We start from the raw sequence: 105,697 nt of genomic DNA, 5'->3' as shown, positions 1-105,697 counted from the left end.
ATTTTTTCATCGCTTCACATAAAGTGCGAGATGTGCAGCTGTGACATATTCCAAAGACGATATTTCTTGGTTATAAATATTTCCTTCCCGACGTTGAGCTTGAAAACGATCAGAAGAAGAAATAAGGGAACAATAAGGGCAGGCGGAGGCAAGAAGGTAATCAAGGGTATCCGAGTTTTTGATTGAATTCATCACGTCACCCGACAAATTGCTTTCAGAAGAAAAGAAAATCTGAATATGCAACCATTTCGTCTGTGAGTGAAAATGAAATAAAAAAAAACACTGATATACTAGTTACGGGGAAAACTCTTCTCTTCCTGCTTCTTAATTTTTCGAAAAATACTGCACAACCATCTTTGATAATCAGGAGCATGGATACACTGTTAAAAATCATTGTCAATTTGGTACACATTTACCGTACAAAAAAGTTGTCAATTTAAGAAATCAAGTTGCAAATTTACAAATTCGGTGCAGTGACGTAAATTATTCTGTACTTGACTTAAATTTACAATGAAAATTGTGGATTTTACAAAAATTTGTAGGAAAAACACAAAACAGTAATTTGAATCTACTAAATTGTGTAGTAAATTTATTGTATTTATTAATTGAATAAACAGCTAATGTATGGTGAATTCACCGTTCCGTATCCTAATAAAACTTCCAATACAGTGTAGAAAGTTCTACACAGAAATTTTGAACAGTGATGCAATACTTTACGACAGTATCGCAGGACACGAAAACAGGCACCTAACTATAAATATCCAGCGTCAAAGTGTAACGACTGCATGCAGAAAAGTCTAGAATCGTATTTTGTTCCGAAATTTAAATCTCCGTATGCAGATACAAAATTCGAATTCGCGACAGTAGCGCAGGAGAATCCCGCTGCGTTCGTATTTGCGCTAATCGCAAAAAGCATGCGCGCCTGACCGCTCCCCCACATGCCGTGGCAGCTTACGCCGTGACGTCACAATAGCGGTACATTCTCTTGGGGCGCGGTTACCCTTGCGCGAGTAAAAAAAGAAAAAAAAACGAAAATAATGACAGGTGCAGAAAGACAGGCAAAGAGAAAAGACAAAATTAAGAACGACAATAATGCGCACGCCCCTGATCCTGCAGTCGAAAGATATTTTGAAAAGAACTAGCGTATCGGCAGAGGCGCGCCGTGTTCCGAAAGATGAAGAGAACGAGAAGGAAAAGGAATAGAGAGACCAAAGAGGATCGGATGAATTTATCCCCCTCCCGCCGTTTTTCGTCACGGTTAGATATACGGCGAGCTAACGGTGGAGCGGCGTCGATCCTCGACGTCGTAACACCGCCATATTCGCCTCTGCCATAAACCCCTATATTGACAATCGAAGTATTGCGAATCCGGAAGACCGTCGACACGAGACGAGAGGAGGCGAGGCGAGGCGAGGCGAGGCGAGGCAGTTTCCTCCTCGGCCCAGTGCCACCCGGTACTTCAGCATCTCACATCTCCGCAGCATCCACAACAGCTGGACCAAACCTCACTGCCTCCCTTCGGCGTAGGTCTGAGCGGAGAGCGAGCGCGTTGTGCGCGCGGCCGCCCGCCAAGATCAATAGACGGATCTCAGGCCATCCCAGGCGACAGGCTCACCCGAATGATCTCGCGCGCCTGCGCCAGACTTAATGCGCAGGGATCATGCGTGCGTGTTAACGCAAATGCGTTTCGTACGACTCGAAGAGGGACGGTGAGGGGGGGGGGGGGGGAGTGAGGATAAAGGGCGAGGAGGGGGAGGCGGAGAGAGGATCCTCACCTGCACACCGTCCGACTCGCGCCGAGGCCGCGAGCTCAAAGGCTAGTCGGGGGACGAAAGTGGGTGGCGATGAAGGCGTTTCAATCATCCGCAACTCCTGGCTGCAGTAAACGATCCATTTCCGGTGACAACGCCTTGGCTCCCCGTCTCCGGTGCCGTTCAGCTGGTTCTGAATGTCCACGGCTCCTCGAGATTTATTCAAATTACACGCCGTGGGAATACGTAGGTGTATATACGTACTAGGCTGCGGGGAGAGTATAGCGAGTCGCCCACCAACGATCGAGGAGAACTGCTCCTCGTAGGAATGTCACTGGATAGTCGAACACGTGGAATCCGTACCATCGGCGTCCCTCGCATATGCGGGGGAGGACCGATAAGAATCGCCACCCTCGAATCCGTCCGGACCCATCGATTCCGATGGTTTTACTGCAGGGAAGTATAAGATCTTGTCTCTCGATGGCGGAACTCAGCGGGGGCTAATCTTAGGCAAATGAGATCGATACTCTTTGCCCCCCCCCCTCCCCACCAGAGATCTGTGTCTTACGATTGGTTTGATTCTTATTCAGAGGAATCTTGTTTGAGAAATTGAGAATCGAGAGTACAACGAGCATTGATCAACGGCTTGATTACCGTACCACGTTTATTTGATTTACCCAGGCTATCGAGTGAATTTGAAAATCGATATCGCTCGTTCGCTCGTGCCCTTTTTTCCCTCCACCTCCACGATTCTTTGAAGTAACTTTTCGCCAGCCCTCGGCCACACTGCCGCGGAATAACGACGGACGTCCCAGTTTGACCGCAAACTTGATTGGCGAGAATTAATCTCGGAGATGGTACGATGGTCTCTGGAGTTTGTCAGTTGGCGGAAACTACTCGATGTAGGTACACTCGCATTCCTATAAATTACCTAGCCCGTCATCGCACCCTCTAAGTAGGTGGTACAAACAGCGAATACCTACCGAAACAACGTGTCAGAGCGACACCTCGAGTTGCTAATTTTCAAAGTACGATGAGACGCCGATCTACGAGTCTTGTGGAAAATAACTCGATCATCATAAACGCTCCGCTCGTCGGACTTCGATTCAAATCAACGTGTATAATCATTGTACAATGGGTGAGGTAATTCACCTGCAACGTTTAAATCATCGGTGGGAATATATTATTATACCATCTTGAATGATCGTTCTTAATTGATTAGCGCAGCAGCGTACGTTTTTTTTTTTCATTATTTTTTCTTTTTTTTCCCACTGAAAATATCCTAGGGAAAGCGGGCGAACGAGGGAGAGAGAGAGAGAGAGATTAGATTAGATTATCCCACCCAAAATCATCAACGTCTCGCTGACGTGGACAACGGTGTTGCTAAGCAGGATGTCAGGTGCAACGACTGAGGAGAGCCTTTTGATAAAGCTGCCCGAGCCAAACCAAATTGCACCGGTTTTCGCAGTATTAATGAGAAGTGAATTGGATCGCTCCCAGTTAGCAACATTAGTCCAGTCCTCATTAACGCGCCGAATGATATCCGGAAAGTCGCTGAAAGAACCATGAAGATAAATGCAGAAGTCGTCAGCGTATAGATGTTACGAACAATGCTTCAGTACAGAACCGATGTCGTTGATGAATAACGAAAAGAGTAGCGGGCCCAAGATGGAACCTTGCGGCACACCCGCACTTCTACCTAGGGGTTGAGATCACTCGCCTGAGGGGGACACCACTACCTGAGTCCGACCCGTCAGATATGAGCAAAACCAATTACAAGCCGACGCAGAAAATCCCATGTTATACAGCTTGTCACAGAGCAGCTGAATATTTACCAAATCAAATGCACGCGAGAAATCAATCGCAACCAATAATGTGACTTGCCGACGGTCGATGGCAACTCTTACATCATCAACTATTTTTACTACTGCAGAATGAGTGCTGTGAAACTTTCGAAAGCCAGATTGAAGCGGATCAAGCAAGTCACGTTGAGCGATGAATTCCGACATTTGTCTGTAGGCAACGGTCTCGAGTATTTTCGAAGTGGCATTTAAAATACTAATAGGTCTAAAGTCTTGCAGTACTTTAGGCATACTTATCTTAGGGACAGGTCGCACTAGAGCTTTTTTCCAGCCAGATGGAAAAACCCCTGTTTGCAGTGAAGAGTCAAAGATATTCCGCAAAGTAGGGACGATAGACATCATGCACTCTCTCAAGAATCGCAGGGGTATACCGTCTGGACCACAAGCGTTAAAACGTGCCGACCGTATAGCATTACAAACTTCGTCGCTACCAACGTGCCGAAAATAGAACCTATCCTCGTCGCAACCCTCCACCGGTGGCACAACATCATGCTCAACGCTAGCGCTCATAGGGGTACCACTGCCAACAAAATGCCTATTCAGCGAGTCCGGATCGACAGGGAGCTGATCGTTACGATCTGATTTGCCTGACAAGCCCACCTCACTAACACAATCCCAGAATTCCCTGGGCGATTTACACTTTTGAAACTTTTCCCTATGATAACGTGTGATAGCATCACGAATCGCTATTTTAGCACGATTACGCGATTGGTTGCGAATTAGCTTGTTGCTTTCTTTATAAGTGCGGCTGTAGGTACGGCAAGCTGCGTTTCTTGTTCTTAAAATTTCGCGCAACTCAGGAGTCAGCCACGGCGATGGTCGGTTACCTCGTACAACAAAAGTACGAGGAGGGGCGTGCTTATCGTAGAGATTTATAATTTTGTCAGAGAAGGTGGCAACCTTTACATTGATATCCGTCGAGGCAGTGACTGATTGCCAATCTATTGAACATAAGTCCTGATGGAAACGTTCCGCGTTAATATTTTTAAAGCAACGTCGCGTGATTGTTTTAGGTGCAGGCAAAATACGATCGTAGGTAAAGCAAGCAAGGAGAACTTCGTGTTCAGAGATAACAGGGAGGTAGTGCTGCGAATAGAAGGCCAGATGCGAGTCGCTGAGTAGACAAAAGTAATCGATGGTAGAAAACGGATTTGCTCCGTGATGGGTTGCATCAAGAGGCAAACGCACAAGATTACACGTTTGCAGCGAATCAGCTAATGTCCTACGAGGTGAAAGAGAGGAAAACCAATCAATATCGAGGTCACCGATGAGAAAAATATTGTCATAGGCGCCCCCGCAACCAAGCAGCGCATCCTCAACCGTTTCACACCAAAAGCCCGTTTTTGGAGGGTTGTAAACAAGTGCGCAGAGAAACTTGTATGAGCCGAATTGAAGTTCAACGAAGAGATACTCGGATCTGGTGTCTCTTGCCGTAGATTGTGACGAAAGAACAACCACTTTGGCTTTAATTGAGAGAGAGAGAGAGAGATGGCGAGGCTGAAGAGCGTCATAATTATTTCCGCATATTTTACCGGTTTAAATAACGTTTATGAAATCTAAGTAAACTGGGCAAACTCTAGGATTGTTCAGCTGCAACCCCCGCGTTAATTGACTCGGGACATAAATAACTCTAATTACTAATAGTAATTTGGGTTAAGTTTTTCTTATTTATGTTTTGTTTTCTTCTTTCCCTCTCTCGCTTTCCACCGTAGAAAGCAGCCGGGTGTAGTATTCCACTTTGACATTTCTCAACGCGACACGGCAATATGCATGGTATGTATGCGTACATATAACAGAAATACGAAACGGTAGGTATTAAATAAGTAATTGTAGGAGGGAGCGCGATGCTGGAAGAATTTTATCGTTTCTCGTTCGCTCTTTTTTCATTTTTTACGTTGTCGTTGTATTATTATTTTTCTTTTTTCTCTCTCTCTCTCTCCTTTTTGACAATTTTAATCTCGAGTCTACCCACGCCGATCTCGAACGTTCGTAATTAAGCGCGAACGCGAACCATTACCATGCAGGCTCAAAGGAGCGCGAGTCCATGATTGAAGAGTGTGAGGAGAAGAGGAAGAATAAAGAGAAACGGAAAGAAGCGAAGGAAAAAAATAACAATAAGTAAATCAATATATGTATAGGTACACATATACACACGTATATACAATGCACACGCGTACGTCCCGGAGGGACGGAGAGAGGACGGGTGAAGAAGTAGAAGAACCCACGCGGGGGTGATAAAACGGAAGAGGTCGGAGGTACGAGGGTGTTGGTGAAACTGTGTGTGCGCCCGGTGAAAACAGACATGCCTCGCCGGAGTCAAAGGATTCATCTATCCTAGTTTTTGATCGTTTCGGCGTAAACGTATACATATATGTATATATATATGTACATGTACGCGATCCGGCGGGTCGGTTAAATATACACCTCGAGAGTTCCTCCTCGATGGTTTTGCAGAGTTTAAAGAGTGACGAGGGCGGGGGTAGGGAAGGAAACGGAGAAAGAGGAGCTATTAATGTATGGTCGCTGGTTCGATTGTGCGAGTTCGCGGCTACACGGGCCACTCGGGGGCGCAGAGTGTGCGTGGGGCGGTGTGCCACCCTTGGACCGACTCCGCCGTCTATACCGGCGCGCCGCCACCCTGCCGGGGGTGCCGCGGGAGAGGGCAGCGCCTGCGCCGGGCCCGACCGGGACCCCTGCCCGAGGAGCGCCACTCCCGAGCGCGACGTAGCTCGGGTGCGAGCATCCGGACGATGTCCAGTGAAAGGATCAAGAAACAGAGGAGCAACCGGAGTGCCGGCGGCCCCCTGCAGGCGCTCGCCTTATAGGAGAGGAGGACCCTCGAGGCCCGACGAGGCCCAAAGTGGCCGAAGACACCGGCCAGCGGCCGGCGAAGAGGTCCCCGAGGAAGGGAGCGAGGAAGAGGAGGAAGAGGAGGAGGAAGAAGAGGAGGCGGCGGCCCGGCCCGCCCGAGGGACTGACCGAGGAACGCGTATCGCCTCGGCGGTGGACTGGAGGATTGTGATAACAAGATACCGAGGAAGAGAGGGAAGAGGGAAGAAAGAACCCGAGGACCTCGAGGAAAACAAGGATAACGTCGACCTCTGCGCGCCGAGCCTCGCGTAGCTACGCCGAGTAACTCGACTGTCGTTGCCTTACGCGTCGGTCTCGCATCGTCCGAGGCCTTCGAGTGACCCTCGAACAACGAACCAAGGATCTAGTGAACAACGAGATAACTTCCAAGTGTGTGAGAGTGTCCGTCGCGCAGTGCAACCGAGGGTGTGAAATCCGTCGCCTCGATACCCCCGACGCACGTCACGAGGCCCTCGGATCACCCGATCGAGAGGATGCGGTCGCACGCAGCCTCCTGGAGCATCGCGCTCCTCGCGGCAACCGTCACCCTCCTGCCCGCCACCTATCGCCCGCCCTTCGCCCACGCAGCGTGAGTATTCTCGCTACGGAATTACTACTTTAACTTAGCCCTTAAACGACGACGACGTGCACGGATTATATCGAATGTCGCCCCGGCAGCCACGGCGAGAGGCTCGAGTCCCTCCTCGAGGAGGTCGAGGGCGCTGAACGAGTGGCTTGTTCCTACCGGCGATGGTTCCTTCGATTAATTGACAATGAGACAAGGCGAGGGGGGAGAGAGGAATCTCGCTGATCGATCGGTGAAAAGATACTACAGCGGCATCGTGACGACGCGGTGATGATTTTCGCCGAGCGATCGCGGACTCTCTCTTCTTCTCCTCGTTTGGCCCCTGGCAATTGGCAGTGCTCTTTAGAAAACTACACGAACCGCGATGCGTCATTCGGCTGTGAAACACCGAGAACCGGAACCGTTTTCGGGAAAAACTATCCTCAACCATTCGCGTGTGACACCCGAGTTCCGCGTGCAATGACGACGTTCGTCTCGTACGCTGCAATTCTTCTCTCGGCATTCAACGTCGCTAATCGTCTCTTCTGACGAATCCTTTTCACTACCCAGTCAAACGCGCCGAAACGGAGTACTTGGTTCTAGTTTCAGATACGAAAGAATATTAGTGCGATGGTTAAGCAGCGGTGTGTCGAAAAATTCGACTGTGAACCGATAACGTTTTCTATTATGTGCATAATGCCGGTTCGTTTCACCGATTAATCTACCAATTCACGGAGGTGAGGTAAACACATGACCTAAACAGGCAATACGAACCGGATAATACCGACAAACAGCAGTACGTAAAACGAACGGTGCACTTCTCCGGAATAATTTGTGCAATCGATTCAAGAGTAGTGATTAGGACTGCGGTGGTGTGAGTGGTATAATTCAACGCGCACGGTGTCGATGGCTCATTGTTAGGGTAGCATGAGACTTGTGTCCGTCCTCGATCCGTCCAGCCACTCTTCACATCGCGATTCTGATCTCGATATCAGCCACCAACTGCAGCGTCATTTTTCACACTACAGTAGCGATGGCAACGCGTGCCTTCGGGCGAAGAGTTTTGGGCTTGCGGCGATGATGTTTCAAGTGCAGATCCAGATTTATTCCCTATCGCTCTAACGAAGAATCCCTCGACTCCCGCTTCTCTTTCTCGATTCGTCTCATCGGCGTGACAAATATTTACATTTCCACTTGGCGCGCAGCACTCAGGTATCTTTTGGCCCGCGGAATCACCGGAGCTGTTTCCTCTTGCACCAGGGCGACGGTGCCCTCTTGGCCGCCTCGAGTCTACGAGTGCCAACCGGGGGCCCTGTAGTGTGGTATCAGTGATCGCGGTAGGGCTCTCGAGCAGAGGGTCCTCCCGACGTGGCAGAGCTCCAACTCCTCCTCCTCCTCCTCCTCCTCCTCCTCATCCTCCTCCACGGCTGTCGCGATCATCTTCGTCACCCGGTTCCACACCTAGCCTCACCTAACCGCGCCCAACTCATCGAAATCCTCGTGGCCCCTCGTCTCTCTCTCTCTCTCTCTTTTTCTTTCTATCATCCCGGCAACAACGCTCCGTTCCCAGCATCCCAATCTTAATTCGCACGCCAGGAGAGTTACGCACCAGTCTCGTCTGTACCCGCTCTTTATACCCGCTGATTTCGCTGAAGTCTGGAAATCGCGAAATATTTCACCCGTTGTTGAGACGTCGTTCGTGCGGAGCTGTTATTGGGTTCGTTTGATTTGGAGTAGCTCCGAGTGCAGATCATGGACCGGGAATTCGGAGAGCAGGAAGTGATCTCACGTTGTTTTCAATTCGCTATAATACCGCGGCCACAGCGAAACCCCATCGCTGAATACCACGCTAACTTTTTCATGTAATCTCGGTTTCGGAAGCCTCTGCAGCGCTCTCAAATATTCATGTACTTTCCTACCGTTTTCATAACGTGCACCGCGGTTGGTGAAAGATGTACATTTGAATTTGTGGTCAAGTTTTTAGCGAAAACTTTTTGCTGGTGTGGTCAAAAATTTGGTTCTACACTTCAATACACTACAAATCGATATTTAATCGTCGAATCGGAAAAAACGAGCATCGTCGTAAGCGTTTGCTGTGCAAAAAATTATTTGCGAAGGTTGTGAATCAGCTCGTCGTTTTACAATTTGAATAACAAGTCTCCTAAAGAATAACGTGCCGTTTGTCTTGTAAGTCGTGATAATTTGCAAGATCATGGAAACGCCAAAATTGTAAATCAATTTTGAAGAATAGATTATTTTATCAGGTTAAATTACGCTATGGAAGATCCTCTATTGTAGGCTCGACTGTAGTTTGTCAAGCGTGTCTGAAAAACTTGTCAAAGAACTGACTAACTGTAAAGAAAGAAATAACTTTGATCGATTCGAAGAAATGCAAAATTTGATTAAACGGACGAAAAATCCTGATTAACGTGTTGCAAAAGAATAGCGTTAAGTAATAAAATATGATCAGGGTGCCGTTTGGACGATTTACGTGGTTCGGGACAAATTTTGAGAGCGGAACCCGCAGGCTGGGTAAAATAGACACAGAAAATATCAATTTACTGAAATACGAAGATACTCAAATTTTCAGGGAGTGTAAAAAGAGCCGATATCAATCGCATACGTGCCAATTAATGCGATGATGCGAATCACACCGCTACGTGGCGGCCGATGGTTAGCCAAATCGAAGTGGGCTGGTATTTGCAAAGCAGTTGAATGGCTCTGCGATACATATTTAATAGTAAGCGGTTATTAATTCAAGCTTACAGAAATGATTGATGACACGCACGGAGGCCTCGCAATCACGATTTATATTCCTGCAGCGAAGTTAGCGCGCGCGAGTGAGAGAAAAAGAGCGAGAGAGAGATAGATAGATAGAAAGAGAGAAAGAGGGAGACTGTAAAGACGAGGATAAATTTCACGTTGAACGACTCGTTGCTATTTCCCTTTCTCCCTCTCCGTCTTTCTAGCAAAATTATCGTCAGAACGGCGTATGCAGAAAATTGACCTCCGCGTAGCGGCGTGACAGCAGCTACTTTACCAGGCGGTTCTTTTTCGTTCGTAAATATTAAAAGTGGCTCGAGAATAACGATTCAATCGCGGTCGACCCAGCTGTCGGTTGGTTAACAAATCATAGAACTTTATCTGTGTCAAGAACGTGGATAAGCCTATCGATTTCTAATTTGGCACACAAACACCGACGGTATATCATATACACACTTACCCTTCACCTCTACCGGAGTGAATATAACGCATTATGATTTTTCCCGAATCGCGACGTTTGATTTCAGCCTTCTTTTCAACTGTTTTCTTACATCACCATAATTTTCGTAATTTTTTATACGCTGCGCCAAGCAACCGGATCACCCGGAAATCCCGTGCATGGTATAGTAAATACGTAAAAAAAAAAAAAAAAAAAACACCAAACCGACCACTTATCGTCACGTAATTCGGCTGCTTAATTGCCGTCCAAATGATTCTTCTCGATGAAAAAATATACGTCGAAATAACGACGACTGAATCGATTCAAAATATACGCAAGGCTGGTACGCCACGGTGTTAGCCGCAGGTTTCTTGTTTCCCGCCGCATCGCCCCGTTTTACGTATATGGATTTTCACCCCGGCGGCTTCACGTGTTTCACGCTAATTGAAAAACTGGAAATTGCCGACCTCCGAATTGGAAGCTGTTATCAGAGGATTAAAAAACAAGACCGAGGAAAGAGCAAAAAATCGTGCGACAAGTTTCTGATCACAGCTACATTTAATCAAGGGCTGGATCGAATGAAATTGGATAAATTTTGAAGAGCTTGCAGTTGTCGGCCCGGGATTTCTGATTTTTATTTCTTCAGCGGTGAGCTGAACGTTCGAATCGGTAGAACGGGTAAAAAATTATCGACCGTGTGTGTGGCTGCATGCGACGGAATACTTATCTTAGGTATATCCGTACGTTTGAAATGCGCTACTCTTATCAAAGTGGAATCAATGGTCACGTGAATTCTTATTTGAAAAAAATGTCTTTCTCCTGCTGTGCGTTGCATAATTATACCGTGTAATGGTCAAGCCATTCATATCCGTGCCTTACAAATTCCGCGGTAACTTTATACCCTTGCCTGCAGCAGAAAAGCTCGGTATCGCTCTTTAATCATTCTTCGCTTCGCATGTCGGTCATAATATACCTACACTATAAGCTTCCCATTCTTTATCAATGCGAAGAATTTCAACGCTGCAAACATTCGTTTTATTAATACAGCAATCGAAACAATACAACGATTTTTCATTTCTAATCGACAGAACGAAAATAAAATAAAAAGGTAATAAAATTAGCTTTGTTTAAAGCGATTAGGGGTTAAGCATGCCGTCACGCAGAATAGTATTTAGGCGCCAATTACCTAAAAAAAATTCCTGTTTTATCAAAATCGCAAATTCCAAGGGAGATAACTCGAAATATTCGCTAACATCTTTAAACGGACTTTGGACTGACATTCCACGTGAATTCTTGGGGTATAATTTTTCCCCGCGATCAGTTTCGAGTCTAGATTTGCAACGTGCGTTAAAAAATGAGAACTTCGCGAGTCACGGTTTTCGCTGGTTTACGGAAGGCTTAAATCGGTAAATTGACCTGGCTGCGGGTGAAGGAGTTGAAGACGGAGAAATACTAAAGGGGTGAAGGCGAATTAGAGGAGGAGTAGGAGGGAGAAACGGCGAGTCGAAGGCGCAGAGGGGGACGGGAGAAAGATCGCTGGCAGGCGCCGGATATTACTGTTACTGAAGACTATTCGATTTACAAGTAAATGAAGATCCATCTGGTAACCAACTTTGATTCCCCCCGTTGAGAACCAGTCGCGAAATAAGACCAGAGCCGACCGACGTCTGCAGCCTAGACCGTGATCTATAACCCGTATAAATTCGCTCAGCCGGAGTGGTTGTTGCGAGAGAAAATCCAAAATACCGCCAATTTTCCAATCTCTCTTCAAGCTCTGGGAGCGAAGCCTCGATCGCTTTGAGCTAAACCAGCTCTGATTTCGAGGCACAAAGATGTAAAGATACCAAAAATTTAACCGCCTTTTTCGAAATAATAAATGGGTGTATATATTAAAACATTTATTGGACATCAACTTGACTCAAATGACTAGCCAGCAAACCGCCAATCTTTCCCACCGATTTTGGTTGAAGAAAATTTAATCAAATTTGTTAAAAAGCTGGCGTCACTTACGTGTAAAAATTGCGGGGATGCAGCTTTGCAACGTCATTTTTCTTCTTCTCGAAGAACGCTGTCTGTATCTTTATCAGTGATTTTTTCCAATCCTTGGTTATGTAGTAAGGGGGTAAAAAAATTCTTTGCGTTCGTCAGTATCGTCATCCAACGGACCTATTCAAACAGATTATAAAAAATACCATGAAAATGACTGGAGCCGTAGTTCGTAATATACAATTTCGCTAAAAGTATTTCGTAAACTCTCGGAATGCGTCACCAGAAACGTCTGTCAGGAGTATGAAAAACGTTCGCGCAATTGCGCAGCGATTTTCGGAGACTCATTTTCCGTGAATCGTGATCGTAATTGCCAAGATTCACGTCAGTTATCGAGGCCAATAATCTCTTCGAGCCAGCTCTCGTTCGCTCAATATTCAGTGCCTTTCTCCGTTGTCTCCGTACGAAGATCAACGGCACGGTATACCAACAACCATGTCGAACTCGATATTTTACTAAAACACAATTTTTGAACCCCAGTCGGTCGAAGAGCGACTCGCTCGTACTCAATGCCAAATTATTTAAGTAAGGGGTTTTCACTCATACGGGGTCTCACTTTTTCCTATGACAGTAGTTGCTGACCGTTCCGTGATAATTGGTAAGCGAACGTGTCGAATATCATAGAAACGGAACTTGTTCTTTCGTCGACTTTTAGTATTTAGAAAACTGTGGAAACCGGGAAATGAAATTTCCTGATCTTGTGGAAAGAAATTCATGGCAGGGATAATTTGTGGCGGAATTAGAGTTCGTAAGTGTTTTTCGAAAGACCGAATACTTGCGACGGATCGAAACCGCAAATTACAGTTTGTCCGATTGCTCGCCGCAAGTGGCGTTCCTCTGACTATGCGTAATCGCGATCAGCGTTGACATTTCGAAAATCCTGACTTTCGCGCGATCGTGAACACTTCAAAAGACGAGAAAATTCTTTAGAGATCCCGCCAGTTCTTCAGAGATTTCACCCTTTTGAGGCACCTGCATATATACCTACCCTTAATTGCTGCCTCCGCCGTTCTTTGAGTTCTCTTTTGCGCGAGTTAGAAAGGATTCCGCGGTTTTCTGCTGAGCTGATCAGATTCGACTGCGCAGAATTTTCCGTTTGATCGTTCGGTACATGTAAAACCCGTTTGATTATTCCATCTGCCATTTCTGATTCCCGCAGCTGATTCACAAACGGGTGAAAATTTTATTTCATTTTTCATCTCGGTACACTTGACGCTTTTCTCTTTTTCACTTTTATTCCGCCATCTATCCGCAAGCTCTTCTGGAGAAGAACGTTGGCTTCGTTGACACGTGTTAGACAACGGATTACGACGCTCAACTTCTCGTCAATAAGTTTGATTATACGTAGGTACACCCTTCACGGCAGACAAAAGCTCTGCATGAAAATCGAGGTATCCCAGGTCTTTTTTAATCGCACCAATCCCGCAATTCTTAGTCTGCGTATTTTTTTAACGATGGAAATAGAGGGGATTTAGGCTTGGGCTAACAATGAACCGACATTAGGCGACGCGGCTTCTTTTTCCCCGACCTTATATTAATTCTGGAGTGCGGACAATGAGCCGCGTTACGAAATTTACGCAGAGGATTACGGTGGATATATTTCTTCTCGAAATTACATCTGCAGACGGGTTTCGAAACGACGGCGAGAGAGAGAAGGAGGAAATAAGGAAGGGAAGGGGGAGATTCTCAATTGCGCCATTGACAACTTTGAAACTTTAATGACGTCTCTAATGACGAAACGATACAACGAGCTCAGTCAACTGCACTTCGAGTCCCCGCCGTGTAATTGCGTAATTGTTTCCGAGTACGTCAGCTTCCTTCGCCCACGACAATCTCGCGAAATCTCATAGACGACGAACGGAGAGGAGGCAGAAAGCCGCGCTGTGTTTCGTCCTTTGCGCACGTCTCGACTTAACCCCTCAAATAACGAGTCCGCAATAATAACCGGCCGTAAAAAGTCGTGGGTAAAATTTCTGTCCGTGTATACGCAGCGTTTCAACGTGTCGAATCATACGCGTACGGGGTGAAATGATGGTTGGAGTAAAAAACGAAGAGGACAAAAAAAGAAATCATAATTTACTCCTCGACGATTTCAACGCTCGAAACTAACCCCGAAGCTGTGACGCCGTTTGAGGAGAGGCTGCCTGCAAGCTATCGCGCCGGAGAACCCTCGACGACTTGAAAGAAGAAGCTCAAATTCAAAGCGGGGCGCGTATTTGATTGTGTGAAAGCAGAAGTAAAATTATTACGTTCCTTTGTTTCTCCGCGAGATGTGCGTAACGTTTGTGTGCTCTGTATATGCAAGGTAGGGGCGGGAAAAAACTCGCGCAAATTTTACCTGCGCAACCTGCTCGCACTCACGCGCACACTCAACATAAATCATAGCTTATCCAAATTACGTTCCTACACCGAAGGAACGGCGATTGCCATGCGAGCGCCAGTCGCAGCCCAGTCCAACCTTTACAAGTTTGATTTTTATCTGCGATCACGAATGCCGGCTACTGTAATATACCGACTCACTTCTCATAGCCGCACGGCCTTATGGCTGCGTTTTATAACGCACAGCTTCAACGTATTCATGCAGGGGCACGTGTAACGTGCGTGTGTGTGTCAGTCTGAAGCTCGTCACGGTCACGTTTCCGTACGTATGTAATGCTCTTGTAATTTTACCGAGGTTAAAATTAATAATTTTTTCCTTGAGTAAGATTCTCCGACCGAGAAAATACATTTTTTCTTCATTATTTTGCCTGTTGGAATAAAATATAGCAGAACTTTGGTACGTAGAATTGACATGCCTGTAACCGATTTGACAAAATTGTTAATTGAAAATACGTTGTCGAGAGGATTAGGAAAACAAACATCGGTTTGACTTGGTTGAAATCAACACGACAGAGTCGGACCTGGGAGTTTTCTAGTGAAATAAAAATGCCTCAAAGAAGCAGCTTTGCTCTTTTTCACGAGCAGTTGATTCGCACTATCCGCACACGATACGAAACAAAAGTAAGGAAATTGACAAATGGAAGAATACAGAATTCACAAGTCTGGTATTTTCGTTGTCTAACTCATACGATCCTAAAGTCAGATTCCTAAATTTTCACTTCAATGTTGTTTTCCCACTATAGGACAAAAAAATGAATGAAAAATCGCGTGGAAAATCCAACAAGCTTATCGCAGAAATCAATAACCATTGTCTCTGCATGGGGGTGGTGGGACCGAAGAGTAAAAAAAAAGGGGTAAAACATAGAGCAAAATAAAAGCGAGTAAGCTTCTCTATCGTAGAACGTAAAACCGAAGAGATTACCCCTTCTAGCATTGGCAGGGGTTTATTCGTAACGAACAAACAGGCGTAAGTTGAAGCTAAGCCCGTCGTCGAAGGCCTTGAATACGTACATGTGCGTATAATGCATGCAATGGAAATGAAGATTCGCGGTCCGTGAATCGCGTCGTGTCATCTATAAACTGGACTCGCATCTGCACGAAGAACCTGCCGCGGTAAGCGCGCTTAAGAGGGCTTCTCCACCCCTCCTCTCCCTGCAGTAACACCGCGGTCGCCGACGACGCACCCCCGGCTCGGGGGTGGCGAGCGTGTAACCTGCTAATGAAAACCCCGCTTCGAGGCTTCCAAGAACGCGTGTCTCGAATAGAGGATGAGCTTGCGATTTTCGGAGCCATGCGAACCCAATTTTGCGGATCAAAAAACAAGTTTTTGAGAAAAATTTACAGCTAGAGGTGAAAGTTGCAGAAAAAATTTGACGACTGGTTTGCTGATTTATTTTTGAATGAAAATAGTTATACGGAAATTACTAATTTAATCACGGATGATTCGGAAAACTCCTCTTCGAGGCTTCGAAGAACGTGGGTCTCGAATAGAGGATGGATGAGTTTGTGATTTTCTGACACGTGAAAGTCGCAGAAAAAACTTAGCAGTTGGTGTACTGATTTATTTTCGAATGACAAAACAAAAAAAAAAAAAATGGAAGGAAAATTACTAATTTAATCACCGATGATTCGGATGATAGATACACGTCTGTATCACATGTCTGTGTCTTTTCGCAGCGTATTATTATACAGTTTCGATCAAGAGCAGGTATACACGTGGCTCTTGTTTGAATCCAACCCCCTAGAAATCGGATTCCTCATGTAATTGCGAATTGGCTAAAATCCAATATGACTTATCTCTTCCATGGCCCCATTACTGCGAGGTATAAGTTGCCCATCGAACTTCCGTGACCGCGTATTACCCCGAGAGATATCGAATATGCTTACCGCGAATGAGCTGAGCTGGCTGAGCAGGAATAAGAAAATAGCAGATTGCAAAAATTCCACGATCACGTTGCGTACTCGACCGTTCGCCGTTTGTTCGTTAGCGAATTTAAGAAATATGTTTCAAAATTCCACGAGGCAGAATTTGCTTGAAGAACGTCTGAAGCGTTATGCTTGGGTTGAGTAATTAAAAAGTTCAAACGAAACGAACCGGATGGAAAAATGAGTTAAGCGCACATCAAATGAAAACCAGCACAGACGAAGATGAATTTTCCTCATATTTCGGCGTGGCTGTTAACGACGTGCGGTTCACTTCTTCGTCATCAAAGAAGGAGCCGAACGTTCCAATAATTGTTCATTTTCAGCAGAGAGTTACCAAGCGGTGAAAAGAACTACCGCCCGACACGTTTACAGATAAGTCGGATCCGCAGTTTGGATCAAAAATTAGGAAAAGAAAAGAAGAAAAAAATATTCCAAGAAATATCCAAAAATATTATTTACACCGATGATGTTATTCAACACCGATAAAACAATATCCCTGTTGTCTCGGAGAAAATAAGAACTTGACCAAAATCAAATAAAGGATAAAAAAATTTAATTATCAACAATTTTAAGAAATGTCCTACAACTCGATGGTTCAAAATGATTAAACTTCCATGCGATTCTAATGTTTTTTGGGCTTATTTCGTCGGTCGTAAAGATCTTGATAGATGTTCTAAATTGTTTTTCTCACAAATGTATTTCCTCAAATTTTTGATATCCTATCTCGCCTTGTTCAAATTTGCAGATTAATTCCTATCATATTACAGTACGGAAACGTCGTTTCACTCAAGCGCGCTATCCCATTAATGCAACTAACATTACCGGTGGTTTTTAAAACGGTTCATTCTCTTTTCTCAAGTTATTTAAGATAACTTAAGACTGTGAGTCCCGCTCCTCTTTAATCGTCCACGTAACGCGATAGCTAGGAAGGAGAATCTAATTGCGGCAAGACGAAGTGCGGCGGGTAGGTACAGAGGAATTTTCTGCGGAGCCTTCGGCCATCCGGGCCAGATGGTGTTCGTGCTGCTCCTGCGTCGGGCAGGTCACAGGAGTTAACTGGGCAATTGGGTGTCGCGTGCCAAGCATTGATTTTATGCGTGCACGCAGCCTGGCCCAACCTCACCTCGCCTCGCCTCGCCTCACCGCCGCCCGGCGCCTCGCGTCGCGTCGCCCAGCGTCGTTTTGCCCGCGGTGCGGTTTCGGATCGCAATCGGATATACCTACATATGCCGATACCGCAGGTTTCCCCGCAACTTTCGAGTCTGCCGCGAACAAAGAACGGCCATTAATTTGCACGATTTTAATTAGACCCCGGGAGGATTCGGAGCAAGGATTTCAGCATGCGGCTCGGTTCGACCCGCGGATACATTCTGAACACCACGGCACTTGACCTTGGCCAATTAATAACCGCAGCGAATCGCCGCAGTCTCTTCTGCTAGATCGGAAATCCCTCGAGCGAAGCGACGGCGTCTTTCTCCCGTACTCCGTGTACAACAAAGACTATCCTTTGAAAAAGGTGACTCTCCTCAATTTCTCTGTACAATGGCAACGAAAACCGCTTCCAAAGAACTCGTACCGCTGCAGGCCTGAAAAATCGAGCCCTGCCAAAAATAAAAAGAACAACGCGACTTTCCCCGAAACTCACCGAGTTTCGCGCAAGCTCCGGACAACGGAAAGCACGAAGATACGTTTGCGATGCAGGCGAATACACGCGGCGCACACGTGTGTGGACTTGGGTGGCGGGGCTATAATAAGCGAGGGTTGCAGCTCGCCTGGGGGTCTGGGGGTCTGGGGGCCAAGCGGGGGCGGGAAGGATTCGCGTGCAGCCTTGACATGGGCCAGGAAATCAATGGGACCTCCAACAACGCGAACTCGCCGCCCGACGGCGGGGGGAGGGTTTGTGTAGCGGAGCCGGGTAACTCGGACGAGTGTGTTCCGTCTTCGAGGGTTCGGAACTCGGGACGAAATACGTACGTACGTCAATCTCCGTCGGCGCGACGTCGACGGGAACTTTGGGACGCCGCGGTCGGACTTTCCGCGATTTCGCGTGGAGCTGGGCTAGCGGAGATTTCCGTGCTTGGCGTGCTCCCTCGATTCACCGGGAATAGCGGCCCTCGCCCACAGCCACAGGCTCGAATCACGGCACAAAGGCCTTCCACCTGAATTACCAAATCGATCCGAATAACCTCTTCAGCCCGCAGAGACGACGGACGACGAGAAGAGTTTCCAACGATTATGCGATGCAGCCACGTTCCAAAGGCTCGGTGGAAGCGCATTCGTTCGTCGGGAAACAAGACTGACTTATTGATAGACAGCGCTAGACCTGCAAAACCTGCAATCCGGGGTGCATCACGGTCCGCTGGGAAGGCAGTGGAAGGCTCTGATAAGGTGCATGAGAAGGCAGAGAACCAGGTTCGTTTGTCCGTACACACAGACATCCCCTTCTGTATACCGCTGCCAGCGATTGCGTGCCTTGGAAACCTTTCAATGGGAATCGTTTAAGTTTGAAGTGAATATCTGGATTGATTTCCTCAGCTTGGGGCTTAAAATCAATAGTCTAGTCCTGCTCGAGTCTGCCACTCACAATCAGCAACGTTGTTAGACTCTCTTGTCCGTCCGACTCGTCCTCTCTCCACCCTTTCGAGATCAATTCCGCTGCAGTCTCGCTGCCCGCTCGAAACTCCGTAAAATTTTTCAAACCCTGGAAACGCCTTTTCGACGACATTAATTCCAACCCTGGTTCGGGTCGCGGCCTCCGTCCAACAAACGATGGACAGGGACGACAAGAGCCTGCACGTTCGATCACGACTAGCAGCCACTGCAGACCGCGTTCGAAGCCTTGACACGCGAACAGGGTTACCAATCAATTCCAGCCCAGCCACTAACTCCCACGCCACATTATCTGCGAGGCCTGGCTCTATTCCGTGATCCTTGATTCCGTATGCATCCCATCCAAGGGTTGAAACTCGTTCGGGGAAGCCTCAAGAAACTCGACCTAAGCTTTCGGAATTATAAGTACTCAAGATCAGATATTTTTACAGACATCAAATGGACTTTGTTCACAATCGTTTCACGGAATTAGGCAACTCGGGTTTTTCCTGATCTTGTCAACTGGTGCTTAAGTCCGTCAGTAACAGAGATAGCATTTTGGCATTTAAGTATACATCAAGGACAAAACCAATGAAATATGTAGATGTGAATTTCCTCACCAAGATCCAATAGCAACAGGACCTTGATTACACCACAGCACCGATGAAATATCACATTGCACTGTTAGCTGCGTGGTTCAACAATTTAGCGAGGCTGTTTCAGGCTGATCGCGAACAGATTGGACTGACCACTGCTCGCCATTCATCGTTAGCCGAATATGTGCGCTGATCAGGGTAACGCAGACACATGGCGGTAGTACGGGGTGCAAGTAAATGATAGGTACTCGGGATGAAACTCGCGGGGCATTTCCCCAGACCACAAACATCCGGCGGCACGGGTGCTCCGCGTGTGCGTATGTGTGTGAGTGGGAAGGCACATTCGTATCGCGACAGAGTTGAGCGCAACCTCCGTCGGATGGTGGCGTTCAATCCCGAATCGAAGTTCAGACCTGGTACTGGCGGTGATCCCAAGCAATGCTTCTCCGCGAGGCATATTCTCGCGATTACGTAACACAAACTTTTCCGAAAATCCTGGACCAAAGCCCCGTTTTAGTGCTGCCTTACTTTTACGACGTTACGGTTCCATTCGCCGCCCTCTTTCATCGACGACCTGCAGCTATAGCTATACACGATATATGTGTACAGTATATAGAAGCGAATTACTGCGAAGCTGGGCGATTTTTGCTAACGCGGTTAACAACGATCATCGAGCTGTCACTCGATCGATTAAAAGCTGCCTAGGAGCGCTTGATTATTTTTCAGTTCATCAAGCCCGACATGCGAGAATTACGCTTTGATGGGTAATTCGGCGTAAAAGGCTTTCGTACAATCATCCGATCTCTGCGCGTCTCCAACCCTATTTTCTCGAACGCGGAATGAGCAATTCCAGGATATTGATAAAAGGGAATCGTTGATCGGAGCTCGAGAGTTCGAGTGCCGTGTCGCGAGTTGCTGCAACGGTATAAAGTGAGGAACGGAATAGTGAGAAAATAAAAGAAGAATAAGCTGGGGGATAAACAGACGAATATAAAAACTGCGATTTCCATAAAAATTTCCTCAGCTTTCAGCTGGAGTGCCAAGAAATGAGTAATTTCAAGAATATCTGCCGCCTCGGGCAAAGCGACGTGCATATCGATCCTTCGAGTCTATAAGTATTATCGTAACTCAATTATTCTGACTTTACGATACGCCTCCAATCTGTTATCGACGCTTTCAGGTATCGGCTCCGATTATATTTTCCCTCTTTTCCACTGCGTGAAGGATATCGATCAGCCTGCCAACCGGTCAATCTGCGATGTCTTCCTGGACACAGATTAGCTATACTCCAGACATTACGACCCTTCATCTAGACTCTGTCAGGTCAATAAGTGCCTGCATAACTGGCTCTCTGCAGGGCCGATAGAATCTATCGGTACAATCAACTGGCCATCAATGACACGGAAAAACGGGACGGAAGAAACGGAATTGTCGAAGAAGCTCAGACCCGAAAACTTCTGCCTTACACTATACACCGTACTAAACTTTGCGATTGTGATCAAACGTGACAGTTCAACCAATCCACTCAAGTTCTTCTTTTTCCCTACGTGTAATTTGTACCACAGCGTAGTTGAAAAAAAACAACAAAAAAACCGAGCTCATGGTCATCGTATTGAAATGACTTTCCCCATGGCTTAAAACTAGCGATCCGCATGCGTTCCGATTTCGAACGAGACTCGTGTGCGGGGCGATTTTTGCGACGAATAAAATAAAATTGCCGTCAAGTAAGAGAAAAAGATAAAAGACGCTACAACACGAACACGTAGCGAAGCGACGTTCGATTCAAACGCGTCGCGTCAGCAGCTCCCGCAGCCGGCGTTCCCTGAATATGTTTGCGTTTAGACATCAGCGGCGCGTACCGACGTAAGCTGCGATATCCCGTAAGCACGTTACGTGTGGATGTGCCATGCTTACCACCTGGCATGTTTTCGCCATTGTATAGTTACGCGTGCGTTACACGTGTACATGTAGCACGCACACGGACGTAATGTGGGCGTATTTGCGACGTAGCCGAGGCGCTCCTCGCTACGTATATACAGTAATACGTGTACCAAAGTGAGCGTAATAAAAGAGCTTTCTGGGTCGCATTAAGGTAATGCGTTTGTGTCGTGGCTGGTTGCGGCTCGACCGACGGTTGCTTCGCGGCTAAGCCGCGTCCCATTGGTCATAGATATTAATCGAATAGAGAAGCGTTACGTAGCCTCGTTTCCCCCAACTTCTCGGGAAAGGTGTGTAACAATCCTTCGGTTAACTACCGCGACGATCGCATGGAAGAAAGGCGATCGAGATTGGAGCTTTTTCTTCGATATTTCACGACCTCCGTGAATACGGTGAATAGGAAAAGCATCGCGCGCTGTTAATTTTCATTTTCATCCAAGGTTTATTTACGCCGCCGGTGGCGCGTTGCTTTCGATAACGCAACCCTGAGCTACGTTAGCACGGCGTCCGCGGAATGCCGCGAGTTAATTATATCACCGCCTCGCGTTAATGTTAGCACGAAGGCAGCTTATACCTGCGTACAGGTACCTCGGCACTCTTGGATTACGTTTTTCCGCTCTATCTTGCGCTCTCTTTTACCCCTCCACCTCTTTCTTCCCATTCGCTGTATTACGCTGTCCCGCCATGGAGGCGAGAGCCGTTGCCTGTGGCGCGATCGCGCGAATACGCCCGGACTCTGTATAAGCGCAGTAATTACTCCACGGAAGGAAATTACTGGTTACACGGCTGCCGTTAGTGTTGATCCGATTAAGATATTATTTTGACGAGAAAAGCTTGTATGCGCTATACTCCCACCCGACGGGTGGCGACTCGCCTCGTTCCGTTCCTCCTTTTTTCTTCCCTCCGCTTTTCCGCCGCTGCCGCTAGCTTTCACATTTATTTAATATTTATTCAATTTTCCCGTCACGATGGCAGCGCGTTCGCCAAATCCTAGCGCAAACGGGAAAATTCATATTATACGTGTATTTACATGCAGATATGTATATGCATACTGCATCCTGCAACGTTATAAACACAGGAAGAAAACAACGCTGTAGATCGCGGCTTATGCCCGGCTGAATATTCAACGCGCTGTGCACCGAACTTCACCCTCCCCGTGTGCATCGAATCACCATTCGCGTTATCCGAATCTCCGATGCGCTCGGCGACCGGTTCGCTGCATTGGCTGAACAGGAATTAGTTAATAGTTTGGTTCCACTTCCGCTTAACACGAGTCCAAAATCCGGTATTTTACTCCGCAATTTTCGCAACACCGCGCTCCGATTCGCAGATATAGACGCAGCCTGCCGCTCGGAATCTGTGCGGACACTGCCTGCAGCTATAACACCCCGAATAAATGTACGAGATGTTTTATAAATACCTGATGACACGACGAATTTGCTCACGGATCATTGATCGACGATGCTCGACGGAAATTTGTTAATAGTTAACAAATCATACGGGGCTCAATTAAATTTGATAATAATGACGAAACATTTATTTCGCCATATCCAAACATACCTTTGTTAACGGTAAATAAACTCTTTACTCAGTGTATAACTATTCGGAAATAGTTTCGATGAAAGAGGAAAAATTCAGATGTCGAAAAAACACGTTTTCTAAATTCGTATACCCGTATTGAATATTGAATGGCTATAATGTGACTGTAACGAACAAAATGACATTCGACACGGTAGACGACGATATGACTCGTTGTATCGCAAAGAATGATAAGAAAAAAATTCGTTATATTACGATTACTCTTCCCCTAAAATTATACCACGTGTCACATCGGTGTCAAGTGTAGAGTGAACCTTATGCGCTTCCAGAAACGTGTAGATACGAAACCTCAAACGTCTTTCGGTGCCTCGACGGTCGACCTTAGACGGATTTCGTTCTCCTTAACCCAATTACCGCAAGATTAAGTAGTTAAAACTAGACCTCTGCTTTATTTTTCTTCTTCTTTCTCATCTTCTCAGTATACCTACCTTTAGCGTCGCGAAATGTTGGAGTAAGATTTCCTTTCATATTCCGTAGGTACGGCCGCAATGTCCATTTAACGAAGTCGACTGTATTAGCGTGCACGTTTGCATGGATTTGAAACAGAAACGCGAAGGGATCCCGTAGTCGTTAATACTCGTACGTATAGTCGGCATAAGTAACCTTAATACTATTGCACGGAAGAGAAAATTTTCGTTCCACGTCGAATCTATACACTGAACGGAAACGTTTCTCGGGAAAATATCGGTTTGCCTCGTATGCAATCGTTCGGAAATGTAGAACAAACGTCTCCGTATAAATCACTGAGAGATTTGTGAACCTGGTATACGTACATATAGGTCTATATATCGTACATATGTATATATACTTATTTGAAAACTATACTTCACGCAGGTTTGAACATAAGCACCTTGTACATACCTACCTATCTACCTTCATCGCACGTACATCGGTACCGAATTTCTCCCTGTGACAAAACATTTCTATTCAAGAAACGGACAGGCGAACGAGCAAGAATATTTGCTTCTAAGCCGATTCACATATGCCAAGGATATTCGAACACAGGCATTGGGTACGGTAAGCAGATTCCTGCGCAAATAACTCACGCGTGGCTGAACATGCGTTGCACGAACATATCCACGAACGCGGTCCAAGAAGCTTTACAGAGCTCGTATAATCACGGGTGCCGATCGGTCGTTAAACGAAGTAGAATAGAGACGCAGGATAAGCGAGAAGCAATTTTCCCGACAAATTTCCTTGCAAGTCGTAGAACGCCGTTCTTTGTTTTTCATTGCGTTTCGCGGCTTCGCCGCCTGCACGTGGGATGGTTCGAAAAACTCACTGTACAGTAATCGGTCTCTCGCTGACGAGAAAGCGGCCATAAAGCACCGCGCGTTATTTTCCCGCACCTTATGGTGCGGAACGGAAGCCCCGTAAGAAAAAGGACGAGGGCAAAGCAAAAAGAAAGGAAAAATAAATCGCCGTCCCACACTCTGAACCGCAAATTGAACGTCGCACCTTCGCAGGCGGTTCAGCTGCAGTTATACGTTTAATGATTATATAGTTCCGCCCTCTGTCTAACCGCACTCACCAATTTGGCCGGCTCTCCGTGTGTCCAAGTCCTCTATAACGTACCCGCATCGCATCCCTCGCCGTTATACGAATACACACGTCGACCGCTCACCGCGGGTTGATCGAAGTAATCCCTCGCCTCCCTTCGCAGCCTAGCGTTCGTGTGCCAGGACGGGCACGCAGGGTGTCGGTGGGGTGTGATTACGTTACCAGCATTATCGGAAACTGCATTACGGACACCTATACCTTCGCCTATCGAGCCGACACCCGAACCAAAGACCATCGACTGGCTCTCTGATTGCTGATACCTGATGATCACGCCTCGTCGCCGCGGCCTGCGTCGCAACGCCAAAAGGTTACCTACAGGCTACGGCCACCGACGAGATTGCCGACCGAATCAGTCCCGGAATCTCGGAAAATTATTATTATCGTAAGTGCACGAGAGGCTTCGAATCTAATCTGTATGGCATATTACATGCGGTACGTCGATTAGGGAAAGCTTCGAAGTCGAATTAAAACGTCGGATAGAAGTAAAATTCAGACGAGGATAGCTGGCTCGATGCGGAAGTTGGACGAATTTGATGCGTCACGAGGTTACACGAGGGTGTGATATTCGCAAATGTATCGGTGAAGAGGTGCGACGATTCGGTGGAAGGAAAGTATAATACGTCAAAGAGACTCGGGGAATCAAAGGAAATTCGGGATCAAGTACGTATACAGAATCGCGCAACGTTGAAAAGACACTGTATAGTCAGTCACGCCTCTGTACTCGTCTAAAAGTGCAACAACTGTGAAGTAAACTTTTCGAACAATTTCATCACGGTATGAGAAAAAAATTACTATGAGATCATGATACCGTGAATAATTATGGCGCGCAACGAGAATCTGCAGTGTCGCACGAATTTGCAATATTCGCACGTAAGCCTGAAGAAAATGAGTGTCGTCTGGTTTTGCGAACGAGAATAATAAGCCGGCGCCAATTCGAGGTCAGCGATATTATATTCCATGAGAAATAAAAATTACAGCGACCGTCTCCGCGGTGATTGAGGCGTTGAATTAATATTTTTCTCATCTCGCTTCGATCACGCTGGGTTGTATCTGAGAAATATTATTGAGACGGAACGTTGGGTTTTCGTAGTCGAGTGTATAGCCGGTCGATCATCGATTCTGAAATTAATTCAACTCCCGGAGATACGGATTAATACCGAATATTATACCCACCCGCGCCTGCATCGAATAAAACGAGGAGGTCAAGTTTCGAGGACGAGGCAATTACCGTCACCGTCGGCAACGACGTTAAACATCCAGTCTAATTTGGAACGCGCGCCCTGCGGCAGCATCAGCGGGGCAAGGAAGGCGGCTGTTTACTTACTAGCGACGTATATTAGTTATACTTTAAAAGTAAATGCATTAATTACTTTCCGGCCGAGATACGACGGTGCAGATTGCGGTTTGCGGCCGAGCCGGAGTACGGCAGTGCGGAAAATCGTTCGTCGCATGCCTAAAAACCCACTGCTAACGGAAAAGTTACAGGTACTCGCGGCATCGCGGAGAAATAACTTTGTTAACTCTTTAAATCGCTGAAACGAGCGGACGTGACTCCGACAAACTGTACGCCGCTAATTTCTGCGGCGATGCTTCTTTCCTCTTAAACTCAAGCCGTTATATACGCTTGCCTCTAGTTTTGACATCGCGATTAACCTAAAATATGTTTCGGAGTGACGTGCGAGTTAACCCTCTCAGTCACACATTTTTCAACTCGGTATTGTTCCGCGAATTTTGTTACTCGGTGATTTTTAGGATCGCTGATGACGAATTTGAAGTCAGCATTCGATCATTTCGAAGTCCAAGATGGTTGATGTAAAATCTAAAAAACTATCAAAATTCGATTATTTTTACCGAAACTTCTTACTTGGAGTTACGCGAAGCAACTGAGATCATTTGAAGTTGTAAGTAAACTGCGATAAGACTAGGACACGGAAATTTTTTAGGTGAAACGGTGAGCATCCCACTGTGACTGAAAGGATTATTTCTCGCGGCCCGGTTTCGAGAATTTCACCGCTAATCCTCTCCGAAGAAGTTTCATCTCCGAGACCGCGAAATCCACGATATTAGGAGATAATTATCGGGAGCCCGATGAAGGCTTGTCACTTATCGATCCGACATGCATTTAAATTTAATTTCGGGCCGCGAATCGCGTAGGTGAGACCAGAAGGAGAGAGCCAGCGTTGTTTATGTACCGAAGGCAATTAAAAAGCAATTAACGGCTGTGGTAATTGTATATTACGCTAGACGCTCCGTGTGATATTAATTGTGACTACAGGGGTGTGAATTTCGGGGTTAAGGTAGCATTAACGCGAACGCGGCGAGGTAACCGCGGAGGCACGGATATTGGTATCCAGATTTTCCCAATTATTACCACGGTTAATCCACTCTCGAGTCGTCTTCGCAATCTGATAGGATTCTTCAATAATTAGAACGAGATTCCCGAACTCATTTGTTTTCCAACGACCGTTGGAACTGGAGTGAGGAAGAGCTGGTAGGGAGGAAACGGAATTATCCCTTCGCACTCGCGTTGGTTAATATCTCGTTAAAACTTGATTAAAGACCACGAGAACAGCGCGCAGTGCCAAAGGTGTTCTTCGAAAGCTTCGGTTGAATGAAAATAACGCAGACGGACCGATTCGAACGGCGTATTTATAATATGCATACGGAGTTTACAATTTGTATAATGACCGTGGGGCAGTTTCGAGACGTGAATATATTTTCTCGGGAAACGAATGTCCCTCGGGTGTAGAAAATAACGCGTTAGTGTGGGAAAAAGCTTTCGCACCGTAATTTAAAATCAATACGAGAATCAAGTTTGTGAGATATTTTGTCTCTAATTTACGTACATACGTAGCTCGGATGTAAAAGAAATTACAACACGAAGGTCATTTATTTGCTAGATCAGTGAATCTGACTGTAAATTCGCGCGTCTTTGTAATGAAACGGATTGTCTCATCAAGCGGAGGTTAAATTAAGAGGACGAGATGTTTGAATTATTCAAAAGTCGGGACCGCGTGATATCGTAATCAACCTCCTGGGCGCCGGCTGACATGACCAATCCATCATTTTGACAACCTTATGGAAAGGCGAGTCTTTACACGTTCGCCAAATTCGTGTACATATCCATGAATTGTGCGTACGTATTACACATACCAGGCAAGCCTGCCGGGGCGTGTATAATCATCATTCCTGCAGACTGAGCTACTTTTTAACGACACTCGACACTCACCGCACGCCTCGCGCTTCTCTAGACGTAAATATAATTCCATATTCGAAATTATCCGAGAGCAGCGTAGCTTGCCGAGGTGGACTCGCTCACCTGCTCGCACCCGCCACTGAAGCACGAAGAGCGAGAGAAAAGGAGAGAAAGAGGGAGAGGGAGAGAGAGAGAGAGAGAAGGACTCGCCGGTATACGCAGGCTGGTCGCGTACCTGCGAATTTCAGGCATGAATTATTCAGGTGACATCTCTGACGCACTAGAATTACTCCGACGACTCCTCTTATAACTCTGATTGGATTTCCAGTCTTTTAGCACCCAGTGACATGCCGTTGATTCGGCCTTAAATTACACGACGAAGACACGCGAGAGTCGTCCTGCGAAATTCTCCATCTCTTGGACAATGTCGAGCCACTCCAATCCGGATAATTAGACGACGAGAAAAACAAAATCCTCACCGATCCCTGGACGAGCTTGTCTATGATAACCACCATCCCTCGGTCGACTCTGACGATGGGGATTTTTCATCTGGTATTTCTGATCTTAACTTCCGGCAAGTCCCCGCTGGATCTCTCGAGGCTTCGATCTCTCGCGGAGTTATTAAATGCTGGATTTGTTTGTTTGCCCCCCCTCCCTCGCTTTTCGTTTTATACGGCCCAAGGGGGACTCGTATCAAAACTCATGGAGTAAGGGAGAGGGGGGGAAGGGGGGGGGGGGGTGAATAACAGAGCGAAGAGACATCTAAACTGATACGGAACAATACTTATAAATCACAGTTTTTTCTTTCCAAGCCGGTAAATGTTTTAAAATTTAATTAATGTACCGAGGGCACGCGAACTCTCGTGTGAAAAATGAAATTGCGATTAAAAATTAATCACGATACGCGCGCGTATGTATAATAACACGACTGATTAGTGTGAGTTGGACGTGGACCACACTCATCGTTGGCACAAGTTTCACACGTCACCGCAGTTTTTTTCTTTTCTATATTGCTGCAGCTTGCGGCTGCAGATTAGATCTGTTGACAGAAGCGGGTTATTGCTTCGCGGAGACTTGATTCCGCTGCCCGGGGCGGTTGGTATTAAATCAGAAATTTCATACGATTTTTTTCAGTTGCGTACATGATAGACGTGAGTGTTGTTCTCTTGGTTTGTGCTTCGTTCAGGCGCAGGACAAACTCGATCGAATAATCTTGTCGAATTTTAAACGGAACGTATATACAATGTATTGTAGAGATCAATATTAGAGTGGTCCCTAGTTCGGGCTATATAAATAAGTAATAATCTCCTCAAAAGCACATATTTCTAATCCTCAACCCTCGCTTAATGACTGTGATGTTTACCGGTCAAAATATACACTATTATATTTTACTGAAGTTTCTGAATACATTTTGTCGCGGGACTAACAATTTGCAAAAAAATCTGTAACCACAAGAAATTATTGAACATTGATTCTTACTGTTTGATAAAAATATCAGCATCGTCGAGTGTCGGAGTGTTATGTTTCAATTGACTACCGATATCCACTGTTAAAAAAGTCGAATACTAAGGGTGTGCAAGTGAAATGTTTTTATTAAATATTAGAATGAAATGCTCACTGATTTTTCGGGGTACTAGATTATTTGCAAAAAATTGATCTTGCGACGAAACATACACCGAAAGTATAGTAAAAACGTGTGTATTTAAAATAGGAAACTTCATAGCCCATGCCCAAGGGATTTGTGTTGAGATGGAGATCTGTGCTTTGCAAGAGATGTCCATTCGTTTATCTGGAACAAATTTAATGTGTGGCTGGGTCGGAATTCGCAAAATTCCAAAATAAGGATGACCCAGCTAATGTACATGGAAACCCGGTATTTGGGGGCACAATTTTAACCTGTTTCTAGGTTCGGAGTCATCATTTATAAGGTGAAATTCTTTCACCCATCGCGTGTTTTCAAGCGCGTCGTTTGACCGCGGAACAATGAAGTGATTGGCTTGTTCGAATTCTTATTGCGTCCGTTAGTGTAACCGACCGAAAACATGCAGTTCGTGGGCACGACAGAAAAGCCGAAGACTCAACCTTGCGATATCCGATATGATAAAACAATCCTCGCAGACAGGCGGACAAATCTCTCCACGGTAAGGCTTATCGGCGTTAAAAAGGTTGCCGGGAATCAGCGACGAGGGAACAATCCGTCGTCCCGACGACGATCGAGTTCTCTTGCAAACCGTGGCCAAGACCGAGCCGACGCCGCTTAAGTCCGGCTGATCGATTATACGACATGCACAGCTAGCCGAGGGACACCCAGGGAGAGCCCTTTGCCGGCGGGCGGCATTCTTGTAATTGAACTTCATTATCACTGTTACCTTGTCACTGCCGCCGACTATCCGCGCAGGTAATCAGCTATTGTTCACGGTCGAATATGCACGCGAGCCTCGTTTCCTTCCAGCTCATCGCTCGGGGCCGAGCTCCGGTTCCAATTGCAACTACACCCTGACAGACTCGACGAGCTGCTTTGATCGGAAATCAACGAGTTGACCACTCGGAAGTGAATTATCCTCCGGTAGCGGTGGTATAAGAGGCAATTCAAGGATTAGCTAACGCTGAAACAAGGATCGGCTATTCAGACAAACGTTATCAAATGTTACCCTGTGGTCGTAGACATTCCAGGCAAGCTTTAGATAAGATGGGAAATTCCAACTGCGTGCTCAAAGCCGACGCGACACCTGCTTGGGATTGATAAAAAAAAAGTTTCTTTAAAAGAAGGTGTTGATAATGCACGGACTGCTCAATAATAATATCTTGGCAAATATAAAGCTTATTGCATGCATTTACGAAGAAAGACAATGTATAATATATTTGATACTGAATGAATAATGAATTCACGGTTTACTAAACATGTTAATGTGTATCAATAATTAATAATAATTAATATTTAATAAAGTAGGAACAAATTGATGAGGATTTGAGACTGTAAATGGTATTTCTGCCATCCCCAGGTTATGAATCTATTTGTCAATAAACTTTTCAAAAAGCGTTAGCTAACGTTAATAAACAGTTGTAGGCAAAACAAGCAGACGTTACCAATCGTTATCATTAGGGGTAGGATGCAAAATTTGCAAAAAAATGTGTTAACTAATACTTGAATGGATCCTAATTGCTGGCAAGCACCGCATTTCCTGCATTTTGTGCAACATTTTGCTTGAGGCAAAACAGACGGAGATTTCGAAAAATCAGGAGTTCGAAAACCGAATTTTCAACTATACTTTAGGGCCGAACAAATCTGCGAACGAACACCTACTTCGAGTTTTCGAAGGATGCTTTCGGCATTACGTACAAGAAAGACAATTCACCGGACGCCCACGTAGGGAAAGTTGTTGAGCGTTTCTGGTTCTATATCTGAATTCTTGAGGATCGCGTGTCTGCGAGTAAGCAACTATAATGGGCGCTTGGTATACAAACAGCGATGAGAAGTTTGTTAAGCTCAAGTGGCCGGGGGGACATAGCGGTCCCCGCTTTCCATGTATCACGCAGTTAATTAAGCAATCTAATTGGACAAGACGTTTTCATGGCAGACCCTCGAAGTGTATCGGTCTTTGTGAAAAAGACGCTCAATCTTGTCTGTTGCAAGCTCGTTTAACATTGTGTTACAGGCTGCATATCTGGCACCGTAAATTGAGTAATTATTTTCTTACACATTTTCGTTCCGTATCTACGCGAACTCGTCATCGTTCAATCTCGAAGCATCAAGAGTTTTGAACATAACAATCGTGACCCAATTTTTCGAAAGCAAGAAAGAAACGTAAATTTGTTCATTATAAAGGCATGCCGAGCTTGCCGCTTGGTTACTTTCTGCCAAGTTCGCGACTCGCTTTGAGCCCAGGCAACATGAGACGCAAGAAATTACGGAAATTGACTGAACTGATCAGGTTTTGGGGGTTACGCTGAGGCGAGTGGTACAGGTACCTAATATTTACGCAACACCGCGAGTACTCCACCGAATCGTTTGATACGGTAACCGATGTTGATGGATCCGATAAAGCGTGTCGATGTTCGTCAAAAGGATCAAGAATCTCAAATCTTACTTCTTCCTCCGTTTACGGTCGAGTAAATATTCTGAAGAGGAGGCAACAAAGAGGGCAAATATACCGTACCGCGGATGCCTAATCCGCAGAATAAACCGGCTTCTCAAAAGACGAACGAACATTGTGAATACCTCGAGGCGCGCGCGCCGGTGATTCGATACAAAATCCAAATGTTCCGCACGCGAATATATCCGTTTGATGTGCTCTTCGGTGTTCCGGGAATGGGGACGCGGTTGTCGCCAGACCCACGAAAAGACCGAGGCCAACCGCCGATCGCGCAGGGTGCGGACTTTGGTCCGTACAAGCCGCGAGCTTTCGCCGCGGAAAATTGTTCTCGGTAGAAGTGGGAGGGGAGCATATAGGAATACGAAATTGGCGAAATAGCACAGCCCTTCCCCTCCTCCCGAAGGCTTGTGAACCACACCGAAAGAGATAAAAGCAAGGATTATCCATCTCGACTCGGGCGTCTGAAGGCGGGACGGACAGGCATCCGAGAAATGCGGGTCCGTCGCTGTTGGATGCTCTCTTGACGTACCTGCCGCACTTACCTCACACCCTGCATGCGACCCGTCGCGCCGTTTCGAGCTCGTGTCTGCAGGGTGGGACAGCGGCGTTGCAGCTTTTCTCGACTCGGATGCGCACGCAGCCGCAGCTTTTGGCCGGCCGCGTGTGAGTGGCGAATTCCGTAGGTACACGACCAGCCGACCTAGACTGCGTCCGTTTCTTGCATAGTTTAGCGGGAAAAAGTACACGTAGACAGCGTATTGAAAAAGAGAGAAAAATAAGAGGAGTGAAGGAAAAAAAATGTTCAGCATAATATTGTAGTTACGCGGATGCATATTCATGAGCGGTGAGGCTCGAGGGGCGGGTACTTCTAGCGTGCGGAGAAGAGCGCGGTTCTCTATCCTCGGGAGTAATGAAAAGGGAAAAAATGAAGGAAAGAGGAATCAAAAAACCTCTCCACCCCCATAAGCCCGGGTGGCTAAGTTATTGACTAATTATACCGATCGCGATGAACCAAATTCCGGATTAGGATCGGAAATATCGCCGGGTGAGGGGGAGACTTTTTTTTTGCCCACTTACACGTATATGTATTGATTAACGCTGGTCGCAGCCGGAGACTCTCGACGCGGTTATGTTGTCAATTAGTTGTTATTATATCAGGGCTCGAATCCTTCCCGCCCCCTCCTCCTCCACCCCGGCGATCCATTATCACCCCTCGTCAATCCCTATAAAAGTCGACTCAGAGGCGGCGCCGCGTCGCGGCGAGGTCGCGAAATTCGTTACTATCGCATCTCGATCTTATCGCGGGGGGGGGGGGGAACCGGGCCGGAATTTCATCGGGCCAGATAGGCGGACCGGGTATTGCTGCACCCCCGCTCTTATAGGAGGTATATTTCACCCCCGACGTACAGCATCCGCGACCTGGACTCCCGTAACCGATACTGCAGGCTACGAACCCGGCACAACGAGGTCTGAATTATCGCGTCAATCCGCTCGGCGAGATACGCCGATGCAGCGGCTGCAACAAACAACGGCAACTGCATGCACGAGACTACGATTTCCGTATTTATCCTTTGCTGTCCCTCTGTTTTTTAACAGCTGCGCGTGTACAAAATGTGGATTTGAGAGGTCAGCGATGGTTTACTTGAACAGACAAATTGATGTTGGAAATTCAGCGGGTACGTACGACGTCGGCGAGTGCAACGGCGCGCGGCATGCATCGCTGATATAACTACCCTGACAAACGGTAATGCGCACTCCGCGGACCGATTAGTAAATCAGGGGATTGAAATTTCCGGATAACCGCGGGCGACGCGGATAATCAATGTCGATTCCAGGAATAATTCCGATAATAAAGAGCTGGTAACAAGGCCTTCGCCCGCGGAACACCGAGAGAGCCTTAATCGAGCGGTAGCAAAGGTTGCCGGTGATTTCCGATTGCCAAAATCACGCGAATCGATTACAACTGCCACGTGGCTTGAAATGAGTGTTCTAATTATAACCCCAAACCTACTGGTGATATATATATATATATACACATATATATATATACGTACACCTGATAATTATCAGGCTGCACCGCGAGCTCGTAACTCGCTTACAATCTAATTTACTTTTTGATTTGTTACTTCGGAATCGGCGCGTTTATCCGGAGATCGCCTCGATTTGGTGCCGAGGATCTTCCGTATCTTCTGGTTAAAACGATTCAAAGTTATAATAATGCGGGAAGAAACTCGAGGATGTTGGTCTCGGCTTTGAGCTCGTTTGCAAGAACTCGAGAGCCCCGCATCTCGGCGCATTGTTCAATAAAGCTCGGACGAGTTCATAACGTTGAAAATCCCGAATACTCATATCAGCGCGTGTTTCTCGCATCCTCCTTGTCATTCTCCTTCGTGAAACACTCCCCGCGAGTATACCGACGCAATATCAGCGCAGGATGACGCCTCGCCCCAACCAACCAGCGGGATAACTTCTCGGCTCCACTATTTGGCTTAATAAGACCGATCGGTGTGACGTACTAGCTACCAGCCGCGACGCCGAATGGCGCCTCAAATCCCTTCCCATTTTGGCAACAGTCTGCACGAGCGAAGGGGGGAAGAATGGGAGAACATTGTGATAAGAAAAACGGATGAATTGAACGAAGGAACTCGTCAAAGAGTCGAACGTTGAATGACGTTCATTTGCGGAAAGATACGTAATTTCTGTTCCAGTAAATTTAACACTAGAGCTACCGGAACAGTCAGAATTACTGGTTGTACAATTTCAATGTGAGATCTTTATTTTACGTAACATTTTTTCCCCGCCATGATGCGATGAATTTCACAACGATAACCAAAGGAGTAGGTGATGTAATAAATATTATTTTTGTTTTATCTACTTCATGTTACATTTTACCGCGGTAGCTCTAGTGTTAGCCGATGTGAGAAAAAGAAGAAAAAAACACCCCAAAGACAACGAATTCCCACGTTGACAATGAATATCAGATATTGCAAGAACTCAAAGAGATTAAGACGAATCTTTTATGGGCAACTTGAGGGTATAATTCAACGGTCTGAAAAGAGGTATTTATTCAGTAAATATTAGGGTTAGTTACCCCCTTTAGGGAATAAAGAGTAAAACAAAGAAGGGAGAGGGAAAATCCCCCCGCTCGGATATTTGCGCACTAACTCAGGCGCGAGACTCTTATTTCGGGGATAGGTAGAAGAGTCTTAAAGCCAAACCTAAATCCCCGATAGATAGGTCGCGGGATACCGTCAGCGAAAAGCACTCGACCGTGTCAACTTTTCTCTAGCCCGAGAACTCTTTGTCTCTCGGACGTCGCGGGGTTGAATCGAGGCAGGGGCGGGAGAGAGATAGAGGAACGACTACGACGAAACAGACAGCCGTAGCAGCTCCCGAGGGGAAAAAGGATTGGAGCACGTAGGTGCGTGCCAGGACTGAAAAGGGCCGGGGATGAAGGGTCGAGGGTCGAGGGTATAAATAAAACATCGGCCCGAACCAGCTGAAGGATTTGCAAATGATTTTCCGGGAGGAAGAAAATCGGCGGGCAATTGATACGGGATGAATCGAGCCCCCGTCCACCCCGATCGCGGGGTGATCTCGGGGATTATAATCACTCTTCATTCCAACTTGAATCTGTAACGAGAGCTGTAAATTTTGAGAGAACAATTCCTTGCGGTCGGGCCTCCAACTGATCCGCACATCTGGTTTCTTCCCCCGCGATTCCCAGACGTTCGCAAAGCTGTTTTAGCGATAGGCCGGAAGTCCCGAGGCCCAAACGAAGGACAACCGAGCTCCGGATTACGCCGATTGGCCGTCGGCCAGCCACCGTAACCTCCGCTCCGCAGGTGCCTCCTCGTCTCACCCCGGTAACTGGTGGAGAACCCGAGCGGGGGAACGGCTTCGTAAAATATCCAGAGCATCGTACATCCGTGCGCAGAATGGCGCTGGCCTCTCTTCCGGTGACCGGAAGGGCCGTTTACAAATTTACGACCCCCGCCACCCGATGTGGAATTAGCGTAAATCACGGGAGCAGCCAGCCACCCCCGACCCCTCGCCGTCCGCCTCCTCGCCGATGCTCTTTTCTTCCTTTGCCCTATTCGTTATGAATAATTCCGAATGACGGTAGATTTTTGTTGCATATCGTTGGTACGTTATTCACGAAACAGTGGTGCAAGTACCTAATTATCCAGTGTGATTGTAATTCTCAATTATACGTTTTCTGGTAATTCGAAGAATAATTTATTTGGTTAGCCGGTTACATATTCTCAATTAATTAACCTGTCAACGTTGCACCACCACCAAATTATTTCCACAACGGTAATGAAGTGGAATACGAGTGACCGTACGTAACAAGAATAGCGGAACATATTGGATGTTTTTTGTTCCATCTACGAAACTCATTTTCACTTTCTACCCCGGGCGATGTTTTTCAATTATGATAAAAAGTGAAAATAGTCAAAAACTGCTGCTTTGAAAGGACAACTGGAATTTTTTCTCAACATACGAACACCCGTACAAATTGTAACTCACTCTGTTTACACTCGCTCGTGTAGAAATTCGAGGGGAAAGACCTGAGCGTAGATTCGGCCCCAGACGGGACGCGATAGAGCATCGACATTTGCGGATTCGGTGTCGGTGGCCTACGGCCATTGTTTCAGCTGAATTTTCATTACACGATGTTCTTTTTTCGGAGTCGCGTTGTAGCATTAGAAATGATTGCACTGTTTACGAGATCTGAAAAGTTTAGTATCGCAATCCAATTGAGCAAGAGCCGTGCGGCTGCTGTTTAAAATTATTCCCTACACCACTAGAGCCGGGAGGTTGTAAAGCAGTAAAGTACACGACAACATTTACCCTTAAGTGCTGCACTTGTCTGAAACCCCCGCCTAAACGAGGCGATATTCGATTTCGTTCTGTTTCTCCTCACCGCTCGACCTTAGTCGGGGGTGTATTTTTACCGTCCGGAATGAAAGGTTCCCTTCACGCGAAGCCCTCGTTTCGATAATATCGTAATATAATTGCGACAAGAAAGTTGGAGGATTTCCAGCACCCTCTTAACCGCGGGGGATATCGTTAGATGTCGTTTCGCGTCGAGGAGGTTGCGACGGAAACGGTTCGATCGGGGAAAAAATATTTTCACCGGAGAGAAAAGTTATGAGTTTTTGTCCGCGTAGCTGGGTGACGTGAAAGTGAAGAATAAATAGCATTTCGACCCGCAGCTTGGCAGCAGATACGTATTCCGGTGGATCCGAGGACCCAATCAAATCACAATTCGAATCAAAAGTTCTCGAGTAGCAAACTTACTCCGCGAGGCAGTGCCGCGGGAGTGAGTACCTTGAGTGGGCAGAGAAGTACCCGGGAGGAAAAATAAACGCAAGTCCGAGGCAGAAAAGTGGACGAGGAGCCGAGGGGGAGTCGAAAGGTGAAAAGGGGAAAAGGGGAAAGGGGGAAAAAGGGAAAGGGAAAGGGGCGCCGGGAAAACTCCGTCTGGAGATTGCGCGACGAAGGGGTGAAAGGTCAAGAGCACTTCCAAATTCGGCAAGTTGAAATTCATGGCGTTTCGCTGGTCGCCCTACACTTCGTCGTCATTGTCCTTATCTCGGACCCCCAGCAGCAGCTGCCGCACGGCTCGGCTGCTCTCCTCTCCTCGCAGACGACACGGCGCGGCGTTGTTAACTTCAATCAAGAGTTATCGCGTGGTAATTCGAGGAGACCTTGGAGAACTTGACGGGTTAATATCGTCGAAAGGGAATTCAGCTGTCTGTGTGATATCGCACTCGAGCTTCACCTCCGGTTTTTATTATTCGCGTATCGTGTACGCAGCTAGACTTCTCGGGCTAATTGTACGCAAAGACTTTCTTGCAGCAACCAACTAGCGAACCACCCCTGCGGAGAAATATCGTTTTCCATCGTAACGTAAGCCGGCCAGCTTAGCTCGTCTCGTCGAATTTAATGCTTTCGTCGATATATTTGAAATATAAGTTGAGATGGATTCCCGGGAGCGGGGCTCGGTAATCCAGATGCATTTCACTTTCTGGTCGTTTTTTGTATAAAATGTATGTATTTACCTAAACTATATCACGTTAAAACATCGGGAATAAAAAAGATTCTCTTTTAAAACGCTCTAAAAAGAAACTTGAAAGGGTACAACGGCATATGAATCTATCGTAAGGACGCACAAGTGCGATACATCATTTCCTTATTGGCAAATTGGCATCGATTGGCATTTATCATCCGCAGCCTACAGAGTTTTTCCAAGTTGTTTTATCGCGGAGGCCGTCGGTTTGTGCTTGAATCGAGACGCCGCGCGTTTACGCTAGGGTTGAATAGTCGGCGAGAGAAAAATGGAATTCAGAAATGAAAAATTACATCATTAAACCGTCCGAGTCCCCGTTCGATGCCGCGATACAAAATATATCCCGACCCGTTGGATCATCTGCGCGAGTAGATATCTGCACCCTTCTCGATGAGGGGAAAGCCTCTCGGTTGACATTTCTTGGTCAACAAAGCGCGAGGCGAGGCGAGGCGAGACCGAGATGAAGCGAACTGAAGGCGCGAAGGAGACAAGCGAAGGAAAATTACACGGCGATATTCGGCGGCATTCGGGCGGAAATGTCAACGAGGGAAAGCCCGTGGCCTTTCGCCAATCGGGTATATTTGCGAATCGCTGAACCAACCCACCGCACGCCGAGGAAAGCGGAACGGGAACAGCTGCGGAGGTGTTTGTGTAGTTTTTTTTTTTTTTTTTTTTCCGTTCCGTTCTTCCTTATCGCGGAAAAAAGACCCTGTAATACAGCCGAGGCATGGCTTTGAGTAAATTAATAAAAGTAAACAAACAAAAAAAAAAAAAAAAGTTTATTATTAGACGCCGGGAATCAGAATGAAAATATTGCCTCTCCTCCCGCGGCCCCGACACCCCCTGAATACACCCGAACCCCACCCACGTCAATTTAATGCTTGCCGAAGACGGCTTAAGGGGATTTACCAAGTTTTACTGAGAAAGCTGCTACCTACGTATTACAACCAACTTTGATGATGGAAAACGCGATTACGATCCCGACTGCAAAGAATATTAATAACCGATACGAGTGGCCTTAATTATTCACGCTTCTGAATACCTGTGTCGCGTATGTATTCACTTATATCGTTCAATGAAATTGTGAAAATAAACGATGCACACATACGTGCATACATCCAGTCCTCGCATCGACCTTTACGTCAGCCCGAGCTGCACTCTTTCGCGGGCTATGAAAATGTATAACTCATTCGGAATATAAAATATGATCACCGGGAGAAGAATGTCGGCGAAGAGATCATTTCCACCCGCGGCTCTTTGGTACGTTGCAAGGGGTGGCGGCGGCGGCAGCTCAGAAGCGAGATGAACCTCCCTGCACGTAGATATAATATATATATATATATATATATATATATATATATACCTATATATATTACGAGATAAAAAGTTTCGTTTGTGCCAAGTTAGAATCAACAAAGTTTTTTTTTTTCTTTTTTTTTTCTTTCCTTTCCTTCTGCTTAAAAATCCATCCATCTTTTGAGAAGCCGCAGAACACTGCAGGGGCTCAAGCTCAAAGAGCCGACTGGAGTTCTCCGCGTCGTGGCGTCTTCAGAACGCATTATCAAATCGTTTGTCTCCGTCAAAGTGACTCTGTCAGTCAAGTCGCTCAGTCATCCGATGATTTACTCCCATACTCTCCGGCATCGTCGTTATTATAACTCGAGGCCTGCCATTTGGCGCGTGGGAAAAATCGGACAGTTATTTTCTCCAACATCCGTAACCTAGCTGCCTGCAACAGTCGCGAGGGGCGGAGGTTTCGAGCCTCGGCTAAAAGATTTCCCTTGTTTTTATTCCCACTCTGCGGTATTGCCGACCACCGTCTGGGAGAGAACCAATGGTGTTTCTCTGCAGACGGTTGACATACGACGCAACCTTTTTCCGCTATAAAACAGGAAATACAGATGCTGCGCTAAGGTGTGGTGTGTTTATTTGTCGGAATTGCAGTTCCTCGTTCTGGGGCTAGCTGCAGCCAAGCCGAGCTTAAAGTTTCTTGCCCCCGGTTAGAAACGCGGGGCGATAAGAAGGAAAAGATGATTTTCCACTCTGAAGGCAAGGTATTAGCTGTAGATAATTGGTTCTCTAACAACCGATGAAGATAGCGGAAGAATGGTTTCCATCTCGGCACCCCCGAGCATACACCAGCATCCCACCGGCTTCGGCTCCCTAATCGATTGGTACACTAATAAGATTCATCCCCCTCCCCTTCCCCTTCATCACCCCAGCCCACCGCCCTTCAGTTTCGATCGGTAATTGCCTCGGAACCTTGGAATCAACAGTTAGGCCGGAATCCGCGGGGCCTCTGCTTGCCTGCCACCTGACTAGATACGCTATTTGCACGGAGAAACAGGCATCGAAAGCACGTCGACTTCCGCTTGTCCAGCTGATGTTCGTCGATAAGTACACCGCCACTTTAAATACCCACAATACTGACCTGAGGATGGAAATGATGAAGAGGAGAAATTTTGACGCGTAAAACTTTGGTCTTGTATCTTTCAAAGAATGATCATTTTTTTATAACGCCGTTTGCTCTTTTTCCGTTCGTTCTACTCGATAGCAGAACGCTCTAACCGCCGCATAGCTTGATCATTTTTTCCACCAGCCAGGGTGAGTTTGCTCTATATCCTCTTAAGCGAATTATACTCGGAGCCGATAGACGCTGTTGGTATACGATGGCAATTCAATTTACGATTCGCATGTTTTGATCAACCGAAGCAAAGCGTTTCCACGTTTACTCCCGTCGTGAAAATTCCCGATAATCGATCTGTACAGGAACGCGTACATCGTAGGTACAATCCGCACGACGAACAAGTTGTTACAAATGTTTAGATTGTTAATAGCAATTTTGCCGATAGCAATAAGAAAGAGATGCGCATTTAAATGATTACGGTCGAATAATCCTCAGCACGATCAATGCTCTTCTTTCTACACGCAGTCATTGTATTCCACGATGAAATCTCAATGGTTACAAATTTGTTACCGATAACAAAGCCGTATCTCTGCATTTTGCAATGCCTCGTTACATAATGGCCGGTAATCTCCAGACGGAACGAATGGTTAGGTAGTTTTGGGAAAAGGGTATACGAGATGGGAGATGCATGCAGAGTGTCGCCGTTTAATCTTTCGCGAAGAATTTAAGAGACGTATAGTCCGTGCCGCTTTCGGGGTGTTTCGGCGCTGTCGCAGATTTATGACTCGATAAATCTCCGGGATCTCGATTGTGCGTATAGGTGCATGCATATATGCATGCGTCTACGTACCTTATACCCGCTTCGGCGGAGAGCAAGGCTTAAAGATTGAATTTGTTTTCTTTCCAGGAGACACGAGGGTTCGCAGGGCGTCAGCGCGGTTAACATCTCGAAGATCCTTGACTCCTTCTCGGTCAATTACGACAAAAGAGTAAGGCCGAACTACGGAGGTAAGTCAACGCTTCCGCCACTTGCAGCCTCCCCACCCGGCACTGCCACCCGCACCCCGACGCCCCGTACACACCCTATCATCTTGCTAATTTCATTCGCGGCTGCCTCGGGGCCCGGACGCGGTGCCTCCGAGTAGAACGAGAGATACGCGAGGCATCGCCGTTCTCGGGGTAATTAACCATACCCTAATAGACCGTAAGGTGGATCCGTTTCATTAGGAGGCGCCAACCTGTCTGCTCAAAATCCTCCGCGTCGCGGACCCTCGCCCTCTCCATCGATTCGTTGCTTTCCTCGAGCGAGGAGGAAAATCTCCGAGAGGGGAGAAAAAACGTCCCGTTTTATACCGCCCCGTAACTGCGTTCGAGCCTTCGAGGCGGCCAGCCATCGCTGACCAATTTAACTTGGACCACGCGTCGGAATGTAGAGAAGAAACTAAAGAACAAACCAGGAAGTAACGAGTCGGCCGTAAACGAACGACTTCTTGCCTCGCGGAGTTTAGTTGCTCCATTTTCTTCTAATTTGTAAGGGGATGCCCGATGTTCGATGAGAAATATAACTATCGAGGGTCGATATTTTTTATTTACAGCCAATTGACTATGATTACTCGGAAACCGTTTGACCTATTGATTCGAGATTCCGATCATCGCATAAGATGTCGGCACGATTATCGACCCTCTGGTAGGGTGACGATTTTTTATTTATCAAAATTACTGTTAAGATGAACACATCGGGCACCTATTTTTCCAACCCAAAATTTCAAGATCTCTCATTTCAAATCGAACAGTTTGGATATCCCCTTGAACAACCGCGGGGTGCTTTTAGGCGTATCGTTAAATGGACGTCATTGATAGTTTTCACCCTCGCGGTAGGAAGGAAGGAAGTCAATTTGCGATGGAACAGGTTTCGCTAGCTTTAAGATCGAATTACCACCGAAAGAGTCGAGGAGTTACACTATGCGGCAGGGCGTAGACCGGAATCCCATCGCGGTTTGAAAGCATTTGCGGTTCGCCCACTAATTGTCTCGTTAAAGTGCAAAACACATACAAAATCGAGGAGAATCTCTCCGCGGTTCGCGAACGCTTTCAAAGACTGCAGCATCGCAATCTTGCAAGTAGTCCTGCTCAAATGCACCTCGGCAAGTACGGCTCGCTAAGAAATCCGCACAATCGATTAACCGAACATCTACTAACTATTCCCCTATGCGGTGGATGATGGCTAAGCTAGCAATAGCCGAATAGATTCTTAAAACAAAGCGAGAGCGCGACTTTGGGACGACCGCTCTGGTCTGCAGGGGTTCGCGAATCCAGGGAATGACCTCCGCGAATCTCCGGTGCCTTCGATCCGTTTTTGCCTCGCGCCACGTGACGTCACTGCAGCCTCAGATGCCTGCTTTCGACCTTCCGACTGGCCAGCACACTCGTGATTCTGTCCCATCCTCAACTTTTATCATTTCTATGGGTACAAAACTACGCAGAACGGTACGAGACGAGAATATGTAGCAACTTCGACTCGTCTTCCATTCGCCTCTTATAAACTTTGCCCGCATTTTATTAATTTCAGGCAGTGTCTGAGGCTAGTCCTTGCATTGTATTCGGGTATGGCTAGCCAGATCTAATAAATTACCTTATACCGTATAGTATACCAGCGATGGATCTTAATTGCTTGTCATTTAAGTAAAGTGCAATTAATAATTATGGATATTTTCACCGGTGATGAGAATTTGCACACGTCAAAGGTTGTTGATCATTCTGCATTCACGACCGTAGACGATACTGCGCAAGGGATACGTAATTCAATTGAATGAAGTATACAGATTGACTGTCATAAATATTAGGAGCAAGTCAGAAATACGGGTATCTCCGAACGGTATCCTTTGTCTCCCGGGAAAAGAGACTGTAGCCAGCGCTTTCATAGCCATCAAGATAACACACGATAACGCGTTAGAATTCATCGGACAACTCGCCTGTAAACCGCACGAATAGAATTTTATATCAACATACGAGGGACTAAAAGACGAACCTTTTCGAGTGATCAGGTCTATTCTTAACTCTGTTACACATCCGCGAATCTCGAAAGGGAAAAAAAATAATAATAAAAACTTGTACCAGTCGAATAAATTACCGCACTCAAATTTATCCCGGGACATACTCGGAGACCGAACTCCTACTAAACAAATAGCTGCCTGAAATAAGGTGGCACTGATGTTCCGTATGCACCGAAGACAGTGGAGAGAGTACAAAGCGGCAGTGAAAACTTTCCTCGAATCACGTTGCAAGATCATCGGTCAGTCGATCTTGGGCATCCCTGCAACCAGTGACACTTCGGTGCAAAAGGAACACCAGCGACGCTAGTGGTACTAAAAATAAACCTAACGTGTACGATGACTGTGACAAGTTTCGTGATTTTTCCTGCCGTGAAGCCTGGTCTTGATACGATTATAAAAAATCGTCTCTGAACCAACAGCGATCGTGTTTACTCCGGGATTATGCAGAGTTTTTGAATTCTAGCTTCGGTGGGTGAGCACTTGGCTATGACTGCGCTGGAGAGGCATGGGAGGGGGGCATCCGGTTGACATCGCAGAGTCCTGTCGGGTCGGCTATGTTTTCGTAGGTAGCGTCACGGAAGGCAAATTTTCGGTACGCGTCGTGCAGGGCGGGGCTGAAGTTCGGGTGAGCTCGGATCAATGTTGGCGCGGGTTGCTACGGGTTGCCACGGGTTACCCACCGTTAACAGCATCCATGGTCCCGACGCCCCTGACGCTTCGGCGTGGCTTCGACTCCCGCGAGGCGCGAACCCGGAACCCGAACCCAAACCCGTCCCGTTCTTTCGAACGATCCCGATGCCGGGCAGCCGGATTCCAGAATCCCGCGCGCGACGAATCGAAGACCCGAAGATCTTCTTCAGGGCGAAATGTGTCGGGAGTTGTTCACCGCCTCGTTCGAGGGCCGGAAACGTCCGGCTAAAATGGGCGCGATTAAGATTCGTCGGAGATATTCCGGGGCCCTTAATTCGTTGGGCACGAAGAGCGCATGTTTACAACGGACCGAAACGGTACCGGCGACAAGGACGAGTGGAAACGTTTCTCTCCCCCGAATCGTTCCTGAGCCGGTGTTACGATTGCTCTGAGCATTCCATTCGCGAAGGCTGTAAACCGGCCTTAAGGCTTCGAGATCGGACTCGCTCCGAACCGTTTCTCCCTTGCGAGACGTTAAGTATGGGTAGGTGGATAAGACGCCGGGGATCGTTGGACGAGTGGCGGGTGCTGCTCACGTTCGTATCGCGTAAGCTTACTTGTCTGCCGAGACGTGAATGATTCAATTACAATTGTACGTCGTTCCCCAGGGTTCCCCTCACTTAATCCGTCAATAACAGAGCCGTTAACTATTCCGTTGCAGACTTTTATCCCTCGGCGCGCGTGTATAAAACTCAACTGGCGCGTAAACTTTCGCGACGATTACGACGCGGACCGGCCGCGGGTTGATTTTAATTTTTTATACACCTATCCGAATAGAGTAGTCGCTGTGTGTGTGGAGTATCGCGCTTTGGTATCGATCGACTCCTCGGCGAACGAGCGCAAAGATACTCCATCTAATTAAAAACTATGCATATAAACGTGTTTTAAACAAACATTTCAACGAACAAACCGGCGCTTGACATATTCCCGGAATCACAAGTTTCTATGTGAATTGCAATCGTTACCGGACTCAACAATTTGGACAAGGCTGTAAACAAGATGTAAAAAAAAGATGAAAAAGAAAAAACAGACAACTCCGAAATGCTTGTACAGCGTATTCGTTAGCTTTAATAGCGATTCACGTGCCGCGTACAGCAGCAACACGGTGTAACAACACGTATAGTACCTACTCTGCGTAAAATGTAACAACAGACCCTTTATCACGCAGCAATTGTTGCCATTGTGGCTTGCAGCGCGACAATTCCGTCCAATTCCACCGACACATACGACTTCGAACAATGTCCACGAGATTGACTTTCGAGCCATGTACTGCAGGCATTGAAGACACAAACGTCCGAGCAACAACTACGCCCAATGGTTCACTAATCGGCGATATCCATGCTAGTCTTCGACAATTCAAGAAATAGGGAAAATCTGATCAAAGAGTGTTTGCATTTATTGTGCTGTCCAGTGAATAATGGTACTGGGACATGCGGTTGGACTGCGCGTGGTCTGCGAAGCGAGAACGGAACGCGTGCATCTTGAATTCACACGGGGCGTCTAGTGACGTTGATTTGATAGATGTCTGTTGTTCCTTACCTTGCGGACGACGGTGAGGCTGGTAGTAGAAATTACGAGTCCCCCGCGAAGCGTTCGTCAGCGCGAAATCGAGCCGTCCTGAAACGGAGATAAAGAAATATTACTCACAGGGCGTGTTGCAGCAGCGAATCGTGGTTTATGGGGTTAGTTCGTCGTTCGTCGCGCCTGCCACGCGGTTAGAAGTGACACTTGTGAGTGCCTAATGAAGACGAACAGGGATCGAGTCTCGAATGATTGTCAGCTCGAGCTCTGAGCACCCGTCGCTAGTTCTTCCGACGGTCGAGAATAGCTCGATTAAAAATGGGAGCAAAATGAAAATTGCGAGCCCGTTTTGCCTGTCCAGAATTATGAACGCGAATCGCTGCGAACGCGGTTGTAGATGTCAGATATTGAGGCGGAAAAGAGATCGTCGGGTTACCATTTTGCACTGTTGATATCTGCACCTTATTTCGACTGATGCCGACTTCGTGATTAATTCCAATTGAAGAAGAAAGAATAATTGTTCTCACAAATGTGTACAACACACGTCTAAATTGTGTGTACGGGGAAAGTTTCGACCTAGGTAATCCACAGGGTTAGTTAGACGCGTTATGTTTTAAGAAAATGAATGTACGTATTATTCTAACATATTTTCAGCACATTGTGTAACGGACTGAAACCCGTACCCGAAATCCCTCATACAGCCAATATCAACTTATCACCATAAATATACTTGCAAATTCACAATTATAGATAGAATGTTACCGCCATCGGCCGAATCGGCCGTCTCAGTTACCAAACCTTAATTTCAGGTCCTCCCGTCGAAGTTGGCGTGACCATGTACGTCTTGAGCATCAGCTCGCTATCCGAAGTGAAAATGGTACTACTTAGGACTTATCAAGTCAATTCACCCAATCAGTATTATCAGTAATAATCACACTTATTATTTGTCATTGAATCCATTGAAACCAAGCAACCATTTAGTGTTCGTTAAACAATATAACTATCGCTAATCTCTCACACACCAGCCCTACGTCTGTGTATGTACACACACACACATATATATATATATATATACATATATACATATGTATATGCATAAGTATATATGTATACCCAGCGTATCCGTAGGTATTTTCATACAGAGCTGCGGAGGAATCAACGCTGCCATATTGATGCGCGACGCGCTAACAAATAAGTATATACCTACATGCATGCGTTATTTGGGTTGCATGCGACGTCGCCGTTCTTACGCGTTACGTGCAGTATTGTTTCTCACATATGTAAAGTCACACTTTGGGTTTGTACCCAGAGTACCGAAGAATTTTCAAGCATCCTGCAGCAGCTGGATGGGGTGGAATTCGCTGTCCTTCCCCTCACCGTATTCGACAAGGCAGTAAAACGAAGTGCAATCCATCTAACTCATGCGTATCGATTGCCCCGTGAAATCTTGACTTGATCCTCGTCCGCCGCGTATGAAAATCCTTGCTCAACGTATCAACTCGCGAACCCTCCTGGGTGTTGTATGAAAAATTTGGATCCACCAGTTTGGTCGCCTTATATTTTTTGGTACTTATCACGTATCGGTACGAACTATGCAATTTGATTGTCGAAGTCGCGTCGTCACGACATGATGCAAGGAAGTTTTGAAGTGGCGGAATCCACTTTTTTTTGCTGACAAAAAAAGCTCTCGTTTTTAAGCAATCGTCTGATCGCGTGTACCGCAGCGACGTTCGAATATACCAAGTAAAAATCCAGGAGAGATCGCGATATCGTTGATACAATGACACGCTCGCCGCTCGCGTCGGGGGTCGAGATCCCCTTCGAGATCCAGACTCCCACGAAATACGGATCATCCCCGATTAAGGTTGTCTTGTTTGTGGTGCGTCCTTAGAGCGCTAGAAGGCCCTTATGTGGCTTAGCCACCGCATGCATTTACTTCATATACTGACTCACACAAAACCTATTAAGAATTAAAATTGAATACCTCATACATACGTGCATCTTATACATATCATATACTTATTATTCGAGTGGAAGACTTTTTCCGCACAATCAAAAAAAAAAAAGAGGAATACATATCGTTCGTACGGTTTTGGAAGTACGTGAATATATATAATATATATATACATGCACGTATAGAATAATTACCCGTACGGTGATTTGAGAATGGTATCTTCTTTTTTCGTTTTTGTCAATTATACAATGCCCAGAATAACGACTGTATAACGCATCATACTTATCGATGCCGGTTTTGATTTGACATTTTCTTATTCTCCCAACATTTTCTGTTACGATCGAAAAACTAATACGAGCTTGATTTTTTGAGCTCGAATCACACGCGCGGCCCACAAAAATTTTTCCGACAATTCGGTGACACATCTAGTTACGCGTATTATATCAATACCTGATGCAATATTTTTTTATTGTCTGCGGTGAAATGAGAAACTTAGTCGGTAAAAATCGCGCGTGTGGTTACGAGCGGCGTGTGTGTGTGTGTGAGTGAGAAGTTGATTAGCGCCTTGAATGTCCTGATCACGTCACCCGTGAATCGTACGTAGCATACATTTAAACATACATATTACATACATCACACTCGTACTATATATATTATTTATACACACACATATATATTACATATAATATACATCCCATTAGACGCTAGCTGCTATGCCGCGGCTGCAGAGATGGGCTGCCCGCTGCCATCACTGATAATTTGACCGTATTTCTGATTGCAATTTTTTTCCTTCACGATAATATACGAACACACGATGTGAATGCAACGACCCTCTAACCATCGTACGTTTTGAACGGGAAAAAATAAAAAAAAAAATTGGATCACGATGAATATTAGTGTATGCATATAGGGAAAGACGAAAAGCCAAAGAATTGAAAAGAAAGAAATAGATACGATGCGATAGAAAAAAAAATGAAATTTTTTAAGTGCAGCGCCGTTTCGCCGCTGCCAAATTGATCGGTCCTAAGGCAACGTCACTTGACGCGTGGCTCTGATCAAAATGTGGTTTTTCCAGCTTGGAAAGCAACGAAGACAACGAGTCCTGTTGATTTGGTTCCGTGCAGGGTGTGAGCTTTCTTCGGCGTTAAAGTAACTTTGTCTCTGTCAGCTGTGTCAGCGAGTGAACCGCGCGCGAATTTCTTTTCATTCGGAATATTTTTTCTGACACCTGTTTCTTCTTTTTTCTCACCCCCCACCCCCACTTTTCTTTTATCGCTCTCTCTTTTCCCTCGCCAACTCACTCCAAGTGTCGTATTTTCATCCGAATGAATCGACGAATAAACTTTTGTTTTTTGTCGAGGTGTCTTTTGCATACAATATAGAACATTTTTTACTCACAATCAAAGAGCGTCAAAGTGGCACGTACGTCACGCTTCTCACGACGCATGGCGATGGCTATCAGCGACAGAGGCAAGGGACCCGCATTATAACGTTGGGAATAATGATACGTAGTCGAGAATCAGAACGACAAAGTCGGTTGGTTTTGTTGATTACAGGTCCGCCCGTGGAGGTCGGCGTCACCATGTATGTCCTCAGCATCAGCTCCGTGTCCGAAGTGTTGATGGTACAGTGCCTATCTCACGAATCTCACTTCATAAAGCTCACTCTCTCTCTCTCTCTCTCTCTCTCTCTCTCTCTCTCTCTCCATATATATATACACATATATGTATCTCTTTTTCTTCATCTGTCTCTCTCTACCTCTCTGTTTACGATCCCCCCGCCCTATTTCTTCACCGTTCTATCCAATTCTCCTCGTCCTCATCCGGTCTTTACAACTTTCCTCTTCTCTGTCGATATCTCTCTTATACTTCTCACCCTCAATCTCTCTCTCTCTCTCTCTCTCTCTCTCTCTTTCTCTCTTTCTCTCTCTTCTCTGTCTTTCAGTATGGCTGCCTGCCTGTATATATCTCAATTTTCTCCCCCCTCCCCACCAGACCGTCCAAAACACCACGACTAATATCTGCCCAACATTCCGTTCGTTTATTGCTCCACACTATACCTAACGCGAGAAATATCAAACGGGGGACAAACGCTCGTCGCACATACATCTCGCCTCGAGTAATATACCAGGAACCGGCTCTTTAGTCGACAAACCTTTATCGCGAACGCGCTTCGGGACACGGCGCGTATCAGAGACGGGGTAAATAAATGATCGATCTGATCATCCGGAACATCCGCGGTACGGAGGAGGGTAAGCGTACGAACGTCTCTTGTCCAGCATTCGGCGATCCCCTGTGAATTTAGCGCGATCCCTCTGCTTCGAGCCCACGCGCGTGACCCCCTTCTTCTCTATCTCTCTCTGTCTCTGTCTCTCATTCCTTTTCGCTAACCTCTCAAGCATCCACGCGACTTCTCCCGTTCCGTCCTGCACGTCACCCTCCGGTACGTCACCGGATAGCCCATCAAACTCATTCAACCGCGCCCCGACGATCGACCGTTCGTCGCCCCCTCCCAACCCACCGACAAGTCCTCCTAAGTCGCCATCCCCGCGGATGCTGGAAGAGGCCTTCTTCGCCGCTGCGACCCCGTTTCGTTGAATAAATTCGGCTCGGTATTATTTCATTGATATAACTCCTCCTCCGTCTGTGCCGAGGGTTGCACGAATCGAAAACAGCCACCCGTAAGAATAAGGAAGAGACCGGGGCGGCTGCGTTTTCCTCGAGAGATTTAATCGCGGTACTTGACGTGGCGGATTTCTCGCTTCCTGTAATATCTATACGTATGCATACACAGCTGTATATATATATACATACGTATATGCCGTGTTCCCAGTGCCGGCGCCAGCCGAGTATACATATATAATGTAAAGTTCAAGTCACGCGGCACGCTTTTTCAAAACTCGTTTCAGCCCCCAGCCTTCCCCTTCCGTTCTCTCTACTCTTTTATTCATGTAGTCCTTCTTGACATTTGTCGTCTGTCATCGGGTGCTCAGAGAATTTCGCAACCTTATACTCTCAGGCTCCTCACTCGCTCCGATCACTCCGACAACCCCCGAGCCCTTTATCACGACCAATCAGCCCCCCGTTTCCCAATCACCAACGCGACCAGCCTCGCATCACTCCTCACGTCTTCACATCAGCGATCAGGCCGCACCAAGGTCGAGGAAGTATCGCGGTCCATATTTCACGACGGAGTGCAAATTATTCCCAGCTCCCGCTTTCCGCGATGATACTTTCGCCCGAGCTTTCGAATCGAGCGCATCTTGTACAGTATCGACTCGGCAAGCTTGCGGGTAGGTAGGTATACCTTACGATCTTACGTGACGTACAAGGAGCGGGACGCGACGACGAGGACGAATCACCTTCTTCGACTCGGTGAGGCCTGGTCGCCCTGAGGATTAAATATCTCTCCGTGTATGTTGGCAGAAAACACTGGTGGCCTACTGACTGTTTTTTCGTTTTTTTTTATAGCTCGTCACAGCTGTTTGGTTGGCTGAACTGTTACAAGGGAACCTTGATACGTTCCGCAGTCCGCAAGACCTTGACACCTCGTTATGATTGATTCGTTTAAAGATTGCGATGTTCCGTTGCATGGCCCCACCCGCTGAGTTCGGCCCTGCCGTGATTCGACGCATTCGACAAAAGAGATGGAAAATGAAAAAGGTTTATCCTATCGTCAGACCTGATCTATCACCGATTTAACAATGTGTCGGTTCTCACAGAGAAACGTTGAAAAGTTCGGTTCGCGCAGACGAAGATGACGGGCCGGGCTTTGCAGGCCAAAAAATATTGTATATTACAACAAGACACGTATATACATATTTGTACATACATGTATACACCCACGTAAATTTGCGTGGGTATATACATATATATATATGTATACTTTTTTTCGAAATATATACATACATATCCGAGATGGTATGTGTATATATATATATATATATATATATATATATAAAAACAAAACATTGTGTATTATATCATATTTCTGTAGTACTTGAACATATAATAATCGTTCCGTTTTGTACATTCAGCTTCAAGACGAAGCAAACGTGAAATTTCATCGGCGTAAATGTTCGTATGTTGGGAAACTTTTTCACCGAGGGTTAGTTAATATCTCGCGATGAAATGATACTCGATGGATAAGAAATGCAATCCTCGGTGAAAAGAAATTGGCGGCAGAACAGAACTCGTTTGATTTTTTAAAAATTTTTTCGATTCGTTTTTACCTGTCGAATTCGATCGCAGAATTTTCGAGCTCGACTTTGCAGGTGAATGTTTCGGTGATCGAGTCATAAATTGGTCTCGCGTTCCAACTTTCAAGTTTGGAACTGAATGTATAAGACTGGACCCCAGGTGTTGAGCCCTGTGCGGAAACCAAATCAAGTCGACACTGTCACCTGGGACGTGACTCGCGAATTCACCCAAACCACCCCAACCTCAGAATCGGTCTTGTCAAATCAAGCCGTCGTTCCTCGTCCCGATTTTATTCCTCGCATCGAATCGAATCCCGACCGCAACGCTCCTCGGCCAACGAAACCAGCTTCTTCGCTTCTACATCCGTCGTAAAGATTGCGGATCATAGACGTTTGCAGTCCAAAACTTGATCCGCATGGCCGATTCTTTCCTCGCTCGGAATTGCCAAGTATTTTTTTGCCTCGCCGACGAGAGGAAACAGGTGAAAATAATCCCAACATTTGACGAGCGCCAAGTACGATTTTTAACGGGAACGGTGAATTTTTGAAACGAATGCCTCTGAAAACTTTCTTTTTCACCTTCTTTGGATATTTCAGCCTGGCGTAGTTGGCCGTGGAATCCCCGGCGGCGAAATCTCTCCGCTCCCTTTCCGAAATGATGAAAAAAATGACATACTGATAAAAGTGCGTGCCCTTCGAGCACGGGTCAAACGACTCCAAAGTATCTCGTACAGCGATGCGATGTCAAAATAAATCTATCATTGTCAGTGTGTGCAGTGCGCTTCAGGTCGCTGCCGCGTCATCTGTGTGCTTGTATGGAATGACACCTAAGTGTTTGTATAACGAGTCGAGCTCTGAATTGACGCGGGTAAAGCGCTGTGTTTGCGGCGCTGCCCCCTCTTCCATCTTTATTATACGAAGTATATACGCGGCACAAAAGCTCGCCGGAATAAATTGATACCTCCGCTATTTCTGCTCACTTCACCACCTGCGTAACATGCTACTTCTCTTATCATGATCAAGTTCATTATCCTCGATGGTTTCCTCTGTTTCTTTCTTTCGAGTTTTCTCTTGCCGAGGGTTAAAGCGGTCACATATCAGAGCCAAACCGAGTCAATCCAAAGACGACTCGTCGTGTCGGCTTTCAGTATATTTTTCACGAACGCTACCCATATGTGTATACGTAGACCTTTGAATGCCTGCCTGCTTCTGCCTGATGTGCTTTACGTGCCTGAAATTTGCCTGCAATGTGCCTCCCGTATACTTTCATTCACACGTTATAGTCATCCAAGGTATAGATTCACCGATAAGACGGTGAACGATTTCGATCTTAAATTGTAATCATTACTTACACTTTTTTCCGATTACCAAAAACCTTTGCAATATGTTTGTTACACGTTCAACGCTGAGATATTTGTCCGCCGTTTAAGAAACGTACGTGTAAGCATTAAAGTGTATCACTGCCCTTCAGTCATTAGAAACATAAGATTTTAAGACGCGATGAAATATGAACGAGCTTAATAAAAATTTAAACATAACGAAAGTGAGGTGCAACAGTGCAAAGGAGAAAGCGGGAACTCGAGAAACTTGCCAGAGCTGGCACATTTGGAAATCAATTACGGAAACGTGCTGCGAGAATGTGCCAAAGGAGCCTTCGTGCACCCTACAATGATAACCTGGGGCTGCAAGGCTTTCAGGTCGATCGAATTTAGGTCCCACCGAGTAGGTACCGAACCACGCCCATACACAGAATCCTTTGCCTTCACCCACGCTCGGATGATTCCCGAACACTACACGCCTGATCGGCTCATTGCCGGTGTGATGGATCCACGTATCTAATGATTTCCGATTTCGAATAAGCGCGTCAACGAAGGATTTACCTTTTCTTCGTATAACTGCAGAATTGGAACAAGGTAAGTGTACCAGTTACTGGCCGTTTTCAGTTCTAGCCGTTGGATCTGTGGTTCTAAAATAACCAAAAACTAATTTTGTATTGTCTGACCACCTAGCAATTGGTTTCAGTCATCGAGAAATTCAGAATTTATTAGTGTCGTCAATTTATAATTTTTGAAAATAAAAGGGTCAATAATTGAGTCTGACCATGTCAATAACTGGCAGACTTACCTTACGAGTGGGGAGTGAAAAATAAAAGTGAAAAGTGGAAGAGTCGCGCACTGCAGTTGAGCAGTGACGGTGCAGCCACGAACGAAGAGAACCGCGCGTGTCATTGTCGGACGGCGTTCAACCGTCTTGAAGTGAGACGCATCCTGCTCCTCGCGTGCTCCTCCAGGACCCAGGATCCGTCGCAAGCTAGTCCGTGGTTAAAAGTGTCTATGGCAGAATCCAGGAGCCGGAATTCCGAAGAGCTCCGCCTGGCGTGCAACCACGCTCGGCATCGATCTCCGCCCCGCCGCCTCTCATAATCTCTTTCTCTTTTCCTCACCTCCCGGAACCCCTCGTCATCCCCGCGTCGTTCCTCCGCCCGAGTACACTTCACTCTCCCTTTTCCCCCGGGCCTTTTCCTCTCCTCGTCATCGTAGCGTTTCGCGTATTTACAAACGGACAGGTTGCGTTGACGCCACCGCGCCCCCCTCGCTCGCTCGCTTTCCCTTCGCTAGCCCCCCACTTGGCCCGTGTCCTCCAGGACCCTTCACCTCGTATTCCACAACCCCATCTTCGTCCTTTACTCTCTTCTCATCCATGAACGTTCGTACCTCGAGGTGCGGACATTCGGCGCTTCGGACAAACGTTTCTGTATTCCTGCCCTTTTCCGCGTCCCGTTTTTCTTTGCTCGTTTTTTCGCGTCTTTCATACGCCTCCGCAGAGTTCGCGAGATCAGAGCCGACGTCACGTAGAAGAACGGCGAGCTGGCCTCGCGAGTCTCGGAGAGTCGGAGTCGAGAAAGAGGATCGATGAGAAATGCGTACGTTCCGGTAATTCCAGTCGTTCCGGTCATTCCGGAATCCTCTCCATTCTTTTCCCTCCCCGGCAGCCTCAGACTTCCGTTTCCCGCCCCGGCGAGTTCGAGGGTGCAGGTTCGGTTTTATTCACAGAATCTATGGAGAGTCTCGAGACTCGAATAAGTGGGTCTTATCCGCTGGCGTAAGACGGCGATAACGGGCGGTAAAGCGGGAAATTTTATGTCTCGGTGTGGCGAACCTCGAATTCGCGCAGACTTCCAACCGGGTAAGACAAGGCGGGCGGCCGCACTGCGCCTGGATTGGCGCCAAGCAGGCCAGCGGATTCCCAGTCGGACCCTAGACCGCGGCCCCAAAACCGCCCGACAACATCCGGAAGAGTTATCACCCGGACGTGTCCTCGGCAACCAGCTCCCGCCAATGTACCACTTGAAACAGTACCGACCCGCTCCGAAATGTAGATATCAAGAGTTTACCGTGTCCACCCATCATTCGCAGAGCTCGCGCAGTCCTGGCCATCCAACGGCGGAGCTACGACGTCCTGCAGCGGCATTCCCCCGGCCGGAAGTCGAGAGATCCTCGTTGAGTAGTCCTCGAGGAACTGCAGCTGGAACCTGCGAGTCTTTACGCAGATGCGCCGCGTCGATTGTCCGCACGGAGACGAATTATACTCCAGTGGCACGGAATGATGAGAAGAGTGATGAAAAAGAACCGTTCTTACTTCTTTGTAGCAAAAACAGAATACCAAGAAGTACGAACTCATCCGCCCGCGGGTGAATTTGCGGAGAATATACTATCCCGTATCTAGTTCAGAGGAAGCAGGACAAAACAAGACAAGACTCGATGCCGCTGACGGTGCTGCTGCTTCTTTGACGGAGAGAGAAAATTAAATGTACAGGTATAAAAATGTCAAACGGTGTGAAATGTACAAAGGCGCAAAAGAAATCCCCTTTATCCTGCAGCCGCGTTCGAGAAGATTCTTATTTCATTACCGGAGCCTTTCGTCACGGCGTGGATAAAAGAGTCGGAGATACAGCAAACGACGACGAAGATGAAATGGTACCGCTGAGCCGATAATAATTAGTCGGACCCTATGACGCGCCGCCTTGAAGGCCATGCTCGAATGCTTTACCGAGAAATTTGCAATGGTATATTTCACGTATACGAATTTTCCTCGAGTTTTCTTATTTTCGAATGGCGAGGACCCTCCTCTTATTTGTCAAAAACAAATCTAAAGAAAAAGGACAGAAACTTTAGCAAAAATAATCCGAGTTCCAAGCTCCGTAAAACTTCATCGACGCGCAAAGCTCACGGGAAAGAAAGGATATAAGCTTGAATTTCAGTAGAAAGGGTTTCTTTCACGAGGAAGCTGGAAAGAACTTTTCAGGGATGGGTAACGCGTTATTACGCTCCAGTTTTGGCTCGCTTACGCACAAAGTGACTGCACCGCAAAAGGTCGCAAAGATGCAAATTACTGAGCTCAAGGTTTTGCGAATTTGTACCTTCCTTTGTCTTTCCCGGCTTGAGAGGGGGAATAGAAAAGTCTTGTCAAGCCTGCGTCTAATTATCACACTTTTCTACATCCACCTTTTGACTTGGCGTAAAAAAGCAGGAATAACGGACGTGTGCAAAACTACCCAGGGACGAAGTAAGTGAAAATTTATAAACGCATCCGATTCTGTGTAACGATCGGCTTACATAAATACATACATGTAAATACCTAATATGTAATATATTGCATCTATAGAAGAGATTTGCCGCTGAAAGCGGACATAGATTTGTAGAAGAGAGAAATAGTTGAATGACTTTGACTGACTATATGCAGCAGAGAGCTCGCGTTCAATGTAGAAGGCTGTGAAATAAAACGTAAAAAATATATTATATATATGTATATCGCGCTGTTTGCCTCTGGCCACGTTTTGAGCGATGAGCTTTAACTTGAGCCTAAAAGCTTCGCTTAGAGGGGTAGGAGAACGATTCCCCTTGTACCTACAATCCCAGACCAAAAAAGTTGCCAAAGAGTAAAGACCCCGCCGTTTCCCTGGCTCGTTGTAAATTAGCCGCCTATGACAGGATCATCGCGACTCAAAATTAGGCAACACCTCCGATTATCCTGCCCAGTTAATTCCCGACGGACGTTAAATTGCGGTCAAGCATTTTATTTCCGTCAGGAATATTTGCTCGGCAGTACAAGGTTTCCAAAACGGTATACGTCGCAAGTGCAAGGACATACAGTACACATTGTATCAATCTGCTTTGAAATTTGCATAAAATTTTGTCCGAAATGTCGATGATGATTGAATAAAAAAAATCAACAAACTCCTTGAGTAGTTTGAACAAAAAAATTATCTGAATGCAATGATTTTACGTTTCCTCGCTGATGTTTATACGTGAAAAATAAGGCCGGGAGTGGAAAGCATGCGGGAAAGCATAGTGTGTTGCGCACTGGTTACATGTATATATATACCATAAATGCATCGAATGGTTGGTTTGCAACGACGGTGAAAAGTGCACGAGTGCACGGCTTGGCATGCTCATGTATAATGTAGCACCTTGTAACTAACCCTGGGAATTCACACTGTATACCCCATCTCGGTAGGATACTACCAACGTAACGTCCCCGCTGTTTCTCACCAGTTTTCCTCCATTCCTCTCCCTAAGTCTTCGCCTACGTTCGCGTCTCTCCCCGAATAGACGCTTCGAGGCCCGACGTCATCGTCGATCACAACACCACCTCAATATAATTTTGAACGTTGACTCGCTTCGCTCACCATTTCGTCGACACGTTATGTTTTCCTTTTTATTTTTCATTATTCAATTATTTCGTATCTCCAAATTTTAACGCTCGATCAGACCCAACGAGTCTTTGATTTTTCGCATAAGCTCTGGGGCGAACGCACGGAGTTATCGAAGATACCGCAAGCCTGATCGATCCTTGTATACATCGCGTTGATGGCAGTCGTAACGATAATCGTTACAGATAAAGATAAATCTTCGTACAAAACGCGAAGCTTTCATCGACAATCACGCACGAGGCCTTGTTTCCAATTCGCGTAACGATAATCCACCGCTTCAACCACTCCGATTGACCACATCGTTCGCATCCATGTATACACGGTGGGCCCAGCAGACGTGAACGCGAATTCGATGATCCGTTGCTCTGACAATTATGTATTCCCCATTGATTGCACGACTAGAAAAGAACCCGTAACGACGCGCAAATGGAAGCGGAAAAACGGAGTGCAGGAAACACACACACACACAGACACAGGGAGACAGAGAGAGGAGAGTGTGTGAGAGAGAGAGAGACAGAGAGAAGCGGAAGATTAACTGGCCCTAAAACGATGCGAAGTAGCGATAAAGGTGTCCGTTAAAATTAGTATCATGGGGATTAAAGGCGCGCTGATCGTTTAGTTAAATTATACGTGGCGTAGAATTTCTCGCGGTTATACCAGGCGGTACGTCATGTTATATGTACTTAGAGGAGGGCGAAAAGGGAGGGAACGCCACCCACACACAACCGGCACTTGAAGCACCTGCAGGTTGAAACTCTGCGGCGGCCCTTTCCGCCGCCTCTGTGTACGTGTGACGTACCGGTATGCCTGCCTACACGTGTAACGTCACTCATGCATTTCCACACGTGTATGCACCTGCCCGCCTTCCAAATAGCCAACTAAAGCTATCCAAGTGCCAGACTTACGAGCCCGCGACGTTAACTCTTACCGCCACTTTGCCCTAAGACGATGATGCAGCGGCGTAAAGGGCGCCGCCACTCGACTTGCTGGCCCACGCCATATCCGCACCCTCGAACCTCGCGCCCTTTCGTTACTGGCTGCTAAAAGCAAGCGCAACGGCTGCCATCTTCGTTCTCGTGTGTGTTCTACGGACAGGCTCGTTTTCAGAGGTATAATTTTATTTCGCCATGCGGTATTTATTTCAGCGAAAAGCTGCGGTGTTAATTAATTGAAGGAGGTTTCTACTTTGTTGGGTGGGAAAATGTTCGATTTTTTACACAATTTTTTATGCAACAAATATTAAATATGGAATTTTGATATTTGGTATGTTTACTATGCGGTATTTATCAAACGTGGTAGGATTTTTTGAACGTTGCCAAAACATGGTACTGGGAGTGGGTGGAGCCACGTATTCGCCCTAGACGAGCAATCGTTATGAAATTTGGCAGGCACGTGTACAACCAACGTCTTCAATAGTTGAATGAGAATGAAAAAGAAATATTAAAAAATAGAAAACTTGTCGGCAATCAAAGGGGTGAGTTTAGTTTTTGGCCTAAAATTGTTACACTTTTTTGTTCATAAAATAAAAACGATTGAATATGAGCTAATCAAGACGTTTGTTGTACTCGTGCCTGCCAAATTTCATAACGTTTGCTCATCTAGGTCTCAGTAACCATACCACATACCAACATTCTACAATCAATATTTTTAGCATAAAATATGGATAAGAAATCAAACATTTGTTGGCCCAACGAAGTAGAGACCTCCCTTAAGTCACAGATTTCTCGGACCTATCTCTTCGAGTCTGTTTTCATGACGTGACGAACAGAACTGCCTCCGGAAATACGGGAAGATCAGAATTGCGTTTTTTTCGATCAGAGAATCGAAAAACCAAAGACACCGGTTTGCCCGAGTGCGGATGATGACATCGATGACTCACCATAATTAGCTTTGTTTCCACACTTCATTGCTTTATTCATAGGTTTTCATCATCTGGCGACGTTTTGCTTATTATCACGTACGTGCGATATTTTTTCATCTACGTCTCATCCACTTTGTGTTTTGTTCGATTTTTCGCATTGTTCAGTTTTCGTTTTCCTAGCGTGAATCTTATTTGCCTGCCCATGTTTATCCGAATCTTTAAATCATTTGATAGAATCATGATTTTAGAAGACATGCATACGTTGATTTGTGTGATGACTACCGCAGCTCAAGGTGGTTATATTACGTCAATCGTAGCGTGTAGAGAGCTGCTTTTTCATTGCTTCCACCTTGCAAATATTTTCTTTCATCGAATCATCGATATAACCATCTTGGCGTATCATCCCAGTATGAAAGTGTGAAAAGAAAAGAAAAAAAAAATAAGCGTAACGACGTTGTTTCAAACATGTCTAACGTCTCGCATTTTCTTTCCCCCGCGTCATGTAGGACTTTACGCTGGATTTTTACTTCCGGCAATTCTGGAAAGATCCACGACTAGCGTTCAGCAAATGGGAGGAAGTCGAGACGTTGAGCGTCGGTTCGGAGTTCATAAAAAACATCTGGGTACCGGACACGTTTTTCGTAAACGAGAAACAGTCCTACTTCCACATCGCGACAACCAGCAACGAGTTCATTCGCATTCATTACTCGGGCAGCATCACAAGGAGCATACGGTGAGTAAACGGACGTCACAGTATTATCGTTTTCCAAACAATATGTTAATTAAGCCGCGTTAAAAAAGGGTGGAACATCCGCTGCGGCTCAAGACGACGGTCTCTCGTCACATTAGCGACAACGAACCAATGCGCGTACAGCTAGCCCATTCCGTGCCTCGCCGTGAGAACCGTTATATACAAGTTAGATATGCATGGCTTCTGAATATAGCCGTGACGTTAATACGAAAACACTTCACCCCCGCTGGGAGTGAGCATCTCGCGCGTTGAGCCGCCGAAAATGAAAGAGCGTACGACGCGGAGCTGGGGTGAGAGGGAATGATAATAACAAGAGTAAATCCGACGACATCGAGATCGGGGTAGTGACGTCACTGGTAGCCAGCTTCCAGGACGGTTGGATCTCGGGGAAAACAAATGCGATAGGGGGGAATTTTTCTTGCACCGTGTAAACGTGGTTCCGGAGCGGAGAACGTCGTCGGTGACGTCACGGCTTGCGAGGGGGTGGAATTTTTTAGTTCGATATTAGTTGCCCTCGAGGCTTACGCCGAGTTACACGTTCGAGCGCGTCAACAACTTTGGGGAGAGTGAGTGACTCGGCCGGAGCTTTGCCAACGCGACATATCCGAGACGAACTCCCGCAGCTCTGACGCTGGGGAAGATCAAAGATGTACTTTTCAGTTAAAGAGCTGCCAGCGGTATAATCCCTTTCGTTTTGCTTGATTATAGCTTTCTCAAATCCTGCAACTACACAGAGATTAAAGCAAATCTCGCGGATCTAACGGCGGGCGGGAAGACCTTATGGTATATACATATTTTACATCTTCGTAACGCTTCGGTACCCGGTGAGATAAAGATTGGATTGCTTCGTTGAAAATCCGTCCACACTTTCGATCACGCCGAATTTTGTAACATTATTGTAACGATGCATCTTTAGAAAAAATCGTTATTTTGCAGCTTTAGGATTACCTGAAATTCAGCAAACCGTTTATACAGCATCAACCATTTCTTCAGGTATTCTAAAAGTGCGAAATGGTAATTCTTATTTTTTCCAACCTACCGATACGTTAACGTTACTAACTTCAACATCGTCCTTTTCGCCCCTTCACTCGATACGCGGTAAACAACGACCGATGATGAGGCAAGATTATTTTTCAGACGATCCGTAACGCGTTGAAAGTTGGCTGCCCAACATCAAGAGACTTGCGAAGTACGAAGGTGCGGGTTTAATATCAGGGCGAAGACTCCTTCCGAGAGACAGTTATAAATAAAAGCGTCACCGGTCTCCCTTCTGAGCTGGGCTGAAGCAATAACTTAATGTAGGTCGGGTATCGTGAACGAGAAGCTAATGGACGTCTATATACGAGGAATAAAAGGCTGGGGATGCAGAAAGAAACGTAAGGCTAAATAGAGGTTGCGTTGGCGTGCGTCGAGGTCGTTACTCGCTTAGGCGGTTGCTTTTTCGACGTTTTTATTCGGTCTTTGGTTCGCAAAAACATCGCTTCTTATCTCCCATCGTCGTCCGAGGCTCCTTCGCTGCCCCCTCGCTAGCACGCCGTTGGAAAACGTTCCGTCCTCCCAAAAAAATACTCGCGATGCACCGAACTAAGGCCACACCTTGGCTCGCGAATTAACTTGCGAACGTTACGCACGACCGAGCTGATTTGAATAATCCTACGGCGAGTATTCGTGACCACGTCGGTCGGTTTTTCTCTTTCGTCTGCTGACCCAAAATCGACTCGTCACTCGCCGTCCGAGGCTAAAGCGATGATCGATTTCAGTGGAATACGCCGAGTCGCGATTTCACGTGGATGATATTTTCACCAGGGATAAAAATCTGGGTTGCACTTACCGCCGAAGTGCGTTTCAAAATCTGTTGCGACATTTTTCCGAGACTTCTCCTGGACGCCGCGCTTCGCCGCTGCGTTTGTCCGTCGGACGTTATTTATTCCGAAATTCCATTTGCAAAATTTGCCCGGCGATCCTTTCGAGACGAGGTCAAGAATGCGGAGACTATATATCTACACTCGGCACTTTACAGCCGTGGAACTCGGATATTTCATCCTAACTAGCCACTGGTCCGCGCCTATACCTTATACGTATATGTATACATACGACGCGATATCCTTTCAAGGATGAGAGGATGTTTTATTATTTCGTTGCCTCGGCTGCGCCCCGGTTGGATTCCGTCGGATCAACCGCCGCAAAAATCATCTCTCAGAATTTTCCTCGCAATTCATCAAAACTGCGATTTCCATCCCTGCAGGCACTCGAATCTTCTTTATCCTTATTTCTATCCTTCTATTCGAGGACCACTGTATACCTACGCAACTATACCGTTCCTGCCTCGGCAGCCTTTGCATGATGAATGTTACCCTCCCGCATCATTCCGCGAGTCCGAGTTAACTATGCATAGCTTCGGTAGTCTGCCAGGGAAATCCTCCTATTCAATCATCGAGACTCGAAAGTCTTGCATTTGTGATTATTAAGAATTCTCTCACCTGGCTCGCTGCGAAGACCGCGCTGATCGCATCGTCGGCAGAATCAGTGAGACGAAATCATCTTTTACACCAACGATATCCGGGGTTATCGACTTTACAAGATTGCGAGATCTCCTTGCGCTGATAGTTTCGACCCACTTTACTTTCTCATTTCCCGAGTTGACACATTTTTTGACAGTTGACGGTCAAGAGAGTATTTTTACCAACTCTGCTCTCACGCCTCCCCTCTACTTCAAAGCTCGCTAGACGTGACGAGAGTTTGTCCGACGTTCCTATTCCTGCGACGCCGATGCAGCTGGCACAGTGAACGTGTGTTTTCTCGCGGTATTTTTAATTACTCGTTACACGCGCTCGCGAGATTAATTAAAAACACCACCGAAGACTAGATTTTCGAAAGCCGCCTCGAATCTCGTATACGACGACCCAATCTTTTTCCCAACACTCGTTCCTCTAATGAGACACCCGGCGTTTTTCACCCGCGAACGGCAAAACTTGTACCATCGATTCCGATAATAAAATACACGTAACACCGAAGTGAAACTACCGTGTAGGATAGGAAAATCATCGCCTGATCAGCATGCGAAACTGCTCGTGTTTCTGTTCCCTCTAATTGTGAGAAATCGATGAAAACGCCAGATTTAAAGCAGAGTGAATTTCTCAGCGCTCGATAGAATTTCAAACGTACGTTTATGGATCATAGGAAAATTTGCCGATCATGTCTCAGACCAAAACAGCTAAAAAGATCCGAACACCTTTTGTCTGTATATTTTCAAACGCTTGATTTCGATTAAATCATAGGTTTTGATCATTTTCAGAGCGAATGATGAGAGAAAAAAAAAAAGAATTGTACGCCCTTTTGCCACTAAAATCACATTTTTGTCGGTTACGATCTTAACCATTTGACACGCGATATTTTCCCATGGTATTACAGCGTCGTTTCCGCGAGAGGATTTCCGCCGACCGATCTGCTGCATCTGGGCGAGTGAAAATGACTCGCGTGTAAAAAATGTGCGGCTAAGTAAACTTCGAGGCACGTTCGTACCAGACTGACAATCAAATCACCGGCAATCTGCGGGGTTGCGTGGATGCAAACATTTGCACGGAATCAATAACGAGTCGAATGAATCGCAGAACGACGCTGAGCGTATGCCTTGCGATCAGCAGGCGGGCTTTTTTCGGGGCTGGCAGGCTGGAGAAGCTCGCAGCTTTCCGCTGCGGAATAACCGGGGCGCAGCGGACGTTTAGCGACAAAGCGGAAACCCTGGGCGGCAAAACGGTTGATTGGGACTTCCCCGTTTCGCCCCGCAGCCCATTACTGTCCGCTTAACGTTCGTTACCGGTTTCGATTCGCGGCTTTAAGTGCTCCTGTAAATAAGAGTAGGTATCATCGTCCTCCCTGACCTTTCGCTCCCTCGGTTCCTGCGAGCACTTCAAAAATCGAGCATAAAATCGTTGGATTATTCAACGGGATATTCCGACGTCTGTAACGAATGTTAAACTCCCCGAGTCGAGTACCATCAGCCGTATCAACTCTCGGGGCTGCGTCGTTTCATTCCATTCGCATTATAACTTATACACCGATGATTGTATAATGCACGGGCATTCACAGCGAGTATTAATATATTCTATACACAAATATGTTACACATACATGTAATCATAAAACGCAAACGTTTACCAATACGAGTAATTTGTCACTGCTTATTATACTGTACCATGGATTTTTCAGTAAGATCAGTTTTACTCAATCCTGCAATTATAATACGTTATCTAAAATTTCGAATGACCCCATGACCCGAGCTGTGCATCCACGATAAATATGAAGTTTCCACTATAGTACGGATAAAGCGTATGAGCTCACCACGTATAATAATCTCCAGAGTAAATAATATATCTCGAGGCCTATTATAACCCGGGATTATTTGCAACGCCAGACGGGATTCCAAATAGGAGACGAAAATAATTATTACTCTACGAGTTATGCGCTCCAACGTCGTACGCAAGCATGCAAACATATACATATACATATATATACATATATATGATGATACGATATATAATTATATATATATATATATATGTATACATGATATACACATGCGGTAGAAGCGCACCGCGATTATCTGCATAACGCTGCAACGCGCATGCTTTAATAAGCGCTGATGGGCCGAGAGCCGTTCTTTGCCCAACACACAGGTAGGTAGGTAGGTAGGTAGGTAGGTAGGTAGGTGGGTAGGTGGGCTATAGGTACCCGACCGGTTGTGTGTCAGGAACAAATACGCTCAACGTGATACGTCAAACATTGGATTACGATGTGTACCGGGAGATGGGATTTCACCAGGGCAGGACGCTTTCGTGTTCATTAATGTGTCGTGTGTAATTTACACTCGCAATCAATAAATTGCCACTACCGCAAATATGTGTAATAAATACATCTATATACGTTACACGTGCACGTACATTATACATATACGGACGGAAATTTCTGCAGGTTGCTTATTTACGTAATGCGAATAATCGCAAGGTGTAATTTACGTTTTACACACGCTTGTTGCACAGTTGTGTGAGCGTTTCCGATACCTCGGAATTGAATATTGTAAACAGATGTCAGTCACGCCTTACAAGAGTAAAGCGACAGAGACGCGGGTCACTGAGCTTTCATCTATTATTCGTGGATCTTCCTCCACGGAGAATCTAACGAAGCTTTGTGTCTGTTGCAGTTTAACCATCACCGCCTCGTGTCCGATGAACCTGCAATATTTTCCGATGGACCGACAGCTCTGCCATATCGAGATTGAGAGCTGTAAGTAATTACCTCCGACCCAACGAGTATACAGACACGTCTATTTAATCGGGAAAGGAAAATATTAACGATCGTTTCGACGGATCGGCAACTACGACGTTACTAGTTTATGTTAACAACTTTTATACGACCGTATATTCGACGCTAATTTGCAGCGGTCATCTCTCTGCAAATACCACACTCGACACCCAACGAAACCAACATTAATACGTTTAACCCGATCCCGTTTATAATCTCCCGACAAACGCACGTTTCGATTACGAATAATCGTACGGTAATCGATGTAAAATTGTACAAACAGCGCGATTCGGTTGCCGGTTATAAAGCGGCTTTGATTTTACACCGACTATTGAAAAAGTACACGTACATCGTCAATATTTGACGCAAATCACCGTGAACTTTCTAACGGATAAATTATAAATCTCTGCAGGAGTGAACGCGGCGTCGGTCGATTATAGCGGCTAATAATGACAAAGGCAATTTTTTGTTTCGTAACTGAAAGAAATTTAACCCTGTTGACCGTTTTTTCCGAAGGCAAACACGACCAGAACCGGAAATAGAAAAACGGGCCTTTTCAGTGACGCCGCTCTTTGGCGGTAATTGTAAAGCCTACTTGAAAAATCCCCATTCATGCGGACGCGGTTCGTTTCCGGACCGACTTACGAAATGAGACGACCTACTTAACATACCTATACTAGCTTTGCGCAGGGGGATGTAATGTGTATAAGGGCGTAGACTGCTGCTGCTGCTGCTGCGCACCTCGGCGCACATTCAAACTTGCAATTATAAGGCATAAATGGCACTCGAGTTATCCGGCAATAAAAGATAACACCCTTATACCTGACCTATTTTCGTTGCCTCTTTAATTATCACACGACCGCCGGTGCTCGAGGGTCGATCGCGTTCTTATCGCCCCGTTGTATCTAACCGCTATTCAATCGCCTTTTGTATTCGTTAAAAAACTCGACCACTCGCCGTGTCGTACAAATCGTAATTTTTTTATCAAACGATAAAAGCGACGCCGATTCGATTTATCTCTTGTGTTTTTGAATAAATTTTCAAAGTACTCTCAAAGAACAATTGGATTAAATTTTGCCCGAGAAAACACGAGGAAACAACTATTCCGATAATTATTGAATATCGGAATATCGAAAGAAAACGAAAAAAAAACCGTGATTCTTGAAATTTGCTCGGAGATCTTAGAGAAAAATAAAACGAAAATTGCTAACATCATAAAGGAAAGTCCGTGATAATAATTGAACAACGCGGGTGTTGCACGATCGTAATTTTGGATACGACTCGACGGGCACAAAAAGCAGAGTCCGTACAGAGGTTTGAATTTCGATGGAAATCAGTTCCTGAAAAATAAATGTCCGAAGGTTAATGGGGCTGAGCGTTATTAAAAAAGTTAAAACTTCCTACCCCGTCCATAAGGAATATTCTCGGAAATATTATAATGATAATTTAACACGCAATTACGAAGTCGCTGTGCAAAGCCGGTTTTCGCTCCTGCTTTGATCGCGATCTTCAACAAGCTGTCGTCATCCAGTTTTAAAATCTAATTTTCCGAAAAGAAGTACGTAAAACGTGGTAAAACAAATGATTGAAACAACAATGATTAACTACCTATAAATCGGTATCGCGGTTGATGAAAACAAACGATTGAAACAACAATGATTAACTACCTATAAATCCGTATCGCGGTTGATGAAAACGCTGACCCCACACAACAACGGAACTTCTAAACTGATTTCCTACAACGTCTTGTCATCTTGATCGGGTCACATGTTCCACGTGTAACAGAGCGGGATAAAATATCTAGGAAAGTCTAAAATTTCTGCAGGATTCCAACAACCTCAATCAAATTTACTCGTCTGGTGGTAACCACGCGGTTTTATCTGTCTCTTCCCCGACTTTTCCCATCCCGGTATAATACATATACATATATATCCGTCTTTCAAACTCCCGTCCCCGATTTTTGAGACTGGAAAAAACTTGTATCATCTCACAGAATAACCGAATGGTTGAATGATTCTCCGTTAAACGTTCAGAGAATCGTTATGGGTGTAACGGTTTGTCAGTAGTAAAATGAAAAAATGTCACGTCTCAACCGTCGGTAAAAATATCTCTGTACAACCAGCCACTAATGAACACGAGATCCTCACACCCACGTTTACATGCAAACCGACCAAACTCTCTGTCTCTAACCCCTATATTACAGCGTCTGTCTCTCTCTACGTATCTCTTCTATCTGTCTATCTCTCCTCTATTGTTATTTTCCGTTTATTTTCTTATACTCTTTATTTATATATATATATATATATAAAATTATATATATGTGTGTATGTGTGGGTGCGTGCGTGCGTGTGTGTGTACATATTACATATATATATATGTATAAATATATATATATATATATATGAAGAAATTTTTCTTTCGGTGTGAGTGTACTATTTTTGCAGCACAGTGTGCAGCCAAGAGCACCGTTAAACAAGCTTACCATCAGGCATCACTGTACAACGTGACGTCACTGATCACGCCTGATATGCGGCGACGTGTGGCACGACGTATATATCTGTTAATACACCGCGTTACTTACAATGCAACGCCAGTCTATAAATAAGCGTATAAATCCTACGCATACATTATACAGATTAGAGAAGCAGCGATCGTCGGACCGTTATGCATAAATTATGTTTAAATAAGTAATACACAAATAGCTAAGAGACAGACGTGCACGATGATATTCGAACCTGTTATACGCGGCTGACCACACGCCGACCTTTACTACTCGCGGCCGAACGACGTCGCTCTGAGTTTCCGAGCTTTGTTTAATTTTCTTGTTTATCGAAACGTCAAAATTGCAGCAGCATCGAATCTAATTTATAGTTTACACGATGCATTATTCGGCGTATACTTATAATTACTCATTGAAACGGTTCAATTCCTCAAACGTCCAAGAAAACGAATCACGTACGTTGTAGTAGTAGTTGGACGAGTTTCTTGTAGCGTTGAAAGATTACACGCGAAAAAAAATGTACCCAAAATTATTGCTTAGAATTTGTACGTGTGTACGTGGAAGAAAAAAAGAGAACCCCTTGCAGAACGACGTTGTTGAGGAAAAATAGAGCAACGACGTGACGTCGCTGAGAGTCTGCAATGGCGCGCGAAAAAGTCGGACTTTTCTGGAAATATGAGTTCAATTACCGCACTCCGGCGGAGAGCGAGGCAAGCCGCTCTCTCCCTGCACTCGACACCTATAATACGTCTTAAACTAAATTTGCTAATTTATTATCGCCTGCACGCCGCGCGTTCCCGCAGTACGAAATAACAAAACCGTTCCGGAGCGTTCCTACGTACGTTACCTACTCAAAACGTTACGTATGTGTAAAACTGTATCGTAGATACCGTATAGGCAAATATTTCCAGAACAAGTCCGGCCTCCTGCGTTTCAAATTGAATTTGCACAGAGTATCGATGTACACGCTGAAAGAAGTACGCCACGGTTCGTACGCGTCTTACGATAAGAAAGCAAGAATAAAAGTAAACACACAAGAAAATGATACGTGTGAGATTTTCACACGACTCGGCTGCGGGGGTCTCCGCTCTCTACTTATCGCGACAGTTTTGACCGAGGCGTAAACGCCGCTCTCCGATGCTAGGAAAGGTACCGAGGTGAAGGCGGAGGTGGAGGTAGAGGTGAGGAAAGGGGAGGAGGAGGACTTGCAGACGAAAGCTCGCGATTGTTCTGGTAATAAGGACGACCGCAAATTGTTGTAAAGGAATTATGACCGCGAGAGGTAAAAGTGGATCGAGCCGATATCGTCTCGGTTTCAAAGCCACCCCCTTCCGCCCCCGCCTTTGGTCGTCACTCCTCGCCCTTGGCTCTTTTCTTCGGGCGAGTACCTAAGAGGAGGCGGAAGGTTGGGGGTGGGGGCGGGGGTCGATCGACCCCGCGGCAAAGCGTAAACTGCGTTAATTACAAATTACTGCACAGACGCAGTGTAGCGAGTTTGTCTATTTAAGCGGCGTTCGTTGCCTGCAAGTTTACCTTAATGTACGTTATAGCGTCGAGTTTTTGCGCAAGTTTAACGCAAGTTTTAAGCCCTACGGCGATCTATTAGCTGCCGATGAGGAGAGCGTGCGATGAAAAAACCGGAGAACAGGACGGTTGCGCCTTGTCAAAACTGAACGTCCCGCCACACCACTCTTATATTTTTTCTATGTATAAACATATACATTCATATACATATACATGTATATATAATTATATACATATATTTAATATGTACGATAGATATCCGTTTGTACATATATATGTATATGCATATATATTTGAATATGCAGCGTATGCGAATTTGTATAGCGTGTATACAGGCATGCGAATAATTTATATACATTCGTATACGCGTATAAAACACCTGTACGTGCAACGTTTAATTTCGCCAATTTAATTATGTTTCAATTGTATAATTTCTGTTTATTCGCCTCCTGGATTATGTCAAATAATTAATTATACTATACACCAGGGCCTCCGACATAGCACTGAGCCGCGTGTCCGGGGATGACGGCCGACGACGGCCCGCCCGTTCTCTCTATTTCCATCAGGAGCCGACGAAAGTCAAAAGTCGAATTCGACAAAGGTCGACCAACCGAATCCTGACGCATTGTGCATCTAGCCGGCGCATGCTTAATATTCGTATTAATTTTTGTTTCTCACGACAACGACGTCAACATTATTATCCTATGAGTTATGGATTTTTCCTTTATGTATTTTTCCATACATCTTGTACATTTGCCTATAGATTAGCCAGTAGATATCATTCGTATCTCGTACCTGTCACGGTGTGTACCAATCGCATTGGATGTCATCGAAAGGTTCGGCATGAACGGCATGAATATATATTTGCGTACTCTACATAATATGCATACACACCCACACCCCCGTAGAGCGTACATACGTTGTGGTGGTCCTAGAAAAGATCACTTTTGCATTTCGAATGTCTCACCTCGCAAATCGGCTGCAAATAATTAAAAAACTATTCCCTTATTTTTTTTAGAATTTCAACTCAACTCTAAACCGTGGTCCAAATAGGGTTGATTTTTTCGATTTTTGACCCTTTTCAAGAGAACAACATATCTACCAAACGGGTTTCTTGGATCACTGATTACGAATTTGGAATCAAAACTTTGAAATTCAAAATAGCGGATTTATTCTAAGTAGAATAGTTTGTCCGCGGAAAAACATCCCAAAAGTGAAAGTCAGTTGGTACGGCGCTGTTTTTAATTTCAATATTTCGAGTCCAGATTCATAATGAATTACCCAAGGAGCCACCCTGTATCAAATTTCATCGAAATCAACCCTCCGGCGACACGGGTTACAGTTGGGATGAAAATCTGAAAAAATTAGAAAGATATTTTTGAATTATTTCGAGCCAATTCGGGGAGTAAGAAACTGTCGAAATTCAAAAATGACCTGTTCAAGGAGCACCCCGTTATACATGTACCAAAAATATAGCTCTGGTAATCGTTCTACCTTACCTCTCATATACACATTTATGTACACGTCATTCGGCGAGAACGTGAGCGTGCACACGCATCGTGCCGCGGACGGGTAGTTGGGTGAAGCGAGAGGGTTGCTCAAGTGGGGAACTATTCGCGGACCACGCGGGTTTAGCTCTGCACGTACCTTGGTACGTTGTACCTATATCCACATCCTGTCTTCGATTTATCGAACCCTCCACTCGAGAAACTGGCTGCCCGATATATCCGCGAAGGAGAAAAGGTTCGAGCGTGAGACCTACGTAGGTATTATAGCGCGGGTACAGAGCTAAGATGAAAATTTGAAAGTGAGAGGAACAGTTCTTGGGCGAACGCGACTTGAAACTGTCCTTTGTTCCGATCCTTTCGGTTCTTGAACTATGACCCTTCTGGCGGTGCCTCGGAATCATGACAGTGGCAGGTCGCTCTTGACTTGGTGAAGAAATTTTCAAGTCGAGTTGCGGAACGCGCGATAAGAACTTAATACCGTTTCCATAAATTTCTCCAATTTCTATCTACTTGTCGCATGTTCTAACGTATTTATTGCCGTTGTTACTGTAAGCAGTTTTCTTTTCAGGAAACACCGAGAGCGTGTTTCTGTTTCTAATCCGACAACCACGGTTCTACATTTTTTCACCGTACAATAAAGTAAAACATATCTAATCGACCGCGTGTCACGGCCTTGACCTAATCAGAAAATAAAAATCTCCGAAACAGCGAGAGTTGTAAAAGCGGCGACACATAATTCTCGGTGCACATTCTCGGTCTAATCAGTTATACACGTACGCGGAAAAGTTTGCCACATGTTTGTTTCCTTTTTTCACAAGGACAAAGATACAACGCTGCACCCTTGCTCGTGGTCACGCCACCGGATGTTCGCGTCAAATTCACCGTTGCCGGGGGGTATTCGAGGAAACTCGCCCAGGCGAATTACCGCGAATAATCTCAATTTGCTCTGTAATTCAAGCTTTGGATCCATGAGCGACCGATTTTCGTTCGCCGCGTGCAGAGTATCGCGGAAATATTGAGCGTAATAAGGTGAGTGTATCAGTTATTGACACGTTTTGACCCAATTATCGAACCTTTATTTTCCAAAATTATAAACCGACGGCACAAAGTGTGAATTTCTCGACGACTAAGACCAATTGCTAAAGGGTTAGACACTGCAAATTTATTTTCTGGTGATTTTAGAACCACGGATCGAACAGCTACAACCAAAAAAGATCAATAACTGTTACCCTCACCTTACGTTAAAGAATACGATTTGTTCGGCGATGTCCAGTTTAAGGTTTTGGGCATAAAGAGCGCACCCGGAAGTCTAATACCGTTTATCATTAAGACATTTCCGGTTTAGCTATTACACGGGCAAGGTGCGTGCATGCCGACAGCTCGTTAGTCCAGGCCCACGATTAGCCCCGATACCGAATGCGGCGTGGGGAAAAATGCGCGTATAAATTTGCGCCGCGATATTAGTCGTGGTTGATTCGTTGTCGCGTGTACTTGCGATATACGTATACCGACAGCCCACAATCACGCGGATCGAGTCGCGCTTTCGACCATCGTGCAGCAGGTGATAATGGAGACGATGCAAAAGCTTGATAAACATGCCACGTTTCAGGCTTGCCTCATGATGCCACCTGCACTGTTTCACCTTTCAACTCTAGTCGGTCACACTGGCTGAAATTCACCCCAAAAGTGATTTTTAGCTGCAAAAATGCGTACTAAAAATCTAAAAAATATATCTAGGTATTGTTCAAGGATCGAGGAAAAAGCTCTCTCAGTTTTCCTAACCAAAATTATTTATTTCAATATTGTAAAACATCAGCAACGTTAAAGAAAGGGCCCAAAGTGTCGAAAAAAGGCCTTTATTTCGCATGAAGAATGGCCCATTCCATGACTAAATGACTCTGCGAGAAGTTTGAAAAATGTTTGGGGTGAAATTCTTCCCAAGTGACGGATTAGAGTTAAAAGCGCGAGAACTAATTCTCAAGGAAAGAGCCACTCGAATGTAGCCTGGATAAAACAACTTTCGGTATTCGATTTTCAATCAATATTCACTAATTTGGTTAAGAATACACTGCAAGCCTGTAGGTATAGAATATTTATAAAAGCACGTATAAGCTCGTTTGAGGCATTTTTTATTTATTTTTTTTTTTGAAACAACCCGCGAAGATCGCGATCAATCAATCATTATGGCTACCTCTCGTTTGTTTAGTAGTTATCGCATTGTTAGAAATAAGTATAGGTATTGTGCATGTGTAGTTGTTGTATTCGCCTCGGCACTAGACACTGCCGCAGAGACGCACAGAAATTATTTTACTCTCTATTCCTCTTCATATATATTCTTCTACCTTTCTCTCTCTCTCTCTCTCTCTCTCTCTCTCTCTCTCTCTCTCTCTCTCTCTCTCTCTCTCTCTCTCTCTTACTCTCTCTTACTCTCTCTTTCTCTGTTTCTCTTAATATTCCTCGATCTCTTCACATTTTCCAGTCTATCTATGTATCCATTCGTATTTCAGTCTGCCTATCAACCTATATGACCTTTATGGATATAGTTACTAGCCATTTCGTTGAGTAATCTCTTCTCTTAAATATTGATATAATTGTTGTACTTTTATAATAACTAGTCTATGCTAATTTTCCTAAATACCTTGATTACATAGTTTATTATATTCCTTAAACCGAAGCCTGCTTCCAGGCATGAAATTTCTCTCCACATACCTCGAACGTATTATTGTATTCGTATCAAGTCACGTGCACACATGGATCATGATCGTTATTTGAGGGCGACATGCAACTTGCCCGAATTTCTCAAGCTGTTACCACGTGTGAACGGGACCTCAGTCTTAGAATCAAACCATCATTAGGCGCCGCATAGCGAACACGAAGTTGTCTCAAATCAATTGTCGCCCCGTGATTTCGATACAGGCAGCCTGCGATGGAAGAATGTATCGTCTATTCGCACTTCGTCGTCTTCCTCTCATCTTCTCGATTCCTTGTTACTTCTTCCCATTGACCATAGAATCGAAAATTCAGAGACTGTTAATTTACCTTTCCCTTGCGTTCCCATAGTCGTGCCGCTAGAGGAAACTCGACGCTTGATCTTTATGCCCCAAGTTGAAGAAATTCGCTGGAGCATAGAATATGTTGGACGAAGAGTCAATTCTCCCGGGAAAATATCCCTTATTACAAACCAGCATCATAGTAGGCTAAAACACAGCTGGACCGTGAAATCAACAATTTCATATCACGCAGCACTCCACGCGCCTCATCCTCTCACCATACCTTGTACAATATCTGTATTCTACACAAGTCGCATATTCGATTTCATTCTCGAAATTGCAGCTGCAGAAAGTCAAGCACTCGAAATTAAATAACATTAATGCATCAACACAGATGTTTGAATTCAGCAAGTGTTCGCTATGCCGGTGCACGCGGCCGAATGTCATATATCTTCATCATTGAATGTAGTGTACTTAAATAATTGTTATTTACCTCGAATTCAGTCTCCCCAGGAATGTTGTTATATCACCCATATTGCCGACTACCGTAAATGCCGACAAGGATTCAAGTTTCAATGAACATCAGATAATTTTCATAGCTTTACGACAATAGACGACTTGAATTTTCACAGAAATTCGTATCGCACTCCTTCGAACAAGGCTTCTCCCAAATCCCTAGAGCACCAAATACAATGCTCACAATTCCTGCTGATGATTCAAAAAGTGGTTTCAAAATTTCGCGATCAGATCACGACGTACCGACGTTTCGTCTTGACCTTCAGATCACAGTATACAGAGAGTACAGACGGTGACAGATGAACGAAAGACGGCAACAGCTAGATTTGTGGAGAAACTTGAACCCTCCAGGCGTAGAGACACGGCCCGATACATCCCGCTGGTCCCATAAGACGCCCCCTAAGTGTCTAACTGTATGTTAGAGTGGAGATTTTTGTGTTTTGTTCTCTTGGCAGTTGGATACACAATGCGCGATATTCGGTACAAATGGAACGCAGGCCTGGAATCGGTCGGCATCTCGCACGAAGTGGAACTCCCCCAGTTTCGCGTGCTCGGGCACAGACAACGACAGACAACCATACACCTCTCAACAGGTAGATATCCTCGTTGGTCAGCTCCTCTGAGCGTAAATTCATTGTCGTCTCGATCTCGTCTGAACACCGACACCCACATTATATAATACAATATATAATGATATGTAAAGTAACGCGCACGGTTTTGAGAGTGCTTGTGTGTGTGTGTTTTTTTTCCATCCCTCACAATTGCACAGAAAGATGATATCAATTTCCACCATTGCGGTAAAGGGAACACTTTGACACTGTAATGATGACGCATAAATCGGGGTGCATACACGACTCGTCAGAGGACAACACTGCGAGAGGTTCGATGGTGCCGAGCTCAGCCCTTATATCCCTACCCCGTAAATGTTTTTCAAACTATCATTTGGCGGCGAGAACGTTGAAGCGAAAGAGGGTGACGCGGGACGAGGGTAAGGTAAGTCGTGGAGGCCCCCTCGAAGCCGGAGCGTGCCGTAAGGTACTTGCCAACACCATCGGGGGTCTCTCTCTGTTTTGCAGTCGGTTACACGATGCGGGACATCAGGTACAAGTGGAACGAAGGTCCGAACAGCGTTGGCGTCAGCAACGAGGTCTCTCTGCCCCAGTTCAAGGTCCTCGGACACCGGCAACGAGCGATGGAGATTAGTTTGACTACTGGTAACGTATTATACATGCATCATTCCACACCCCCTCAGCTCTTTTAGTAAGGATTTCGACTTCCGGCAGTAGCTGCAAAAAATCCACACACGTATACTCGTCCTAGGGTCTCGCACGCGGACGCTTATATATCCTTGTGCCTTTTTTACCGTGCTGCGAAAGCCTGCGACAGTGGGCACCGATGGATGGACGTTCATTCCGGCAGCCTTTGACGAGTGCCAACGTCGCGCGAGTCGACGTTAGCGTCCTCGATAATTTCATTTTTGGTGAAAGGGATTTTATAATGTCGCAACTAATACGGTCGATTGCTCGGGTATAATGTATAATACGTATATATAAGATCTTCGATGCGCTCGCGGGCCTGTAAGAGATGGGTACTTGGCGGCAGTTCGCTGCCGCGAATCTTGATAAGGAGACCGGAAACGGCAGGGTCATTTCCTCGCGAATAAGATGATGGTGAAAAATGACGCGATACGCTTTTCGCTGGCTGTGTCTACACAAAGCGAAACAAGAGGAAGAAGGCAGAGATGGTGGAGGAGTACGAAGAACCCGGAAACGAAAGGGTATCAGAGACCAAAGAGGAACGGCGCCGTCGGCATCAGGAGCAAAAGGGGTCGCTACATTTTTTACGGGAATCATATATTTTTCACTTGAAACATATTTCTTTCTATTTCCACTGGCTGCGTGCGAGGGGTAAGCATCTCTCGTTGCTCCGCCTAAAGCGGATTAAGCTCTGGTCCACAATTTGCAGAGATTCTTGGATAGCGAAAGGTAGCCACAGCTCGCTCACTCAGCGAGATAAGCAGAGAATGAAAACTTTACTGAGCGTATAACTACAAGTTACACGCATCGACCGATCAGCAAATCGATCAGCACCTCAAGTTCCGAAATATTGAATTCTAAGAGTGACTTTTATAAGGAGAAGTCCAATATTTGAAAAACAGACAAATATCAGACACACTTTAGGCAAGGTTTGCGGGCAAAAAACTAGCACCGTTGAAGCTGCTGCAGGTTCGTCGGATGGAGAGGCTATTGGGGTAGGAGGAACGAATGAATAGCTCGTCTCTGGTCTGCAGGCCACAATCAAAGCCTCTCAGTAATTAAAACAGACTAGCCAACCGGCTCTGGTAATTGAGCGGATATCGCGTAGGCACCTACGACCTCTGCTCCGCCGTTCCACGATCCATCCACAAGCACGTGGAGTAGGTGAATCGAAGCAGGATCCCGGATACCCGTCGACGTCTCGCTGGACGCTGAAGAATATCGGCGGACGAGTAAGCCGAGTCGGATAAAGACTGCACGTGGGAAAATATTTAAAGTGGAATTTATTCACAATCCGATGCCGCGGCAGCGAACCTGGAACTTCGAACCATGTATTGAAGCGAGGTGCATTCGCCCGAGGCACCCGGTCCTTAATGAATCTCGTTCAAAAGAGACTTCCTGCACTGTCGCACCTTCCATCCATCTATTGCCAAGCTCTTTATAGAGTCACGTGTTTACATTAGCCCGTGGTATTGTTGCCGAGTCGACAATGCCAGCCTCCTTCTCCTCCTCCTCCTCCTCCTCCTCCTCCCCCTCTTCTTCTTCCCTTGTCGTCGTCGACGTCACCCTCATCGACTCGAGACTGAAGCCAGCATCCCTAAAGATGAAAGAGAAACGAAATTTCCACTAAGATTCGCCTAATCTTCGGCGGCATTATCGCACTGTCGCTATACGTCGGAGGAAAGGAGCGAGGCCTGTTTTGCTCTTCGGAAGCGATTAACTGCAGCGGATGCAAAGACGAACATTTACTCGTTCGGGTGAAGGAACACACGCAGTTTATCGGCACGGCTGTTATTCCATTCCAAGGAAGACGGCCGATCGGTAGTAAAAAAGACATTCTTTACGCGCCTGGATGCTGGTTCCTGGTACCTAATCAGAAGACACGTCAGAGCTCCCGGGGTTGGAGCCGCGATAGCGTCAATGGAGGCTGATGGATACCAAAGGGTAATTGGCTGATTGCAGTGATTAGTGTAATCGGATTCTCCCGGAGTCGAGGTAGGACTGATCTCGCTGCAAGCTGCTGCAAAGAGCCGCCGGATGCTAATGCATGCTAATGTATGGATGAATTCGATGTAATTCAGTTTGTCATTCCTAGTGTATACATGCGCGAATTTTCGCTAAGGAAATAAAATTAGCGTGTATACGTGTATACCTGCAGCATCGAGGAGTATATTGACAAGGATAATACGGTAAGAAAAGAAACATCCGTCCGAGCACCTCCTTTCATAAATAGTGAAATGTTCGGAACGAGGCTTTGGTGCGAAATTAATTAACTTTCCCGCTACTTAAACATCGTGGAATTCGGTCATGTGGCGACCGGCGCAAGGATCAAGGAGCCAACGTTTTAATACCCGAAGCGTTGATCCCGAGGGATCCGGGAAGAACGCGCGATCGGAAGGAAGATCGGATTGAAGGAGGAGAAAATAATTATAATCCTTTGATCCCGGTCCAACGGGTTCACAAATTGCCGAAATCCCTCTCGCCTATCCCCAGCACGGATCAGCGGATCTCGAGCCTGAATACGCTTCCTGGGTCACCCGTTATAACGCTGTGCCTCCACGGCACTCCGACCTTTTAGCAGTGGTAGGTGGCGTGTATCCGACGCCTCCTCGAGTCCCGGCTTCCAGTCAGCGTGCCGCTTACTGCTCCAGGGGTGAATTCTTTATCAGGGGGATGACGACTAGGACGACGTCGACGACGGCAGCGAGGCCGGCTAGCGTTGAGCCCGAGTGAAAGAAACTCTATTCGCGAGTCATTAGTCCCCGGCACACAGCGAGAGTGGGTAGGCACCGAAACCCGCCCCGGATGCGCCAAGGGATACCGTTTTGAGCCCAATTTGAGCCAAGAGTCGAAACTTTTTTCCCCCCTCGCCAGCTACCGCCGCCATTGTGTAAACTTTAATATCCTGCGAGTTTTTGCTCACCGAGTAGAAACGTGCAAAAAATAAAAGCCGAAAAGGAAACAGGCAAAAAATCATTACGAGGAACGCTGATCGAAAAAAAGAAAAACAAAATGTACATTACGCGGTCTCACGAGCGGTGCTTTTGCACCGAAAGATCCCTTCTTCGCACGCTCTTTTTCCCCCTCATTTTTCTTCTCCCGTTCGTTCTTCCTTCCCGACCGATCGAGCGTTGAAGTCACGCGACGATGAGGACCGGAAGAAAACTCTGAGCCAGATATCCGCGGGCGAATCGCTGATCGTTTCTGTCCCCGTGAAAGCAAAACCTGAAGCGTATTTTGCGAGAAAGAGGAAGGAGAATGATACATCTGGCGTTCGGCAAGGGTTTGGAGAAGGGCCGCGACGCGTTTTTTTCAGACAACTGACACACCCCGCCTTTTTGTTATTTCGCTCTCATGAAATATGAAAGAAGGCGCAAACCGTCACCGCGAAACGTTGAAGCCGGTAGAAACAAACGGTCGCCGTGGTGCAACAAGCCAATTTCATTGGTGTAACAGGATGCACGGAGACTAACAAGGAGGACCGCGTCGCTTTATCCCTCAGGAATGGACCTGGCGGAGCCATCTTCCTTGATTGGGTCAATGCATGCGTTACACGGTGCCGCAGAAGTTCTCACTTCTCCTCGGCTTCCCCGACTCGTTCCCACTTTTAAAGTCCGATGCTTTCGTCGGGGGATTGCCTTACACCACATCGTGCACTTCCACAACTATTCGGCTTGACTCTCCGAGCGCAACGGCTGCAGCACGACAAGTAATGGCCGACGTGCATTTGGCGAATTCTTGGATTCGCTTCGAGTTGATGGGTGGATGGCTGGATGGCTGACGACGACGCCGCGACGCGAGGCGCCGAGCCGAGGTTTTCGAGGAGCGAAGGGAAGAGACGCCGGAAGCAAGAAGAAGGACAGAGAATACCGACTACTGCAAGGAATTTCCCTACAACTCAACTAGCGGGAGATTGTTAACGACGTTGAAACGGGAGGAATTTTTTTTTTTTTTTCTCATCACACGACAAGTCGTCGTTGTCGTCTTCCAGATACTCCAACGCGCACTTTGCACCTTAAATTCGAGCGAAATGTAACGAAATTTTATAACTACAGACCGCGCGACGTGAAAATAGTTCATAAGTAGGTATAAATCGTAGCGTTTTTTGCTGACGAGTGCGATGTCTTCTTTTCAGGAAACTATTCCCGGCTGGCATGCGAGATCCAGTTCGTACGATCGATGGGCTACTACCTGATTCAAATCTACATACCCTCGGGACTGATCGTGATTATCTCATGGGTGAGCTTTTGGCTAAACCGAAATGCGACCCCCGCTCGGGTCGCCCTCGGAGTAACCACTGTTCTGACCATGACAACCCTCATGTCCTCGACCAACGCCGCTCTGCCGAAGATATCGTACGTCAAGTCCATCGACGTCTACCTGGGAACCTGCTTCGTCATGGTCTTCGCGTCTCTGCTCGGTGAGTGTTTACGCCGAAGGGCATAATTACGCGTCGCGGGCGAAAGGAGGCCAAGCTCTTCGAGAGTTCAAGGTCCAAGGACTCGCACGAGTGGACGTACGACATGTGACCTAACTGAGCTGTTGGACAAGACTGCGAATCGTTTCTCGGCGATGGGATTCGACGTAATTCGTTCGCCTGGAGGAATTCACTCCCCCTTTATCCAACCTCCGTCACAGGTTTCGAACCGAGACGAATCGAGGCAATCACCCAGGAACGTAAAAGCTAAGCCGCGGTGAATAAAAGTTGCAAGACAACCGCCGAACCACAGACGTGCACGTCTGCACGGACGGACGGACGGAAAATTTTCGGGAAAATCGAAATAAAAATTCAGTCGGTTATCCCGTCTGCACTTTTTCTTCGCCGGTGATAAATTTTCAAGGATTTCTGTTCGTTCGGTTAAGCTCGTATCGGATATACGCAAGTTGGCTTGCAACGCGGGGATTAAGGAGTGTCGCGAAATAGGCGATGTGCGGATTAATACAAGCGTGCTTTTCTATTTTTACGGGCCATCCGCCTCCCGCGATGGGGGTAATTAGTAAAATAGGGTTGTCCGCAGCCAACCCTTGCGTCACGTGACGCGAGTCGTCGCCCGAGAAAGTCAGACTCTCGTCGTCGTCTCTCTCTTTCCCTCTCCCTGGCGAAACTTTGCTTTTTAACCACGTCGCGTGGGCGTCACTCGCGTGTTCCGACACTCGAGGTATACTCAAATTTACGAGGTGCAGGTGTCGCGACGGCGAGTTACTCGGTGACGAGGCGACGGGGCGACGGTGAATCGGAGTGGAAACACTTTTTCAAATTGATCATTCCTCCTCCGCGAGACAATCGTTCTACAGGATCGGAAAAAGCTCGGTAAAAAATTTCTTCGACTTGTTCCCAACCAGTGGACACCATGCGGTGAGTTTCTTCAGGGATTTATGGAACCGATATACTTGCGGACGGTTATATAGCCGAGGTTCGAGGAAATAGTTCAACTTGCGGAAAACGAACGCCTCGATTGCACAATGGTATTGATTCCGCTGGCTGGAGCCGAGGGAATGAATTGATTCGCGATTTCTTTATCCTTTGCGTTTCCTGTTTCTCTATTTTCAATTCCTCGCTCTCTCCGTCTCTCGCTCTTATTTCACGAGAGTAACATCCCTCCTTGGTTTCCTTTTTTCTTTCAAACTCTTCGCAGCAACGAATATCCGCCATCGATATAGGAAATTTAAGGGAGAGGAAAAAAGTGTACGGGAAACGAGTGAAATTCAATTTGAAATTGTTGCTCGTACGTTTCATCTATACCATCGGACACACGGTGCTGCATCGGCCTGACCACCCGGCATTTCTCATTCCTCCGTTCCCTTTTCCTCCGGCCTTCGGCTATTAACCAACCATCCAAGCTTAACACTGCAAAGGCAACCCAGACGCGCGTACCCTTGACGACACTTTGACGTGCATTCAATTTCCTCTCCGCATACCGCCTGCACACTGACGTCGATCCCATGCGCACGTATCACATTTACAAACCGCATTGCTACTTCACGCAAAAACCCATACATTATACAGAGTTATTTCGTAGAAATATTACGCAAAAGCAATTTTTTATCAAAATTTGTCTCATGATCCAGAGTTGGAGAGAGTAAGGAATCGGCCAATCGTGAACAATGAAACAAAATGTACCGATATCCGGTAAAATGTACTCGTTAATTGCCGGAACGCAGATGGGATTTCTGTAAAACGTAACTCTATCCGAATCGCGTAAACTGCAGGTAGATTCATGGCGTATGTTAAATTTTTTACATCCAATATTGCCATTCCAACTAGATCCAACGTGTTAAATCTTTCTTCCATTTCTCATACGATTTTTACTGCAAAGAGAAACGTCATGTATATAATTATAAAATTTCTGCTTAATCCCGGATTTCTCTTAGCGTGGTTGTAAGCAGCATGTTTGGTTAGTATTTTGCCGATAGTTTTCCCGTATGGTACGAGGGGAATTCAGGGGTGTAATAGGTAGACTTCCCGTACGTGCAGGAGGGGGTGAGACAAGACGGACGCAAGTGAAATACCTAACTACATGGCTAAATAAACGAAGAACATAGGTTGGCAGAAGAGACTTGCAAGCGGGGTGGTTTAGCCGCAGGCGAGGTGGACCAGCACGGTTTATAGAGCATAAAAAACCCATTCCGATGACCCGGTCAGCCAGTAATAAAGACGTTCGCTGGTCTGCAGGGCGCACAAACGGCTCGGCGATTTCACGCTTCGTCTCCTTCCATAAATAACCACCCCTTTATTCTCCCCCTAACCCGATGTCCTCCGGCAAATTATATTCGCCTTGATTGTCACCTGGAATAGCTCTCACCCTTCGGCCTCCGCTCGTCTTTCGCTCATATTACTCGTACTCTTTCCCTCCCAGGACTCGGGCACAACGGCTATAACGCTATGCTTTAGGGTAATTGCGCGGAGTGCCATCCTAGCTACAAACACATACAGCATTTTTGCTGCACATGGGGAATTACGGTTGCCGCGTCTGCAATTCGTTCGCGAGTAATGTTATTTTTACGGGCAAATCCGACTGGGTACGAACAAAAAGAGAAAGAAAAAAAATTCACGGCTCAATGGAGGAATTTTTTCGACAGGTTCACCTTGACCATGTGCTACAGTCATCATTTTTCTGATATACCAAAACGTTGTGGTAAATTTTGGAGAGGGCTGAAAGTACCTACCGAGTTTTCGTCAACTTCCGTTTTCGTGTAACATCTCCATGTGTATGTGTATATATTATAACTGTATATGCGTACACATACGTGTGTGCGTAACTTATCGATTGCAGATAAGCCTCCGGAGTTTAGAATTTAATTAAACTTGCGACGTTATTCTTTTTGCCTCGCATGTTATATGTGAGGCATTCCACCCCAAACTGACCTACGTCCGACCCTCGCCATCGGTGTCTAGTATACAAAAAAAAAAAAACTGAGTTTTAGATTTATGGGACCATGGTTTGATTTTTCCTATTACCAAAAATACGAAAAATATTCTGATGTATAACCCTAATCGTTTAGTTTTAAATTTTTCTCACGAATTATCCCATCTTAGTCTCAAAGTTTTCATTTTTCAACAAAGAATTTATAAAGAAAATTTGAAGCCAATCCATTAGGACTGTTCAATTGAAAATTGGATTTTCATATTTTTTAAGAGCAATAAAAATTAAACCCGTGGTTCAAAAAATACGAAACCCACCAAAATGTGTTTTGTTTTTTGCACACTCTACACAATAAGTAAAAGTAAAAAAAATCCCTGATAGTGAGGGTCGTACGTTGGTCGGTCTGGTGTGGAATACCTACATTTTTTTCTCGTCTGTTACATCCTTTTTTTCATCACAATTCTCCCAAAATCCTATCTTCCGGGCTTGTAAAGCACAAGCGTTCCTTACGGTAAAGAGGAACAAACAAGAACAAAAAAAGATGTGAAAACTCATCGCCACAGCGAATTGAGTAAGTAACGTTGCTATAAAAAGAAGTTGACAATAGGCAACAGCTGAGAAAATCTTGTACGATAAAATGGTAAAAAATGTAATGAAAATCGTCAGGTGATTAATGAAAATTCGTTTTTGTCTGACATTTTTTTTTTTTTTCTCTCTTATTTGTTTCACCCGTTGGAGCCACGGTTCAAAAAACGACTTTGCAATAACTGACGGATGTGTGTTCTCGCCATTTTTTCAGAGTACGCGACCGTCGGCTACATGGCGAAGCGGATTCAGATGCGGAAAAATCGTTTCCAGAAGATCGCCGAGAGCATGAAAGCGGCGCGGGAAAACCCGGGTCCTCCAGGTGTGCCGGGTGACCACGGGGACCACGCGCCCAAACAAACTGTGAGTAGCGCAAGCGGGATCGCAGCCCGACCCTTTATCCGAAGATTTGACCCTTGACCTTCGAGCCATCAGGGTGGAAAGAATTAGCAGCCCCCGACCCCCGACCCCTAGCCGCCCCACGGAACAAACGCGTCTCCTTCGCCAAACGGGAAGCTCTTCTCTTCGGCCGGAAACACGCTGCCAATCAACTTGACGTGCTCGCGAAGAACCGAGAGCGAGATGAGAAGAAGGGAACAAAGAAAAGTTGCCGAACAAAATCACGGAAAAATTAGCTCGACGGGATCTCTGAGCTCTTCGTCGCTGCCAGCCTTCTCAGGCCTGCGGAAAATTCGTTTACACCCGAGGTTCTGGTTTTTCCGAGATTACGCTAACGTAGTTTTTCTTTTCTTTTTTTTTTTTTTTTTTTTATACGCAACGCGTTGCGAGAAGCGTACGTACATCGTAAATTATACGCGAGTACTGTGAATTACGCCGTGTGAGAAAACATCCGCGACGTTGGGGGAAAAATAGCGAATGATTCGAAACCGTGCCGTAGAAATAATCCTCGCTTAATTTATTGCACCTCGATTAAAAATCAAATCGCCGCGTTTTCTTTCACTATCCCAGATTCGGAGTAAAACCGAATCGACCGAATCGTCACAAAAAACGGGCGACGACGGGCCGGAGAACAAGATTAGAAATAAAGTTGGCAGGAGCTGCGGACGAACAGTCTGGACGGTGAAAATGTAAATAAAGTCCCTGAGAGTAAATGATTTGTCGCGAGAAAAAATTCCGAAAAGACGTACGGTTTCGGAATCGCTTTCATCGTTCATACTCCGTTGCGATTATTTTGCAATCGCCTTTTATAAGCTTTTTTGAATCAAGAATTGTGGCATTCGTGATTTACGACGCTTTACTGATTTCGACGAATCGCACGATCTGTGTATTACAGCAAACGAAGATACAATTGCCGCGTGCGTATCTGGCGCAGTCAATTGATAGGGAAAATATGATTGCGCAGGAAAATCGCGATCAGCGGGGAATCCCACGATAGGAAACAGCCGATGAGAATCAAGCCAGCGTTAGTTGCACCGGATAAATGGTACGATTATCTAGGATATGTACTACAGATAGTAGAGTGATTACGAATTTGTGTGCAGGCTGGGATTACAGTGAAATGGAGAATTTATGAAACTGGTAATGAAAATAGCGATAGTGCGACTCGACGAGGGTCATTAATTGAAAGGAGATGATTAATTATTGGCATATTGCGTAACGACTCGGGATTCAGTTGATCGACGAAGGGTTCTTAATCTCCTTAATACCGTAAGATCTGGCGCGATTGAAACATTCCAAGATTCAATTGCTCGGATTGATTTAATAATATTAAAGACAAAATTGAGTTAAAATGCACTAAAAATTCCGTTAGACCGGCGGATCTTGAATCGACATAAATAAATATTAACTTCGCCACCCGTGGCCATATACTTAGTTGATTCAACGACGTTTCTTCTCTCAATGCGGAGAGCGTTGATGGTTCCTGAGTTGTAAATTTGCGATATAAAAAAGAAAAGAAGTAATTGTGGGAGTAAAAAAAGAAGGCAAAAAAATAAAAGCAACGAACAAAGGTCCGCCGCGGCATTGAATCGGTCAACGCCTTCGAGAGGAAATCCCAAATCACGTCCGGCGTCGGGTTCGCAGCTGGATTGTAAAGCGTCGTAAGTGCGGGATTTAATTTCGCCGTCTTGGCAGCCTAGCCGGCAAAGGCGAGCATTGTTTCTCCCTCGGCGAGTGCGGCCGCAATAATTGGCAACAAGTTAGCAGCGTCCCTGGGCCAGGGCCCTCCCGCGAACGGCGATCAATACCAAGTCACACCCTCAAAAACCCGTTTGTTAACCTTCGTCAGTCTGCGCGTTCGCCCGCTGCAGGTGAAAGAAATCGGGCCCCGGAAACGGAAAATTAGGAAACGATGCAGCGGGTGCATCGCGACTCGGACACCTCTTTGTAAATTTATAACGCGGAAATGAAAGTGAAAATCGAGGGTGGGGGTGAAAGTTAAGGTAAGATAACATTCCGGAAGCGTCGCGACGTAGAAATTTCGTGAAATGTGAAAATGTGTTTCATCGAATTACGAAATCTAGAAAATTCGAAACGTACAAAGGTCGATGCAAAGTATCATCGCCGTGCCGTGTGTACTTTCATTCCCGCGTTCCGCCGATTTTGAATTTTTTTTTTTTTTTTTTTTCTGGCCTATTCAGGGTGGCCACAAATTTTTGGGAAAAAAACTCCACGACATTTCCAGGTTTTCCAGGGCCTAAGACCCAGTTTTTCCAGACATTTTCCGAGTTCTAGTAAGTTACGAAAACCTAAATCGTTCAGATTATTAACTCTATAGTCGGTTCAAATTCAATTCGAATAACAGGAAAAAAAATGTCCGTTAAAAGTCAGTTCAAGTGAATTTGTTCTCTCGACGAAAAAAGGTACAATTGTTGCTTCAAAAAGTGATATCCAAGTCCCGTGATAGAAAATTGATATTTTCAGTTTTGGCCGTGACAAAATTAAAAATACCCTGACATTTCCAGGTTTTACAGGTTTTGCAAGTGTGCGACCACCCTGTAATACTCCAGACTTGAACCTTGCTTCGATCATTTTTTAAAATTCTGTCAAATGGATTTATACCCGTATTCGAAAATTCTCCACCGCGACTGATTATCGTTCTACGCTCGATGTTCAAACGGCAGCTGATTGCGAGTGCAAGCGGGAACGGGTGTAAAATAGCTGTCGATGCCGTTCAATAACGCGGACTCTATTCCGGCGTTGTGATTGGCTTATCTTGACGTGTCAATAGATCTTTCCACGCGAACGCAGAGCACGACTATTCACTCCGCACCTACCCTACGGGGAATGAAATCTGCACCGTTGCAGGTTCCGCCGGGTTTTGCAGAGTCGCGGTCGAATCCACAACGCACAGACATTAAACTTTCCAGTTCCTTGATTACCCCAAAGTTCGACACCGAGTAACGTACAAGATAATGTACGGACTAGTCACCCGGAATTACACGCGTCATAGTCGATTTTCGTGCACCGAATTTCATTCTTATTTTTGTTTATTCACTGTTTTTTTTTTTTTTTTAATTTTCCCTTTACACAGGTATAATTGTTAAGAATGAACTTGAACGATTCAGATTTTTTTACGTCCACGTCGCAAACTTCTGACAAAATTTTTGCTACGCATTGCAAAAACAGCGGATGTTAAACAAATTTCAGGAACAATTTTTCATCGTCGAATTTTCCGGTTCGTGCCAGAATTTTCAATTACTTGTAAATTAAAAATTTTGTACAATTTCATTCTTAAATTGTATCTGCAGTATGAAACGGTTCAGCCTTGTTCCGTTATACCTAAAAGCAGGCAATTACCTCAGTAATTCCGTCCGATGCGTGACGAATGCATAAAATTCAAATGCACTTTTCCGCAGTGTTGAGGGAGAAAATAATTTTTTTCACGTTAAAATAGCATGCGCCGAAGCATTTCACCTACGTGCCTGCTGTTCTCGGCCACTGTAATAAAAACACGCCGTTTTTCGTAATTACCGCCTGCCTACGTACACGTACAAAGTAAAGGTTGCAGGCAGGCATATGCCGTAGGTACCCGCATACACACAATGCGGATGAAACGTCACCGCGCGTGCATCGGAATGCAACGTAGACCGCGGTCGAGATGGCGCCGCGTTACGTCGACGTCGACGTCCGAGGGAGATAACGAACCGTTCGTTTATCGTCTTGATCGCAGCGCGGCCTGTTTCACCTCGGCGCATCGGGGCGGTGGCGAATTATACCCACCTCCTGGATATTGCAGCACGATCCGTTTTTAGCCGCGCCACGGTATCCCAGATAACGATATTGGCCCTTGAATCGAGAACACATCGCGATCAGTTGCTACTCGATTTATCTCCCTTCCCTGCAGCAAGAAGTCGTCCTCCGATAATTTCGTTATCTGATCGCGAGCCGGTGCAATTAGGTTCGTTGCCGGTTAGCGGACTGCTATTTTCAGGGAGTGGGGGTTCAGATATTTGACTCAAATCGCTCGATCGGTTGAAATCAAATTGTGAATCAAGGAAACTTGGATGACTGGAGTACCCTTTGAAGTGCAGAGGGATTAATCACTCGAAATAACTCGAGTCACTGCGAATCGCTCGAAATCACACGATAAGCGGATGATAAAGAAGTAATCATGGAAAATTACTAGTTGTAAGTCTTGCGGAAAACGTTGAAAGCTTTCGCAATACTAGTGCTAACACAGAGACGTGAAGAATTCTCATTGCAATAACGGCGACTTTGCAAGCTCAGCCAAGTGGGCTTTTCAATATAGCGAACTCGCAAGTTAAACTAGAAGAATTCTCGCTGTCGCAAGAAATTTTCTTGCCGTCCCTATACCGACACTGAAATTCCCTGGTCCAGCGAATAATTTCTTTACCGCGCGTGCTTTCCTCGATTTTCAATTTTCCACAAGTAATTTCCAACAACTTTTCCAGTGACTTGTAATTTCTATGCTATTCCCTCCCATTGCGAAAACCAGCGTATACAATCACTTGGAAGGCTTGTGAATCGTTGAAAACGAGGGATAACATTTATAGAAATGATTGAAAATCGGACGTAACGAGATAAAAATCACTCGCAATCAATGCTAACGAATTGAAGTGATTGCGATTTGATTTCCGAGTGAACGGCTCCTCGGCTATATTACAGGATACGGATGTTCGCCGGTAATGCGAAAATCGCCGATCGCAGCTTCGCGCCGAACGAGAATTGGCGAAGGAGAAAAAACCCTTGTCCCTGACCTTGCCGTAACCGCGTAGCGTAGGGTAGTATTCCCTGAATGTTGCATGCCCCGCCGACAAATTAAGGGGTAACCTTGGCAAAGGACACCCCCCGGCGAACTGCCGTGTCCCTTGTAAGTGGTCCCGTGTTGTCCAGGAGGTGCGGTTCAAAGTTCACGATCCAAAGGCTCACAGCAAGGGCGGCACCCTCGAGAACACCATAAACGGCAGGGCCGACGAGGAGGCGCCCCCCGCCCCCCAGCATCTCATTCATCCGGGGAAAGATATCAGCAAATTATACGGTGAGTTTGCTCGCCGAGAATCGTCCTTACCCTCGTTTTTTTTTCTTTTTTTGTCGTTTTTTTTATTTCTATTTATCCTTTGTTTCAACGCAATCGCATGCACACTTCTCGTCACAAAGAGAGAGAGAGAGAGAGAAAGAGAAAGAAAAGATTACTTCATTTCAGTTGAATCAAATATTTCGTACAATATTATAAAATCGCACAAAGTAAAGCTGACCGCTTTAAGCATTTCGAAAACTCGTCAATCTTTTACGTTAAAGCAACTTGGACGATTTGCACGAATCGCCACAGATGATCAACTGGATCACATATTCAACCTATCGTTTTTATTTTTTTCGTATTCAATTTTTCAGGAATCACACCGTCGGACATCGACAAATATTCCCGTATCGTATTTCCGGTATGCTTCGTCTGCTTCAACCTGATGTACTGGATCATCTATTTGCACATCAGTGACGTCGTCGCGGACGACCTGGTGCTCCTCGAAGAAGCGAAGTAAACAAGAATAATATGTGTATATACATATATACATATATACATGCATACATACGCGTACGTAGGTACATACATATAGTGATGCAGATATGGTGAAAGAGAGAATAAATTATGTGAATTAATTATACATATAGATATGTGAATGTATACGTATACATATACATATACATATATATATATATACATATAGATCCATGTATGTACGTACGTATGTATAGGTATGTAATTGCATACGTGCTGTGAGATATTTGCGAGTTTTGCCGGGCACTGCACGAACTGCAGAGCGGATTCTCGTGTCACGAGTATAAGGGAGTATGTAACGTGAGCCAGCGAACGAAGGGAAACTCTACATGCAAAGCAACGTTGCCGGAAATATGGAAGGATACGTGAAACGAAGCGTATAAAAGGGAGAATTAAATTTCGTGTATGACGTAAAAATCTAATATATTAATTAATACGGAAAGAAAGGGACGACGCAATATAAGTAATACGTGACTGCCGGTGCGGTGTCGGCAAATCCTCGAGAAATAAATAGCAACAACAACAACAACAACAACAGGAGAATATTGAGTAAAGAAATTAAAATAAATAAGTAAAGAATGAAAGAGAAAAAAAAAAAAGAAAAAAACACGAACATATACCTTAAACATTGCCAGTATATATCTAGTCCTTAACTTCGGTATAAACACGTCAATTTAGCCACACTAATAGTTTGATAAGAGATCGCACTTGATCGGCTTAAGAGCGCACTTATAAGATAAAAATAAAAAACCCAAAAAAATAAAAATTCCAAAAAACAAAAAACCGAACTATTATATACTAACGCTATTATAAAAACTGAATTATAATTAAGAAGTAAAAGTATATAAATAAATAAATACGAATAAGAAGAGATGGGAAAGCGATATAGGAAGAAAACCATATGGAAAAATCAATATATTATATTAAATATGAATAAATTATAAATCATAATATATACGGACAGGAGAAGAAATGAGTGCGGCAGGTGGGCCGTGGAATTTAAGAATGATATGTGCGGATTAATTACACACGAGACGCACTGTGAATATTACAAGACAAATGAGAGAGCAGCTCTGTGCTTGGTGAAAACTGAAAGATGATACATCTTTTTTGTTTCTTACGATTGATTGATATTATTCGCGTTTACCTTTCCGTTTGTGTTTCTTTTCTTTTTCACTGTAACGAAATATACATACATATATTATATAATTATATACGAACAATGAGTAATATATGTGTTGCGTCATGCTGATTGTTCGAGACTGATTCGAAATATTAAAACTAAGTATAATATACAAATACGTATGAAGAGAGAAAAACAAAAACAGAAAAAAAAAAAAAAGACAAAAACTATTATTAGCGACAAGTTGATACTCGAGTATTTATAACGTATTAATGATAAATGAGAACAAAAACAAAAAGAAAACACAACTTAAAAATGAAATTAGCTATAGTGTGAAAAAAGTATATACCTAATCGCGACGGAGTTGTGTTTTAATTATTAAATAGTATTACGTGAATATTCGCCCGTTGCGATGGATGAGAGAAGAGAGAGCATTTGTTATGCTGAAATACAAAAACAACAACCAAAATAACACCGTAACAAAATGATAAAGTAAAAGCAGAACGTAATATTAAAGAAGAAAAAAAAGAAAACACGATACATAAAAGTAAGACGATACAACGCGTGCGTAAAATAACGAAGGCAAAAAACCGACCGGTGCGAACGAGTGAGTTCACGAGATAGCACGCGAGTATATAAATTACATACATATTATATGATACACTTGCAATCCAATTGAAGAAATAAGTTTACCGTTTCAATCACTGCGTAAATATTGTCATTATCATTACGATTATTATTCTTACTGTCAGCATTATTATTATTATTGTTGTTGTTATTATTAATATCTCCGTTGCGAGTCTCGAACACGCGCGTGTACAACTAACGTAATGCGAAGCGTTGCATACACCTTGCATGCGTATATTAAGTCGTAAGAAATTGCAAAGCGTGACGTCATAGCGCACATAAGTTACCACGTGCAGATATTGAGATGTACAGGGAATCGATCCCGTCGATCCTCTCGATCCTTCGCTATCCCAGCGCACAAATCACCGCATAATCACCCGGAATAAGTCGAAGAAAATTTCCCATCGGTCTTTTCTCCGATTAATTCAGCTGTTTTTCCCCCCCTGCTCAATCTGTTTATTAATTATTTCTTTATTTTTCTTTTTCTCTATCTTTCATCGGAGTCAATTTATTCGTTTACTTTTGCCAAACGATGTTACTTGCATGTGTCTACCTACACAAGCCATTCTGTACGGTGAAATTCTGGCTCGACTTCGCGACGATCGAAAGTCAATTATTGGGAATAATTTTTTTGTTTTTATTTTTTTTTTTTTTTTTTATCTTCTCTCACACGCTCATCTCGTGATTTTGAACAAATAATTATATCGTGGGAAAAGAAAAGCCCGGGTTGTACGAGGCGTGCTAACTTGAAAGCTTATTATTGTCCGCGATCGCGATTTCGACGATGGGAACAAAGAATTTATCGTAATGGAAAAAGCTGAAGCTCCTATTAAACGGCTTTGAAATTCCACCCATCCGATCCCCAACGAAATATGCACAGAATACGTTATAGAGACACCAGAAACGCTCTTTCGTCAAACATTCGCGATAAGCTTGCAAAAATTTTGATGCGAAAAAGCGTTCCTCCGCGTGTGTACAATATTCCATTCTTCGACGCATTCGAATAACAAAATTATAATTCCCGCTCGATGAACAAAGTAGTATGTCTACCTAGAACGTGCGAATTCGGAATTAGTGTCCGGTGAAAATGGATGGTTTTCATCTGCAAACAACCGTGCTCCTTGTATAACTCTTCCTCAAGTAACGCACATTATCAAACAACACGCGTGCAATTTCATCCGTTCTTCTCTCGTTTCTCTGCACATTCACGCATCACCCTTTCTCTCGATTCGCCGGAACGAGGGGGGGGAGGGAAGATGGAAGCTTGCCATTCACGGTATCGACCAGACACACCCCTGCTGCTCTTACCCCCGCAACGGGAGAAGAAATCCCCCCCCCCGCGATGCGAACGCGATCCCCGGCTGTTTAATTTCGCGAAGACTCGTCGGCTGTCCTCTACAATATCGTGAAAGATCAAGCAGCTAATTATCGCGAACGACGCATGAAATGTTTCACGATCGATTGAACTTTCTTGTGCGAATACAGAATGTACTTACCTATATTTGTATCGTGTAGGAGAATCGCGAAGCTGTGCCAGAGATGAAATCAAGGGATGGCTTTAGATCGGAATTTCCGAACGGATTCACAAGTCAACGGAATTTAGTAAACTTGATTACCTGAAAAAAATAAGGAATATCGACGCGTTAGAAACATCCGATAAAAAAAGCATTGTTCCGTCATTTTACCCGCAAACCCCTAATTGAACAAACATATATGCCCGAATTGATATTTCTTCTATTATTTACAATTCCCGCGCAATTGCGTTACTTATATGTATACCTATAACGTCACTTTATACATATGCATACACAACACAGATACACACACACACACACGTATTATATTATAATATATATATAACGAACGTGTAAAAGCGAGTATGAAGCAAAGAGCGGCGGTCTGTCGTCGGCTGTGAGCCAAAATATGATTTTGGATATCAGCTCAAGTATAAGAAATAGGTATATTGAAAAATATGCGTATTGTTATACACTGTATATGCAATGACGTATATGAACAAGTAAAACAAATGAAAATAAAAGAAGAGAAAAAGATGGTGAGAGAGAATGAAAAAAAAAAAAAAAAAAAAACAACAATTCCATTTTTGTATACAAGAAATACGGTCTGCACTATTATAATATCGATTATTATATAATCTACGTAAACTTTCACATTTTGTACTCATTATAATTATCGATCGTTGATTATTTTTAGACCGCTTCTCTGATATACATACATTATACATATATATATATACATACGATATATAAACGACGAGTATATTTATCTGTTACCACTTTAGAGCCTCTATACATATACGTATATAATATAATAATGACAATTATATAATGACGGAGTGAAGAGAAACCTATAGTGTTTTTATAATAGCTGTAATATATTCTATCGTCTATGTCTATATTTGTGTTGCATGCAGCGCGTGCCAGAAAAAGGATAACCAAATAACGAGGTTTACCCCCCCACCTCACCCTTATACCTGTATAAATGTATACACTACACTCTCGTTTGGTCATCTTTTTCACCACACCTGTACAGAGCAGCTAGTCTTACCTTTGCGGGTAATATATTCATATACATATATATAATATATATGTATATATAGATTGTTATAATACAAATATATGTATATATGGATAATATATACACATGTACGTTTCGCAATCGCGAATTTTTTTTATTTATCGATTCTCAATATTTCAGCAAAGGACGGGAAGTAGATTTTTCAAATTCACCAATTTCTCTTCAATTTTTTTCGCGCTTTTTCCCTTGACTGTATTTATATCAAAACTCGTACGTGTGATATCATATACCGCAGTCGAGCATTCGGAGCATTCGCACGAAGCGTATCAACACCCCAAAAGTAGGACTAGTTACTAATCTGTCCTCTGGTAGGATTTCCGTAACGGCAGGCACCTGTATTATCGGAATATAATAATAATAATAATAAGAATGATAAGAATAATAGTAATAAGAATAATAAGAATAATGATAATAAGAATAAGAAGAAGAAGAATAATAATAACAATAATAATAATAGTAAGAATAAAAATAAGAATAATAAGAATAACAAGAATAACAAGAATAACAAGAATAACAAGAATAATAAAAATAATAACAATAACAACAACAACAACAACAACAACAACAATAATAATAATAATGATAATAGTAATAACATAAGAGGAGGAAAAAAAGCGAAAAGAAAAATCGTTCGTGACGAAAATGTAGAAGTGAAAAAAGAGATACGAACGTGTATTGTAAAAGTAAACGATACGAAAGCATCTCAAGAGTCAGTCCTATCGCTCGACGCAATTAAACTACTAAATTAGTCATCCTGTACATATACAAGTTTTATACAGAATATTGTATTCATTAATTATATTATACATTACCATAAACTATAATATACGTATATATATATATATATATGTGTGTATATACATATATATATGTATACATATATTATACAATTGTAGTGTATACGCGATACGTGATTGCACGCATGTATAAATATGCGCGTATATTTGAAAAATTCATATATACATGTATATATGTATATGGTGTGTAAGTTACTGTAAATTAATCGGAATAGTGATGAAAGTAGAAAGTGTTTGAGGGTAATTGTAGGACCCTCATCGTAAAAAAAAAATGAATATTATATATACATATATATATAATAACCAATTATATACCTATGTTCGTTCGTTAATTTATTTTTTTACCCGGTGAAAATATTTTTGCAAGAAAAATTTTGGGTTTTTACTATACACAGCAATCAATAGTTGATTTTTTTTTTTTTTTATTACGTTTCTTTCTTATTCGACAAAGTTATGACGCGTCTATTGAAATTCGTGTAACGGAAAACTAGTTGAAATCACGTAACGGCAACACAACCGCCAAGCTCGTGTATTTTAATCGCATTGAGCCATCGATAGAAAGGTAGAATGAGATTAATCCCAAAATTTTTCCTAAACACAAGTCGTATCATTCCGATAATTTCCGTCGCGAGTTCACGAAGCGATGAAGAAAAAAAAAGAAATTGAACATTTAAATCTGTTATTTTATAGTATCGGCGTCGACTGTTCGATACGTTTTTGATTGAAAATTGTAATCGGTATTATTCATTGTCGCGTAATTTCAAAACGAGTGTTAAGCGATGGTTTCTCATTCCTCTACAATATTGTAACCCTTTGTTTAAAACCGTGATTAATCCTTCAAATCTTTGCGCTTACGTGAAATACAACGGCGACGTCCGAACGACGAACGCATTCCCGCTTTGAAGCTACTGCTGCCGATAGAAATTCCATACGACGACATGGTTTTCTCCAATTACGAGAATGAATAGCGATAACAAGCGATTAAAATTGATTCAGGACTCCGCTGCTGTCGTGAGAAAAAAAAACTCACGCCAACGTACAGATGCACACGCACACACACACACACACACACACACACACACACACACACACACACACACACACACACACACACACACACACACACACACGTACGCATAGAAGCAACCAAAAAAAAAAAAACTATCGCGACTTATACGTTTCAAAAAAAAAAACACACAATTAATATTAATAATAATAATATATATATATATATATATACACATATTTATATGTATAAACAAAAACTTTTAAACAATATAAACTAACATACAGAGTAGTGGTATTGAACGAGTACATCATAAAAGTAAACTAACGATAAAGTACTCAATACGTACTAAGTAATTATTAATTAAGTATAAGTTATAGTATATAATGATGTAAGTATATAATGAGTAACGATAAATGGAAGAGAGACGTAATATTAACACCTTATCTATATTCGTAACTGAATTATTAATTGACTACTTAACAATAAAGACACACGATGCACTATTCACTAAAAAAGAGAAAAAAAAAAACTTGCAATATACTGTAATTGTAAGTGTACCTACTGTAAGTAAAGATTATCATCATCATCATCGTCATCGTCATCGTCATCGTCATTGCCATTGTCATTGTTATTGTTGTTATTATTATTGTTGTCGTTGTTATTGTTGTTCTTATTATTATTATTATTATTATTATTATTATTATTATTGTTATTATCGTTATTATCATTGTTACGGTTATTATCATCAGTCAGTTATTGTCGTTACAATTCTTATTAATGTCATCGGTACTCGATAATTTACCTACAATCGTGCACCCGTGACTTATACAACGTATACTAGATTTTTAATTTAACTTTTTACCCACTCCGTTATACGGGAATAGTAGAGCAGGCAGACTCGTACTAATATAGTAATATTACATCTAATTTAATTTTGATACTTCGCAAACCGTTATCCTCGTAGAATCGCATAGCTATACATGACATACAATATTCATTGACAGAGGTACTTGTATGCCTGTATCAAAGTCGCAACTTTTTCATAATCTGAAATACGACGGCGTAATTTAGGCGTATTATTATACATATTATACACAAGCTTTTAACACGATACACCGCGCTGCGTCGTCCCAATGTTTTTGTTTACGGTTTGATCACTCGACCTTATATTGTTCGTCGTCACTATACATATAACGTGTATTATTGGATATTGATGTATAAAACATTTCCGTATGATATCGTTGTTCCTTATTATTTTGTCGATACTCGATACGTGATAATTATTATTCTTCATATTATTATAAGCGGTTGTCATATTACGTTGTCATCACTGTTATTATTATTCTTATTACTATGCATATTTATTATTATTATTATCGTTGTTGTTTTTATTATTATTATTATTATTATTATATCATTATTATTATCATGATAAACATCATCGTATTAGTTATCGAATAAAAGTTTAAAGATTAATAAGGAAAAAAAAAGAATAATTACAATGCGAAAGATGTGATGAGTCGTTTCAAGAGTACCAAATTCTAAAATGAATTTAATATTAACTGCATATAGTATACATACTACATATTATGGTAAATAATTAGCACCCCATAGATCGGGCACCATCTTATAAATTGATTACTACTACAAGGATAAAAATAAAAGAAAAAAAAAAAAAATCATGCAAATTGAAAAAAAAAATAAATAAAACGATGAAGTGTACGAATAATGGCATATAATGTATTGTATAATTGTGTGAATGGAGACTTAAATTTAGCCCTAGATTTAGACTTATGGAATATACCTATAATATAGACGAGCGGTTCCAACAATATAATTCATATACCTATATTATCTGTACAAGAAATGCATGAACGTGATCGAAGTAGGTAGGTATTATCATATACATTGTATATACCTACGTCCAGGTATGTATGTACAACTGATAAATAATAATACGTAACGCGCCGTATGAAAATTTATGCAAGCCGACGTCGATTTTTTATGGAATTTCAAAATCCTAGGTAGAGGAAAAATTTATCGCGATCACACATAGCGCGATTATCTTATTCAACTCTGCGCAGATACAATGGAAAATGAATTAATATCGCAATCGACGATTTTTATACACGTATTGCACAATCATACACGCCTCTTTTGGATTAAATGAAAGAAATTCGCTGGCTTAATGCGATTGAAATAAAATCTGACAGATCACATGCGGGGACTGAAAGATACTTTTCCAAGCGACGCTTAAGTCGGAAGATTTTAGGTTTCCCACTGTTCGGATATAACGATTAGAATAATAACGAATCATCCGCGCAGAACTTCAAAGAAGCAAAGAAAGTATCAGCCTCCATAAAACGACGTTGGCGGACGAACTGGCTGCGTCGTGGGCTCAGAATAATTCGACCGGAGTTATGCGATTGAACGATTTTTTATTCATCATGCGGACGGTTCAAGGAAAATTGATCGAAAATAGTGAAGAATATATTTTCTATTAGATCCGTGCAGGAATGCAGCCCTTCGTTTATCGGTTTTCAATTTCTTTCACAAAATTTTTCTCAATCGACCCACCGATCGCTCCACTGCATTTTACACTGATAATTCAACTCTAAAAGCGAGGCCTTTCCAATCGTATAATTATAATAATATTAAAACGAAAAAAAAAAAAAAAAACAATTTCGACAATTATTCGGTCGATGAATATCGGTAATATCTCCGTGTACAATACTGACTTGCATGAAGACGTGTGAAATTATAAAGACGTCGTTTTTCCATGAGCCCGCAATATACGCCGGGCGCCGATTCAATACTCTCTATAAATATACAAGTTCTCTGCTCTTGCGCCGCAGAAATATAGAAATGGAAATAAACTTGAGGGTAAGACGGAGAAAAAAGTAAAAAAAAAAAAAAATGTTGCAGAGATATAACTGATATAATATTATTATACATACATAAATAATATAAATACCTACGTAAGTGAATATAAATTACAGTAAATATCGTGACGGTTTGAATTACGCGTAAACCTGTTGAAATTGAATCAAAGTTTCGTCCTGCAAGGGAAAGAAATTTCGCTCCACTTTCAATCCCATGTGCGCAAACTTACTTAACGTCAGGTTATCTACACCCATACATATAGGTATAGGTATAGGTATAGGTATAATACATTATTAATAACTGAATAGTTCGCAAAATACAGCGAAACCGCGGGAGGGATGGTGATATTTTTATGATCGGTAGATTATAGTAACTCCGCTACCCATACAATTGACGCTGGGAGGCTCGCGCCAAAATTTTTCTCCATTTCGAATGTGTGATCGAAGGTAAAATTTGGATAAGCAGAACAAAAACGAAAAGACGAAAAGTCAAACGAAAAAGAAATATCCTCGAACGTTTTACCGTCGGCAAAACCTCCTGTAAAAAAAAGCGTCAAGACGTTGCTCAAATCGCCCTTAGAGGTTTAAAGTACTGCCACCCAGGACCGACTCAACAATGCAAACACTTCGGGCCTCTCCACGCGAGGTTCGAACAAACGATTCGACAAGTAACGAATAAGACTCGGACGTCTCGGTGCTTTCGTTAAAAAATTATCAATATATTCGAGCCGTGTTTGAAGCGTTTCGAATCGATTTGACGGTTATAATTAGTGGATGGAACCGAGCTGATCGGTGCTGATCGAGGGCCGCGATATTTGGACCAACTTGGAGGGTCGAGATGGGTTTGAAAACTTTGAGCCGGTCCTGTCGCCACCCCCAATATTATAGTTCTTGTCTATTTTCACGATAGGAATGTTTGTATGATAACGAAACAATATATATTATCCTGAACCACCCGTATAATTAATAAATAACATGCAGCCCAGCTGTCAGTACGTATTACACCTTTAGCTTATATACTACGGTTCGTGATTAAATGCGTATGTATGTCGAAGGTATTGTGATCTGTTATAATAATAAACTTACGATCAATATCAAAGTGTGCAGTACGCAAGTTTGGCACTCCAACCCAAAAATTTATAAACGATCCCTATAGGTATACAAAATGCTACACCTCATGCTGGATACGTATTAGCAAGACGTGAGTTAATCCCGATAACCTTAATTTCAAGTCGGATGACGAAAAAGAAAAACGTATAGTTGGGTACTGGATAATTCCAAAACTCCTCCGCAGAAGAATAAGAAATAAAGAAGGAAAAAAAAGAAACAAATAAGGAGGTAAACTAAAAGTAAAAACGAGCCATGAACAAATATATTATATAGAAGATAGATTAGGTCATTTTATTGATATAATACTTGAGGTAAAACGCGCAATGTTCTTTCTTGCAATATAAGAAGAAAAATTTACTCAACCTTATTGTTTTACAGAAAAGAAACAAAGAAAATGAAACTTGGAATGAAAGTGAAAATGAAAATGACCTTCTCTACCCGGCCATTCATATTTTGACGACAAAATTTAAATACACTTTACGTTATAGGATTGATTCAATTGCCTGGATCCTGATGTACACGCGGAAAGACGAATACATCGCTATACCTATCCGATACGAAAGAAAAATAAATCACTGTCCGTGATCTTCGCGTAACTATAACGCCGTTCATATACATATGTATATATATATATATATATGTACATATATTCCAAAAGAGTGAGTGACTATGTATGATATCCGTAGGTATAAATTATACGTACAATATGTATGAAACCGTTGTAAATAGAAAAATTAATCGAGTACATTGAAGCTAAAATTTAAATGAAACTAGAATTAATCGGCGTAGACGAAGTGCATTGACGATGAGATATATTACAGGATAATGCCCGGATGCAGAAAGTGGAACAACTGCTGGTAAAAGGCTGTACATACATACGTAAAACGAACGGGAGTGGGGCAAAAATACACCATACTCACTTGCTGATTGAAAATATTTATACATATATACGTATGCTTGTATAAAATTAATTATAAAAGATCAAAAAAAAACAAAAAATAACTTTTTTTGATTTATACACGATCGGAAATTCATGTAGGTTTAGGGGGGTATTACCGTCTAGAAACTTCAAAAATTCGAGTTTTTTTTTTGCATTTTCTTATAATATGGGGTTTTGGGAATGTGTCTCAAAAATATTCATTCAACATTGGTCAAACTCCCATAGTTAGGCTGCGGTGCGTTGGGGCGAGGCAGGTAGTCGTCCCCTTGACCGTTGGGTCGGGGAATTTCCCTGTCCTTTGTCCCCTTTGCAGTCCAATACCGAAGGTATCCTTACAAATAGTCATACAGGTCAGATTTAGTTGGGTGATGGTCAGGGATGAAATGATGCACTATTCGCAATCGATTATGTTCTTACACGACGCGAAGTTTCGGCAGGCCTCGCCTATCATCATCAGGTTTCTTCAATGTAAAATGAATAACAGATTTTACATGATAACTATATGGCGTTTATAATTTTATTACTGTACAAATATGCCACTGTTACAGATGACTCAAGTTTTGAATGTCAGTTCTTTTGTTGTCTGTGTTGTTTTTAGAAATATGTATCATTTCTAATAGTCAGTATACTTTTGATCTCTAAACGAAGTAGACGTGCGTGTTTCAAAAATGGATCAAAAAGGCAAGCGAAGTGGCCGTGCACGTAAGCCGATACCACAGTTTCGAAGCTGATACCGAGCATACCAGTACGTCAGCGAAAAAATTGAAAGATGACGATTTCCGTATAAACACAGAGCACGGTTATAGTATTATCTACTTTTTTTTCTGTCTTCTCAGCTATCAGCGCACTCGCCATGTGTAAGACGTGTAAAGAAGATATAAGTTTTAGTGAAGCAAGTCCTCGTGGATTGGGCCTCAAAATAGCAGTGAAATGCAATCGTGGTGTAAATTATATAAACTCATGTCCTCTGCTTGATAAGGCTTTCGAAATAAACCGTCGAATAGTTTTTGCCATGCAACTCTCAGGCAGTGGTATGAAAGGAATTACTCTATTTTGTAGCATGATGGATATTTGTCAAGGACTTAGTCAAAGTACATGTTACGCATGTCTGGAAAATATCTATAACGCGAGTCAACGGGTCTGTGACATTGTAACGAAAAAAGCGACCGAGGGAGGGAACAAAAAAAAAACGCCAAGCGAGGTAATCCTGGGTCGGAATTGACTGTATCCGGGGACGGAACGTGGAAGAGGCTTCTCTTCGCTATTTGGCATCACTACGCTCATTGGGATATGTTCCAATAAGGTCATTGACGCAGCAGTGAAATCAAGTTTTTGCCAATCGCGCCATGTATGGAAAAATAAGTCTGACACAGTGGGATATGAAACTTGGAAGAGTAATCACGATTATGTATACAAAATAAATCATAGCGGTTCTGCTGGTAAAATGGAAGTGGATGCGATGAAGGAAATGTTTACTTTTATACAAAACAACAACGAAAGCTTCAACTCAACTATCTGGATGTTTGCTCCAAAACATTTGCACAGTGGCAAAAACACTGCAGATATTGCTAATTATTCAGCTGTCGTCATTTTTAATGAAGGTTTCAAGCAAATCCTAAAAATTATGGATGTATTGGGAATCAAAAGCGACCCTAACGCTGAAGAATATGCAGAGTGTAGAGACAACGGCTGTATACGTACAACTGTTCAACAGATGGGCGTTCACCGCATCTAAAGAGGCGCGGACCGCCAAAAGAGAAGCGAGTGCGGCTCAATATTCTTTTTTTGAAGCTGAGGAAAGTGGTCTATATTGGTTTTCGCAAAATTAATTCATAAAATGACTTAAAAAACAAGCATCTAGAAGGTAATACCCCTTTAACCATAGAATTTCGGTACGCGGCAATATAACAGACTTCGAAGTTTACGTAAAATATTAAAACACGTGGGAAAATATATTGAAGAAAAGAGGAATGCACGCGTGAAGAAACCATGAATATATGAGCCATTCCGCACCAAATTGACCTACGTATGATCTTTACTATTGGCGACTTTTTTATTTTTAAGCGCGGCGTTAGAGTGTGCAGAACACATCTTTTTACGGGTTTTCAAAATTTCTGAAATTTCATATTTAATTCGATTTTTCTCACTTTTTAATTACTTGTTTCGCCCGTAGCTTCTAAACTTAAGGGGTTAGGTGGGTTTCAAAATTTGAGAAAATCGAATTTTTTTTTTTTTGCTTATCTTATAATTGAATATGTTGAGAATATTCCTTTAAAATTTTAAAACGATCCGAGTCATATTCTAAGAGATATAGCCTTTGGATGTTTCACCCATCAGGCTATAACCGAGCGTGACGCAGGTATAGGGGGGCAGGTATATCGAGGCAGCTGCTTAGCTATTGTTCGTTTACTTTTGTGATGCGAATACTAGGCTTAGGACTTGCCGGATGTAAAAAATTCTGTGGTTTGATGGATATAAGTTCCTCATTCTTGAATGCATCAACGTACAATTTTTATGTCGATAAAATACATGAGTGCGTCATAACTGTTGCCGAATCAATTTTGTTGTCTGCTGCAAATCAAGAAAAAAAATTAACGTGTGATGAAAATAATGTTAAAGATACGACAGATGTTACCGTGTCAGGTGATGGCACGTGGAAAAAACGTGGGTTTGCATCATTATACGGTGTAAGTACGATTATTTACATGTTATTTGAAGGTAAATCTTCAATCGCGTTTTTCTCGAAACTACATTTTTGAAATCGGTAGTCACGATTTCTCGAAAACTTATGAACCGATCTCTTTCAAATTTTGCACACTTCTTCAAAATAACATTATCTCGTGCTTGAACGAAGAAATTTTTTTTTTTCTATCCCAAGTAATTTTTCAAGGCCATGAAGGGTGCAAATTTTACTCAAAATAAGGGTTTTTTGTTTTCAACGCCGCCAAAAATGTAATTTTTGTTTTTTTTTTTTCCTTCGTCCAAGCACGAGTTTTAAACATCTACTAACAGAAAATTTTTGGTTTTTGCATTTCAGATGAATTTGTCATGAGTTATCCTGACTACGCCGAGAGAACTTTTTTTTGAGGGGTCATAGCAGACGACGTGTCCACGCCTTAATTTTCAATATTTTTCAATGAAAATTTCACAAACTACTTATCAAATATGTATCTTTTATGTGTTAAATTGATGGAATGAAATATTCTGTTGATTAAATAAAAAAAAATTCATAAAAATGTACCTATTTTGAGCTTTTGAAACCCACCTAACCCCTTAAGGAAGTATGTAAAAAAATATCAGTCCGTCACCGATATACGTAAAGAATATATTACGATATACGATATTATTATGTAAAGTTTTTATTGCGTGAGTAAAATTATGTTACCTACGCACCTTGTACATAAATATATAATACAAGTCGTCTTCTCATTCCTCTCGATTGAAAATTTCCGAACAATAATGTACGAATGGAGTACGAATGGTAACGCATGCGCGTTATAAACGTTCCGGAACTGCATAGCAGGTGGTATACAGGTAAGTCTGATGTAACTACGTATTTTACGTGTTGACCAACGTTTGATTGACGACATGGTCAATTTGCGCTGAGCAGAAAATAGATGCACCGCGCCTAAAAATATACCTTATACATATATTACATTTTATGTATCGTAAGGATTCAGATTTTGGAGGGAATAATTACTTTCATTTATCGAACATTTTAGGCTAATGCATATGGTATACGTATAATGTTATAGTCAAAGAAGCTCAATTTCAATGGAAATCTAAATTAACCCTTTTGCTGTGGTCTTGTAATGCAGAAATTGTGCAAAAAAAGTACAGGCTTTCGCTTGAATTAAAATACAGAACTCATCAAACGGATTGAATTTAGATAAGTTTGTTTAGGACAGCACATTGAGGTAAGTTTAAATAATTCAACATGTTGCAAAATTACTATATTTCAGTCGAATTTTGCTACAGAGAAACGGTCGAAATTAATTCGAGAATGTTGAAAGTTTAGCTTTGGAACAGTCTGCGAAGAGCAGATTCGAAATTTGTAAAAATTGGAAAACTCTTTTTCATGCTGATTTTTCTGTGTTATAATCACTTGTTTTCAAGTGGTTTTTTCATCCAGGCCTTATGAAATGATGATATTATATTCTCAACCGAGGCAACTAAATTTTGGCATAAACAACGACGAAAATTCCAGTGATGCTATGAACGATGCCAAGTGGGCGTACACATCCTAAACCGTCTCGTACTTTCGATAATATAATACAACTATTCGTTGTTGTCGCTCTAATTGCTGCTTATACTGAAAATACAAAATTCACCAAATAGTTTTGGCAAATTTCTGCACCGACGTGAGAAAAAAAAATGAAATTCCCTTACATTTAAAACAAGTAATTCACTTAAAACTTATACATATCGCTCTAAAATGGTTGTATGGTGACTTCTATTGACTTTCGAATCTCCACGAGGCCCGATAAACGTCGTAATAATACGATCGCAACGCATAAAAGAAGAAATTTAGAGGAAAATCCTCGGTATATGCGACTAATTGATCGAGCCAATGCCGCAACATTGCTTCCACAGCAGCTTGATTCTCGTTCAAGAAAGTCAATAGCACGAAGGAAAGCTGCGATGACGCATTCACCAATTTTTTTTCCGTTTATGGATCGCGCCTTCGAGAAACATCTCGAAAGTTCCGATCGCCCGG

At 44.2% G+C, this 105,697-nt stretch overlaps 1 protein-coding gene across 7 annotated transcripts; it reads left to right on the top strand.

The window, feature by feature from the left end:
* Nucleotides 1-6,339: 6,339 nt before the first annotated feature.
* Nucleotides 6,340-91,286, top strand: LOC107216469 (gamma-aminobutyric acid receptor subunit beta). 7 transcript variants are annotated; one of them, XM_046730565.1, is made up of 10 exons: nucleotides 6,340-7,052; nucleotides 41,544-41,644; nucleotides 49,411-49,478; nucleotides 60,133-60,359; nucleotides 65,577-65,659; nucleotides 75,792-75,929; nucleotides 80,107-80,391; nucleotides 84,135-84,283; nucleotides 89,240-89,381; nucleotides 89,735-91,286. In XM_046730565.1, exons 1-10 carry the CDS (start codon nucleotides 6,958-6,960, stop codon nucleotides 89,878-89,880), a joined length of 1,434 nt encoding a protein of 477 aa, XP_046586521.1. In that variant the 5' UTR covers nucleotides 6,340-6,957; the 3' UTR covers nucleotides 89,881-91,286. The 7 variants fall into 7 exon arrangements, with proteins under 7 accessions (XP_046586521.1, XP_046586519.1, XP_046586518.1 ...); XM_046730563.1 differs by having other exon boundaries at nucleotides 89,237-89,381; XM_046730562.1 differs by having other exon boundaries at nucleotides 89,219-89,381.
* Nucleotides 91,287-105,697: the final 14,411 nt, after the last annotated feature.

The sequence above is a fragment of the Neodiprion lecontei genome, chromosome 2, assembly GCF_021901455.1.
Source record: "Neodiprion lecontei isolate iyNeoLeco1 chromosome 2, iyNeoLeco1.1, whole genome shotgun sequence".
NCBI classification, from domain to species: domain Eukaryota; kingdom Metazoa; phylum Arthropoda; class Insecta; order Hymenoptera; family Diprionidae; genus Neodiprion; species Neodiprion lecontei.
The sequence above is the reverse complement of the archived record's forward strand: the minus strand, read 5'-3'. Positions and strand labels throughout refer to the sequence as shown.

Excerpts from the sequence above, each read along its gene's own strand:
- LOC107216469 (XM_046730562.1), top strand. The coding sequence starts at position 6,958 with ATGCGGTCGCACGCAGCCTCCTGGAGCATCGCGCTCCTCGCGGCAACC. Across the intron at positions 41,645-49,410 it reads AGTAAGGCCGAACTACGGAG|GTCCGCCCGTGGAGGTCGGC; the intron begins GTAAGTCAACGC and ends TGTTGATTACAG. Across the intron at positions 60,360-65,576 it reads AGCATCACAAGGAGCATACG|TTTAACCATCACCGCCTCGT; the intron begins GTGAGTAAACGG and ends TGTCTGTTGCAG.